Source organism: Hylobates moloch, unplaced genomic scaffold (genome assembly GCF_009828535.3).
Source record: "Hylobates moloch isolate HMO894 unplaced genomic scaffold, HMol_V3 SCAFFOLD_3, whole genome shotgun sequence".
Taxonomy (NCBI): Eukaryota; Metazoa; Chordata; class Mammalia; order Primates; family Hylobatidae; genus Hylobates; species Hylobates moloch.
In genome coordinates, this window is record NW_026652278.1 from 112,987,567 (window position 1) to 113,131,745 (window position 144,179).

Sequence of the window (144,179 nt, forward strand, 5' to 3'; positions counted from 1 at the left end):
TATGTCTTTTTATCATTTGTCTGCCCAGAGGGACCATTTTTTTGTGGCATTGGTTTTTACTGCTCTGTCTAGAGCCTCTCAAAGTGCAGCGTTTGGACTAGTAGCACTATCACCTAGCTATATACGAGAAACACAAATTCTCAAACCCCACTGCAGACCTCTTCCACAAGGGCATGGGTATGCCAGAGGCTGGAAGAGACATGCAAAACAGAAGATTAACATGGAACTGGAGATGGCTCGGTATGCCTAGAACAAACGAGTGATGGTAAAGACATGACTCCATACTGGTCAACCTGACTTCTCTCTGTGGTCTCTTGCGCTCACGGACCTTGATTCTCCTCCACAGAGAGATTCTATGTAGGCAGTGTCCTTACTTCACCCTGCCACTATGGACAGCTCCTTAGCTTACCTATTTACGAGGCGATACTGTCTGACCTTAAGTAGATGGCAGAAAAAGTCAAAGATAGGACACTCAAAAGGCAGGTTGAATAAAACTAATAAAATAATGGCATGGGTGGAAGATAGTGAGCGAATAAAAGAGAAGACCACACAGGACCAAAAAGCCAAATGGAGATGACTGAAAGACACGAGTACTCAAGATATGAACCGAGAAATTAATGGAAAAAAATTAAAGAAAATGACCAGTGTGGCACATCGATCAACAACAACGAAAAGATTACCTGAGTGGCTGTATTTAGCGTTGACCTGAGAGGATTAAAAATAAATTTGCTTGAGAAGAAAGCCGATTAGGGTAAGGCTACAGAGTTCTCAAGCAAGATAACAATGTTCTGAACGAGAGATTTAGCTTCAGTACTAAAGAAAGAGAAAAATCTTACAGATGAAGATTTTTTAAAAAAAATATTTAAAACAGGCATAACCTGTGGGTTACTTCATGGGAACCATGCCTGCTATACATATCTGTGATGTCTCTACTGCCTTTTGGCCTCATAATTGTTCATTCTCTTCTTTTCAACAGGGCCTCCCACTTCAAAGAATATGATTAATGTGGTACATGGATTTGGGTGAGAACAACAAAAAATTTCAGCATTTCTTTAGTAAAGGCAAAAAGGCTTTAAAAGGATTGGTTATTTAAGGTCTTCTACATCATACTGACCACGGTATTTTTGGGTTGTGATTAAAAGAATGTGCAGCAAGTGGGAGATTGTTTAGTGAATGTTACAGTGCTTTGTTAAGACTTTCAGCAGCACAGGAGAGCTTCTCCTCTGTGTTATCCAACTAGTGTGCAGGTAAAATCTGCTCTTCTGCTAAGTATTTCTCAGTGTGCAATGAAGCACTGGGAAGGTTGTTATAACAGATTACTAGGCCCCCACTCTTCCAGTTTCTGATTCAAATTTTGGGGTGTGGCCTGAGGATTTGCCTTTCAAACATGTTCCCAGCTGATGTTGCTGCTGCTGATCTGAGGACTATGCTTTGAGAAACACTGTTTGCAAACATGAATCATCTCATTTCTTATAATAGGAAATCAGTGTTTAAAATGGCAAAAGTCACAGATTTTGGAGAGTTCCCAAAGCTGTGTGATAAAGCCCATGAGTGAAGAGCAACACCTGAGTAAACGTGTGCACCTCTCACTCTGCGGCTGAGAGATATTGCCCATTTTGCCCCTGCTGCTTACCAAAGATTTCATACGCAAAATGATAGGTGCAATACAGCAGCATTTCAAAAATTCTACCTCAGTGAAAGAGCTGATTATAAAGTTAAACAAGGCTGATTGAATCAGGCTGATTAAATGGAAGAGGTGAAAAAAATAGACTTTTTAAAATTTTTCCATTAAATAATTGTTTAAAATTTCCTAGAGGTAAATTTGAGGTTATGTATTAATGAATCAAAGTGATACTTGTGCTACATATATCTATGAACATGCCACTCTGTATTTGAAGAACTCTGTCAGTTGGAAACAAAAACAGAGAATAGCACAGAATAGACTTCCTGGTGATGTCCACAAGCAGGTCTGGGAACCCGTACAAATCTTTCTCAAATCAAAAGAACTACCACTGAGATTCAGCAAGCTACCCCTCACCCAGGCACCATTTAAGCAATTATTTAAGCATTTCTAGATTAAGTGGCTTACTTAGCCCCAAACAAACCACTGAAATAATTGGAAGCAGAAATAGCCCTTGAACGCCATCCTTCCTTCTTTGAGTGCCAGACACCTCTCTTCAGCAAACAAGTTTCAACTCATGAAGCAATAATGGATTCGGAATTCCGATGGAATAAGCTCAAACTGATGAAGGCGTTTTCAATATTTATCTGTGATTGACCACGCTTTTCATTAGTCTACATTACTCATGGAGATTGGTATATTAATAGGTAACCTTCAGCCTGTAAGCTCATTTGGGAAAGCGGTAGGTGACAGGGTCCTCTTACAAATGGGATAAGTTCACTGTTTCTCTGAAAAATAGCACTGTTGGTTCTGAAAATAAAAATGTGTGGTCACTGAATAAGTATCATAGGAAAACATTACAGAGTCTTATTAGGAATGCTGTTGCAAGTAGCTGTTGTGGGAGGGTGGAGCTCGTTCCTTTAAGAGGAAGGTTGGGAATATTGAGTTAGCTCTCAGCTCCTCTCATTAAAAGGGACTTAAATGAAGACTCCTGACTGAGAAGGGGAAGCCAGCCAGGCTGGGTGAAGGAGGAGGCTTCTGCTAACAAGCCTGGTGTGGGGGCTTACACAGAAAACTAGCACAATCAACTTCCTTTGTTGTTTCTACATGGACCGATGTATGGGAGAGAAGGCCCTGATGGGTTAGTTAGCGATATCCCTTTTGAAGGAGCCGTAGAAAAAAACCAGATGCTAAAGTAAAGACCAGCTGAGATCAGTGTGACATGCTTTTGCAGCACCCTTTAGTTACGGCCCTGTCATACCAGGGGGAAAAAAAAATCATCTGTTTGTTCCCCTTCTGCTTATGTGCCATGCTTGTGTGGTGTGAGTATCTTGAATGTGCCCATATAAATGCAAAAGGCTAAGACCAATGTAGAACGTTAACCATACACACAAAGGAACCTCTGTTAGCCCTCTTTCCGTGATGTCAGTATTTTGATGGCTCCATTGTCCTCTCTGAATATGGGGTAGACCTAGGTAACCACAAATCCCAGATGGAGTGATCAGGAAAGATTCACTCTAGTCCACTTCGCTGAAGCAGCTACTGTTCTTTTAAGCACACACTTTGAGTTCAGCACTTTCATGGTATCAGTGCTTGTGAGTATTTGGGACTTTCCAAACATGGAGAATAACTTGATCCCTACAGTTTATTCCTTACTGCTTAGCCTTCAGAAAGTGAGCCAGAGGAAAAGATCATACTCAAAATTGAGAGTAATTATTGCAAAACTCTTGTCATGAGGCAAGTTTTAAAATGTCATGCGTGGATTTGATTCTCCCTTTTAGACCAACAATGTCTTGAAAGTGTGGCAGAACCAATGGGAAAGGACCTGGAGAAAAAGCTGCAGGATAAGGATCCTGGGGACCAGAAATGACACAAACAGCGATGCAGATTTTCAGAGTCTACCTTTATAACCTCATGATTGTGTTGCATTGAAGCAATTTCTAAAGAGATGTGTTTATTGCATCAAAGCAAGACAGCTGACTTTTTAGAATATCTATTATCGACACTAACACCGGCCCTTCAGTTTTCCAAACAAGAATTCTTGCTGTATGTTTGGCATTTGTAAAACAGTTTTTCTCTTTGTTTTCAATCATGCCAGAAGTTCCATGATCTGATGCCAGTTCATTTACAAGGCTCTTGTGGTCTTGATCTTGGTCTTGTTGAGTTGTATGGTGTCTAGCTATCCAAAGTGTATCTCCTGTTTTCATTTCAACTGTATTTCAATGCAAAGCTTATTGTCAAGGTAGCTTATTTAAATTGTTAAACAACCTTTAACCTTTTTTTGGCCAGTCTCGAGAATTGTATGTGCAATTCTTTTGTGAAAGAAACATACTGAGTCACAGCCACCATGACATTATTCACTGCCCAGGTGGACTGCTTCTCAAGACCCAGGCATAATTGTTAACTGTGTTCTAGACAAACTTAAGTGTATGTAGAGCAAAAACTGCCACCATCAGTAGCACCACCACCACCACTACCACCAGGACACTGGACAGGGAATGGGGAGATTTCAAGATACTGAGCTAAAAATAAACAAGTTCTTCCAATAAGAAGATTCTGGAAAGAATTAGGAAGAAAGAATTTGTTTTAAAAACACCAAAAAAAACTTTTTCTTTTTTTTTCCCACAAAACCTAGAACAATATAAAATCCTGTAAGGCATGCACATGGCTTTTGCTTTCATGCCTCAAAATTATACTTCAAGCATGGAGATATTAACCATTCATCTTTAAAGCATTTCTCTTTTTTGTGTGAGACAGAGTCTCACTGTGTCACCCAGGCTGGAGTGCAGTGGCACGATCTGGCATGGCAACCTCCACCTCCCAGGTTCAAGCAATTCTTCTGCCTCAGCCTCCAGAGTAGCTGGGATTACAGGCTCCTGCCCCCATGCCCACATTTTGTATTTTTAATAGAGACAGGGTTTCACCATGTTGGCCAGGCTGGTCTCAAACTCCTGACCTCAGGTGATCCTCCCGCCTCGGCCTCCCAAAGTGCTGTGATTACATGCATGAGCCACCATGCCCTGCCCATTTTTAAAGCATTTCTAAAGACATCTGAGAAGACTATTGGATGGAGTATTACAGCAGTTCTAGAAAACTAACACGAGAACCAATGCCTAGCAGTGCTTTATTCATGCTGGTGCTACACTTAGCTGAAACATGACTGCTACTGATAGCTACTCTTTCTCAATGCCTACTATGTGCCAGGTGATTTACAAAAGTTATTAATCTTTCAAAAAGTCTGTAAAAGAGAAATATTGAATAAAATTGCTTAAAATGGTCCAAATAGTAAGTAGAAGAGCTAGGATCAAACAGGTCTGTTCAATTACAAATCCCATGTGTTTTCCACCATAACTCTTTGCTAGTATTGCTAGTATTATTATCTTTTTTCTTTAAGAAGAAGAGAGAATTGTTTTAATATATTTGTGAACAAGCTTATCTTTTTATTTTGAAAACTTCCAAGGGCATGATCTATTATAATGGGAAGTTTGGTATTCCAAACCCCAGTGAGATAATGGATGCCTTTCCAAGGGATTGCATCCATTTTTTCCGTAGATTTCACTAAATTTCACATAGCCTCTTTTTTTACAGCATTTTTTTTACAGAATTTAACTTTTTCTAGATTCCTAATGGAAAGTATTTCTATTTTAAATAAAACTATGCATTTCCTATATTTATGACATTAATTGTTAAATGTACTAATTAGTGATGAACATTGAACTAAGGAATGTTCATATTCTGAAAATTTATGTTAAGTGGTGGCACCTACTGACGACACATGATATTGCAGTCTAATGTCATCAGAAACATTCTTAACATTTTAGAATAGAAACTGTTCTGTCAAATTATAAAATTACGAGATATATATTACTAGAGTAAAATGGTGTATCTGAAGTATAAGTAGTCACAGAATATGCATGGCACATTTTTTGGCATCTCAATTTTATTCAATATTTATGTATGATAGCAAATATGTATCATGACTTTGACTGCAAACTTGGCTTGAATTTTTCATTTATGATGGAGATCTTCCAAAAGAGTCTATGTTCTTAACACATTCATTATCATCTTGCCATTAGAGGTTCTCCAATGGAAAACTTTTAGAAATATTCGGTGTAGCTCATCTCTCTTGTGTGAAAGATAAGGAAATGATGTTTCCAGCTCTAGGTCTGGGCTTAGGTTCGGAGAAGATAGAGTTTCAAACTTTTATATTCTTTTCATCAGAATTAATCACAGGATTTTCATTTGTATAGTATATTTCAAAATAACTAGAAGAGAAGAATTGCAATGTTCTCAACACAAAGGAAAGGTAAACGTTTGAGGTGATGAATATCCCAATTACCGTGATTTGATCATCACACGTTGTATACAGTCATTGAAATATCACATGCACCCCCAACTATGTACAACTATTGAATGTCAATTAGAAACTTAGAAGAAAATGTTAAATTTGGGATATGGTCAACATTTCAAAAGGATGTTGGGAATGTAAGAAGTTCCATGACCCTGAAAATTGATAGCAAAGCTAGAATAAAATACTCTATCTGAGAAACCTTTGCAAGTTCTCAAAGAACTATGAATGACATCCAGTGGTACACTGGTGAACCTGATAATCTCTTTTGCCGGAATATTTTAAAATTCAATTTTACTTGAAGGAACTCTTGATTGCAAATATACCATTAGTTTCTTCATATAAGACAACAGATAAATCACCAACACTAACTTTATAACGCAGTCAACATCCTGAAATACATTTATTTCGTATAATAAAGATACTAAAATTTAGGCCAAATTTAAAGTTCAAAAAATAGCTTTGAAATAAGACCACAGATGAGGGTCTAAGAGTCTGAGGGTCTAAGGGACTAAGATGTAGCCTATCAATAGGCAAACCACTTCAAAAACGCCAAATGATTGCTCAAACTGAAATCATAGACTGAGGTTGGCAAAAGTGAGAACTGAAAACATCTAAGGATACATTACTACAGCAAACAACCAAGCCTGACTTAAAAATGTGCAAATTGGCTGCTATCATATTGTTGAAGAGGCAGGCTTTTGATTTTTACTCAAAATGGCTTGGCCAACATGGAGACTTTATTGTCACACATAACTAGGGCTTCTGATGTAGGGAGGCTCCAGGATTGATTGATGCAGCAAATCAAGAATGTCATTAAGTATCCACAGTCGTTCTTTTTGTTCTACCAGCCTTCAGCCTTGCTCTTTTGGTTATCCCTTTTCATGTTTGCAAAATGACTTTATCTCCAAACCTTATATCCTCATACATCAATGTCCAGAGACAAAACAAGAAACAAAATGGTGCTCTCTCTCTCTCTCATCTCTTTTTAAGAACTTGGAATCTTTCCCAAAAAAATACCCCATATATATCAATGTCCACTCATGTATTACTACTTAGAATTGGATCTGGACCCTCTTTGCAACCCAACCTCAAACTGGCAAGGGAAATGCAATTCTTGTACTGTGTTATGATTGGTAGAGGATAATTAAGGTTCCATCTGCGCTGAGACTAAAGCAGGACTGGTCTTCTCCGAGAACTATAATAATACCTGCATCAAATATAAGTTCTATAGTAAGGAAAGTGGCTCCTTGGGAAGAAAACCAAGTGTCTGCTACACAGACAACATAAAGCAACAGAAATTAACATCACCAAAGGCCAACAGAGAAACCGTTAGCATGGAAGATACCATGCTAAATAGAATGTATAAATGAAAAAGAAACACACTTAGAGGGGCTAAAGGAAGGAAAAACATCAGAAGAAGGGTCCCATCTAACCCTTCTGTATCTGGAAACTTCATTTCTGACTCCAGACCACCCCAAGCAATGGCAGCCTAACATCTTAGGGCCACTTTTCACAGGAAGTGTATACAAAAGTATAAGAATGATAATGACTTGCTCTGCAGAATACTGGGAGAGCAAAAGGGTTTTGTTCTGACTACATCTTTCCCCACCATACCTCTGTGGGTTCTTTATGCTTACACATACACAGCTCATGCAGGCTGTATCTAACCTTGCTGTGTGGCTGATTCTGGAGTTGTGTTATCCTGTGAGAGGAGGCCATGGAAGGCGTTTGTTCCCAGGAGGAATGAGGAGCTCTTTGGGTACAATGAGTTCAACTTAGGGCCCTGTCAATGTAGGTTATGTAAATAATATAATGGAAGTTTATGTAGATAATTTTGTCTGTATTGCATATTCATTCTTATAATGTTCTACATTATCTTCAGAAACTAGATGATGGATATTTTTTCTCAAATAAGATTAAAGGGGTCAAAGGAATATTATTTTAATAAATCACTAAACCAGAATTACATCACAAAATAATTAAGAGGAGTCCTTAATCTTTTCTTTGGAAATGAAAAACATTTTAAAAAGGCAAACTTTGAGAAGACTTTTTACTAGAAAACTGGTTATAAATATTTCTTAGTGTAAAAGAAATACCGTACTTGGATATCCTATCAAATAGTAATTAATGACCTAAAGTCACATTTAGATAAACCATATTTAGTTCGACTAAAGAGATGTTAGTCTTCTTTCAGATCTGATATTCTATGATCCTGAAAATTCAGAGATTCTATGAATCACTTAATGTGTGTTCTTCTCTATGTTATTGAGTATTATTCAAAATTATATGTGTTCACTAATTCAACAGATATTTCTTGAATACCTAATACGTGTCAGAAGCTGTTCTGGGTGCTTGGGATGTTTGTGAACAAAATAGACAAACATTTCAAGCCCTTGTGTGCTAATACCCTACAGGGAGAAAGATAAACAATAAACAATCAGCATAATAAATTAATAAATATAATAAAATAGGTAAACTAAGTCAGATGTTCCTAGCTTAAAGAAAAGATAAATATTTAAGGTGATGGATATCCCAGTTATCCTGATTTCGTTTGTACACATGATATGAACATATCAAATCATCACATGTTCCCCCAAAATGCATACATCGTTATGTCTGTATCAATTAAAATTGAAATTAAAATAAATGAATGAATAAATAAATAACAAATATACTATGATAAGAGGTGGTAAGAGTAATGGGGAAAAATAGGGCCGGGCGTGGTGGCTCACGCTTGTAATCCCAGCACTTTGGGAGGCCGAGGCGGGCGGATCACGAGGTCAGGAGATCGAGACCACGGTGAAACCCCGTCTCTACTAAAAATACAAAAAAATTAGCCGGGCGTGGTGGCGGGCGCCTGTAGTCCCAGCTACTCGGAGAGGCTGAGGCAGGAGAATGGTGTGAACCCGGGAGGCGGAGCTTGCAGTGAGCCGAGATTGCGCCACTGCACTCCAGCCTGGGCGACAGAACGAGACTCCGTCTCAAAAAAAAAAAAAAAAAAAAAAAAAAAAAAATCAGACAATCTAGAGCATAGGCGATGTTGCCTTTTTAAACGAGGTGGACAGACTAGACCTGAGAAAGTTTCACATACATGCATATACTTTATATGTGTAAATATTTACATATATGTGTGCATTTACATGGGTACAGAAATGCAAGCTAAATTGAAATAAATACCAACTACATAGATATGTGTATATATATATTTTTACACTAAAATCCATTAATATATCTTCCACTAAGTTTAAATTTGTCGTAATTTAAATACAACCTTGGTTAAGCATTTCTTTGTGTTTTTCATAAAGAGTTTCTAATGGTGTAAAATGACCTTTAAAATGACATTTTTATAGTATTTTTTGTTTTTCTTGATTCTAAAAGCTTGTTTATTTTAGAAAATTCAAAATATTGAAAAATAAACAAAAATCACCTGTAATTCCACTTCTCATAGATCACTACTAATATTCTAGAACACTTCCTCCGTTCCTTTATCCCCACACTCTTTCCTTTCTCTGCCTTTCTATTTCCCACCCTTCTAACTACCTAGATCAGATTAAGGATTATTATATACAAATGGATAACATTTTTGAAAATTAAACCCTCAATCTCTTATCTGAAACCTTTGGAACCAAATGTGATTAAGAATTGAGAAATGATTGAATATAAAAAGGTAATTTGATAAACTGCATATTGTATGATACCTTCAGTATAATCTGGGGTTAGACTGTATAAACAAATACATTAATATTGGAATGTTCAGCTGTTCACAATAAATAAGATGAATAAAGTCTATAGTTTTATATTAGTTAAGGTCATGTTTTGCCATTTAATTATAGTTACAGAATAGTCTTTTGGTTTTTGTAAGCTTCTTGGATTTCAGAATTGCAGATAAGAAATTGTGAACCTGAGTACGTTTTTTAAAATGCTGCCTTTTAGCCAAAAAACACATGAAGAAATACTCATCATCACTGGCCATCAGAGAAATGCAAATCAAAACCACAGTGAGATACCATCTCACACCAGTTAGAATGGCCATCATTAAAAAATCAGGAAACAACAGGTGCTGGAGAGGATGTGGAGAAATAGGAACACTTTTACACTGTTGGTGGGACTGTAAACTAGTTCAACCATTGTGGAAGTCAGGGTGGCGATTCCTCAGGGATCTCGAACTAGAAATACCATTTGACCCAGCCATCCCATTACTGGGTATATACCCAAAGGACTATAAATCATGCTGCTATAAAGACACATGCACACGTATGTTTATTGCGGCACTATTCACAACAGCAAAGACTTGGAACCAACCCAAATGTCCAACAACAATAGACTGGATTAAGAAAATGTGGCACATATACACCATGGAATACTATGCAGCCATAAAAAATGATGAGTTCGTGTCCTTTGTAGGGACATGGATGAAACTGGAAAACATCATTCTCAGTAAACTATCGCAAGGACAAAAAACCAAACACCGCATGTTCTCACTCATAGGTGGGAATTGAACAATGAGAACTCATGGACACAGGAAGGGGAACATCACACTCCGGGGACTGTTGTGGGGTGGGGGGAGGGGGGAGGGACAGCATTAGGAGATACACCTAATGCTAAAGGACGAGTTAATGGGTGCAGGAAATCAACATGGCACATGGATACATATGTAACAAACCTGCACATTGTGCACATGTACCCTAAAACCCTAAAGTATAATTAAAAAAAATAATAATAAATAAAATGCTGCCTTTTTTAAAAACTTAGAGTTATGTTAATATTTTCTTAAGAAACATTTTTGTAAAAAATTTTAATAATAAAATAGTTCATTTCATGTTTCTTGATTTTCTTAACTTCTCATATTATTAGACATTCTTTGGCATAAATCTTTGATCATATTATTAACTCTTTAATTTAGATTTCTAGAAGTGGACTTTACTGGATCAAAGAATAGAAACATGTTAAGACATGATATGTGATGTATATTGCTTTCCAGAAAAGTTGAACAAATTTACACTCTCATCAGCAGTACATAAAAATTCCATGCTCATTTTAGATAGTAGATATGAGTGAATGTTTACCAAATATTTCTTAAATGTGTTAAAAAATTATCAGAATAATTTGCATATTAAGCATGTTAGCTAATTGTTTATCATATTTGATGCATTTGTTTTTCTTGTTTATATATTATATTGTTTAAAAAAATTTACATGTAGCATACATGTAAATATCACATAAGTTATTATGATGTTTACATATTTATTTTTCTGGTTTATATTTACATATATATGTTACATTTTGTGGATCAAGTTTATTGATGTTTTCTTATGTTATGTTAAATATAGCTTTTAGGTATTTATTTATGTATTTATTTGAGATGGAGTCTTTCTCTGTTGCCCAGGCTGGAGTGCAGTGGCACCATCTCAGCTCACTGCAACCTCCACCTCCGGGGTTCAAGTGATTCTCCTGCCTCAGCCTCCTGCTCCTTTGTAGCTGAGATTACAGGTGTGAACCACCATGCCTGGCTATTTTTTTTCTTGTATTTTTAGTAGAGATGGTGTTTCACCATGTTGGCCAAGCTGTTCTTGAATTCCTAACCTCTAGTGATCTGCCTGCCTCCACCTCCCAAAATGCTAGGATTTCAGGCGTGAGCCACTAGGGTTTTATGTTTTTAATTTACCATCTAGTCCATCTATAATATGTTCTTGAACTACAATGCTATCTTCAAAACATTTTTTTAGAACTTCACATGACTGATATATTTTCTGAGCTCCTATATACAGTGTGTGTGTGTGTGTGTGTGTGTGTGTGTGACAGAGAAAGAGAGAGCATTCACACATGTTACAAGATTTTGGCAAGTACATTGGTTCACAATATTTTTTCTGCAAAACCTTATGGGACTTTTCCCTCACTTTTGGGAGCCAGTCTGGCCACAGAGGGATGCTGTTTCCATGTGGAAGGTTCAGTGATGTATCCCTGGCCCTGTGAGGGCCGTGCAGTCCAACAACACTGGTTCTGGATCAATAAGAGGAGTTCCACGTGAAGTGTAATCTTCAAAACACCCAAGGCAGTGATTGCCAGTGGAAAAGGAAGAAGGAAAAGCAGGTTTTTATCTTAGGAAAGTTTGTGAAGAGCAAAAAAACAAATGCAGTGATTTTGATGAATGCCAGAAGCATAACAAAGCAAAGACAGTCCCTTTCCCTTGTGGGCTATTGGAGCTGATTTGATGCAATTGAAGAATACTGTACAGAGAAGCTGTTTCTGCTGTGAACTATGTGCTAAGATCCAGAAACTCAAGAAAATAACTTAATGACTCTTATTCCAGGAAGAGCCGTAATAGATGGCAATTTTCAGAAAAGTGTTCTTTGCTGGCCTGGTTGAGGGTCATGATGCAGCTAGAGTGGCTGCTAATTTACCAAAGATGGCTTCGATGCTTCAAAGACATTGACACTAAGGCTGGTTTCTGGCTGAGATATTCCTGGGGTTCCCAGTGAATGAAGCTAATTGGTTTTGCTCACAGAGTGACAGGTGATGACTGTTCTTAGATGTCTTCCTTTCTCCACCTTACCAATCAACCTCCTACCTTCCCTCTTTCTGCCTACTCCCTCTTCCTCCTACTTCCAGACACTTGTGAAAACAGGAGATTGTGAAAGACCAGCTTAGATGAGAGGAGGAGAAAAAGAATTTATTTTTAAGCTTATTACATTCTGAGTTCAGTTTCTTATTCTAGCAATCCACAGTGCAAGAACATGAAAATGCCACACCTGTCTGGCTGTTGCTAACTTTTCCAAGCTGCCATATTCTTAGCAGTGAATTTGGATATCTTTTATAAAGAATCTGAAATGCACTTAGATGTCATGTTTATAGGTGCAAAAACACTTTCAGAAAGTTATCTGAAGAAATTTGTTTTTATCGTAAGCTTAGTTCTTTCACTGTCAAATTTCTGTTAGAATACTTCAATTGTCCGTGTGACTATTTTATGGTATACGTAGAATTTAACAAATACTTGAAATTAGGATTTACTAGACAAAGTAGAATGTTTGTTTTAAAATTGTGAGGTTTATAAAAGTTTTCACAGATTTAGCTATAAAGGAAAGAACACCTGGAGTATATACTTCCTATCAGTAATTTCCTGTCACTTAAACAACAGTTTGAAGTATATTTTTGACATATTTGTACTTCCATTTTTTTAGGATCTGAGATGCATATTTTGTGAAAACTAATTGACAGCCTGATTGTCTCTTGAAAATTGTAGGTGCTTTGCAGGCCTTAATATCAGAAATATTCCTGAAGCTAATTTACTCTGAAATATTATCAGACCTTCAAAATTTCTCTATGTAACATGTAAGTTAGGCTTCATCAGGATGCCTAAAAATTATAATATGAGATCAAAAGCTGTCATTCTGCTAGATTGCTAACATTATAACCACATTTGTGATTTAGCTTCTCCTTAAGTGATATAATTTGCTTTTCTAAAGGAGATAATCTTAAAAACACTGGAATCAGAGTTTTACTTAAAATTCTTCAGAATTGCAAAATGAAAATTATAGAAAGGATTTTGTGTAATGGTCAAAAGGCAAAATGCTCTTAGTTTTCAAAAGTAAACACTTCTGACTCAAGTGGTCCTCAGCTTTCAATTGTGGCCTGTAGAATATGAAACTGATAAATCTTCAGAATTTCAAAATTGAAAGATAAACCCTCAGAGAGGCAGACTCCTTGAATGTACCGTTGCTACATTCTAACTAACCCTAGATATGGTAGTACTTTGATGTATTTTTTAAAGTGCAAGTAAATTACTAAGAAATAAGGTACTTCTAATTGCTTACCATAAATTAAGATACTTTGGGACCATTTACATAAATTTAATGTAATTTCAATATTTTTCTCTAATTTAAATTGCCAAATTGTGACAGCTTATCTACTGTGTTTTATATAATGAGGGCAAGACTACTAGAGGCACTGAAAGACCAAGGAATATATTGAAAATTAAAAGGAGCTTCAGTCTCCCCTTGCTTCGTTGCATCGTCTCATGGCTGCTAATAATTTTCCTCCGACAATAGAAAATGTAGGAAGTATCTCTATTTCTTTCTCATCACCCATCACTGTACATACAGTATAGTTTTCTGAAAATGAAACTTCTAATAAATGATATTGACAAACAGTAAGATCCAAAATAGATAAGTGACCAAGAGGGTACGTGTAGAATTGACCAACTGTCCAAAAAGGTACTAATTTACAGAAAATTTTGAAGCCATGAGGAATTTTATCTTAACCGCTCATTAAGAAGCTGCTCTGTGTTTGAATTAACATTTTATGACAGAATAACTGGAAGTTTATAATGCTGGAATTTAATTTTGCTGGAAAGAATCACCATCGTCCCACTGGTTTTTAAAGCAGAATTCATTTGGTATAGTTCTTACACAAAGGAATTCCATTTCCTATGGTTTATTTATTAATAACTGATTAAAATGTAAATTATATGCAATAAAGCACTTCAGAAAAAGAAATAAAGAAACTAGACATGGGCTTTGGTGGTCTCATTTTACTATAACTTTTTCCAAATTTGCTTCATTAAAATATCTTCTTAAGGGGCTTTGTTAGATTTCAGAGAAAACTCAAATGAAGCATGTTTTATTCTTTATTACAGTGTTTAACACTTTAAAATAGATTAACATTTACTGCACTATGATTCAGGGTAATATTCTGTAAGACTGCCAATCATAACATTTGAATTGCTTACCTCATCTGATTATATCGTATCTGATTATATTCTTATAAGGCTACCTCCAGTTCCACTTTCCATTTTCAAACATATTGTGAAGAAAAGAAAAAGTACACACACACACACACACACACACACACACACACACTTATATATATTCCCCACAATATCCTTGACATAAACTCTCTGAACTTTAACTCCCACATTTCTGATTAATCAAGATTCTTTCATTTAAAAGTGGAGAAACTAACTCTCTGACTGAAATAATTGATTGAAGAGATACTGATTGATTCAGAGATGACAGGGAAGCTGTAGGACAAGGTGCATCTTAAGGGGCCTAGGTAACAACCATTACCTTACCAAGGTGCTCTGCCAAATGGAAGTTCCAGTTCCAGCAAAGGAGTGTCCAGTTGGCCTGGTTTGGATCACATGGTTTATCCTTTGCCCAGGAAACCAGGAGAGGGTAGACACTACTTTGGATCAAACTGGGTCCAGTGGGGAAACATAATTTCCTGTAGTCCCAGTTATTCGAGAGGCTGAGGCAGGAGAATGGCATGAACCCGGGAGACAGAGCTTGCAGTGAGCTGAGATTGCGCCACTGCACTCCAGCCTAGGTGACAGAGCAAGACTCTGTCTCAAAAAAAAAAAAAAAAAATTAACTAGGCGTGATGGAGGGCACCTGTAACCCCAGCTACTCGGGAGGCTGAAGCACCAGAATCGCTTGAACTTGGGAAGTGGAAGTTGCAGTGAGCTAAGATTGCAGCACTGCACTTCAGCTTGGGAGAGAGTGAGACGAAGGAAAGAAAGAAAAGAGAAAGAAAGAAAGAAAGAAAAAGAAAGAAAGAAAGAAAGAAAGAAAGAAAGAAAGAAAGAAAGAGAGAGAGAGAGAAAGAAAGAAAAAGAAAGAAAGAAAGAAAGAAAGAAAGAAAGAAAGAAAGAAAGAAAGAAAAAAAGAAAGAAAGAAAGAAAGAAAGGAAGAGGAAGGGAGGGAGGGAAGGAAGGCAGGAAAGAAGGGAAGAAAGAGAAGAAGAAAGAAAGAGAAAGAAAGAAAGAAAGAGAGAAGGAAAGAAAAGACAGAGGGAGGGAGAGAGAGAGAAACAGAAAGAAAGAGAAAGAAAAGAGAGAGGGAAGGAGGGAGAGAAAGAAAGAAAGAGAAAAAGAAAAGAAAGAAAGAAAGAGAAAGAAGGAAAGAAAGAAAGAAAGAAAGAGAGAGAGAAAGAGAGAGAGAAGGAGAAAGAGAGAGAGAAGGAGAAAGAGAAAGAAAGGGAAAGAAAGAGAAAGAAAGAGGAGCTTCTCTGTGAATTAGGTAGAGGACCAGGGCCCTGAGCACTTAACTCTCCATTGCCCCTGTTGGTGGCTCTTTGGACTACTTCTGGGGCCTTCTCTTTACACACGCTGGAGGACAAAAGGGCCTGCCTCTGCCAGCTTTACTGGGCTGCCAAAGGGTGGAGCATAAATGACCTGATTCTTGATTTGAATTTTGTTCTTTCCATTTCCCCATCCTTTGCTCTTCTTTGTGAGTGTATTCCATCTATAGGGATTTACTTTTCACCAACATGATTTGTATCTGCCCACTATCCCTTTAAAAGGCCTAAGCAATTACAGAGAAACTTGGTTATACACAATTGTTTTCTTCAGCGTATACTAGAATAGTGAGCTCTCCAAGTATTCTACTGCATACACATATCTTGCATGAGGGATGGTCAAGAAAAGAATTTGGGTTCCATTGCTGGAGCAGCTCAGTGTGGAGCCAGAGCAGCACTGAGATCATCTGCAAAACTGAACTCATTCAGCAAAAGCAGCAGTTCAGGGCCCAGTGCTTCTGGAACACTGTAAGCCACTCCTGGAGAGAGTTGCAAGGGTGCAAGACAGGGCACCCAGCTGGCATGTGGACTACAGTTGTGGGCGAGGTGAAGGTGGTGCAGGTGTGGACCATGCCCAGGATGAAGGCTCTGGAGAGGAACAGGGGGGTTCAAGAGACGTGGAAGCCAGAATGGGCACCCTCTGCCAGAGGGTGCTCTCTCATAGGTCTCTAGTTTGCAGGAATAGATAAATGGCAGTTGTGTACATAAGAAGAGTGAATAAACAACAGAGCAGATGAGTTTGGAAGGAAAATTCCATTTGGGACACTGTGTTTTCTATTAGGAATCATGACAGGTCTGGATTGAGAAACAGGAATCTGGAGATCGCAAATAAGTTACCACATCTCCTGAGATATTTTTGAGATTATACTGTCTACATCCATTCTAACATCCATCTTGCCTTTTTGAACCTTCAATTACCTGAAAGGAATATGAGGACAGTATGAACAAAGAAATAAAGGTCAAAGGGAAAGACATGTGGTTTCAGTCTAAAAAATTCAGGAGAGGTCAGGAAGTGAGAAGATATTAGGTCTTCCTTTCCAAGAACAGAGGAAAAAAAATATATGGTTTAAACAGCATCAAAGGAGGAAAAGTGTCCACTCTCATTCTTTACCTGCCACATCTTGCCCAATTTTTGGAACCCCTAGAGATAAACGCAAAATACCTCTGCTTAGGCCAGACCCTGAGATCTCACACACGTTGTTTCTCAGTTTTCCTTCCCAGGGCCAGGACAGAGCCATGAGGTTGGCAAACGAGCAAGAGGCGACCCACCAAGCAGCATAGCCAGCGCTGATGCCTCCTAAATCCTCTCCAAATAAGAATACGTCAGGATTAGGGTGCTGCACTAACGATTCTCACTCCCCCGTTCTTGTTCTCAAGCCTAATTGTTCCTGTGAGATGCTGCATGTGCCAACTGAGTGTTGTCTTCCTTTAGATGCCCGATGAACCAGGTTTGCGGGGAGGTATTAAGGGAAAGGTTTTCTTCTTTTGATTCATATTTCCATTTTTCTTCTGCTTCAGCGCCACCTGCCCCCTGCATGCAGAGGCCGCTGTGAGTGAGGAGCTGTATTCTTACCGGCTCTGTGTGTGGCTGTGGTGGACGGATGTGGGTCGTTATCCTGTGGCCAAGAGGCTTTCCTACAAATGTGGAAATGGAGTCTCAGTTTCACTGAAGCATACTCACACCCAGCAAAGAGCAGACTCAGGAACAGCAGTTAATAAGATGGAGTCTTCCAGAAAATTAATCCTAAGTAATAAGTTAAGTACATTAGGAAGCCCCAAGGGTTGGATTTGGTTTACCAAAATATGTCAGCAGCCTCATTCATTGTACTCTTCCTTCTGATACTAGTATGGAATAAATTGGAAGGAGGGCAGACGGAAATTATTTTAGCTTCTGAGTACAATACACAAAGCAGTGAGATTCACACACACCCACCCCCAAACATTAAAAGTTCCCTCACATTACTTAGCTATAACTGGCCAAATTAATTGGTTCTAGAGCTCAACATTATTACTTCCTGAAGGAATCTTTGCATGGAGTTAGTCAGTATTCTTGGCAATATATTATACACACAAGGATTTGAGACAAAATGAGAAAAACTTAGCTTTATTATGCAATTTTTTCAATTGGAATCAATTTTTCCAGTCACAAATGGAGAAGCTAGGAACCTGTAGCGTTGCCTTCAAGACTGGGGAGGCAGAGGCAGAGTATGTGCCTGGTGTGTTTATGTGGGGTGTGTGAGCATGTGTGGTGAGTGTGGTTTGTGTCTGTGGTGTGTATGAATATGTGGAGTGTGTGTGCTGACAGAAGCTTCCTTTTCTTTTCTATGGAATCACAAAGATAATGAGCGTAACTGTTCCCCATAACACCTTTCTTTCTTGGAGCAAAAGATCGATGAAAGTAAAGAGGTAGATATGTAGGAAAGAAATTAGGCAAAAGAAATTATTTCTAAAATTATTGAAAAGTAGGGATTATAGCAAATATTTTCTTCTCTTTTGTGCTGTGTCATTGGGACTTCAGCAAATTGGAGCCAGAGAAAGAAGGATCATAGTGCGGCCACAATAGCAATGCAATGGATTTTATCTCTCTAGTATGTAAGCTAGTTAGGATTCCCTAGGGAGATGGGAAGAAAAATAGCAGAAATAAAAAAAGAGCAAAGGGACCTTCAAGTTAGCGGAATAATGTTTGGTAAACAACTCTGTCCTCCGCTCTCAGTGTGCATTCAACCAAGCACAGCGCATAGAGACAGAGGCAGTATGAGATGTGGGCTGCCTAGACATTTTCAGAAATAAGTAGGTATTTAAATAATAATTGTTAAATTGATTTACAAAATTGGGAGGTCATATGTCTTTTAGATTTGATTCTATTAGCGACTTAGCCACATTAAAAGTGTTGACACATGAAGGCACCATTTATGCCCATGCTTGCATTATTTTAGTGCACTTTAACATTAGTATACACTTTTATTTTCCCGCATAGTAGCACAAATGAGATACTATTTCTCTTAGTTCAGGAGGCAACTTACAATTCCCATTCAATTTATAGTACTTTTAATCAAAATATTTTCTCCTAAGAAGTGTGCTCCTGTAATGCTACTTGATGATAACCCAAAAGAATCATAAAAATAAGTTGAGCTTGCCAAGGTAATCTACAAAGCAGAATTGTAGCATGCCAAAAACTGGGTGCTCCCAGGTTCAAGACAGTTTTGAATCTTGGCTCTACCATTTACTTGCCATAAGAACCTAGGGAAATTACTGAATCTCTCTGTGTTCTTGATTAATCATGAAGGCGGTATTTATACCTCTCCTGCTGGGTGAGAAAGTTCAGTAAATAAACTAAGGGAGATCATCTACAAGTCAGTTCATGCTCAATAATACTAGCAATATAGTCCAAAATATTCTTTTTGTTGATAAGAAAAGTGGAGCCCAAAACAAAACATAGCAAAGAGAAGTAGAGGCTGGCCTAACTCCCAGTCCTAACCAGACCCTGAAGGAACGTTTTCACCTAACCATATCACAACCAAGACAAAGTAAAGACGTCTTTCTCTTCATGTGAGACCTTCAATGAAAGATCAAAATCTTCATGATTACCAACAACCTAAAATATGCTTAGTTTTACATTTCCTAAGAACAGATCATGTGACTTCCTCTCCTTTCAAAGGGACATAGCTATTCTTCACACAATTTCCACAAGTTGTGTATTATTAATAATGAAGTAAGAGTCACAGCTCAGGGTATAACTCTTATAATGAGTTGAAGCAGAAAAGTCCGCAAACAAATGGTGTGGGTAGAGGGACACAGGAGAGGCTGGGTCACTCTCAGGACAGGGTTGTGAAATCCATCTTTTGGGAACGGCAGTTGCCCTGAGCAAGGGGTCCTTTTTCCACAATTGTAGTCCCCCACTGGAGTTCAAATTAAATTAGGTCTCACTTAAATTGGATTTTCTCCCATTACATTAGCATTTCCACAATCTTGCCAATGTTTGGCAACTTGCTAATTAGTAAGAGGATGACTTTGGACTGGAGAGTTAAATCACATTTTCCTGCTGCTAAATAGGCCTGGGCCTGGCCTCTCAAGGAGTACTTTCTTGGGTGTTCATTCAGTTTTTATTCCAGTGGGCATACCTCAGTTGGCAAATTAAATCCACCACAAGAAATTGACATTACAATGACTTTTTCACTAATCTGAAATGCCAAAATGTTTCCATTCCTGGGTATTACTTCATTATAAGTGAATCAGGAAAACAACAGTTAACAAGTCAGTAGCTGACTTATACTCACACTTATACTGAAGTAATATCCAAGAATGATTTGTCTCTTTGATAAATAGTAGCAGAAACAAGCTTCAGAAAATTAATGTAAGACAAGGATAATTCTTTCTCAAGAATTATGTTCCAGAATTGCAAAGGGCTGAATCGGAAAATATTTATTTTCCTAAGGCTCTTTCATCTTCCCATTATACAGAGCTTCAGGTGTATCCAGATACTGGAATAATAATAATTTGAGCTGGAATAAAGTAGCATAATTTTTGGAAGCTGAAACTGGATAATTTTAGCAGTATGTTTGGATTGTTTTCTTCAACTGCATTTTCAGCTTTGCAGTTGCTTTAGGTTTACTTCTAGAAGCATAGATATCCAAGGATCTCACATTTCTTGTTATATATATATATATATATATATATACATGTATATACATATAAATGTATAATTTGAGATCATATTTGTGAGACTATATATATACACACACACATATATATATGTATATATGTATATAGAGGATCATGAAGAGGATCTCAAGTTAGTCCTAGCAGAATTCTTATTAAATGGATAAACTTAATACTTCTAAATCTGCTTAATCTTTAGACATCTGTCATGCCACTATAAGATTTAATTGGAATAAAATTTCAGTAAATTCCATTTTCATTTTAATTGGCTTGAGAAGTCAGAATTAAGTTTTTCATTAAAATTAATCAAATCCATAGGAAGGAAAAACACAGATTTAACTATAATCCATATGTCTGAAATATTTCTGTAAGTATATATGGACACAGCATAGCCATATAGCCATCATCATCCCATCAGGACTTTGTCTTCCTTTTTTATTTTTTTTGATGGTGTGGAGTGGGTGGGTAGGGGGTACTGAGTCTTGCTCACTCTATTTCCCAGGCTGGAGTGCAGTGGTGATCTCAACTTACCACAACCTCTGCCTCTCTGGGCTCGAGTGATCCTCCCACCTCGAGCCTCCTGAGTAGCTGGATTTATAGGTGTGTGCCACGAGCCTGGCTAATTTTTGTATTTGTAGTAGAGATGGGGTTTCACCATGCTGGCCAGGCTGGTCTAGAACTCCTGGCCTCAAGCAATCCACCCACCTCTGCCTCCCAAAGTGCTGGGATTATAGGCATGAGCCACCACACCCAGCCCAAGACATTATCTTTCGTAATCAATTCTTGTGAAGCAGGCCCACAATTTCTCACCATCTTAAAGAAATGATCTGTCTAAGGAATAGCTTCCAATTTACCATTTTATTCAGACTGAACCACTTATTTAATTTAACGAGGTATATACCTCTTCAATTCTACATTTAGGATCACTGAGGTCATCAATATGTAGTCAAATAGCTAAAGAACTAAGGCCCTGTCGTGAACCCGGGAGGTGGAGCTTGCAGTGAGCCGAGATTGCGCCATTGCACTCCAGCCTGGGCGACAGAGCAAGACTCCGTCTCAAAAAAAAAAAAAAAAAAACTAAGGCCCTGTGGAAGAAGAATGGGAGCAATGTTAAAAATTTACAACTGCAGAAATTTTTACCCCAGGAAACACACACACACACACACACACACACACACACACACACACGTATATACGCACTTCAAATCAACATACAATATCCCTGCAGCAAACACTGAGTTGCTTAAATCATAGAATCATTTTCGTACATCCAACAGCAATATGCTGAAGAGATTTTCAGGGAGTCGTGCATCATCCATCTGCCAAGTCTCATTTCAAGGAAACTGGAAGTTGTATTTGGTTGTATAATAACTGGCTCCTCCGATTTGATCAGGATCTCAGCTGTCAGAATGCTTTTCCTGTATTCATGCCAAAGGAAAACATGACCAGGCACAAATAACAGGGTAGATGATGTGCCTTTGTGGCAGAAACAAGCCTCATTATAAACAAAGAAGAGGGTCCTCAGCCACGCTCCCTCGTTGCCTGTTGTCCTTCTCTGTTAGTGTGTACTTCTACTGATTGACTTTCTTTACTGAGGATAAACCTATGGAAAACAGTAGGAAAATGTTTTAGATTAAAAATTAACATTTCATTTCTCTTCTTCTGGCTTAAGGCTGACATAAAGTTGCAGGATGGCAAAAAGAAAGTTATGGTATATTCATAAGCTCCCCACAAGTTTACCCTGAGAAATCAAGAAGCGGGAAATGGAGGGTTATTATTTTAAGCATTGACATATGCTTACCATTTTGTGAAATCAGTTGTGGCCTCGTTCTAATTATGCCTGAAGAGGAATGTTCTATACTAATTCTCACTCTTGCTGGCATTTTGGCTTGGGCAAGTGAAAGTAAGTCATATATATGACTTAGGTTAGGTTCAGTACTTACCCCAGAGAAAGAAAACTTGCCAAATATGATCTTTTAATATATGGTACTGGGTACATTATTGCCAAAGCTATAGAAAATATCATATAGAAAGACTTGCTGGTGTATCATGAAGACCAATATGAAAAATCTGGAATATTTTGATTGAGTACTATTTGATAATGAATACTACACGAAAGACAAAGTCAAATAAGTTTACTCATGGCAACAGGAAAAAATAATCATAGAAATGCCAAGAAACAAAGTGTTATCCTTATCCCTGATAACTTAAAAATATGCTGAATGTTTTGTACTTGTTGTCCTCATTTGGTATACCAAAGACGTGCTAAACTAACATTTTGGTAACAGAAAAAGCAAACAGGAAGATAATAAGTTACTTTTTCAGGCTGAAAAATTATGTTGCTGAGGACTGTGGTCACTATGTTAAAAAGGTATCTAATATGTTGAGAACATAAATTTGAACTCAGAAGCATAAATTAATTGATCTAACGAATCTGAAGTTAACATTTAATCCACTAATGATACCTCTCCCTAGGTATCTTAAATATTTTAAAATTAACTCCTTTTCAATTTGTACAGTGCTCTTGTGAAACAGGTATAGAATTAAAGATCAATAGCCTGACATTTTAGATGGAGACAGGCTGTGGCCAATGAGATAATCCATGGCAGAATGGAAATCTGAACAAAAACAAAGATAGGTCTTTAGTTTCTTGAAGGGATGGCAGAATTTCCCTAAATGTACAGTGAAGGTAGGAGGAGGGCCTTAATCCGCTGTAACTGCTGTACGTGTAAGAAGAGGAAAATTTGGACACAGAAGGAAGATGGTCATGTGAAGACTGAGGCAGAGATTTCAGTGATGCTGCCACTAGCTAAGGAATACCTGGAGCTACTAGATGCTGAAAGAGGCAAGGAAGTCTCCTCCCCAGAGGATTTGGAGGGAGCTTGACCCTGCCAACATCTTGATTTTTGGATATCGAACCTCCAGAGCTATGAAAAAAAAAAAGTTTTTCTATTTTAAGCCACCCGGCTTGTGGTATTTTGTTATGGCAATCCTAGGAGACAAATCCAGTCAGTATTTGTTTAATTGGTTATTATTAGACATTAGTAAAAGCTAATCATAATATTTAGGCTTTGATCTTCTATATTGTAAAGAAATAATTTCACAACACAGTTTCACATCCCTACATTTTAGGCCTTTCTAGATACATTAATAATCCAGCTCTGGCTCATTAGACAAAGCATAACTCTGTACCCTATGAAAAATTTGGAATGTACAGAAGTGACTGGCATGCAATGCAATCAGAAACCATAGCTTTTTGACATTTCAGAAAGGAAGAAACAAATAACATGTTTTTCAAGGTTAAACTAACTCTGTTATGACATGATTGTTCTATAAACATGGAAGTCATTTTGCATCTCGTTCTGATAACAGATGAAACAAGATGAAAATGTTCTTTGTAAAATTACGTTTCTAAACAAAAGCTGTAACTCATTAATATCTGTGGACTTCAATGTATTAAAAACATCATAATTTAATGCTATACAGAGAGAAAGCCATGTCTCAAATGACTTGAAAACATTCGACACCCTTCATTTAAAATCTTTAGTTTTTGAAAGAAGGGTTGATTTTCAATGTCTCCAAAGCATTCTGAAATAACCACAGACAGTAACTGAGAGCAAAGCTGGGAATTAGTTGACTGGAAGGCTGTGCACCGTGGTACCTAGCACCTACCACCCTCAGTCCCTAGTCAGGAAGCCCTTCACTGGTGTCCCCATATTATAGAGGACTCTGCTCTGGCCCTTCTCCAGCCACACCCTTCCTCACAGTGTGAGCGACCTTTCCTCCAGAACAAGCTCCTGGCACCCAAATGCACACCCCCAAAGTCCCTGCCCAGGTGATTCTGGGCCTGCTTCCAAGACTCATGTGGTCCTCTTCCCAGCCTGAAGGCTGTCGAAAGAGTGCTGTGTGTAGAGTGGTGAGGGGTGTATGGACAAGGGTGGGATCTCCCAGCTGGGCTGTCTTCAAGTCTGCACTCAAGAGTCCTTATGATGGGAGGGTGGGGAGAGAAGGTGGAGGGGCCCAGGCAGGAGGCCAGGGCTTAGGTCTCCCTGTGCCACCATGTCCTGTCATAGATTGGTTTTGAAACTGAGCATTGTAAATTTTACTTTGGTTTTCCATGTATGTTTATCAAGGTAGGAGGATAGATTATACTTTAACAGTTTCTCTGCTTGATTCATGAGATTTACACAGATAGGATGTAGCTCTCCACTTATTCTTGCTCCAGGCCCCAAAAATGTTAGAGGAGGATTTAGTGGTATCATTGAAATTTAATCACTCATTATCTGCCATACCTTTTTAAATGCATGAAATTACTTCTTCTTCTTCTTTTTTTTTTTTTTTTTTTTTTTTTGAGATAGAGTCATTCTCTGTCACCCAGGCTTGAGCGCAGTGGTGTGATCTCACCTCACCGCAACTTTGACCTCCTGGGCTCATGTGATCCTCCTACCTTAGTCTCCCAAGTAGCTAGGACTACAGGCACATGCCACTACGCCTGGTTAATTTTTGTATTTTTTTGTAGAGACGGGGTTTCACCATGTTGCCCAGGCTGGGCTTGAACTCCTAGGCTCAAGCCATCTGCCCACGTTGGCCTCACAAAGCGCTGGGATTATAGACATGAGCCACCACTCCTGGCCTTAAACCAGTGATTTCTTAATAGTCAATACCACAAAATTATTTTATGAGAATTCTGAGCAATTCAGTTACACCAACAGATTAAAAGGACCTTTTTAATTAAATGAACCCCAAACCAGCAAGAACCACTACTGAAATTAAATAATGACACATCCATCATTTGTGACAAGAGTGATCTCAGAGTTCTGCCAATTCTCATGACATGGCTTGAGCTATGAAATACATCAACTGTGGAAGCTAGTAAAGGAGGCATAGTAATCCCAAACAGGTAGATGTTTGATAAGGAATTTTTTGGTGGTGCCCTAACCACGATCAGCCCTCTTCCCTGCTGCTGGCCAGCCACAGTTAGTTGCAGAGCTGTGCTGGTATGGAAAAGGATAGGTTTCAAATGACAACATATCCCTGGTCAGGTTCCACCAGAGATGTCCATCCACAGGTTAGTTCATAACATATTTATTACACACTTAATCTTACGTAGTACTGTGCCTTTTACTGGTGATATTCTAAATGTCAGATGAGCAGCATGCTGTGAGTTCATACAAAGATGAGATTATTGAGGGTTAAATGCTAGTCATATTATTATCTATGTTAGATCCCCCTTCTCATTTTTGTATCTACAATTTCAGAAAATTTTAATAAAGTGAGAGGGGTACAGTAAGAGGGGCACTGTACTATATAATTCAAACCATATGTTTTAGAATCCTGTATATCAAATAATCTAATCCCCGTGCTAAATTTTATTAACTGTGTGATTTAGGTGTGTTACTTAAATTCTCTAAGCCTCAGTTTCCTCATGTGTTAAATAGTGCAAAGCAAAACCTATTTTATAGCATTGTTGTGAAGATTGAAATAATACTTTAAAAACAGGCCGGGTGTAGTGGCTCACACCTGAAATTTCAGCACTTTGGGAGCCAGAGGCAGGAGGATCACTTGAGGCCAGGAGTTCGAGACCAGCCTGGCAACAGACTGGAGTTGGAGCAAGACTCCATCTGAACAAGAAATAAAAATAAAAATTAGCTGGGCATGGTGGTCCACGCCTGTAGCCCTAGCTATTCATGAGGCTGAGGTGGGATGATTTCTTGAGCCCAGAAGTTCAAGGGTACAGTGAGCTATGATCACACCACTGCACTACTCCAGCCTGAGTGACAGAGTAAGATGGTCTCAGAAAAAAAAACAAAAAAAACAAAAAAAACACAAAGCTTATGTTGGTACATCATGGAGTATTTTTGTTGTAGTTTAATATCTGTAGACACTGTTACATGGTATGTTTATACATCACAAATCTCACTACATTTTTCCTTAGCTAGACAAAAATCAGTAAGTCTCATACACTGACTACAATATTTCATTATTGCATATTCTATTTAGTTTCTGAATGTCATCACAATTCATTTCTAATTTATGTAATCATTATTTTGTGTAATATTGGTCCAGCAAGAATCTAATAATGATATATAAATGACCTTACGGTATTACTGAATTCTGTACTAAGTAATTTTATTTTCCAGTTATTAAACTCCAATTCAGAAAGAAAATATCTTTAATAGTCATTCCAGAGCAATATAAAATGGAAAATTATAATTGGGTAGCAATTCTGCTATTATACAATAATAGATTTTAAAATTGCATATATTATGCAACACTCATTCTGGTTAATGGTATGCCTTTCTAATAAAAGAACTCCATTATTGTTGGAACTCAAGAACTTCATTAAAACCACTGGCTGTATTTGTAGTAGCAAGCAAAGGAAAAAGAGAGTCCTATAGTGTTTTGATAAATACCTAGACATTTTATTATGGAATTCTCACATTTCATGTTCCTTTTCTATGATGCTGTCGTAATCTATGGCCTTTGCCACTCCCAGTGCTGCTGGGTACAGCTGTCCAGATTGCGTATTGTATTTCAGCAGGCTCCATTCACATAGACTACCATGATGAGCCCCTCAGACTTGTAAAGTTCACAACTTGCAAAACTACATGTGGTATCCCTGACTCCCTATTTACACTCCGTAACAGACTCCTTGTATGAAAAACTAGATTTCTGTGATCTCAGCTCTGACTTCAAACGAGATCAAATTTTAAGAATGGCCTGAAATTAGACTATATAGCTCATCTTCAGCATTTTTAGATAGATTCAAATCTTTGGAAATTAACAAGTTAGAGTCCCAGGTGTGTGTCATATGAGACTTTAAACATGTAGCAGACATTTCTAACTTTTGATTATGTATACTTGATGAGACTAGAAGTGGGATTTTGATTACAGCTCAGTTTATACAGCCCGCTTCTGGGTGGCCTCACAAGACCATAGAAACAAGCAGTAGAAAGTATAGCAGAGTCTAGAAAGAAAACAGAAAATGTTAAATCAATAAAAAATAAGATTTAAAAAAGTACTCTTAGTTGAGAGTACTTCATAAGTGACTTTTAGTTTTTCCCAGCATACTTTGAGGTGGGCGTTGTGGGCAACCCTGGCCTAAACTAAGAGCCCTGCCTTGGAGTCTGACATTTAGTCATAAGGGAACACAGTTCTGAGGCTTTGGTTTCCTCTGTCTGTCTGCCAGTGACATTTAAAACATCTGTCTAGCAAACTCAACCTGGAATAGTGGATGTGCATCTGTGCTTTGTAGTACAATTGCAGAGCTTTGTTGTTGTTATAATACAACTCTGCTTACAGTTTTCATTTCTAACCCCAGATGGAATTCTGACTCTGAGACTGAAAAAGGAACAGAAGCCAGAATTGAGGTTCATGCATTTCTGCATTTGCATATTTTCTTTGTCTTAAGGAGTTCAATTTGATGCCCCAGGGGCATCAAATTAAAGTTATGTATGTAACACAACTTTATAGTAAGTCCTCCCCAAGTACGAATGAATGTATGTTGAGTAAACATCCCAAAAAGATCCCATTAAGATGTAAACGTGAAAGAATGCTCAATACAGCTGTAGTCTTACCATTTGCCTTGTGTTGTACATCTGGCGGAAGCTGGTCAAAAGCATACCACTGATAGTCTGGCTGTGTGGAACAATACAGCATTATTATAGCAATATGGACTTCAAATATAGTGGCATGTCAAAAATACAATTAGGCTATGTGGCTTTTATTAAGCAGGCAACACAAAAGTAATTTCTATCCAAACCTATTGCCAACCTCACTCGTCCTGCTTACCCCCCATCACTGCCATCATCTCTCCCTACCCTCTCCTAAATCCACTCTGTGTTTGGCCAGAATTTCTACTACTTTGAGGTTGTGACATGTTTTCTTTCTTTTTTTGAAACAGATGTGTTTTGAGTATCTGCAGAAGTATAAACACTTGTAAAACTTACTACAGCCCATCAATAAAACAAAGCAACTTAGCATCAACAAATACTCTTTTTGAGACCGTCACACTAGAGGCAACGAGAAGGCCAGGAAAAAAAAAGTTTAATCCAAGTTTTCTAATGGTTTAAGGAAGAAATCTAAGCTATTAAATGGGGATTTGGCATTGATAGAAGTTCAGGATGGTGAAGCAGGGCAAATCTTTCCCTTTTTGCTGTTCTGAAGAACCGATCCAGCAGAATCTATCCTCTAAATTGCTCATATAGTTTAGTCTACAGAGACAAGATTTTTCTCTTGGGATTTTCTCCTAGGTTTACACCAGTTAAGAACAGCTAGATATTGAATGTCAAACAAATTGCATTGAATAAATAGTAAACCCATAGGCCTGAATTATCAAGATATCTCCAAGGCCAGCACCTCTGTATTTAACCCCTAGGAATGGAGCAATCTCAGCTTTACCTGCCCACAAAGCAGGTCTGTCTTTCTGCTCTGAATGCTCACCCCTGCCTCCTACTTCCCCACAAGACACAGAAAATATGGATTTTTTTTTGTTCTGTAATTCAATTATCTCCTAAAAATAACTTGAGGAAAATTTTTCTAATATGAGCCAACAGAGAGCATTTACAAGACTGCCAGACCACTGAAAGTAGCCTAGAAAGTTCAGTTACTCAATAAGACACTGAGAAATGCTGCTTTTAGTGCAGTTTGACCCCACTGTACCCCTACTCTAGACACCTAGGCCCTTGGCTCCTCTGGTTTATGAAAAAGCTAGAAGAGGAAATGAGATCACCTCTGTTTTTTATCTTCTCGTTTATTTTTAGATGTCTCAAATAACACATAGGATAAGTGACGTGAGCCTCAGTTTTATATTCCAGGAGAGTTGCCAAAAGAAGGTAAATATCCTGTAATGTTACCAACACTATAGCATGTGACTTAATTCAGCCTTCAATATAGACAAGAAACATGAAATATTATTTTTAAATTAACTTTGAGGATTTGGTTGTAAACTCTACTGTTATGCTGAGATTTTTTTCATCTGACTACTGCGTGAAAATGTAAGCCATTCTAGCTGGGCGCAGAGGCTCATGCCTGTAATCTCAGCACTTTGGGAGGCCAAGGTGGGCGGATCATGAGGTCAGGAGTTTGAGACCAGCCTGGCCAGCATGGTGAAACCCCATCTCTGCTAAAATTACAAAAATTAGCCAGGTGTGGTGGTGTGTGCCTGTAGTCCCAGCTACTCAGGAGGCTGAGGCAGGAGAATTGCTTGAACCCAGGAGGTGAAGTTTGCAGTGAGCCAAGATCGCACCACTGCACTACAGCCTGGACGACAGAGCAAGATGCCTTCTCAAAGAAAAAAAAAAAGAAAGAAAGTGTAGGCCATTCTACATGGCTTGGAGTCCCTTTTCAAATATAGGCCTTTATTTGGTGACAACTTTATGTGACCTGGACTGCCTTGCCTTTTTTAATTGACAGGGACTGTTTGATGAGCTATAGTAGGAGAATTCCTTCTTTCTTTCCATAAATAAAGATTTGACTGAAACAATAATTTGTGCTCCTAGGTAAATGTGAATGACTGACTGGTTTTATAGTTAACCTTTCATAAGACTATTTCTCCAATCCCCCAACCTGTAGAAGCCAACTCCTATAGGTTAATTCACTCCTACAGTAAATTTCTCTTTATGTTTTTCACAATCTGAGTTGACTTCTACATTCTTGAAAAAAAAAAAATTTAATGTTATTGGTAAAGACTGAAAAGTAAGCAAACAGGTAAAGAACAAAAAAAGGAAATGGGGGAGGGAGAGCAGACAGAACTAGCAACCAGCAATAACATGAAAAGACTCAATTCTTAGCAGTGTGCTGTGTCATACCAGGGTCAAATAAGAGATGCTCATTAAATCCTCACATTCCTTCAGCCACCCAAAGAGTCATTATCTCCTCCCTTGGGAAAAGGGTACTGAGTCACACTCGAACAAAAGTATGAGAACTTTCAGGAAGCCAAGAGAATCATGCTCTCTGTAAGCATTCTGGTAGGAAAATCTCAGTTAAAAATCTTAGATTTTTTCATCATGAGAAACACAATTAATCAAACCTAAAGGGTGGCAGGATTTGTCTGGGTAAATCCAAGATGCAGAAAATGCATATTTTTTTTTCCTGGATAAATTTCCATCTATGTAGGCAAAATAGAAGGTAGAGGAGGGTGGGTGGAATACTGCTATTGAGAAGGAAAAAAAGGGTGCTTTGGGCCTCACTAATTCAGGTTGACTGTCCAAATCAATTCCCCTCACAAATAATTGCTCAACTCTGCATTTCATTTTGTGTGGGAAGACACAGCCATGGAGCACAACTTAAGTGGGTCACTTTTTCTTGGATCCTTTAAGAAAATCCTTTCAATTGGAAAATGTCAAAAACTATTTTACACATATGTAGCAATATCCGTAGTAGTTCAATATAAATTTACAACTGAACAAAAGCATCTCATTTTTCTTGTTTTGCCATATCCACTTTCCTTTATACATAAATACACTTTATACATAAAATGTCCTTTGGGTAGAATGAAGTATGCCAATTGAAAATGTTATATGTCATTCAAGGAATTATTCCCAATTTAATATCTTTCAGTTAATTTATTCATATCTATGTGTCCTGTGGATTCAGTGTCCCAAAGATAATTCTAGTGTACATTGACCACTCCAACTTTTCAAGTTAGAGGCTGAGAGAAAACAGAGGCTCTTGCTGTAGATAACATAATACGCTGAAATTCCAGAGATGCACATAATTTCTACCAAAACAGTATACTAAGCACTTTTTCAAATGCACTCTTACTTACTGGGCGCTCCCATTGCTTCTGCACAGCTCCAGGTCCTGTTGGTACCCACGGATCTTGCAGGTGGAAAACGAAGCCGCAGTTACAGGTTGGGCAATACATCTGAGGAGAACAAAGCTGTGGGTTCACTACCAGTGGGAGAGACTGAGGAGTCGCACTGACATTGCTTCATACAAAAGATTTGGTTTCAATCTTGAGGTTCCACTTAATCTGGCATAATTATAACTCAAAATAGTAAACACGTCAATAGACTCAGGATCGATACAGACGAGGCTCACAGGTCAAGTTTTACCTAAGGTGAAACTATAATCATCTCTCCATTCTGAAGAAATTAGACACACTTGAGAAGTATATAGAGTTAACTTTATGTTTTTGAGTTATCTTTATTGAGGGTCCTCAATGAAGAAAATCTATCCATTGAGTCATAAAATAGGTTTTCGTAAATTGTAGCCAGGGAAAACTAAAGTCCAGAAAGGAAATTAGGAATTAAGACAAATAATATTCATTATTTAAGGCTATTAGAGAACCCATGGGATAGAATGCTTCAGTGCTCAAGAAGGCATGTTATTTTTTCAAAAGAGGCAATATTTGATTTAGTCTTCTACTGTTAATTGTGTGAGCAACTGCATGAAATACCAATGAAATCTATTTCCAGGTCCTTGTGGGTCTAAGGAGCACTAAGGCTTGTGCTACTGGTGGTATGCTCTATAAAGCATATGCTTTCTATGAATGTTAGGGTTGAAAGGCCTTGGTGGTGCCTAAGCACTGCCTATCTGTTGATGGTGTAGTCAGTAATGAAAAGCATGGGTTGTTGTAGGCCACCTGTAGCAGAGCTTGAATATGTTTTTAATTGGGAAAATGAGAAATGCTCTACGTGGGAATAAATGTATGCGTGAAAATTAGATCAACATACCTGTTTTAATTGCTTTTCTAGTTTTTCTTTCTCCATCTGACAAGCTTTTATCTAAAGACAAAACAAAGGCATTTGTTAATCAAGACAAGTTCAAATCATTAATTCCCAAGCTATTCTTGACCTACTCAAGTGTCAGGCATTGACAGCAGTAATACCAACAAAAACAGCCACAGGTTGGTTTTTGCAGACATGCACTGATTCTTAAAATTTCCAGTTGAAGTTTGAAAAATGTGATAGTTTTAAATTGCTATTCCAGTTTTTTGAGGCCATTACAATTCTGTTTTAGGTAGATCTATTTAGATACAGATATAGAAACAATTTCCATTGCTTACTGAATGACATTGGAATTGTCAACCTGACATTCAAAGGCTTCCACAATAAATTTTAGAAGTTATATATGCACTTAATCCATGTCAGAAACTTACCTAAATTTTTTACATGCAATAACTCACTGAATCCTCCAAATCCCTCTATGTGATACTTAATATTATCTCAATTTTATAGATGAGAACACTAAGACATAAGATTCTGAGTAACTTGTTCAAAGTCACACTGCTATATTCCACGGCTTCTCACTACTTAAGGCTCAGCCTCATCTAGATGAATCACCTAACCTGGGTTCCCTTAACTTAAGACGCACTTAGAGAAAGCTGGCTTTTCCTTGACTGTTCATTCACATCATTGTCATTCCTACACTCCATGTCCCACATTCCCATAAGGGATGGTCAAATATCCCCTTCTGAATGATACCTTTCCAAGTCCCACTCATCAGAATTATTCTGTCCTCTTATGTAGTGTTGTACATTTACTGTGTGATTTTTTAGACCAATTTGTACTATTTACAGGCAATTCTTGCTGCTTGTGGTGGTCATATTCCATAAAGTCACCAAGGACACTGAATTAGTGAATATTGAAAAACTGCTCCTAGGAGAAATGTTGGGTTAAGTTTCTGCTAGCCTCTTGTCACAACATTTGTGTCAACGGATTAATACATAACTTTGTTTCATGTGTGTTTCTGATTAAAGACAACTTATTTAATATGTATTGTTGATTAACTCTGAAGTCATGGTCAGCAGTACTATAACATGCCTTAATGAAGCTTCTCTAACACACATTTTCTCTATAAGGCACATCACATCCTTCATGCTTAGGAATACTAGAGAGCATGTCAGCATATATGTGTGGGCCATTCTAAACCATGAAATCACCAACAAAAAGCACAAAAATGCAGCAAACATGGCACTAAATAGACCACAAAAAGAACACTAGGAATGTGTATATGTCAGGAAACAACTTTGCTGCTCTGCTCATATGTAAGGATGTATCACAAAGCACCACAAGTATTGATTTGGGAATGACAAATGCATTTTAGTGAGTAGGGAAATTCACATATGCAGAATTTGTGATGATGAGGATAGACTGTACATGTCTCTTTTACTATATTGTGAGTTATTTACTAGAAAGAACCAGTTTTCATTTTCTCACAGCATATAGCAGAATGCCTTGCAAAAAGAAAGCATCAAAATTAGATTACAGGGAACTGAAAGTAGCATGCTAATTATAAACTAAATGAAACCATTAAACATGCCCCCTCTTCTGATAGACTAAAATAATTTATAAAATACCTCTGAGCCATGACTTGACTTGAGCTAAATGTTTTCTAAAGGGTTTTTTGTTTTTTTCTTTTCTTTTTGAGACAGAATCCCACTCTGTTGCCCAGGCTGGAATGCAGTGGCCCAATCTCGGCTCACTGCAACCTCTGCCTACTGGGTTCAAGTGATTCTCCTGCCTCAGCCTCCTAAACAGCTGTGAGTACAGGCGCATGCCACCATGACCAGCTAATTTTTGTGTTTTACAAAACGGGGTAAAAATGTGACAGGGTTTTGCCATGTTGGCCAGGCTGGTCTCAAACTCCTGATCTCAGGTGATCTGCCCGCCTTGGCCTCCCAAAGTGCTGGGATTACAGGCATGAGCCACCGCAGCTGGCCTGTTTTTGCTTTGTTCACTTAACATTGAGAACAACTTAGTGAAGTCACAAGGTAGGTTTCATTATCTATATTTTACAGGCAGGTATACTAAAAGAGGTTAGGTTAGGTAACTTATTTTTAGAGAGAGATTTTAGAGTAATAAGAAACATTTTAGAGATCATCTAGTTCAACTTTGTCATTGTACAGATGAAGAAAAGGAAGCATAGAAAAGTTAAATAACTTGTTCAAGGTTACCACCAATGGAATATTAGAGCAGGCAAGAACACCAAGTCTTTTTCCCCTAAATTCTCCTATTTCTAAGTACCCTAAGCATCTTTCACTTTACCACATTACTTATTTTCACTGGCTTAACGCATCCTCAGTGATAGAATGAATACATTCTGGTAAGAAAGCAACTCAGAATGCCAGAATGATTTGACCTAAATATTCCTCTAAAAGTCCACTTGGACAACAAATAATATGTTATTCAACTAAGGTAATGTCAGTTCTTTTTAAAATATCATAGCATTTAATCTGCTGTTAATACATTTAATATAGATCATCGAACTATCTATTACATCTCTGTGAATTCTATCATTCTCCTACTGAGTAAATGAGACTAAAAAAAATGATTGGGCTTTCATTATTTTAAAGAAAAAATTTCATAGCTTTAAGCTATCACTTTAGATATCATTAAGATTGTCCTTTAGGTTCTAGGCACAATTATACCATACTGCACTTAGAAAATACATTTATTTTGTTGATACAAATCAACTTTACAGGTGACACAGTTAAGGACTTGTGGATTATAGTATATAATGTTAAGTAGATAGATATACATTCCTGACCAGACTAAAAGTTCTATAATGGCAAGGACATTGCCAGTCTATCACCAATCTTAATCTAGTAGAATAAATAAAATTATTTAATTATATATAATTATATATTGATATATAATTTATCATATAAAAATAAATAATTTATTAAAAATTGTTTTAAAATTAAAGTTGTTTTACTTGCTGTTTTACTGGCAGCAAATTTTAAAATTGCTTTAAAAAACAAATTATTTTTTGTTCTAAAACTGTTTCACTGGCACCAAGTAAAACAGTTTGTGCAGAGACAACTTAAAAGAAATTAGGGTAGTTGGGCATGTAAGAAGCAAATTAAATAAAAAAATTACAATAAAATACAAAAAATTAGCTGGGCATGGTGGTGCATGCCTGTGATCCCAGCTACTTGGGAGGCTGAGGCAGGAGAATAGCTTGAACCTGGAAGGTGGAGGTTGCAGTGAGCCGAGATCATGCCATTGCACTCCAGCCTGGGCAACAAGAGCAAAACACCATCTCATTAAAAAAAAAAAAAAAAGAGAGAGAGAGAATATATAATATATACTCTTTTTTTACCAAGAGTAATCAGAACATTGTCTTACCTATTATTGTATGAATTATTTATTAGGTTGCCTGAATTACTTTCATAAAATTATTTGATTTTTTACTACTATTTTATTTTTTCTAATTTCTTACAGAGAAAATGGTTCTGCAAAATAATTTTTCTATGTAAAATTAGGAATTTCAAGTTAATCTTAAAAAAATCAGAGATAAAATTAAATTTAATTCACAATCCACTTTACATTTGGAAGAAAATGAAGACTAACTGTTTTAAATTTGTTTATGACTAAGAATCTTGAAGCTAAGAGCTGCCACAGCATTCCCATAACAATTTTCTATTTATTTAAAAGTATTGCAATATTTTACAAAAAAAAGGTGCAGTTTGTTTTATTTTTTAAGGCAAAATTATGTTAGCTATATTTTCCTTCATTAACATCACTATTTACCCATCGTGGCAACTTCCTGAGTCTACTTTAATATATTCAATTACACTTAATTTTAGTATGCTTACATTTAATATATTCTATTTTAATAAACTGGTGACCATTATCTGGCTTCCTTGAAAGTACTCCGGTTACATTACATCTGGGAACCACTGAACAAAATCCTCAGTCTCACATATAAATGGCATTTATAAATATGTATGTTTTTGGCAGACAGGAGCATTCCAACATAGCCCTTCAAAGAAAATGACAAGAATTTTAAAAACTACTTCACTTTATTTGAGTACTAGGTAGTTCAACTCTCATTCTACCAAGATAAATATTATGAGAAAAAGATCAAAAGGACTGTATTTTATAAAAAAAACTTTGGAATCCAATTTCTTGGGCAATTCCTTAATATACTTAAGTTAAAAGAAATTTCCAGTCATTTTCATCTCTTTACAAGATTGTTTAAGAATGACTTCATCCCAGGTGCTGACCTTTAAAAAAAATTCAATGTCAATTAACAGAAGTCCAAAAGTCTTGAATTTTTTAAATGAAAAAAGAAATACATACATGCTGGCAAAGATTATTTTGTTTTGACTTGTACCTGGGAATTCAGCCTGTTCAACTGGGATTGGGAAGTTTCATTAATTTGCTGTAGCTCCTCTTTCTCTTGATTAAGTCTCTCTCGATCCGATCGTTCCTTTTTGAAGTCTTCTTCGTATATTTGCACCTAAGAAATATTAACTTGCTGTTACTGTTAGCTTCCTTTTCACTTAAGCCATTTAAATGACTTTATTTTAAATGACTGCTGCCTACTCCATTATTGTAAAGAACCCTCCCAACTAGCGTTCAGTGTCACTGTTTTGGAGCAAGTCATCCATCCCTAACACAAGGGCTTTGATGTACGAATACTGCTTGAACTTCTAAAAGACAGTTTACTGACAATAGCTGTTAAGTGATGCCATAAATACTGACATGCCCAAGTTTCCAGACACAAATTATATGTTGAATGCAAAAGAGAAATGAAACCCTTACCTATGTGGAAAAGCAAAGCATGATTGTTAAAAGGTATTCACAAATTTTCCCTTTATAAGTTATTTTGGATGTATATCATAAATAATAGTAATATTTGAGCGGAACATCTCTTGAGAGGTACTCCAAATATTTGAGAAAAGTGACTAAACTAAAAACAAAACCAGGTTTAATTATTGTTATTGTTTTCAACTGACTTACTGTTGACCGAAGGCTAGGAGACTCGTATATAAGCTATGAAAACAAATGAAAGTTAGAGAAAAACATTCCTCTAAGACTCTGATTTAAATTACTACTTATATTGGAACCTAGTAGCTAGATTTTTATCTATTAAGACTAATGCACATTACACTTTCATCACTAAGAGCCCAACAAATTTTAACTAAAGGTTTATCAATTTTATTGTTCTAAGTCGACAGCAATAGAACAAAATATGCAAGGGAAGAAATTAAACATTTTGTATAGATCTACATGCAGATACACATATTACATTTTTAAGGCTTTATTCACCAGAAGCACTGAAGGGAAACTACATCCAGCCACACTGACATTTTGATGATTTTTTTGGTTGAGAACTGACATTCATTTCCAGAGACAGTTAAAGTAATGCTCTGTAAACAATTACCAGAGGCATTTTAAATGGGAGGAGCCCATCTGATTAGAATTAAACACTGGCAACGTCATCACTTTAGTCAGGTAGGGGCCAAGATTCCAACTCAGTTTCTTTGTGCATTTAAACCCTTTAGTGTTTCATGTGGCACTTGGTGATGTAATGATTGTGGGTGCCTGATTAGAAACGTGCACAGTTAAAATATTTATGGAGAAAGTCAGCGGTAGAGACACTGCAAAACTACGGAGATGGATTTTGGTCTTCCCACAGGGATAATGAGAAAAGAATACCTGTCACTGTAACAAATATGAATCAAACCATTATTATAAACTTTATGTGTAGAAGTGACTCTTGCATGTGGTATACCTTATATGTGAGTTCCGAAGATGTCACGTGTTTGAACATAAGCAGTACTTTTAGTTTTTGAAGAAATCCTGGCTAGCACCAACAGTACTTTAGGGGTTGAGAGTTTGACAGAGCTTTAAGACTGTGCATATTACCCTTATTCTCTTTGTTGGTTTATTTTTCGGCTATGTATTTTACCCTGAATGTAATGAAGCAGATTATTCAAGTAAAACTGACGGAAGAGAAAATCCAACTTCACCATCAAATGCTATAAAATTTTTAGATCTATTCACAGGCTACTTCATATGTAGCAATAACAATAAAGTAAATAGCAACAATAATAACACAATTGCTCAATTTTTCCATGTATTGCAACAAAAATCTTTGTAATTAGTACTTGCTCAGGGCAAAAGCAGTCAGTAAATCATACCCAGGGACATCAGAAAAATAATGCTTTCCAGCCCTTTGTTCTATGACACCCTGTCTCCCATTGCTAATATGTTACTGACAATGTGTGCCTCAGGGATTGAGGTTCCTTTATGTATCCTATATTTATCATTATTGCCATGAACTATTCCAGATTTTTCTCTACATTAATTTAACCTCTCACGTAAAAAGAGACATGATATGCATGGTCGGCCCCTCAGCTAAGTGAATTTCAGCAGATTGATTAAATTTAGACACAAATAGTTTAACCAGTGCGGTATCTTCACAGCCCTATGCTGCCAATAGATGCATGCAGAAGTTGTAGAGAGTGCATCCTTACTCTTGCTGTCCACTTGGCAATAGTGCGTGAGGTTAGGTGAGTGGAGAGGAGAATGCTCTTGTGCATCAGTGAATTGCTAAGTGGTGCCACCCATACACGGGACTAGCTGAGCAGACCTGGTTTCAGTGATTATAATAAGTACAAAGTATTTTCTTTAAAACTGCTCTTATTGTGCGAAGGCCTAGAGGCTAGCAACTACAGAATCACCACTCAGCTGCTACCATTTTCTGAAAAGGTCCAGAGTTGGGATTAATAGTGTTCTTAAAATAAACCATGTGGCTGGGTGCTGTGCCTCACGCCTGTAATCCCAACACTTTGGAAGGCCGAGGCAGATGGATCACGAGGTCAGGAGTTTGAGACCAGCCTGGACAACATGGTGAAACCCCATCTCTACTAAAAATACAAAAAATTAGCTGGGCATGGTGGCGCATGCCTGTAATCCCAGCTACTCGGGACGCTGAGGCAGGAGAATCGCTTGAACCCGGGAGGTGGAAGTTGCAGTGAGCCGAGGTCTCACCACTGCACTGCGGCCTCGGTGACAATGGGAGACTCCGTCTCAAAAACAAAAACAAAAACAAAAACCATGTCTACGTGGAACTCTCTAGCCCCAGTGCTAATAGAACCTCACCTAAAGATTAATTGACATGCCCCTCTTTTAATTGTGTGATCTTGGGTAAGCATTTAATCCGTCTGAAACTAAGTTCCCTATGTTCTAAATGGTGGGACTGAACTAGCTGATCTATATTCTTTCTATCAGGCTTGAAAATTATATAATTCTACTTCAAATAAATGCAAAAACCTTTGACATATTTCTAGCAGCAAGACATCTAAAAATGCTCGAAGAAGCATGAACAGTGGGCAGTATGTTCTCCAGAGGATCATGCCACTTCCAGCTTCTCACCTGCTGCTTCAGAACTTCCATTTCTGTTCTCATCTCCTCATAGCAGAATTCCACTCGAGACTTCCTCAAACAGTCCCCGGAAAATGAACACTTGAGATTCAAGGCATCCTGAAGAGCCTACGTAATAAGATAAGTACACTGTTGATCTAAGATTTACCACATGGAATGAATTCTTTTATAATTGTTACAATCATCTCAAATGCACCCACAAATACGCATTTCATATTTAACACTGCACATAACCAAGTAACTTTCTTCTTTCTGATTTTCTCATATATGTATTTTTTTTTCCAGAATCTCTGTCTTTTCTCCATGGTGATGCTTATGTTAGTCGATCCTCATTATTATTTAGGCTTTGATGTTGGACCCTCCTCCTCCACCTAGCCAACTATGAGAACAAAATCTATATCTATAGACTTTCTCCACATTCTCTGCTTCAGTCAAATGTATACCCTTTCAATGATGTTTAGCCATTAGGGAAAATCAGAGGCAGCAAATATGCCCATCCTTTGGTACTGACTCCCAGAGATTATGAATCAGTAGGCTGGAGGGTATGGTTTGAGAATTTGCATTTCTCAGAAGCTGGTGCTGCTGGTCCCAGGTGATGTTTTGAGTAATATTCTACTATATAACTATGGCATGCCTCCAACAAGAGAGAGGGACATCCACAGAAATGAAAGCCCATGCAGATTCATTATCTGTTAGCACTGTTGCGCTGCTCTTCTGCCCTGGCCTAGCCACAGTCCTGTTTATTTTCTGTTAAAACATTCATTAACTCACTACCGAGTGCAGAGAGTTCCCTGCTTTCTTGACATCCAGTATAAGTTGCTGCTTTTAGCATGGCATGAGCAGAGGAAAGAAAGAAGAAATACCTGTATTCACCAGAATGATTATCATCCTTAGTCGTTAGCTCATGATGGGCATATCATTACATTATGTTTGGTAACATCATATAAAAGACATTGCCTCTATTTTGAAGACCTTTGGTTCATGATAAGTTCAATAAAAATGACTTTCAAACATTGTGACAGAACACTTCTCATCCTGGTGTGGCCTCAGAGACCACAAAATGACTACTTGCTCATTATCAAATGAGTCCTCTGCACAAATAGAAAAGGTTCATTTTCAGAGATCTAAGAATAATTTGCTTCTGTATTTCTTTAGTAACTTCAACAGTGTCTATTTGGTGATATTAGTGGTAACTTACTCCACTGCATTACTGTATAATATGGTCATAAAGGTAGGAAAAGAAAAGCAAATGTGTGGTTTTGAGTATGTGAACAGACTGGGAATTTCCTAATAGAATGTCTTAGAATATACAAATACTGTCTAGCCTGATATGAGTATCATTTTTTTTTCAGGAAGTTGTAAGAGAAAAAAAGAGCTTTTTTCATCCTTCAGGGAGAATTTAAAGAAACAACAAAAGTAGTTTAATAGTTTATGTTTTGTGAGGATATGTGTTAAGCTCTAGGAAGTGTCAGAATAGTTCAATTTTTTTTTCGATTGGTGCATAGTAGTAAAGAGAATCTAGGGTGAGTGGGCGAAATGGATTATGGCAATTGAATATGCTGGTTCCTTATCCTACACCTGGGAATAGACTACTTTTGTAGATCTTGTTATTTGAATTTTATCTACTTTTCATGCTATTTGGGATCCTAGAAATTTTGTAAATGAGTCATAAATGAAAGATGAGTCTAATAGATATTTATTCCATTTGGGGCTTTCCCAACTTCCTTGAACAAACACCTATAACCTATTCTAGAATATTTACGATTAGTACAGATACTCTAAACAGATCTACTGAGATGTTAGACAAATCAATTTTGCCCACAGGTGGCACGAGCTGAGTAGCCTTAGGGTAATTGTTTTCACTTTGGTTAAACATCTGGCTTCGGGAACCTGATAAAAACAAACTCCCAGGTATTTTCTTCAAAGCAAATAAATTGAATTGAGCACACATAATTGTGTGAACTTCTAAAAACAGTATGTTAATTACTAAGCTGACATATTACAAATTTTTTCTGAGTGAATGGGTCAGCAGGCATTCAGCTTGTACATAGAGGGTAGGCCCTGGATTCCATGCTGTGATGGATGGTGTGCACAATCAGCTACCAAAATCAACATTTTGAATAACTTTTGTTTATCACATTGGTAAGAAGGAAAAGAAAAATATTCACTGTAAAATAGAAGAGCAATAATATCTTACATTAGGTACCAATACCCATCTTAAATAAGACAAAAATCTACTGTCGTAACTCATCACTTTATATCTATATTTTTAAGGGACAGCTTAAAGTATAGACATGGGATGAAATCTTTTCTGGCTTTAAGCATCCTTTTATTTTTTGCTCACTACCCATAAGTAATGTATTATGCCTGTTAAAGCATGAATTCTGGGTCCAGAATTGTCTACCAAACATATTATATACTAGCTAATTAAATTCATCCATTCACTCATTCAATAAATATTTAAGAACTTACTCTGAGCTAGGTCCTGTTCTAGGTATTCAAGATAAAGCAGTGAACAAGACAGAAAAAATTCAGAACCACATTATGACATTGCCTGAGTCCCTCCCTCCCTAAAAACACATGTTAAAATGATATTTTACAAATGCGTTGTTATAAAGATGGATACATAATATATGAAAATGTGTTTTCAACCCCAAAGTTTATTTTTTCTTTCAATTTTAAGAGAAATTAAACATAAACATACTTATGGGTCCCTACCAGTACTATAGGCCTGGCCACTGTGCCTCTGGTGCCTAATGGAGGGGTTGGCATGAAAATCCTACCCTCATGGACTAACAACCAAGATTAGTAGCTAGAAAACAAATAAAGTCATAAAAGTTAGACATCATATATATATTAGATAAATATTAGTAATAAATTCCAAGGAAAAATTAAACCAGGAAACACCAGTAGTATAGTATATAATTTTAATTAGGATGGCCAGAAAAGTCATCTTTGAGAGGTGACATTTGTATAAAGATCTGATTTTACTCAAATTATTTTTTCTCATTGAGATTTTATAATTATAAAATCATAAAATTTTAAAATGTAAAATTTCATGTAGAGTTATTAAATTATATAATCACCTGCATGATGAAAAATTATATTTTCCTAACTTAAAACAATTTTCTGTGAACTACAAATATGGATACACAAACATGAAGAGTGCACATGGACATGAGCAAAAATATAGCGTTCTCAGCTGTTCTAGTATCTAGAAGGTTTATATCTTTGTGTCTACATTTAGGGAAATTAACTAAACAAGGTAAGAAAGCTTGTAATATGGTATCAAAAATGGGAGGATTTTAAATATAATCTCAATTATTTATAGTTCCTCTAATGCATTTGTGTGACATTTTCTGGAAGAGAATAAAAGGGAAAAGATAGATTTTGCCCCACATTTGTATGTCTGAGCATGGTTTTTCTGTCTTAGAGGATAAAGTATATTGTTTATGAAGTTTATCCGCACTTTGCCACTTTCTCCTGAAGAATAGCTTGTCCCACAAACAGATCTACTACAGGATCACATTTGCAAAGCATCCTATCAACTATGCAGGCACATACTTAATAATTTGAGGATCTTTAAATGACATCTCTGGGGCCGGGCGCGGTGGCTCACGCTTGTAAACCCAGCACTTTGGGAGGCCAAGGCGGGCGGATCACGAGGTCAGGAGATCGAGACCACGGTGAAACCCTGTCTCTACTAAAAAATACAAAAAATTAGCCGGGCGTGGTGGCGGGCGCCTGTAGTCCCAGCTACTCGGAGAGCCTGAGGCAGGAGAATGGCGTGAACCCGGGAGGCGGAGCTGGCAGTGAGCCGACATTGCGCCACTGCACTCCAGCCTGGGCGACAGAGGGAGACTCCGTCTCAAAAATAATAATAATAATAAATAAATAAAAATAAATGACATCTCTGAACACTAGTTAACTACAACCATGGGCATGTGGTCCAAAATACGGGGGTTGAGCACCTGTTTCAAGTCCAATCACCTACTCTTGTTTCAGAAGACAATTTCTGTTGCCTTTATCATGAAATACCTAGTTGAGAGAGGCATATCTCAACTCAACCATGTGCTAGAGCATTCCTATGTTCCACATATGGGTTGGCTCTTGGAAAAGTCAACAGTATAGGATTATTTTTCCTGAACTAGTTAGCGACCCATTCCTCCAAAATATGAACGAACTAGGCCATAAAACAACACACACACACACACACACACACCTGCATGCACACACGCACACCTTTCCTCTCTCTGACTTTAAAGTAGGTTTAAAATAGGTTTTAGGCTTGCACTTGAGAGAGCTATCATCTCAGCCTTGGATTCGGCATTTAGCAGGCTTCCTTAGAGTGTGTTTCACACCCAACTCCATAGTGATCATTTTAAAGAGCAGTTTGTTTCCTGAGGAAGCTTTTGCGGTTGACCAAGAGATACGTTATTGTTCGCAAACACCCACTTGCTTTATGTGGTTCTTCAAACTAAGAAATGTTCTTACTGTCTCTATAATTCCTCCTCCTTTCTCTTTTTCATGATGAATCTTTGCAGGGACAAAAATTCCCTAAAGCCTTCTTAGCCAAGTATGGCTGAAAGCTGCAGCTAGGAGTGATTTATAAAATCACAGATAATTTCTTGTGCAAGCCTCCAAGGCTGGGACGCACACTGCAGCCTAGATTTTGTTGTGACTCTCAGTAAGAATGTTTTATGCAGGGACTTCTCATTTTAATCTCCCATGCTTGGCCTGACTGATACCTTATTGAGGCGTTTTATTTCACATTCGTAATGTTCCTTCTCCTTGTTCACAAGAGTATTTTTTTCCTTTAAAAGTTTATTCTCTTCCTTCAATTCATGTAATTCTTCATTTAGGCGTTCCTTTTCCTTCTGAAGTTAAGACCAAGAAAAGAAAATAAAAATCAGTACAAGTCAAATGAGATGATATTCTAAGAATTCTGATATATCAGCCGTGGCAGGCAGATTGAGGGGTCACCCTTCTGAAATACAATAAAAACAGGACCTGCAAGACTTTAAACTTAATATTCCATTTGAGCAATATTCTTTGAATGCACACTAGAATTAGGATTGAAGGAATCTTTCTTTTATCAGAATTTACTGAAGTATCTTAGAAGTTTTGTGACCCCAGAAAAAAAAAAACAAAATTCCCAATTCTTTTTTTTTTTAAAGATGAATTCTCATACTGGCGCCCCGGCTGGAGTGCAATGGTGTGATCTCAGCTCACTACAACCTCTGCCTCCCAGGTTCAAGCAATTCTCCTGCCTCAGCCTCCCTAGTAGCTGGGATTACAGGTGCCTGCCACCACGCCCGGCTAATTTTTTATATTTTTTAGTAGAGACGGGGTTTCACTATGTTGGCCAGGCTGGTCTCAAACTCCTGACCTCGTGATCTGCCCGTCTCAGCCTCCCAAAGTGCTGGATTCCCAATTCTTACTTTCAATCATCAAATAAATGGGTCTGCAGGATAAGCAAGTCCCTATATACTGTTACTAGGTGATGGATAAGTAATTAAGAAAAATAGCTGAAAGTCTTAAAAAGAAAAACTCTCATTGTAAGAAAACAATACTAAATATCTCAAAGCTCATTCCTGCATCATTCTGTATTAGAAAGAGGGAAAAGAGAATAGTCTTTAGGCCAATAAGACCCTTCATTACAGATCATTATTTAAAGCACTCTATTGTTGTGATTATTATTTTTAGAAGGTGGAAATCAACTAGTCCAACTGCCACCACTCTTCCAATTTTAGATGACAATCTAAAATTGTCATCCAGAAGTGCAGTGTTTTAAACAACTGAAGGTTAGGTGCTTAAACATCAACAGGCTCTGGATTCAGACAATATCTCCTACCTCTTAATTTTGTATAATAGATAGCAAACATTTTGTGAAGTAAATTGGATTCTTAATGAGATTGAGATTTTAACCCAGTAAAATAAATATTGAAGAAAATAGGTAATTTGACATGCAAAAATAGCTAATATATATGTTAAAGTGTGTTATTTGAGTAACTAATATTTCCCAATATGATTATTAAATTTAAGAAATCCACTTTAGGTAATTCATTTTATTTAAAAGGGAAAATATTTCGATTTGCTTTTATTTAAATAGAATGAACATATACACTTAGAAAATAAGCCAATTATTTTCTAACTTAGCGTAATTTAAGAGAAAATTATTCCAATGAGAAAATGGTCCCAACTGCATTGAGGGAAAAATTACTCAGATTCCTGGCTAGGGTGTAATTGGAAAAGGAAATGACTGCTACATGGCAGAAAGGGAGTGTTGCTAAACTCTGTTTTCCTGACTCACTGTGACAAAGACATCCTCAGCAAGGTAGGAAAACCTGGACTGGCATTGTCTGCACTAATTTCAGACATTGCCTTAAGATTTGTACATGTTTTAAAATATTGCCAATGCCTCACGATATCAGTGATAAGATTTCCCCTCAGTGTCTTTACACTTTGTTTTTTCTTACTATACCTAAAATAACGAGGGGCTATTAGAGTTTAAGGTTTCCTCCCATTTTCTACAATATTCGTGAAGTCCAATAACTGAAAGTAAAACCAGGAAGAAAAAATGTTCTTTAGGAAAAGCTGTCATCTCAATTGTCATCATCCAGTTCTCAGCAAGGGACTGATGGAGCTTTAGAATCTGGAGGTTGGGTTCAAGTCCCTTTTTATCAACGTAGGCAATTCAATTTGTTTACATCTCAGCTTTCTCATCTTTAATATAGCAAAAATAATATTTTGCTCACAGGTGGGCCAAGAATGTTAAATGAGATAATGAGGATGAAGGCTTTTAAAAATGTCATAAATATTTGGTTACAGAAGTAAAACCTCATATATAAATTTCTCTGTAAGCTTGAAAAGCTACTGCACAAATACAAAGTATTGCCATGTTATTATTATGAACACTACTAATAAAAAAATAAATAAGAATAAAAGCAAAAGAAAAAAATAATTTTCTCCTACGCTGAAATGCCCTAGAGAGTTAGCAAATCTATGGATCCGTTTTCTTCTTCCTGGAAGGACCTGGGGAATGACTGTCTGCCTACTTATGCAAACCAGGAGGAAGCCGGCAGAGAATCTCCTTCCTTCTTATTCTAGAGAAGTGACCCTTGTTCGTGGCTCTTGGGGACTTGCGAAACCCATGCACCCTTGCACATCGGTCGTTGCTCAGTAGTGAGTTGATTTTAATAAAACGGTAGGTTTTCTACAGGAAATCTCCCCGCCCCCTTGCTTTTACTTGGATCCTCTGGGCTCGAGGACCCGGGGCCCGCCCACCTCCTCCCGCAGCAGCCGGTCCCGGGTCAGGTCGCGCTGCCTGTCGTCCTCTCTCTGCCTGTCGTCCTCCCTCTGCCTCTGATGCGGCTCCTTCTCCCGCGTGCTGAGGAATCTTTCTGCGGCGTCCAGTTTCGTCTTCAGCTCTGCTACCTGAGGAGGTCGTTCACAGACAGCTGCAGATACCTTCTCTGAAGCTCACAAGCCCCTGGATTCATTCCCAGGCTATGAACTTTGGACAGAAACGCCCCACCCCAGGACGTCCCCTAGGGAGAGGTTCTAGTTCCCACCGTCCCTAACACAGATCGGGATACTCGAGTTTCAAAGGGAGCTTGGCCTTTGCACCAAAGCAGCCTTTTTTTCTCCAAACCGCTCAGCTCTTCCTTCTTTTCTCCAAACCACCCCTACTTCAGAGGGGATAAAAGAATTAGACCATACCCAGGGGATTCTGTAGGTTTGTCATTCTATTCTCAACTCTCCAGGTGAGCCTAGCCTGGTCTGGAAAAGGCAATGAGGGGCAGCAGGTTAAGTAGAATATGCCTACACCAGAGAAAAACAGACATGGCCTTTATTTATCAGTAATTTGCAGCACTTGACCTCCTACTAGGGGCCAAATCACTCTGATGACAGAGTGGCAGGTCCTCAAAGTGGCCACAGTCCAGAGGGAGAATCTTAGAGATGGGTGCGTCTTCCAAGATGGAGATTATAGCCATCACTAATACTGTCTTCACACACCTGCAAGCCGTTCGAGAAAGCAGCTTAAGCATTCTCTCCGGGATCATCATCTTTAACATTTATAGACCCGGACTGCCCCAGCAGGGATATTGCAAGGCTGCCTGACCATTGCCTGGTGCAGCGGGAACATTATCCTGCACCTTCTAAATTCAATACTTCTGGGTAACAAAATGAGGAAGAAAGGAACAATGCTGCTGTATTATAATACTCATGGTCAAGTTTCTTAATACTGAATTATTTAGGGGAAAGTATTTTCTGTTTTTATCTCTTTTTGAAGATAGAATAATTTTAAATTATAAATTGTCTTTTATGTATTAAAGGAGGTTTTCTTCCAAAAGCTCCTTTCTCACCAGAGCTTCTTGAGAGCAAATATGCTTTAGATGGAAGAGGAGGTTGCCCCATTTTTACTCACATTTTCACTGTTACCACCATTTGTTTCTCTATTTGTGGAAAATAGCTCATGCTAGCTAATTAAAGAATTAGGGCTCACCTGGTGTAAACAGTATGGACTTTAAACCATATCTCACCTCACATATAGCTTTGTGTATTTGTGGCTTCTAGTGACAAAGGTAAGGCTGGGATACTCTGTGAGCCATGATAAATGTGCACAAGAACTCTTGAGACATCACTGGGGGCCATTTTTGCACCTTTCTTCAGCTATTGCTCAAGACAACTCACTGACACCATTCATTAATCTTCAGTGCCATGAGACCGATACTACACTTAGCACCCTCCCCATCATTTTCCAACAGTTGGCTATCCACAAAGCTCTTTGTAGCTGAAATGAATGAGACTCTTCACACAATTGGCCCCACCAGGATAATGGATTTAAAGAAAATACCGAATAGAGAGAGGTATTTACCTTTCTTTCATATAACTCTTTCATACTTCTAAATTGCTGATCCCATTGCTGGTTAACTTCCAGGAGCTGAAATTATTAAAATTTGGTGAATCAACAAAGAATTTCTGCCCATTTGGAAATTTGGTCAAAAAGAAATTACTTTCTGAGCTTATTAATATTTTAGAAGTCATGGATGAAGACAATATTTTTTCCATCAAGTTCTGATTGGGCTGGGATGATTAAATTGAATGCACTCTCACCTTTTCATAACTGGTTCGTATATGAAAAACTATTGGCCGGGTGCGGTGGCTCACACCTGTAATCCCACCACTCTGGGAGGCCATGGCAGGCGGGATCACTTGAGGTCAAGAGTTCATGACCAGCCTGCCCAACATGGTGACATACCATCTCTACTACAAATACAAAAACTAGCCGGACGTGGTAGCATGCACCTGTAGTCCCAGCTACTCGGGAGGCTGAGGCAGGAGAATCACCTGAACCCAGGAGGCGGAGGTTGCCGTGAGCCGAGATTGTGCCACTTCACTCCATCCTGGGCAACAGAGTGAGACTCCATCTCATGGAAAGAAAAGAAAAGAAAAAAAAGAAGAAAAGAAAAGAAAAGAAAAAAAGAAAAGAAAAGAAAAAGAAAAAAGAAAAGAAAAGAAAAGAAAAGAAAAAAACCATTAAGTCTTAGGTATATCTTGACAAGTCAGCTGAACAGTTTATCAGTAACTTTTAACTTTTTTTAGTTATTTGAATTTTCATTTTCTTTGTTTAATCCAATCACAATCTGATAAAAATTTGGAAGTATTGATGATTGTCTGTAAGATTTCTTAATGCATGAAGGTTCTTTTCCCAAACTTTTTCGTATTTTTCTATGTGCTTACACTGATTATAATGAAATATTTTTTCCAGCTCTTTTAAAGCAGAATTTATGCTAACAAAGCCTAGGCTCCATTAACTGATCATGATTTTCTTGCAATAATGTGTTTTAAAAGATTAACACATGATTTATAATAAATACTCAACAAATAGATAATATCACCATTTTGAAAATTTAGATTTTCAAGAAATTATAGTTTTGTCATAAGACAATATTTAGATGCATTTTAGGCTACAAATAATTTAAAGATCTTAAAACTATCTGCTAATTAGAAGACAGAAGAAATGCTGTGATATGTGGTTAGCTTTTTTGGGGGGAAGTTTGTAGTTTTCTGCATTAAGAGAAATTCCAACACTTATTTATATGGAACAGACACTGAGAAGATAGTCGTAATGACTAAAAAGTAGCAAAACTTTCTCCTAATTAAAAAGCAAACTACTGAATCCAGAGTGGCAGTTACTAGGTAACTCTTATGCTGAAAATACATATCATTATTTAGTATGAAACTGTATAATATTATTATATCGAGAGTTACTCTGTTGGCATTTTAGGGATTCCCATGTGTATACTATAGTAACATTACTCTGCCATAGTTCAGTAATTTTCCAGAAAGTCACAATATTCTTCAAGTATCAAAGAACAGCAGAAGACACCATAGAAGAGAACATGAAAGATGTAGTACACAGAATGAATTAGAAAAGGAATTACAGGCTGGGCATGGTGGCTAACTCCTATAATTCCAGCACTTTGGGAGGCTGAGGTGGGCAGATCACTTGAGAACAAGAGTTCAAGACCCGCCTGGCCAAAATGGCGAAACACCATCTCTACTAAAAATACAAATATTAGCTGGACATGGTCATGCACACCTGTAATCCCAGCTACTTGGGAGGCTGAGGCACAAGAATCACTTGAACCCTGGAGGCGGAGGCTGCAGTGAGCTGAGATCGTGCCACTGCACTCCAGCCTGGGTGACAGAGCAACACTATCTCAAAAAAAAAAAAAAAAAAAAAAGGAATTACAAAATTGACAGTATACAGAGTGCTAAAATTGTTATACTTTTAACTACTTCCTCTGTCAAGAAGAGTAAAGAGGTTCTAACATTCATTAAGCTCAGAAAAATAAAACTCAAAATAATACCCATTAATTCCCAGGAACATTTTAGAAACAAACTTTACTTATGATAATGCTTTTTAACTCCCATGTGTTTGGATGCTCAATTCATGAAGTCATAGCACCTAAATCAACTATACTTAAAGACTTTTCAAGTAACTCAAGAAACCTTGAGTTTCAAGGTGTGTCAAGTTGCAAGGCATAAAGGGTAAAGGTCATAAGGCACAAAGGATAAAGGCATAAAGGATAAAGTCACTTGGTCTGTGTGGAGGAAACATCTAAATTTTGAGAAAATTAGGATTATATTACCAGACTTATGACTTTGTCATTTTTCATTCGTCACTGCGCAGACACTGAGACAAGTATGAGACATACGAGTGGATAAGAAAAAAGCATTTGCTCTCAAAATAGTGCAGTCCAGTATCTTAAAGATAAATACTGTGACCTGATAACAAAAATAAAAGGTACAAGGATAATACATTATTTTATCCTCAGTATTAATCCATGGCACCTGTGGCTTTAGTGAATATTTCTAAGTTACCTCTTTCCTCTGTTTTTCCAAACACCTTATCTTTTGTTCAAGAGAATTCGTCAAGTTCTTTCTTGTTGATGATTCAGCACACTTAAAAAAAAAAAGAAGAAGAAGAAGATTGAAACAAAGCTGTTTACAAAATAAACAGAAGTACTGTTCCTCACAAACCCCATGCATTTGGCCAACTCTCCTGTTGCCATTTATAAAAATACTTGATTCTAGCAGTAATAATCCTCACACCCTAAGTCCTTCATAGTGGCTGATGGATGAATCAGCTTCATATTATGTTTTAGAATCCTTTATATAAATTAGTTACCCAAATAATTCTTTAATAAATTATAAATATATCTGTATACTATAACAGGTAAGTCAGAGATTAAAATTTTATGAATTTGGATTTCAATCCTTTTCCAAAAAAATGACAATTCAGAAATCAGGTAAGCTTCATGGATCTATTTTAGGTATTTTTATAGTAAACATTTCAAAAAAGTCATTTTGGTACTCTGCCCATGAACATGTATGTGAGTAATATTCTGAAAAGTAGACCCAGTAAAAGTCAGAGGAAGGACAAAATCATCGAGAATAAAGACAAACACACACAGCTATTACTGTGTAATTACTGTGTAATTTTAGCCAGCTCCTTAAATAAAGTCACTAGGTTACTAGTTTAGATTAATAATAAATTACTGGCATAATGAAAAGTTTACCACCTTTCTTTTCAGTTATTTTTTTTCAGGAGTGAGAGTATTCATTTAAAGATAACAAAAACGCTGTGGAAGCTGTCTACCATCTGCCTAAATCAACTAAGAACAACATTTACTTAAATAAAGGACTGGATCCTCTATAATAATTCAATAGTCTTATTACTATCTCATCTTAGAGTCATATAAGTAATACGATGAATCGGGTGATGAGAGTAGTTCCTACATCTGTAATCAGTTTCAGGCTTAATAGTTACTGTGGACCACTAAATTGCTTAAAGTTATTCGTGAACAATTAAGAAATATTTTCAAAACCTGTTGTTGGTCTTTGCCAGAAATACCCAGGGTGAAACCCTCCATCAAACATTGTTGGCAATTCCAGTATGGAGATGACACTAACATGATGGGGCTCAAGAATCAGATGGTAGAAGACCAGCTGAGAGGTGAAGTCTCAGTAGGCTAGGGGCTTAATGTTCGATGCACACCAGACTTCTGAGACTCAGGAGGCGGGTGTGGATCTGTCTGTCCAGTGCCTCTCATCTACAGCCTGAACCACCTATTTCTTGGGGCGAACTACTGAAGGCTTTTGTATGACCTGTGTCAGGCAAGACTCTGGCCAGACCCTTTGCCATAGTCCATTTGTAATGTATTTCCACGTGGCACAGGTATCTCCACTTTTGCCCAGGCTCTCATGTGGCTCAGAATTATTCTCCCTACTGCCACTCTTCTTTGCCATCACAGAAGATATTTCAAGATGTAGCCCTAAGCTTCTCCTTCTAATCAATACCATGAGAGCTCTTATGGGAACATTGTCACAGGCTTACAGGAATATGTTCTTAAATATCTGCTTTTTTATTACTCTCTTCATTAAATTGACATTTATATCATCACCAAAAAAAAGAAATGTGTACAGGAAATTGTTCTTTTTCATGGGATTTCAAGCACGTTTTTTCATCAGAAATTGTTTACAAAACTGTATTTTCTATCTTTTCTCTGTTTCTTTATGTTTCAGCATTTTAGGGTTTGATGGTATTTTAAGTAAGCATAGATGCTCTCGTTTCCTTAGCTTCTTCCTATTTAGACCTATGTTACAATTAAGACCACATTTAAAAAGAGACAGTCTCCTGTGGGTCAATAAATTCTGAATGATTATATTTGCTCTTGACCTCAAGAAGCTGGTCTGGCTGAGCACCAAGGGTGACACTGAAACCCAAGTGTCAAGTATGTTGGGGCCCATAATTGGACCTTCTTCTTTTGGGGAAGACTTCCAAGAAACTGGACCCATTCTGGGTTAGAACAGACTAACTAGTAAGCATCCTTGATCGGAAAATGCTGTGAGCCAACCCTACTTAGTGTATCTTGAGGTCATCAGCAAAGTAAAGGCACAGCAAGACCGGATTTTGGAACAGTGGTTCTCACGACAAAAGCACATCAAAGTCACTGTTAAGCTTGCTAAACATAGAGCATCCTGAACAATGGATCAGAATTTCTAGAAGAGCAGCCAAGTCACCTCTATTTCTAATACATTTCCTAGGTAATCTTGACTCATACTAAAGTTCAACATATTCGCATTCTAGGGAATAAATTATGGGTCCTCAAAAATGGCTCCTCTCTGTTTGTGATGTAGACAAAAATCTGTGACTGGCGAGCCTTTGTATGTCCCTGCCCTTGGGATCCCAGATGTGGAGCAATGAGACGGTGTGCTTTTCGTTTGTTTCCCCATAAACAATTTTCTCTGGAAGAAAATTATAATATATTTCACCCTTGATTTTTCTTTTATAAATAAAAATTACTGAAAATCTATATACCAAATCTGCAAGAGGCTCTATTTGTAACTGCAGGAGCACTAGTTTTTGAAATTCATAAGTAATATTTAGTTATAAGTGGGGGAGGATAGGAGGGAGGAAAGATAGAAAACATAGTGACTAGGAATGGCATGTAAGTTACAAATGTATCACCAGAGCTGTCTCTGGAGATTAATCAACATTTTGTTATAGTTCGTATGTCTCAGGTTTCTATAAAATAAAGCAAAATTAATCAAATACAAAGGTTTTGGGGACATTTTCATTAGTATTTACTTTGCTTTGCAGTTGCTAATGAAGGTATCTGATTTGCAGTAACTACAAAGATTTTCAGTCATTGCTTCTAGTAAGGGCTGCTTACAGAACAGTTATTCCCTATAAATAATTTCCTATAATTATTCCCTGTAAAGTAGAATTTGTGTTCAAAGCATCTGGGCACTTCTTTCTCTATGATAACATCCTTACCAATGTATATTCAAGGTCTGATGCTACTAAATTAAAAACTTAAATGAATAGAAGTTTCCATTTAGTTTCCCATTATACTTTGGTTATCTGTAAAAGAAAACTAGAAAATATTTGAATTCATTCATTCAATTAGCAATAGTCTCTGTTGCTGAACAAAATCTATGGTACAATTGTAAATATATAAAAATGTTACTACAGATACTCTATTGTTACAATATGTTCTATTTCTACCCACACCAATATAGTATTCTTTTTAGATTTTATATAGAACAAAAATCAAGGACAAAATAAGGAACCCACAGAATTGGAAGGCTGAAAGGAATTTAAGCCCAGATATTTTTTTCTATGTTACATAATATTGGTTAAAAATATAGAGCAAATCTTGGCTAAAGAAAGCAAACTAGCCATTTCTGTTCTTACTAATAAGTGCACAATTAACCACTAGAAATGCCATCAATGCTAGATGTGATCAACTCATCTCCTAGAAATATGTTCTTACCTCTTTATGCCCCGTAGAACTTTCTGCAGCAGTCATTCTAGATGTGCCCTGTACAAAATGTGCCATGGAAGCTGTTTTTCCTGGAGTCTTGGAAAGAGAAAGAAAAAGAGGGGAAAAAGTCTCTTAAAATATATTTTAGGGTGAGAGTAAGTATACAAAATTTAAAAAACACACATCACCATTAACTCATAATGGAAAATAACAGCAATAGGTTTTCATTAAACATGAACAGAAGTGACTGTGGATAGGAATTACACAGAATAAAGTTATAAGCACTGCAACTGGGATTTTAACTTTTCTTCTCTTCCAAATAGGGATTTCCCAGGATGTCTCAAATAGGCAGGCTGTGACTAAGACCTGGGGCAGATTAGCCTTGCTATGGTATGTAAATCGTCATTCTTCCTTTACTGGCAGTTTCTCCCACTGGAGGAGGAAGTTCTCCACCACAGAAAGCCTGGGCAATCCAAGTGTTTCCTCAGTAGCCTAACTGTTATAAATGCATTGTATTTCCCAGAGCAATTAGGTAACTGTTGACTTTTTGACAGCTCGGTTTCCCTAAAGGCGAGATTTTCTGGCAATGCCTTCTAAATGTGAGTATAGCTTGGTAGAACTTAATGAGTCATACATAATTCATAATAAATAATACTATAAGTGCCACTAATCCTTATAGAAATAAAAAGGAAAAGAATTCATTGTAAAGAAAATGGGCATTGTTTGCAAATCTAATCTTCTATATTGGCAGAAAGGTTAAACTCGCCTCTCAAGTTTAAGACTGTCTTTTCTATTCATCAAGTCCAGATTGTCTCCATGACTCATTTGAAGTGAAATCTTCTCATGGAGAATCATTTTAGTTTTAATTAGTTAACTGCTGTCATTTTAGGAGACTTGAGGTAATGGAGCACTACTGGGTACTACAGATAAAAGCGTGGAAATGGCAGATACTTGGAGCAACATAAATGGACTGCGATGGAACAGAAGACCTCATTTCGGACTTGGAACCAAAAAAAAGAGGCAAGGAATACAAAAAAGGAAAGAATGTGTAACTAAAAAGAGAAAAGAGAAAATCATTTAACTTCATTAACCTGCCTATGAGATATTCACATATATTCAATTCAAAGGTTTGATTCTCCAGATGGTGTCTAGAGTTTGGAGAGTCTATTTTGAAATGCAAAGGCCAAACAGGGGCTGTTCTCCTCTTTTTATTCTATGACAAACTTAATCTGACAAAAGATATCCCTTACTGGAAAGGCATGGTGGCTCACGCCTGTAATCTCAGCACTTTGGGAGGCCAAGATGGGCAGATCACCTGAGGTCAAGAGTTTGAGACCAGCCTAGCCAACATGACGAAACCCACTAAAAGTACAAAAATTAGCAGGGCGTGGTGGCAGGCACCTGTAATCCCAGCTACTCGGGAGGCTAAGGCAGGAGAATTTCTTGAACCCAGGAGGCAGAGGTTGCAGTGAGCTCAGATCATGCCACTGCACTCCAGCTTGAGCGACAGAGCAACATTCCTTCTTTAAAAAAAAAAAAAAAGATATCTCTTGCCGAGCAAAGAAAGAATTAGCTTCATAAAACAAAAGAATAGTGTGTGTTTTGGGGGATCATCATTTAATACTTCAATATATTAACTTATAAGATCTTAGAAAGCACCAAAGGATAAAGCCTAAAACTCCTAAAATTCAAAAGGGAGTGATTGAGTGTCCCACATTTGGCCCTCCTATTTCTCCTGAATATCTCCCCCTACTCTCCAACTCTCACCTGTGCTCCAACCATCCTGACTGACCTCCCTCTCCTGAAATGAGTGAGGTGGTTCTACCCCCCTGAGCTCTGTGCATGCTGTTCTTGCCACCTCAGATGTCTCCTCTCTGAGCCCTCCATCCAACCTTGTGACCAGGAAAACCTTGAGTCAATGCCTCTCTTTCCTTCTGATCTTCTCTTGACCTCCTCTAATCAGCTAAGAAGAGCACTTCACCATGCATTACGATTACATATTTCCATGTTCCTGTGTTCATCTCTGTGTCCCAGGCACTGAGCTGTCTGGCACACAGCAGGCGTTCATTTTGCTACATGAATAAATGAATGAATATCTATATAATGATATACTAAATCAATGAACTTTTTGCTAGTTTGTGTGTGTGTGTGTGTGTGTGTGTTCACTTTCTTCTGGTTTCTTGTTATGTTTGGGTCTACGCTTGAGTGAAAGGGAGTGACGCTGCTTTAAGGCAAAATCCAAAAACACAGGTAGGAATCAAATTGTTCATTCAGGGTTCTGAAAGTAAGAGTTATAACTCACATAAGATCTGACTTTAGGGTATAAACGCGGCAATTTCCTGAACTGACACTTTATCAACACTAAAATCTGCTCATCAGAAAAGAAAAAGAAAACTCTACTGTAAAAATATTTTTCTTCTGAAACATACCATGCACATACACACTCCATAGTTCTATATAGTTTAAGGTTCTCTTCAGCTTTAACTTTGTATTTGGTAGTAATAAACTAGGGATGTGGTAACATTGACCTAGAAAAGTGGGTGGGAAGAACACTTTCTTGCCAGGAAATGTACCATCCTTGGCAATGTGCCTCTTGAATCTCCCCTGTAAAATATCCTGATGCACTTACATTGTTAGGTGCGACGGCTTCTATTAAATGGAAATTCTATACCTTTGCATCTTTCATTACAATTCCTTTGCCTCTTCTACTATGCAGATAAACAACAAACAGATTTTCTATTAGCTCAAGAGAGCCATATGGTTATTTATGAATAAGAAATAACTCTTCTGAAGAACCACAAGTTTGGTTTCAGAAAAATGAGACTTTCAATAGGCCATCCCTAAGAATTAATTGGGTCTTTTCTGTTACATATGCTCTGTTCACTTCACCTCCATCCCTCTCACATTGTGCCACATATTTTAAGAGTCTGGCATTTAGTCAAGCTTTGTTTCATGAGAAGTCTCACTAGCTGAAATCACTTTCAGAGAAACAGAGGTGTCATTCCATGTTTCCAAAGCTGTTGTGAAGAGTCTTCATTTCTGAAGTCACTAAAATATTATACAGAGGAAAGAAAATTAAAATTAAAATTAACAAAGGGAAATGTGGTAAAGGAACAAGGACTACCAGTCACTGGTCTATAACCATCATTCTAGTGGACAATAATTATCTTAAAATTAGTCCAAGAGTAGAGCACCATATTTCTATAAGTTATTGGAGGCATTCTTTGGCAGGTAAAAGAAACATGCCTTTTTCCTTTTTATGCTTTTACAATGGGAGCTGAAAAACCTTCATTTCCTGAATCTTATTTGCATGAATTTTTAAGTGTATGTGCTATGTAGGTAGGAAAGAGAGGATTATTAATGACTAAAAGATCTAGCTCTAGAATTAGATTATCTGGACTCACAGCTTGGCTCTGCCACTCACTGCTTGTGCCTTTGGTCATCTAAGATGCTTAAGGTCTCTAAGGCTCAATTTCCATTTTATACAATGGGATAGTAATTAGGGTTGCTGTCTGAGCTTATATGGTAATAACAATTTGGTTTTAAAGATAAGACCATCAATCAAATTATTTATGAAACAAATAATATGACAAAAGGAAAGGGAAATCCACAATTTTTGCATCACTCACCCTGTACTTGACATTGTGTGGGTTCCAAAGGAAAACAAAAGCAAAAATTCCCTGCTTATGATGAAATGTACACACACATACATACGTGTGTGTGGCTGTTGTGTATGTCTATATATATATACATATATATATATATATATTTGAAAAACTAAACAGTAAATGAAAACCAGGAAATGAAACATAGAGACAATAAGGCCTGTAAGAATTCAGAAGAGAGAGTGTTCATTCTCACCTTTAATAGCTATGGAAAGAGTCAGAGTTTCTGCTGGGCCTTGAAGGGTAGATAGGATTTTGATAGAGAGCGAAAGCTGAGCTATAAATGCTGTAAAGGGAGCAAAGTAAGAAACAGAATACAACTGGGCAAACCTAATTATGAAGGATTCTGACAAATCCAGTTTACCTAGAGTAGGGTCCATGTGGTATTTTCAAAGTTTATTTGGATGAAATCATAAAAGATTTTAATTTCAGATTAAAAAATGTTGACCTTATAGGCCATATGGAGTTACTAAAGACCTTTGGGCAAAGGAATTACATGATCAAAGTGGTTTTTTAATTGGTTTTAGTTCTTAATATATTAAATGGGAGAGATTGGAAACTGCAATGCAGTTAATATACATTAGCAAAAGTAATATTCAAAATATTTATTTTAACAGCTTGTGACAATCAGAATATTTAGCAATCAGTTCACCAGGGGCACTAGGAATGGACCATATTCCTGGACTCGAGACTCCTGTATTAATTGCTTAATTGTCATCTCTGCTTGTATGCATAACAGTTACCTCCTTCTTCACCTGACCTGTTTGATCATGATAGCTTAGTTTATGATTTTCCCTGCAAAACTTGCCTTCCCTGTTACAATTAATAACACCTTTTATTCTCCACATCAAAAATCTTGGAATCATACTTGACTCCTCTTTCTCTTACATCCTGTATCCAATCTATCTGAACATTTTGTAGGCTTTCTGAAAATATATCCAGACAGGGAAGTAGCACATTGCCACAAAAGCCTGGAGACTTCTCAGTTTAATAAGCAAGTGGCAAGGTGAAATAAACTTACCATTTTTTTCTTTCTTTTTTTTTTTTGTTTTTTTGTTTTGTTTTGTTTTGTTTTTGCTTTTTGAGACAGAGTCTCGCTCTGTCGTCCAGGACTGGAGTGCAGTAGCACAATCTCGCCTTACTGCAACCTCCGCTTCCTGGGTTCAAGCAATTCTTCTGCCTCAGCCTCCCGAGTAGCAGGGATTACAGGCAGGCACCACCACGCCTGGCTAATTTTTTTGTAGAGACAGGGTTTCACCATATTGGCCAGGCTGTTCTCGAACTCCTGACCTTGTGATCCACCTGCCTCGGCCTCCCAAAGTGCTGGGATTACAGGCATAAGCCAACATGCCCGGCCTTTTTCTTTTTCTTTTTTTTTAAGAGACAGAGTTACATTCTGTAGTACAGGCTAGAGTGCGGTGGTACAATCATAGCTCACTGTAACCTCCAACTCCTGGGGTCAAGCAATCCAGCTGCCTCAGCCTCTTGAGTAGCTACAGGTGTGTACCACCACGTCTGGCTATTTTTATCTTTTAAATTTTTGTAGAGATGCGGTCTCACTATGTTGCCCACACTGGTCTTGTACTCCTGGCCTTGAATGATCCTCCCACCACAGCTTTTCAAAAAAAAAAAAGGCCTTTTAATAACTTTTTCAAAATGAGGACTTTAATATTTGCTTTCTGATTTTATTCATAGGAACACTTTTAAGAGCGTGTCCAGCAGTGACTGATCTCTGACTGTGTGTCAAACCTAGTTCCACCACTTGCTAGTTATGTGACCTTGGGCAAGATGATTGACATTTTTGCATTGACACCAACTCACCATCATCTCTTAGCTGGAGTACTGCAATAACCTAAGGGTTTCCCTGCTTCTATTTTTGCTTCTACTCCCCCCTCCCCATTATTAACACAGTGGTCATTGTGAGGCTTTTAAAATGTCATTTCATGTCATTCCTCTGCTCAGAACCTTTCAGTGGTTTCCCATGTCACTCAGAGTGAAAGCAGAACTCTTTATGGTGGCAAGGTCCTGCACAATCTAGCCCAGGCCTCTCTGACCTCGTTCTCGGTATCCTTCCATTTGTCCATTCTGCACCATGTCCTGACCACACTGTTGCCCCTTGATAGTTCTCTCTTGCCTCGAACTATCTTTTCCCTAGATGTCCACATGGTACATCCCCTCACCTTTGACAGGTAATGGTGTAAGTGACATCTATTTATTGAGTCTTTACTTGGCCTCCCAATTTAAAATTGCTCTCCACCCCAGCACTTTCCATTCACCTTTCCTGCTTTATTTTTCCATAGCACTAAATTTTTTTCTTCTTTTTGTTGATTGCCTCCCAACACTAGGTTGTAAACTCCATGATAGCAACTTTTGTGTGTTGTGTTCACCCTGTGTTTCTCGAGCCCAAAGTAGTGCCATTTTAGTGCCTGTGCATGTTCATGTGGGACTCAGACACATACAAATTGCCTTCCTTACCCCAAAACAAATGTATAATGTTCCCAAATCATACATCTTCTCAAGAGATTATATGGGATGTAAAGATCAGAAACTTCAACTTTTTGGCCTCCAACTAGTAAATCACCTCTCTTTGATCCCCCAAACCTGGTTTTGAACTAGCAGAGTCAGGGGATGGGGTGTCACAGATTCCATAGCCTCTTGGAGGATATACGCTTGTGCCCCTCCTGGTTGGAACTCTGAAACAACGCTCCTATGCAATATAGTGAGGTTGTTTGGAGTCTGTTTTGATTATACACTTTTAGTTTTTAGGGCACATCAGACACATAAGAAGGCAAATTGGCTTTTGTTGACCAGTCTGCAGACTCTATAAAACTGCAGACTTCATGAAATCCATGTTTAAAGATTTCTGATTGCCCCACAAAGCAGTAAACAATCTGACCCACCTTGACCATCAGCTCCTCTGTGAAGGCTCCCCTGGTCCTCCAGAGTGGAGTTAGCTACTTCCTTCTTTATGATCTCATGGTGCTTTGTGAAGCATCAACTCTAGCACTTATTGTAAAGCAGTTGTTAATTTGATGTACCTTTCGCCTCTGAGATGCTATAAACTTCTTGAAGATGAGGTCGATATTTATCATTTTAGCCTTAGGAACTACCACAGTACCTTCAAGGTACAGAGTAGTATAATACATTTTTATTGAATGAGTCCGTTTATGTATGAATCTATTGTACGAGATTCATCATAGCACACCCCTGCTTTTCAGAACACAGTCCAGAACACACAATGACCACAGAGATACAGAAAGTTATAGGCTTTGCCTCCAAACCAGAAATGATCAGTAGGACTGTTAACACATGTTTAAAGAGCTGGCCTGTTTCCATGTATTTTCTTTTTATTCATTTTATAGGCAAATATTTTAATTTATCCTATTTTGGTTACATGATCAATATTCTTTAGCCTTCATACAAATTCCTCTTAAAATTTTTTACTTGATTTTGATTAATATTTAATAAATAAATAATATAAATAATTAGATATGCTATGGGAAAATTTTTAAAAGGCAGAACTGTTGTCTTTAATGATATTTTCCACATTTTCATGGTGCTTTCTAAGATCTTATAAGTTAATATATTGAAGTATTAACTGATGATTCCCCAAAACACACACTATTCTTTTGTCTTATGTAGCTAATTCTTTCTTTGCTCGGTAAGAGATACCTTTTTTTTTTTTAAAGAAGCAATCTTGCCTTGTCGCTCAAGCTGGAGTGCAGTGGCATGATCTGAGCTCACTGCAACCTCTGCCTCCCGGGTTCAAGAAATTCTCCTGCCTTAGCCTCCCGAGTAGCTGAGATTACAGGTGCCTGCCACCACGCCCTGCTAATTTTTGTACTTTTAGTGGGTTTCGTCATGTTGGCTAGGCTGGTCTCAAGCTCTTGACCTCAGGTGATCTGCCCATCTCGGCCTCCCAAAGTGCTGAGATTACAGGCGTGAGCCACCATGCCTTGCCAGTAAGGGATATCTTTTGTCAGATTAAGTTTGTCATAGAATAAAAAGAGGAGAACAGCCCCTGTTTGGCCTTTGCATTTCACAATAGACTCTCCAAACTCTAGACACCATCTGGAGAATCAAACCTTTGAATTTCAAGAGCTAATGTTTTCAAAACAATTTTTAAGGATTTTAGGCTAATTTATTTTGTGCAATTTATTTTGAAATGCCTGAAAAAGTTACATGAGTTGATGGATTAAAAGAGGGGTGGATAGATGGATGAATAGATGGTGAACAAGTAGAGTAAAATGTTCATGTTCATGGCAGAATTTTGGTGGTGGGTGTATGTGTATACCATACAATTCTTTCAACTTTCCTACATGTTTGAAATGTTCATGATAAAATGTTAGGGGAAAAGTCTGAATCAAGGCATAAAAACTTATACCAAGAATAACTGATAAAACAAATGAGTAGATGAAGAGTCAGTGTAACCTGTCCTTACCACTTTCACCATCTGCCCTAGAAAAGAAAGGTTTCATGCCTCAGGAAAATGAAAATGAATCAGGCAAAAAGAGTACTGCCTGGATGTTTCTCAGTTCTCATGAGGAAATGGAGCCCTACTCCCCTACATTTTGTTTCGTTTTGTTTTGTTTTTGAGATGGAGTCTCACACTGTCACCCAGGCTGGAGTGCAGTGATGCGATCTTGGCTCACTGCAACCTCTGCCTCCTGGGTTCAAGCGATTCTCCTGCCTCAGCCTCCCAAGTAGTTGGGACTACAGGCATGAACCACCAGGTCCGGCTATTGTTTTTGTATTTTTAGTAGAGACGGGGTTTCACCATGTTAGTCAGGCTGGTCTTGAACTCCTGACCTCAAATGATCTGCCTGCCTCAGCCTCCCAAAGTGCTGGGATTACAGGCATGAGCCACCACACCTGGCCCCTATTCCCCTACTTCTAGGTACTCATCTGTCATCTTCCAAATTGCTTACATTGAACATCAAAGAGCAGAGTCAGCTCCAGCCTTACTGGGTTAAGTCCAGGGAAGGTGCAAGCCTTGAAGAGAATTTCTCCATACCACCATGGTACACGGCTGTGACATGGCCTTAGGATTTGTCTAAATAGAGAGGTCCTGAGACAACTCAACCTTAGAGTGGTGTGGAAGCAGAGCCAGAAATTTCCCATGTTCCTGGGAAGGATGAAAGAGTGGCTAACTGAGGGTTTGAGGAGGCCTCAGAGTCAAACTGAGGAGGATGTAGTGTTTACCACATGACCCTAAGGACTAGAGATGTACTGAGTGACCTGGAAGCTTTGGTGATTGCCAGTGAGGATATAGGCCAATGAAAAAACCCGTAAGGGTAGACTACATCAGTGCCAATGGCAGTGTCAGATGGGGGATCACTGTAACCCTGATGCCTCCACCCCAAAGTTGCCAGAAAAATACAGAATATCCAGTCAAATTTGAATTTCATATAAACAACAATTTTTTGTATGTTTGTCTCATACAATATTCTGCCGTTTATCTGAAATTTAAACTTAGGTGGACATCCTATATTTCTATATGCTACATCTGGCAACCCTATTTTACCCAGATTATTTCACAAAATCTGTTCCACAAATCCCTAGGTACCATTATGTGAAGGGACAGTGGATAATTCTTGCATACCACTGCACAGAAAATATAAATTGCCTGAGAAAACACTGAAGTGACTGAAATTTTCTGCAGTCAACTAGATAAATTATTTTCCAAAGGACAAGCTAGAGGTCCTAGAATGGAACTAAATTTAGTTTAGAAAACAAAGAAAATTACTATTTTGTACTAAGGAGTTATGTGGTTTAAAATACTTTATTTGCTTCAATCTGAACTTCGTAACAGCCCCGTAAGAAGAGGCAGCTTTCATGTTAATGAGGACAAAGTTGAATTTAGAGATGGCAAATGACTTGCTCACAATTATGATGTGACAAGTGGGTGGCTGAACCCATATCCGAGCTCATTTAGTCTTCCTGGTTTACTTCCCCCAAAGAACCTTTTATCTATGTGGGTAGACATAAATAACACACCTAAAAATTATAGCAGGAGACATCATTTACCAATGATGGAAAAGCAATGCAGGAGCCTAAGCCATTAGGAATATGATTCAGGGAAGTTTTATGGGAATTAAGCATTTTTGAGGGATAGATATGAGGTGGCTTGACCTTTGACGTTGTATCCAAACAAAATCTTAACAAATTCCCACCATGGCATGCCTAGAGATTAATTTCTATTTCCAAAATAGAAATTAGTGGTCAGAAAAGAGAAATTAAGTCTTTAAAAACTGTAGTAGTCAGAAAAGAGAAAATTCAGCCTTCAAAAACTGTAGTGGTTAGAAAAGAGAACTTCAGCCTTTTAAAATTGTAATCTGTGTTTGAGTTTTTTTTTTTTTTTAATTATTTTCTCTGGAAGGAAATTAGCTGCTGATCATTTTATAGCAATGCAGATCACTCTGTTTTTCTCTTGTACTTTGCTCGTGTGTTGACTTCACCTTCATTCATGTATGCATTTTTTTTCTTTGAGATGGAATCTGGCTCTGTTGCCCAGGCTGGAGCGCAATGGTGAGATCTTGGCTCACTGAAACCTCTGCCTCCCGAGTTCAAGCAATTCTCCTGTCTCAGCTTCCTGAGCAGCTGGAGTTACAGGTGTGCACCACCACGCCCAGCTAATTTTTTTGTAATTTTAGTAGAGGTGGAGTTTCACCATGTTGGCCAAGCTGGTCTCAGACTCCTGACCACAAGTGATCCACCTGCCTCGGCCTCCCAAAGTGCTGGGATTACAGGCGTGAGCCATTGCACCTGACCAATGTATGCGTTCTTATATTAAATACTTATTGATTATTGTCTGTGGATCAAGTATTGTGCTAAGTACTAGAATATGAAGATGAGCAAAAGGCACATCTCGGTTGTATTTTCTGTTTTCTGAATATAAAATCTGAGCATTAGAGGGGACCACTCCATTGATGATGGAATCTTTTCTGCATCATTTCTGCCAAGGGGTTGTCCAGATTAGCTTGGATACTTCAGGTGAAAGAGAACTACCTTCTTCCGGAGGCAATATAATTCAACACCATATCTACAGATTTAGACACTATTTTTAAATACCTATAGTTATAATTATAAAAATTAAGAGACTAGGCATGGTGGCTGACACCTATAATCCCAACAATTTGGGAGGCTGAGACAGGGGAATCACATGAGCCTAAAAGGTTGAGGCTATAGTGAGCCACGATTGCACCACCACACTCCAGCCTAGGTGACAGAGCAAGACCCTGTCTCTAAAATAATAATAATAATAAACAAAATAAAAAAATTAAGAAAGAACATGTGCATATAAAGATGATGTAGGTATATGGAAAGGCTATGGTGAGGACTCAAAACATGGGTGATACAAGGAACACATACCAGAAGTGATTTGTCTGAAAATAAGCCTGACTCAAAAAAATCTCCCAATATGCTAGCCTAAAAAATTGAAAACATTTGCTAACTCAGTTTTAATGACCAACATTTGTTTTAAAAAGAAATCAGAATAGCTATCTTCCTCACTGGATAAAAAAAGGAATAATTGATCTTATTTTTTTGCTACTTATTCTAGAGTCCCATAAGAAAACATATTTACATACTTTGTGAGTTATGCCTCACTCTCCCCACAAGTACAAAATAAAGTAAAAAGCGTTTTTATTACATTTTGTCTAGAAGGTGGACATGAGAATGACACGAACATTCTTCAGCAAGAGCTTACAGTGTCCATTTTGCTAGTACTGTTCCCATGCCCATTCAAAAATATTTTCAATCAAACTAGAAACAAGAAGATTTACTTGAGAAAGAAGGCTTATTGATGCATTAGATTCCAAAACCCAGCTTGGGTTGAAATGTCCCTAGGAGACATCCACATCCTCTCACAAAGCTAAACAGATCAAGAACATAATGAACACATTTGGTGAACAACTCTTATGAACATGTTATTTATGGTATCTCTCAAGCCCAATATTTTGTTTCCTTAACATTGCCATGAGTTAACACATTTCTTAACTCACAGGCTTACGCTGTTCTTCTTCTTACATTAAAAGGAATACCTATCCAAAACTTCTTCAGATTTACTTGCTGAAGTCATGCAAGTCTGGAAGAAGACAAAGGTGGAGTGATAATTCCAAAAGCAAGCATAATACCTTTGGCTTTAAGTGTCCATTCAGTCGGAACCCTGAGACCTCAAGTTCTTTTTCTTCTCTTTGTAGGGTTCTAGGAAGACTTATATTCTTCTAATTAATGTTTATAATTTCCACACAGATGCCACTTTCCACTTCAAGTCTTGGTTGCTTCCCCCACCAAGCCTCCCAGTGTTGTCATCTTCTCCCCTGCCCACCCCATTGACCCAAACTGGAGCTGCCAGGACTGCTGTGTTCACTGAGGCAGAGAATCCTCTTCTACCTACTGCTTACATCTTCCAAAAGACAATCTGCGTCTCCCAGTTTTCTGTCACTCTTTCTTTTGTGGAACATGGGACAAATTCTCCCAGTGATAGAACAGATGACTTCTGAGTAAATAGAAAGCATCCTACTCAAAAGCATGTCTTACTTATCAACAAGAATGGAGCCTCAGTTTATAGCCCCCCTTGCACCACTTCTGTCCTGTATAGAAATTTCTGCCCAACAGGTGGGTGGCTTTCAAAATTAGGGAAATATTTTCTCTCCCTTAATTTTTATGAGTTTTAATTATTTTATCTTAAGATCCAATTTTAGTTCACAGACCTATGTCTCTGTTTTCCTGGGTTGTCTGGTGGTGCACTTTATTAGAAAATAGAGTTCAAGCTGGGCATATGCAGTGAGATCTCCTTATTGGATGTATGCCTGATACTCATGTAGAGTGGAATCCTTTAAAAATCCTTGTAATGAATGGGAGGAGAAATGTGTCATAAATTAATCATGGGATCAAATTAACTCTATGGCGATATTTTGGGAAATACAACCTGGCCTATTTATCCACTAATCTGTTTAATTTGGAGGGCTTATAACACTTTCAGAATCAGAAGACTAAATACTAATAGCCAAGCTTTACAGATAATAGAAAGATACACGACTCATTTAAATAACTTCACCCATGTTGCCAGTAATGAGCTTCAAATGCCATAAGGTGCAGCAGCTGAGCGGACAGGCTCCTCACTGCCTGAGAACTTGCAGGCAGAGCTTTTCAGCCAGCAATCCAAAGGTTTCCCAGTGAAAGCTAAGATCCTCACACAACAATGCAACATTTTTTTCTTTTTTTTTTTATTGTTATACTTTAAGTTTTAGGGCACATGTGCACAATGTGCAGGTTTGTTACATATGTATCCATGTGCCATGTTGGTGTGCCGCACCCATTAACTCGTCATTTAGCATTAGGTATATCTCCTAATGCTGTCCCTCCCCCCTCCCCCAACCCCACAACTGTCCCCGGAGTGTGATGTTCCCCTTCCTGTGTCCATGTGTTCTCATTGTTCAATTCCCACCTATGAGTGAGAACATATATCCAGAATCTACAATGATCTCAAGCAACATTTTTTTTTCTAGCAGAAAAAATAGATCAAAACATTCCACAGCTACAACCTTTGAAATTAGATAATGAGATTCAAAGAGGAAGTCAGTTATTGTATGAGAAAACCATTAAAGAGAATGCCGAGGCTCAAGCTCATCCTACTAGCATTATGATGATGATGATGATGATGATGATAGTGTTGTGTTGGTTTAGCACTTTATATTTACAGAGTGCACTTTCTCTCACTTTGTATAATTAACACAACCCATTGTACTGATAAGAAAACAAGATTTTGATTAAAAAAAAAAAAACAGCTTTCAAAAAAAGGGAAATAAGAAAAGGAGAGCCAGATTCTTTTTCCCCAACAGTGTGGTTACAGAAAACATGTGTCAATTTACGGTAGTTTGCAAGAAGTTTTTCCCTCACAATCATTTGAAGTGTCATAAGTATATATTAATCTCTGAACCAACCAAAGCAATTTCTCAAGGCTTTTTACCTTGGGAAGAGCGTCCAGGTCTAGAACTTGTCCTCAGCCACTGGTAGTTCTTCCCTTAACTTGTATCAAAAGTCATTAAAAGCCCATTTCTAGTTCTGCCTCTTAGTTAAAATCAGAAGTAATCGAATCCAAAGACAGGATGGGGCTTTTACGTAAATTCAATTCTGGCGGGTCTGCTTAAAATTTGGGCGCTTTTCCCTTTCACTCTCAGGTTTCATCCTTGTTTTCAAGCATTATTGGAACTGTATTTGTTTATCCAAGAAATACATTTCAAGCATCCTGTCCCTTTCTTTTATATTTGAAGATATATGACTGCAGGTTAATATATTATTTCATAATTTTCTCATAGTACTTGGACTATAACTTGGTTATATATAACTTTCATTTAACATTCATTTTGGAATCTCAATGTCATTCTCACTTAGGCAATTATTTTTCCTTTGCCTACAAGATTTTAAATGATCTTTGGTCACTAACTTTCTACTTCTTCAACTCTCCCAGAATATAAAAGCGTACTTTCATGCTCATGGAGTTCCTCATGTTCATCAATAGTGGTTTTCTGTTTCCTCAAAGCAGTGAGTCAGTCTCTGTTCATTTCTCTTATAGTAATTCTTCTTCTTTACATATTCTTGGCAATAGTAGTTGAACAAAAAGGGAACTTGACATACATCTCAGGCTCTTTCACTAAATAATATCTGTTTTATTCAGTCACACCCTTCACATCCCATAAAGTCATAAAGAAACCAATTTCCTGCTCCTGGAAAGGGAATCTACCTTATTGCTCTTAGGCTAACTTCATTCAGTGTGAAAACGAGAGAAGCCTTCTTCACTCCCTCTCATTGGCTCACCCTTGTCTTAACCAAATAGAAATTTTCTTATATTTTCCCTTCCTATCAATATCTCAGCAAAAATGTGAAGGTCTTTGTTTTGTTTTGAATATAGGGTTTCTTTCTGCAGAGTGCTATTGTGTAAATAGTAGCTCAGCAGGGATTCCACCTGGAAACTAAGCCATGCTTACTTATATTTGAAATACCTGCAGAGGACAATTGAGGAGGATATGACAGTGGTCTATTGGGATAAAGAATGTAGACTCCTGGGGGCTGTTCTGGGAGAATTTACCTGGGGGAGAGAATCAAGTCATAGTGGCTTGATCCAAGTGTGGTGCTTTTAGCTCAAAGAGGAGGAGTTAGTCTGAAGACAGTATCGTTCCTGACACCAGCTGGAGCTCTGATCTAGTCTTCAAGTAACTCTGATGTGACGGAGGGAAAATTAAAAGTAGAAAGTACAGGGCAATTGTTTTCATTAGACAGATTTGAGTTTAGGTCCAGAATCTAAATCCCATTAGCTGTACAATCATGAGAAAATTGTTTAGCCACATTGAACTCCAGTTTCCCCATCTGTAGAGAGATAAAGATGAAATGGGCTAATGAATAGAAATACTTTGCAAAATGCTGGCCAAGAGTAGGTGCTCAATACACAGCAGCTAAAACTTGAACAACGACAAACTGAAAGGACCGTGACCCTCTGGCAAACACTGGAAGTGCAAGCTAAAGTTGGAAAAGAAGAAGTCTCTTCACCTCGGTTGCAAGAGCAATAGTAGTTGGTTGCATTTGGAGTTCTCAAAGACATATTCCACACTGAGCACACTTGGCACAGTGAGTGGTACCTAATGGTGCTCCTGAGAGTGGTACAGCAAACTTTGAGAAGCAAGGACAGTTTGAGCACTGGAAGACTTTCAGCAGTCAATAACTTCATGACACCAGGATGGGTAAGACCAAATGGTAGCTTCCATACAAGAACTGAGAGATTAACCTTAAGAGTGTACATTTGATATTCCCCTGCAGACTCTGAGAACTATTTGTAGAGGAATTATAGGGATAAATCGATTGTATATTCAGTGTCTCATGAAACCAAATTGTTTACTACTGTTGCTTTCTAGAAAATTCTATGTTGTGATACTTTATACCTTCATGGAACACTTTATACCCCATCCTCAAGAAATCCATGAGTACCTCATAATCCATCTGAGAGAAAACACATAGCGACATAAGTGATCACAAAAAACAAAGTGATAAAGTCTATAAATGACATATAAAGAAGATAAAGATGTATGACAAAGCAGGGAGGGGGCTGAGTAACGCCATGTGGGACTAGAGAGGATGAAAAGGTCTCAAAATGAGAAAGGTTTGAATTGCAATAAAAAATGCAATTCGTCAAATGGGCAAGGAAGCAAGGATTTCCAGAAAGAGTAAACAGCATGTGAGATGATAGCACAGGAAACTTCATGGTTTGTTAAAGGCTTATGGGTAGCTAGAACACAGGGTGCACTTTGGGAAATAGCAGAATATATAGAAGACACTAAAACACTACAGGAAAAATATGTACAAACTTGGCTTTCTATCCTGATACAACTTTGTGAATTTAGGCAATGTTTTAAAATTTCTATGACCCTTAATTTCCTCATCTGGAAAATATGGATAAGACAGTCATATTTAAGTGTTGTTGTAGGTAGAAAACAAAATAAAATATTTACCCCAATACGTATTTACCCCAACAAGTATTACATCCTTCTTCTAATGTTTTGTTCTAAATGTGGCAGAAGCTATATCTCGGAGGAATGTATATATGATGCAAAGGCATTTGGTTTCAATGATGTGTGTAAGGAGATCTACTTTTAAGTTTTAAGCACATTTAGGCTGTAAGTACATTAGTAAGATCTATGTTGATAGAATGAAGAAAAGGAAAAAAGTCCAAAGATATAATAAAGGCAGATTAGACCTTCCCTTAGGAAAGGTCCAGAGTGAAGGAAAGATGGCACTATTCTGTGAATGGTGCCACCTGAGTGGTGCAGCATGGTGGCCCTGAAGGAATCCAGGATTCCCCCAAATTTGCATGATTGGGTGCCTAGTGATTCATTCACCAGCATAGAAAATGTGTGTGTGGTGGCCAGGGTGGGGGAGAGATGACAAGCAGATATAGCAGGAAATATATTGAATTCACTTCAGGAAAGACTGAGTGGAAAGAAAGTACATGTAGAAAAGCACTCCATGTTTAGTAAGTGCATGTGTCTGGAGTCATTGTCATATAGTTTGTAGTTTAATGAGCCCAGGACAGATCCTTAAGTAACACTAATGCAGCACAACCAGGTGATGTAAGGGAGGCCAGTGAAGGTGAGTGAGAAGGAGAGACCAGAGAAAAAAAGTGGGAAGCGGTGGTGAGGGTGTCCAGGAATTAATATTATAGATGTCGGGCTGGGCGCGGTGGCTCACACCTGTAATCCCAGCACTTTGGGAGGCCGAGGCACGTGGATCACGAAGTCAGGAGATCGAGATCATCCTGGCTAACACGGTGAAACCCTGTGTGTACTAAAAATACAAAAAATTAGCCGGGTGTGGTGGCGGGCACCTGTAGTCCCAGCTACTCGGGAGGCTGAGGCAGGAGAATGGCGTGAACCTGGGAGGCGCAGCTTGCAGTGAGCCAAGATCGCACCACTGCACTCCAGCCTGGGCGACAGAGCGAGACTCCGCCTCAAAAAAAAAATATAGATGTCAAAGTAGTAAGACATTTTAAGAAAACTGAATGACTAAATAGTGTCAAATGCAAATAAGAAGACAAGTGAATGCAAAATGACCATTGGATTTATCCAGATAGAGCTTATTAATGGTGTGATAGGAGAGGGAAAGTTTTGGATGCTGTGATCAATGAGCTTGGCTATGTTGTGTAAGAGTGAGTTCAAACATTACCCATCAAAGAAGATGGGGTCTCATATATGTTTGAAGTGGAGGAGAACGGTACATATTTTGAGCTGGTGAGAGGTGATGGAGAGATTGGAGATACAGGAACCCCCACACTGTTAAGTGATTGGTCTTATACAGTGGTGGTTTTCAAACTCAACTCCGTCCTCACTACTACTCTGCAACTCATTTTCGTTTTACTTATCTATTCTGTCTCCCTGCCTTCCAACAGTCATTTCATATCTTCCCCAATTCCCTTAAGCCTTGGGTCTCACCTCTTACCCTCTCAGTCTCTGTAGATGTCTTTACCTCATACTTCACAAAGAAAATAGAAAACATCAGCTAAGAATCTGCTGCCCTTTGCCTGGAATTGTGAAGTGCAGGAGAATGAGCAAATTTCCTCAATGAGGTCATAGGAGAATCAGTATCTTAGAGACAGAGACACAAGTTTCAGTGAAGTCCCAAAAGGAGACATAATCTATAGCTAAGAGGATGGTAATAAGGATGTAGAAGAGGTTTTTGCCATGTAAAGGAGGACCAAGAAGACGAATGAACAGAATTGCAAGGAAGGTCAGTCATGAGCAAATGGGTCTTAGAGGATGATAATGGGAGATATGAGGATGAGGGTACCAGAGGGAATTGATATTATCACCATGAAATTTCATTCTGTGGTTAGACAAGAAGGTGGCTGGAAAAAGCACACATTTCCATGAAGGAATAAATTTCTAGTTGGGAGTTAGAGGTGTATATGTGAGGGCTTGGAGTTGGGATGGGAAGAGCAGAAGAAAACAGAAGAAAGAGGCCTTATTTGACCTCTTAACCATTAGTACACATTCATCTGTAACTCCCAAAATAAAGACAACCTGTTCAGGAAGAAGTGAGTTTTTAGACAGGAAAAAGTGACTAAATGCAGAAAGCACACAACACTGTTCATGACATGAATGAAAGAAAGAGGTACAGGAGTATCCACAGCATATTAAGTGAAGGGGGTAAGTTAACAAGACAGGTGTGTGTGTGTGTGTGTGTTTGTGTGTGTGTGTGTGTGTGTAAAACACAGAGGTATCCCAAATGCTAAGAGATGGTCTCTATAGGTGGTGAGCCTACTGGTGGTTTCAGAGGCAGTTCTATGTTTAGTGAACCCTGAGGCCTATACAATTCTTGGATTTCCTTTAAAAGAAAAAAGAAATAAATTTATGGATGCAAATTAGTTATAAAAGAAATATTTGTTTAAGGGAGCCCACGCTCCATTATCTCCACAGTGAATCTGTCTCTACATGATTTTTATAGTTTTCTGTGTTTATCCATATACATTTTCAACACTGAGTAGGAACTTCTTTAGAAAGAAGAACTAATGTTATTTTTAAAAAGAAGTATAAATTACTTTTTAAAATGCTGGCCATGCTCTCAAACTACTCACATTAGATTTTTTTTTTTAGTAAGAATCATGAAAGATAGTTTTTAATTGGGAGGATTACAGAGTTTAAGAGTTCATGTTGTCATAGGATGCATGTCAAGAAAGTCATCTGTAAAATTCCTAGCTTGAGGCTACCCTTGAATTTTATTTGCTTATATAAAGCACCATAGACAAATACCCTGAAACAAGTGGAAGTTCAAAGTCAAACCACTCCTTTAATCAGTGAAACCTTGCTTTTTCTTACAAAAATATAAAACGAAACAAAAACAACTCCAAAAAATCGTTGACATGAGTTGTGCTGATTCTGGTAACCCAATTTAAATGGGTTAATTCTTCCCAGGAAAGAGTTGTCCCTGCATTAAACATTCTTTCTAGTACCATGATCTCCTCACCTTCTTGTAGTCACAGCTGCCTGGACACTTTAAACTGGAAAGTGCCAGCAAATTCTTCTGCTGAAGAATTTCTTTAGTAACAGGAAGTGGCCGTGTGAGAGAAGTTTTATACTGCTTCACTTTATCCTCTCAGCTGACAAGGAAGTACATGACTGACTGTAAATGACTTGGGGACTGTCCCCACAAATTCTTCTTGATGAATAAACTGCTGAAGGGTACATCGAGATAAGGAGAAAAAAGGTGTTTTCTTACCTTTGGAGAACATAGATTTCTGTGAGTTGGCATGGCCTCTGGGGTGAACCGTTTTGGATGAGGAGAAGCATTTCTCTCAATCAGATCCTGGATTCTTTTGTCCAGCTCCATGCTTTCACATCTGCCCAGAAAGACATGGGAAAGTTACATTATACAAAGGTAATTAAAAATTATTCAGGCGTAGAGTGAGTTTATGGATGACACGGAGGTGTTATTTATGTATGATACTTCTCTACGATCTCCCAAACTCTAATCTCATTATGTTTTCATTAGTCCATGCCATGAGAGCACTTTGAAAGAGCATTCGAATTTAATTTTCCCTTACAAAGGAAGATACGGACAAGTTTAGGAATTTTCAGTCTGAGAACAATGGCAAGAATTGAATCGAACACTCACAGTGAGCCAGGTTCTTTCATGCATTTTCTTGTTTAATGTGCACAGCTACCTATTAAAGTAGTCACTGTCCCAGGCATTAGACAGGTAAGTAAACTTGAGTTTAGGAAGTTAACTAACTTACTAACTTAAGTGAAGTCAAACTGAAACATCGGCAGGGCCAAGATCAAACTGAGACCTGTAGAATTCCACAGTCTGTCTCAACCATTTTTGCTGTATGTCTTCAATTAACCTGAAAACAAATCCCTAAGCAGCTACTTGCCACCAAATGGAAATAATATATTACAGCTGAAGAGTATCTGGAAGCCCCCTTAGGAGAATCTAGTCCAGCTGCTTCCCAGAGGGAGTTGCTCGCAGTCACATGGCCATTAGCTGATAACACCAAGATTTAAACCAGAGCTTCCTACTCAAATCAAATTTTTATTTTTCCTTTATACCAGGGGTCCCCAACCCCCACTGCCAGTCTGGGGCCTGTTAGGGCCACACAGCAGGAGGTGAGAGGCAGGCAAGTGAGCAAAGCTTTATCTGTATTTACAGCCCCTCCCCATGGCTCACATTACCCTGTGAGCTCCACCTCCTGTCAAACCAGCAGTGGCATTAGATTCTCATAGGAGAGCAAATCCTATTGCGAACTGCACGTGCGAGGGGTCTAGGTTGTGTGAACCTTATTGTGAACTGCACATGTGAGGGATCTAGGCTGCCTGCTCCTTATAAGAATCTAATGCCTGATGATCTGTCACTGTTTCCCATCACCCCCAGATGGGACCATCTAGTTGCAGAAAAACAAGCTCAGGGCTCCCACTGATTCTACATTATGGTGAGTTATATAATTATTTCATTATATATTACAATATAATAATAATACTAACACAGTGCACAGTCAATGTAATGTGCTTGAAACCATCCTACCCCCCTGCCCCAGTCCATTGAAAAACTGTCTTCCATGAAACCAGTGCCTGGTGCCAAAAAGGTTGGGGACTACTGCTTTATACGATGTTGGTATAATGGAGAAATTTTCTCATTAAAAACACAACTCACAAGGAAAAATGCATTAATTGTGTGATTTTTTTTTCTCTCTCTCTCTCTCTGTATATGTATATTTTGCCTGCCTCAGCATATCTCACCCTCTGAAAATAACCTCTTGGATTGAGGGAGGAGTTCTTGCAGGAGTACTTCTCAAAGTTGTCTCCAAATAAAATAAATAACTAGATGGATGGCCTAATCAAATGCCTGTATGGCAGAGGTTGCTAGGGTTGTCTGCTCAATCCACCACCCTTGTTGAGAGTAGCTCACAGGAGTAGGCTCTGACAGCCATGTTTGCATTGATATGACTTGAACTTGCCTTTTGGTTATAACTGATTGGACCAAGAGTAAACAACTGATCCCAGTTTGGCCAGTGGGATTCTCCTCTGTGTCTGGAGCGAGCTGAGAATGAAGCATATGGGTAGAGAAATGCGGAGCTGAGAGACGTAGAGAGTCCTGACAATTTTCTAGTTCAGAATCAGCCCCTTCTAAGGCCTGACTACCTTCCAAATTTTAGATTCTGTGAAACACTCCATGTCATTATAATGAATCCGCTCTCATTATTTTTAAAGCTAGCTTTGCTTGGTTTCTGTTATCTATAATCAAAAATCCCTATATATGCACCTTGACTTTCATATTTATATTGTTTCTTTCAGGCTGTGAAATATCTGTACATCATGTGCCATTTATGATCCCATTGTAAAATATGGGCTGCTGGGTCTATGGTAAATCCTTCATGGTGCAAAAGGTGGCATATGCATAACAATGAGTTTGGACCTATCTTCAGGTTTTTTCCACAAACCTGTGAGGAGGAAAGTCACAAAATTTGTTTACTAGCTGCCCTAAATCCTTCAGGTTAATTAGATTCCCAAGTAGCAACAGAATTGGACTAGTCTAAATGTTAAGCTCTTGAGGCAGCTTTCGGACCTATTCTGAACCAGACTTGCCTGCCAAGATGTCACAAGACTTTCTGGTCCTACCTTCCTCTGTGACAGAAAGGTTACTGAACCACTTCAATCCCAGGCAGGATCATTTGGAGATAAAACTCATCATGATCTACAAGTCCTCAAATGATCTCGTTTTCTTGCTATCTTTCTAGTCTCACCTTCTACTCTCTTCCTTCCTGCTCTTTTTCTTCCAGACACGTTTGCATCATCAAACTTTATGGAACATACCAAGCAGTTCCCACTCCAGGCCTTGGTGTTTGCTCTTCCTCTGCAAAACTTGCTCTCTCACTTCATTCAGTGCTGGCTCAAATGTCACTTTATCATGAAAGCCTCTGCTGACTAACCTATCTGAACTAGATTTCTCAGCCCCATCACTATTGTCCCTTAATTCTGTTTTATTTTCTTCTTTGAATTTTTTATTATTTTGATTTCTTATTTGTTTATTTTTTCTCCTCCCTTGCCCCATCTATGTCCCAGGAAAGAGGAAAGTCCTTTGTGTTTATTCACTGCTCAGTCTCTTAGCACACAGTAGGACATCAATAAGGGTTTGTTATTGAGTAAATATGACTCCAGGATGAGATTTAACTCAAAATACCTAATTATTAACTCAAATCTAACCAATAAATTAAGTGCTTATCTAAAATGTATGTAAATAAACTCAAACTCATAGGACTGATAAAGTCAAAACACAAATCAGTAAGCAAGGAAACACTAGCAGGAGCTTCAGAACAGACACTCAAGCTCAGCTGGTGTTGCCCTCATGGCTGCCTTGTTCTTTTTTACTTGTATTATATGTGTTCTTTGATATTAAACAACAATTGAGTATCCATTATTGCAAGGTACTGACTTTTCACAGAAATAATCACATGCAGTCATCACTGTTAAAATTGTTTCAACTTCAGTGGCGAGCATGTTAGAAGCCAGCAGTTACTGTTCCCTCTTCATTTGGACAGAGTGGTGAAGGCTCAGCCTCAGAGCTGGGGCCCTGCATCCTCTCACATGAACCTGGCTCAGCACACGTCCCTCAGGACCACAACCAAAGAGGGACGGGCTCTCAAGAGGATAGTGGTTTTCTGGGCTTGGCGCACAGTGAGACTCAGCGTGGTGACTACAGCTTCACTAACTTCAGTCACTACAGAAGGAGGAGAAGTGGCAGCAAAGAAAAAGAGAACCATATGGTGGTGACCAGACGTGGGGGCTTTGGTCACACCTATGGAGAGAGTGGGTGTCAGTGCTGACCACTGTGGGAGGGATAGGTTTTGAGCACTCAGGAATCCAGCTGGGAACTGAAAGGACACAGGAGGGGTGGAGCTCCAGGGATTGTAGCACAGTAAGGACTTGCACTCACTGTCTTTTCTCATTGCCAATGTGATTGACATTGTCACTGTCACTATAACGAATATGCCTCAGAACTTGCATATGAACCCTCTGAAAGAAGCATTGTGATGCAGTAGAAAATCAACACGCTTTTAGAGTTGGACATAACAGTGGGACCTAGTGTAAGTCCTTTAGCTTCTATGAACCTTTTTGGCCTGTTTTGTAAACAGAGGAAAACAATGTAATATTGTGATGCTGACAGTAGGATTAGTGATGCCATATGTATAATGCTTAGCACAGTGCCAGGCATGCCATGGATGCTCTGTGATTGATGCTATCGTTATTATTCTGAGGGTCTGGAATAGTTACCAAACAGTCTAACAAACAAGTTTAGAAAGTAGGAGCCATAAATTTAGTATACCACCATAAAGAAAAGAAAAGCACAAAAAAATGTTCATTGGGTTCAAAATATTCTCAAGAAGTTTAGTCACACCTCAAATAAATGAGAATTATGTCACCAACTTGAGCTTTATAACATTCTTAGGAAATCTTTTAGATTATTCTTTAATTAATGTAGGAATTTGTACATGAAAATATTTTACATTCTCTTTTGAATTAGTGAAATTAATTATGTTTCATAAATTTCAATTTGACCTAGATTTATTTCACGGAAGAAAGTGCTTATCAAAGTTCATCTTTTCCTATAAAGCTCAACATTCTGACAATTGAGAGGCAGAATTAATTAAAGTTGAAAAATCCTCCTTTTTTCTTGAGATCACTTAATAATTGCATCCAACAGTGTTGTGTTCATAATACAACACTATGACCCGAGGGTAACACAAACAAACAAAAAACACCCTACCGAACTTTTAAACACCAATAGAGCAGATCCTATATAATCCTTGCATTAGTTCTGTGGGTACATAGTTGTTCCCACCTTGGGATCTGTTCCAAGAATCTGCTCAACTGATTGAGAGTTATGGCTCCAATGATCTCTGCTCTGGGCCCTACCTCTTACTCATACATATTTTTCAGATAGGAAGCTTGAGCGTCAGTGCAGCTAAGTCCATGGATGGCATTCAGTCAAATTAAATACAAAATAATATGTGTGCTATGTGTTTATCGTCTCTTCCTGAAGATAGGGTCTCTAGCAAGTTCTGGACCTCTCAAAAGCTTAAAAGCCCTGACCCAACTTTAGTTACTTTCACAGGTGACTACTCTTTTTGGTCTAAGAGTACACTTTTACTATGCTTTCTTTCTTTCCTTTTTTTTAACCATGCAGGAATTATAAAAATTCAGAAATGACTCTTTGAACCAAATACTATTACTAAAATCTTGATTTAAGGGGGCCTCTTGACTAAATTATAAATGAACAGAGAATTATGGAGGCAAAATTATTAGGCTAAGAGTTTGAGGTGAGAGTGACAGAAATAAATGAAATTCAGTAAATACCTGTTGGGTCTTGGCTTCTTCACAGCTTATTTTAAACTTACATGGGCAGAAACCTCCTTCCTTCCTGCCCTTCACTCACAAGAATAAATCAACATAGAAATTAAATAGAAATGATATTAATATGAATTAGATTTTATCAATAGGATAGTAGGTTTCACCAATTTGACAATGAAACTTAAAAAAAAAAACTTTCCCCTAAGTTATGTATTATTGTGAACTGTTTTTCCCAGACGAACATTGGGAAATAACAATCTGCCCTGTAATCTCTGTGAGCAGCCAGAGAGGACACAGGAAGAGATCAATGATATTCAGGTGTTCGGAGCCCTCATATTTTTGTTACTTGTTCAAAGGTCTCCAGTACAGAAGTCTCCAAAAAATTATCTAAAGGGTCCAATATGTTGTTGAATGTCATTGTTTAATGAGCTCATCTAAAGTTTGCTTATTTAAATTTTACTAGTTGATTAGAACCTAAATCAATAGGATTCTAAACTTGTAGAATCCTATCTGGTAGAGAAGATAATCTAAAAGTTATGGTTTACTGCCTTGAATGGCAGTTTTGTATCTAATCATCCTATTCTAACACTTCTCCACTAAATTGCGTATAAATACCCAGCTCCTCAAATGCTCCTGAAATTAGCTGTCTCATGTTTCAGGATACCTCATTAATTAATACATTGAATAAAACCTTGGAGATGGGTTCATTTTGTTTGCGTGAACATCATGTTTTTAGCTTTTTGTAAATTATACATTAACACCCCTGGATATCAGTACTTTAAGACCACTGAATTTCGAGTTGACACTAATGATGCCTGGTGAGCATGCAACCCCAAACCACCAGACTTGGTTTTTATGGTTACATGGTATGGTTGCCTCATTAGTATTGGCAAGTAGTGTAAATTCTAGAGGAAAATAATTACATTCAATAGGAAAAACACATAACCACAGTCTTAGAAATAACTTGAAAAATCATTTAATTGACCTCCTGCATTAACATAACAAAGAAATGAGGCTCAGTTGGGGCTAAGTGATAGACAGCAAAGCCAGAATAAGAATTTAGGATGTTAGTGTTCTTTCTTCCTCCACACACTCACCTACCTCAGATGCCACATTTCTTTCCAGTCCATTACCAAGGTCACATTTTCTGCTTTGATCTTATGTCATAAACCATTATTTTCAGGAAAGACCCTGGAGAACAAAGCTCATCTTCAAACATGAGAAAAGGAAGAATTGACAGTGGATTCTTCTGTAATGGAAATGCTTCCAGATGTTCAAACATCAGGAATCTGGGTGACCCAGAATGAGAAGTGTTGTCTAAAAGATGCTAATCAAGCAGCAATTTTTAGGTTTTACTTTTTGTTACTATGATTTACTCTAAGTATGCTCCCGGTGATTTTGGGAAGAAACAAGTGACTCATAAATTACTCTGGGTATGTGTGTTTTAGATGACTGAGTTCAGGTGTCTTAATTATTTGAGTAATTGGAAATATTAACAGTTGTGGCTTAAGAGTGTAGTAGAAGAGAGAGGGTTTGCTGAGAGAATTTTGAAAGTAACATTTTCCTCGGACAAGAAGGAACATTTCGAAAGTTTTACCTAAGGCTGTGTGGTTTAAAAATGTAAATAGATATCGAAGAATTGTATTCGCGTGTCTGAAATGAAAGCCCAGAGAATGGGGTGGAGAATGTTTCTTATCAACCTGGGCTCTGTTACTGCCCTCAATCTGCATTCTTGGCTAGCTCCCTGTTTATTTCCTCCCTGCTTTTGTGATGTGCCAGCTCACTATACTGATGCCACAAACCTGGTCCAAACCTCTCGTGGCTGTGCCCAGGAGGACCGTGCAGGCAGAGGAGGCAGTTTGGAGCAGAGATAGAGTGCGGCTGCAGGTGCTGGTGCTAGCCCCAGTGAGAGGTTAGGAGTGAACAGAGTTGTGTAGAAACCACATCCTCCTACAGGCATCCTGCTGACGTAGGTTTGGCCTTCTTCTTGGGACTGCTCTGCACGGGTGAAACAATCTCATTCACAAAACAGAGTGACAGATTAAAACAGAATATAGAGCTTTTGAAAACACAGTGTTTTAACAGAAGATATTCTGATACATGCATATCTTGGCCTTTTTTCCTGGTGTGTTTACTCATATTTAGTATCCTTTGGATTATAAACCTCACGAAGGCAGAGACAGGTTTAGCCTGCTAATCATTGTATTTTTCAGAGCCTCACATACTTATTAAGTATTTGACAAGAGAGTAAATTGACAAGAATAACTAGATCTAAATTGGAAGAGGAGAAGCTCCCATTAAAAAGTCCTGTGCAAGTTGTTCCCCTGTCTTCCTCAGATGCACTCCATCTACGTTATCCATATTATGTTTTTCCTTCTCAGCCTCAGTAAATCCACTGCTGGGAAAAGGAGCTGACAAAGGCTTAACAGTTGAGTTGCATAACAGGGGACACACCTGTCTGCTACAAGCCATAGAATGCCAATGTCAGTGAGCAGGGATCTGGAGGTATACTGGAGTTGAGAAGTCCTTTCCAAGTTCCCTGGAATTAAAGCTGTAGTCAGGCCAATACTCGAAATGAATATGAATAAGGGTAGAACCTTTACTGAAGGTAAGTGTTGAGCTCAATACTCCCCGAACAAACTCTCAGAGAGTTTCTTCATAAAAGCTCAAAGAAAAATGATGTCATATTAGTTTTCATGGGTAAGGTAAGCCTGGAAGACCAAGTTATGCTAAGATGTGATCTTCTACCCAGGGAGCCAGGACCCTAGTAGAGAAAAAGGACAAAACTAAGAAGAGGGTCAAACACTGTTACTCTCACTACCGTTTATTCCAAAGTTGAAAATTACACAAAATTTACCCTCTGACAGGGACACAGGAAGAACATAGCTTAATAGCATTTTGAGCCAACAGAGGGAAGCTTCCTTGTTTTTGTTGTTGTTGTTGTTATTATTATTATTATTTTAGTATGGCATGCTATCATTAAGGTTATTTTTATTTATTTGAAATTCTATTTTCGTGAAGAAGCAGAGACTATAAGGGATGCACAAAGATTTAGAGAATAGGAAACATTGGCTCCTAATCAACTTTATGAACAAAGCTGAGCCCCTATATTTAGGTGAAGAAAAACTTGGCACTTGATCTAACATTTGTATCACCTGCTAATGCTTTTGCACCGTTGTTCTACAGTAGAAATACACTCAGATGGGTTTATTGATAAACACCTGGAAGAGAACAAAGTTAAACTAGCTATACATGCACAGAAAAATTATGTATTTTATTGTTAGTGTTCTTGGAAATAGACATTTCAACAAGAACATTTAAATGATGTATTTTACAGTTGTGTCTATGTTGCAAAATGAAGTGGAGTATATAAGTTATGTCTGATACATTCACCTCATGTAACCACATCCTGTGTCAACTATAGTTGTCCTTTAACTTATCAAAATGTTTCTCTCAAATCTCTACCTGAATTTTAGACAGGTACAGTTCCAAGTTGTGACATTCTCTAGAAATATGAGAAGACTAAATTTTGAGTCATGTCTAATAATTTTCCCAAGTATCTCATGGTTATTTATTAACTATGTATTTAAGTAAAGATTATTATCATATAACAAGACACTACTATCTTAAAATTATTCTCTCAACCCAAACCAATATTGTTAAGGCTGAGTTTCATTGGGACAAATATTTGAAAGGACTTTTTCTTTAAGACACAGCCATTGATAAAAATAATTTTATTCAAATCTTTGGAAATTATGACAAAGGTGGTGAGAAAGACATAATTTTTATGAGTATATCTGGCATATTAAGTTATTTAGATACCATATATTTAAGAGCTGTCTAAAAATTGTATAATAGAAATGCATTACCTTTCTATTTAATCATTAAATAACATTTATTTGAAACAACAGTTTAAATGTGCATTTTTTTCACGTCTGTACTGGAATTTCCTTTCAAGACATGATTACAAGTCTTGATTCTACCTCACCAGAGTCTTTTGAGTTCGTGTGCATACACAAAGGAGACGCCGAGCCAAGTCAAGTCTGACCGCTGAAGCAGTTTGCCAATCTCAGTCGACGCCTGAACTGTCTCTGGGTGTTAAGGAATGTTAAGAAATAATGGAGTAAATTATTGAAGACATTCTTTCTGCGTGAAATATTTGGAAGACGTCGTAACAGCTTACAAAATGTCATGGGACAGCGTTAACGCCCCTTCTCATCTCTGATGAGACGTTCCCAGTCCTTTCGTGTAGCTGATAGAGCGCAAGCCACTTTTTGTCAGATCCTTTGCGTTAGTTTTGTTTGAGATGGTACAGAATATGCTGAAACAAATCATGATCAGTTGTTATTATGTGTAGGGTAATTCTACCTATTTGACGAGAACTGCTTCTGAAAAGCTTCAAACAGTTCATCTGCCGTTGGAAAGAGTGCATTGATTTAATGACGCCTCTAGAGGGCACTCTGCACTCAGTTCAGGTCGAAAATAGTTTCTAAGATTGCTTGCGCTTTTCCCCAAGGTTTTCATTTTGAATTTTGAGTTCCTGAGAAGGGGTATGGGTGTAGAGAATTTGTGGTGTACATGGGAGTAATAATTTTAGCTCATTTCCTTTGTCTCATTTATGTTAAAACTTTTTAAAAAAAATATGTAATGCTTCACAAATTTGCATTGCATCCTTTCATGTAGGCCGTGATAATTGCCTCTGTATTCTTCCAATTTTAGTATATGTGCTGCTGAAGTGAGCACAATTATTTATTCCTTAATAAAGTTGGTTTTTAAGTTGCAATCATTGTTGGACATTTATATAATAGACTTACATCCAATAACTTTCCTCCTATATGCTCTGTAGAAGCTTTTCAGAAACAGTTCTCATTTTATATATATGTAGAATTACCCTATACATAATAACAACTGATCATGATTTGATTCAGAATATTTTGTACCATCTCTAACAAAACTAATGCAAGGGGTCTGACAAAAAGTGGCTTCTGCTTTATCAGCTATACAAAAGGATTGGGACATGCTATCAGAGATGAGAAGAGACATTATGTTGTCATATGTAAGCTCATTTTTATAAAAAATTGCAATAATCCATATTCATTCTCTTCTTCTGTGATCTCCATATGGATGTGAAATTGATGAGCCTGGAATTTCTTTTTGTGCGAGAAATTAGGCAGGATTCAAAGAATTGATCAAATATGGCATACTTTCAATCTCAAAATATGTAATAATAAGAATACATGATAATTCATCAAATAAAGTAGGAATTACTAACTTATACTGATGCAAATGTTAAAATAAACATAAATGGGGATAAGAAAAGGCTTTTCTTTACATTAGAATGCCTACTGATAAGTGTAGAGAACATTATCCCATTAGAAAATCATTATTTGACAGCCGTCATAGTAATAATCTCAGTAAGAAGTATCAATAGATGCTAAGACTGGTGGCTGAAAATCTGATAAGAAATGGGATCTTTACATAATTTCATACTTCCACCACCAAGTATGTAGTGAATACTAGGGGAAGTGTAAAAGAATAACGCTGCATTGGGGAATCTTGGCAGGTACCACTTTAATCAAATGATCAAGGTTAAAATCACCTGTAATGAGAAAAATCCAAACTGTGATCATATGACAAGATGCATAAAAAAAGTTTCACATCTGTGATATTCTTGCCAAAATTATACAACCTGAGTCTAATTACAAGAAAACATTAGCCAAAAGAAAAATGAGAGACATTCTACAGAATATCAAGCTTATAATATTCCAGAGTGTCAGGTCATGAAAGTTAAGCCAAGACTGAGAAACTGACCCAGATTGTAAGAGAATAAAATTTATGAAAACTAAATGTAATGTAAGATCCTGGATTGGAGCCTTTCTTATGCAAAGGATATTAATAGGATAATTGGCAAAACCTGAATGGGGTTTGAAGATTAGATGTAGTACTGTATCGATGTTCATTTTCTGATTTTGATGGTTATCTTGTGGTATGTCCTTGTTTATAGGACATGCATACTGAATCATCCAGTGGTACCTTTTTAAATTTTTTTTCTTTCTCACAAAGCAGACTTTAAACTTCCAATGGTAACTTATTTCCAAATGGCTGAGGAAAAAATATTTTTGTACACTTCTTAAAAATTTTTGATAAGTTTAAAATTATTTTATAAGTGCAAAAAAGCAATTAAAATATTAGACCTAAAAAATAAGATCTGATTTGATCTTAAAATTATCTTTTGCTCAATGTAGAAATTATTTTATAAAAATGAAATTAGCATTTCATTATGTAGCGGGAACTAAGATGCAGACCAATAAATCTTTCTTGGGGTTTACGAAATTAGTGCAAACCAGAGCAACTAAGATGATTTAGTTTTTGTTTTGTTTTTCTAAAAGGATGTGGAGGAAGAGCATTTGTGTGCATCGTATTACTGTGATGGCATATTCTAGCCCAAGGATTCTAGAAAATGAAATGAAATACTCTCACTACAATATTTAAAGTTCAAATAGTAAAAAACACAAAATAAACAAAACCCCTAAACCTTGAGTGTCTTCATCTTTGCTCTGCTTAATGGCTGGCATTTCACCTCCCTGCGGACTTCTCATAATAAACAAATAGGCTCTGTTGGAATCCTCAGATTATAGAAACCTGCCTTTGGAAATGTGAGTCAGTGCTAATATCCATGAACAATAGAAAAAAAAAAAAACGTACACACACACAGACACAGACTTCTTCTCAGCAGGGTGCAGTGGCTCACGCCTCTAATACTAGCACTCTGGGAGGCCAAGGTGGGTAGATCACCTGAGGTCAGGAGTTCGAGACCAGCCTGGTCAGCATGGCGAAACCCTATCTCTACTAAAATTACGAAAATTAGCCTGGCGTGGTGGCAGGTGGCTGTAATCCCAGCTACTCAGGAGGCTGAGGCAGGAGAATTGCTTGAACCCCAGAAGCAGAGGTTGCAGTGAGCCAAGATTGTGCCACTTCACTGCAGCCTGGGTGAAAAAAAAAAAAAAAAAAAAAAAAAAAAAAAAAGACTTCTTCTCAATTAAGTCAATAAATATTTTTTAAAAACCTCTTTGTGTAACCCCCATACACCTTCAAAATCAACTGTCAGTATGCTCATAATTTTAGATGGGATTACAAAAGGAAGAAATGTGCATATAAATGAAGAATTTTTAAAATTATTCTTTAAACAACAGCAGTATGAGCCTTGACATCAGACAGCATCACATGGATTAAAATGGAATTGTATCACAGCATTACCTTTGGCTAGAAAAGTTGTAAAACCCAAGTATTATGGATCTTGTTTATTTATTTCTGATTATAGAGAGTGGACCATTTTTTCACAGGTGAAATGTCAAAAACATTGGGTTCTCTTTGTTTATTATAACATGTCAAACAATCGAATTCAGATGGGAATTAACAAGGGTCATGACAATGTGAGAGACCAGGAAATTAAAAGTTATTTGGATAAAATTGTTTGTTGTTCTTCATAATCCTCTTTATACGATTGACATAAAAGTAAATCTAGTATTTGTAGTAATGCAGCTATACAAAGGCTAGAAGACAAATTCCTAAAACTGGGTAAGTTAGATTACTTGGCAGCAACGGCAAGTCTCACTATAGCTGGCATTTCAGAAATAAACTGACCAGGGCTGATAGCATTCGGTAGTAAGAACAGGGACCAGCAGGGAGTGAAGTGAACTGGTTTTGTGAGTGACGATAGGATGAATGGGAAGCAGTAGCATTCTGCTAAATAAATGACATTTACACTCAACGTTGCTGATGCTTGTAGAAATACATACAAACAAACAGACCTCCTGCCCAGACTAGTCACAGTGATGGCAGGATTCATGGAGCCAGGCACTGCATTAAACACCATATGCTTGATTTTATTCAGTCTGCAGAAGGCCCTCTTAAGGTGGAGACTGTCTCCCTATTCTTAGAGTTGAGGGAACTGAGACTCACAGAGATTAAGTAATTTGCTCACGGTGAGCTCTTAACCACTGCATTTACTCAGGAATAAATGATCCATTTTCTGTACTCAGAAATAAATTGACAAGGTCCACAACACTTTCTTTTTATAGCTTTTGTGTCTAAAACTAATACTGTGATAAAAATCCATTTTAAACCTGTGTTTGTAAATTGCTAAAGGTAAAGAATTAAGACAGATCAACTAGTGATAATGGTAGAGGTAGGTCTTTTTAATAAGTTTTTTCCTGTAATAAGTATAGTTTTTTTTAAGTAAGAAAATAAATGGATGAATATAATATTTGGCTCTAAAGAGCTAAAATTCTGCAATTGGTATAGGAAGTAATTGTGTGTGGTTGACTATGTGATAGAAATCATAACAATTAAATGTGAAATTCCCAGTTTGGGAAACCAAAGAATTTGTCACATTTATTTTTTTAATAGAATTACAAATTACCTGAGATATAAAGTATATACAGCTTTGAAGATGAAAAAAATTAACAATTGCTTAGTAATATACATTAATACCAAAGATAACTATAAATATTTAGCAAAGGATCAACAAATGCTGAATCAATAAATAAACAGAAAAAACAAGTACTTTAATCTTTTGTATAAAGATTTTTATAATAATTGTTATAATAATACAATTTCAATGTAGAAAATTTAAAATAAAATTATGATAGATTTGCTTCTATTTCCTTTCTATTTATATATGTATTTTTAAAATTGAGATTAGAGATAAAAAGTGTTTTATATTTTATTTTTTCTGATTAGTGTTTCATCAGTCATTAAAAAAATAAGAAACAAAATTCTCCTTCTTTTACTCAAAGAACCATGGGTAGAATAAGAATTCAGTTTAAAGCATTTAAGAACAAACACAAATAGACTTGACTCAAAGTCTTAATGAACTTAAATACAATATGTTAAATACATCAAAAATGGGAAAAAATCAACTAGAAAGCAGTGGGCTATTTATCAGTGCAATATAAAAGTTGTACTCATAAATAACAAGTAGATAGCTGCTAAGAGTTAAGAAACTTGTTGTTTAGCTTAACTGTTAAAGACTTTGGATGTTCTTACATGAATGCTCTCTTTAAGAACACCTAAGTCCTGCCGGGCATGGAGGCTCATGCCTATAATCCCAGAGTTTTGGGAAGCCGAGGCGGGTGGATCACCTGATGTCAGGAGTTCGAGACCAGCCTGGCCAACATGGTGAAACACCTTCTCTGCTAAAAATACAAAAATTAGCTGGGCGTGGTGGCAGGCGCCTGTAATCCCAGCTACTTGGGAGGCTGAGGCAGGGGAATCGCTTGAGTTTGGTGGCAGAGCAGAGATTGCAGTGAGCTGAGATCAGGCCATTGCACTCCAGCCTGGGTGACAGAGCGAGACTCTGTCTCAGTAAAAAAGAACACCTAAGTTCAAGCTAAAATACACATTTGAAGTATTTAAATTTTTTAAATAAAAATGAAGAATCGAAGAAAGTAATGAGAAAGAGATTATCTTTAACATGTAAATCAATTCCAAACCTAGCTAGAAAACTAAACATAAACAAAAAACTGGGAATTATCCAAGAATTCTGAAGAAATTTGGGGGGCAAATTTAGAAATCCTCCTCTAAATACATTAGCCACCATGAAAGAGAAATGAAGATTTGTTGGTATTATTCTTGTAAATAAGGAGAGCCATATAAGAAAGTCAAAGCCCTTATCAGTGAGCAGTGGAATGTCATGGTATAGATTCACCACTATTCAAGTGTTTTGCACTATGGAAAGAAAAGTTTCTTTAATGACAAATCTTGCTTGACTGAATAAATACACATATGAAAGATTCACTGATATTACAGGCAAAGGCAATTTTAAACATTGAGTAACTATGAAAATGTTTGTCATGTTTTTAAAAATAGATCCTAGAAAAGAACAAGAGGATGCGGATAATAGACGTGTTTCTGTGTGAGTATAAATATTTGTTTTCTCTTAAGGACCTTGGCTAGGAGAAGTTTCACTCTTGTTTTTTTTAGAAATTACTTGTAAGGGAAAGTAAGCAATGACATTTTTAGGACTTTTCAAACCAAAATGCTAAAGCAAAAGGAATAAGCTACAGAGACAATGCACAAATTTATAGGAATAGGCTGAAAAGTAGCACATGACCTTCATTGTAAAGAATTGCGTTTAGAGAAGAAAATAACCCAAAACATATGGATTTGATATATATATAGCATAAACTTTCTGGTGCAAAGAGGTTTACAAGGCATTTAGATTATTTGCTTATGAAATCATTCTCACAGAGATACAGTGCAAAATTTCTCAGTGACTAGATTTTATCATTCATTTGGCAAATAAAAATTGAGCACCTATTATGGGCCAGATGCATTTCTTGGTGGTGAGCATATTATGTCAATGAACAAAGCAGAAAAAAAATCCCAGTTTTCATGGAGCTTACATTTCAAGGTTTCTGTTAAAAACAACAAAAACTATAGCATTATTTTGCCTCTAAACAAAGTTATAGTGAATTTACCCTCAACTTCCTTAATAAACATGGCTTGAAAGATCTAGTGAACGCCAACTCAACTGATCAAGAAGATGGGTTGCCTTAAGGCAAAATTTTTAAAAGTTGGTTTATGTGTCTGGAAAATATAAGTTCAAAGAGAGTGTTAACAAAATCATGGAATATGTTATGAGAACAAGCTGTTCTTTCAAAGTAATGATGGCCTGAGCTGTCATAAAATATACATATAGCTCTGAGGTATTTAAAATTTTTAAATAAAAATGAAGAATTAGAGAGGATAATGAGAAAGAGGCTGCCTTTAACATATAAACCTTTAAAAGAGATCTTTGAAAAGGGTATAGATCCTCTTTGATGGCCAGAGATACAAAGTTGTAAACAATTAAGAGGAAGTTTAGTGAAATCCTAAAACCCAGCAAACAAACAAAAGGACTTGAGAAAACTCAGATGTGACACGGCAGGTTCAGTTGAAAGCACTGAGCAAGGAGAAAGAGGGGACAGATAATTCGAAACAAAAAAACAAAGCAAAACACAAAACAAAACCAGAAAATTTAGGGAAACCTGGGACACACTCATGGAAATGTTGGCGATACAACTTCAGGGAACCGGGAAGGGATGGATGCTAGAGCTGGGAAACTGTTAGTAAAGTACTGATAATATCTGCAGCACACTAAGCTTCAAGATATACCTATAAAGCTAGTTGTTACTTAGACAGCAGTTTGCACTTAAAAGAAGTCGGACATGAGGTCTATAAGAAAACAATATTACTATGTTTCTAGCCCAGAAATACCCCTTTCTGGCAGACGTAGATGGGTAGGAAAAACAAGGTCTTCAAAGGCCCTGGTTATGAGCAGGGATCAATGAATGGGAGGAGGAAGTGACGCCTGGGAACTATTGATTAAAGATTTCATCTCATGACAAGCTGAGAGATCTGAGATTAAGCTTATCACTGAATTGATCTTTATCTCCCACATTCCTTTATTCTTCACTGGAATTAAGAATAGTGTATGCGCCAAGCTTCAACAGCCTAAGAAGAATGGCCTGGAGAAGAGAAAGCTGATCATGTAAACACAAATTCACAATGCCCAGAAGAGAGGCATCATTCTTTTGGTACCCTCAGATAAGAAAGGAAACCAAGGAAGCCTAATCTTTTCAAGTGGCATCAGAGTAGGTAACTTGTCAGGGTAGGTACCTGAGGACGGTTGTGTAGGTTGCTGTGTAAGAGCACATGGCTTAGGAGCAAAGGCTGGGATACAGCCCATTCTCTACTTGCCCAGCCAAGAGACCTCGTGTGGGGCTGTATATGCCCAGAAGAAAGAGTGCTTTTTTCTCAATTACACAAAGGCACTATGCAAGCTAGCATTGCCCTGGGAACTGCATCCCCTCAAAAACCACGGTCAGAGGCAGAGCCCTTCCCTGTCAATATTGAGATGGCATTTGGCATTTCTTTCTTTTGTATGTTGCAACACTGTGACCACGTTCACTCGGTTCCTTTACTGCCCCCAAATGGGCACAGACATGCTAAAGGAGCTTCCTCTTGCCTTGGTTCTCACCCAAATAGGCAACACCAACCACCCCTGAGAATGCTGAACAATGGGTTCACTGAGACAACTGCAGAAGAGTTTCAACAGAGATGCTACAAAATTACAAATTCCCTTTTGCATAATCCACTAAGAAGAGGAATATTTACAGTCCAAGATTTCTCAAAAACTTTATAGTAGGGCCCTTAGTAGACTTTATTTAGACACAATGTCTCAAAACTGTACCTAGTTAGAACTTGTCAGGCCGAGGGGGTTTCCACACTTCTGAGCAACGTTTTTCATCTTTACGCAGAGCTTTGACAGTTGGCAGCTGTGGGGTCCCTGGCAGTCTCTGGATTCATAGAGACCCCCGAGCACACATGCCCTGACCAGCGGACTCCTGTGGTGCTTTTAGTAATCACCAACAAACTGCTATCTTTTCCTATGATAGAACAATCTAGTTCAAAGAGAACTGTGGCAAACACTTACTGCCAAAGCTATTGGTTTAATGATCCTGAAGTTACTGCCAGTAATCAGGCACCTTGGCTACCTTTTTTTCAACAGATTCTTTGTTGTTGTTTATTTTTGTTTTAATTTCCTCAGAGAGCTTTTTATTCCTTTTTATCCAGCAGATTTCTGGAATCCCAGCTCAGCTGGCCATTTCAAGTCCTCTGTTCAGGCTCTGTTAAGAGAACAAACAAAACTGTACTGGAAAATCACTTATCATGGGTAGAAATAAACCCGGAGGGAAGTGTCACAAAATGAAACTGGCTTTTTGGATCTGCTTGGTGAGAGTGAAAGTAAAGGTCACTTTTTGGTAAGATACTCTGAATATTAGCAAAAGTGGAACTGTGTGCTGGGGAAGAGAGTAGGAGTTGAAGGTCAAGGGGAACTTTGGTGGCTGCAATAACCATGATTAATTTATGAATGGACTCTAAGCTATGTAAATGGATGCTTCTGATGAGTCTGGATGAGTAGGGGGCAGGAAAGAAAGTTTTGAGGTATGAGGAAAGTCCAGAAAACGTGCTAATCAAATGTTCCATGAAAGGGGACAACTGGGTGGCCATACTGATGCTTTATTTAGTGCTTGGAAGGACCACAGGAGGGCTTACTGCAGAAACCATGAGGACGTTCTATGCAAGATGGCGTGTGGTCAATGGCTGGCTTCTTACAGAGCAGCAGGCTCCAGAGTGGAACATCTGGTTATTAGGCATTGTTTTGTATCTCATGTGTTTAAAATTAGTTTTTAAGCTTTATATTGTATGTCTCAAAATCAAACAAAACTCCCAAAATAAAAGACAATAGGTTTTCTAAGAAGACATAAATATGGTTCTACAGCATGAGCATCATGATTTTTGCCTTAGGCAAATTTAGAGCTAGAAAGTTTGTAAGAGTTTTCTAGCTAAACCTATCTAGCTTCATGCAATACATGTCTGCATGTTGTTCTCCCAGGCTTGTGTCATGATGGGAAGAGCCCTGGACCTGGAATCAGAAGAGTTGTATTCTAGATTAACCAACTAGATATGATTTGGGCAATTACTTAGCTCATTCATTTGTATATTAATTAATACACACATATTCATTTATTCAACAGTTATATACCAAGAATCTGCTATGTATCAGTACGTGAGGATCTCATTTTCCTCATATGTAAATCAAGGAAACTGCCTAAACTCCAACATTCAAATCATATAATTTATTTTACATGTCACATTATTTTGAAGCATTGAGATAAAAATCTAGATCATCTCACAAACAAATGGAAACATATCCCATGCTCATGGATGGGTAGAATCAATATTGTGAAAATGACCATACTGCCAAAAGCAATCTACAAATTCAGTGCAATTCAAATCAAAATACTACCATCATTTTTCACAGAACTAGAAAAAACAATCCTAAAATTCATATGGGACCAAAAAAAAGAGCCCACATAGCCAAAGTAAAACTAAACAAAAAGAATGAATCTGGAGGCATCACAATACCCAATTTCAAACTACACTATAAGGCCATAGTGACCTGACCAAAGCAGCATGGTACTGGTATAAAAATAGGCACATAGACCAACAGAACAGAATAGAGAACCCAGAAATAAGGCCAAATATTTAGAGCCAACTGATCTTTGACAATGCAAACAAAAATATAAAGTGGGGAAAGGACTCCCTATTCAACTAATGGTGTTGGATTAATTGGCTAGCCACATGCAGAAGAATGAAACTGGATCCTCATCTCTCACCTTATACAAAAATCAACTCAAGATGGATCAAAGACTTAAATATAAGACCTGAAACCATAAAAATTCTAGAAGATACCATTGGAAAAACCCTTCTAGACATTGGCTTAGGTAAAGACTTCATAACCAAGAACCCAAAACCAAATACAACAAAAACAAGATAAATAGATGGGATTTAATTAAACGAAAAAGCTTCTGCACAGTAAAAGAAATAATCAGCAGAGTGAACAGACAATCCACAGAGTGGGAGAAAATCTTCACAATCTATGCATGAAACACAAGACTAATATCCAGAATCTACAAGGAACTCAAAGAAATCAGCAAGAAAAAACAGATAATCCCATCAAAAAGTGGGCATAAGACATGAATAGATAATTCTCAAAAGAAGATGTACAAATGACCAGCAAATGTGAAACAATGCTCAGTTCACTAATTATAAGGAAAATGCAAGTCAAAACCAAAATGTAAAACCACCTTACTCCTGCAAGAATGGCCATAATCAAAAAAATCAAGAAATAATAGATGTTGGCATGGATGTGGTGAAAAGGGAACACTTTTACACTGCTGTTGGGAATGTAAACTACTACAATAACCACTATGGAAAACAGTGTGAATATTCCTTAAAGAATTAAAAGTAGATCTACCATTTGATCCAGCAATCCTACTACTGGATATCTACCCAGAGGAAAGGAAGTCATTATATGAAAAAGATACTTGTAGAAGCGTGTTTGTAGCAGCACAATTCACAATTGCAAAAATACGAAACCAGCCCAAATGCCTATCAATCAATGAGTGGATAAAGAAAATGTGATATAGATAGATAGATAGATAGATAGATGATAGATAGATAGATAGATAGATAGATAGATAGATAGATAGATACCATGAAATACTATTCAGCTATAAAAAGAAACAAAATGATGGCATTCACAGCAGCCTGGATAGAATTAGAGACCATTATTCTAAGTGAAGTAACTCAAGAATGGAAAAACAAACATCATATGTTCTCACTCACAAGTGGGAGCTAAGCTATGAGAACTCAAATGCAAGAGAATGATACAATGGACTTTGGGGACTCAGGGGAAAGAATGGGACAGGGGTGAGGGATAAAAGACTATACATTGGGTGCAGTGTATACTGCCCGGGTGATAGTGCACCAAAATCTCAAAACTCACCATTGAAGAATTACTGATATAATCAAACACCACCTGTTCCCCAAAAACCTATTAAAATAAAACATTCAAAACAATCTAGGTCATCTGATATAATACATACACTTATTTATCAGGTTATTGGACCATGTATTTTCAAATAGTAGCCTTTTTTATTTTTAATGGATATTTTACATTATAGAAATACACCCATTTTAACAAGCAAACACTAGAGAACACAAAAAGTTAACAATATTCTTATGCTTCCTTCAGTTCCACTCTACTCTAATAATTAGTATTAACATCATTCTTCCATATTTGTCTCTGTGTTTATACAAATATAAGTAGAGTATATATACAATATATGTATATATAATACACAAAATATTTTTCTTTTAAAAATATATATATTTTATAAATTAAATATTTAATATTAAAACAAATATTGTATTATATATAACTCTGCTAATTATTTGGTTATTTTGCCTTTATGCAAACATCTCTGAATATTCCATCAGTTCATACATATTGCTCTAATTATTTTAAATAGCCAAATAATATTTGAAAATTATGAATGGACCAAATTTACTTGGTGAAAGGAAAATAAATCTTAGGGCCCAAAATCACTAAGCTAAAGGGCAAAGTCAAGCTGGAAACTGCTTAGGGCAAACCTGCCTCCCAATCTATTCAAAGTCACCCCTTTGTTCATGGAGATAAATGCATATCTGATTGCCTCATTTGGAGAGGTTAATCAGAAAGTCAAAAGAATGCAACCATTTGCCTCTTATCTACCTATGACCTGGAAGCTCCCTCCCCGCTTCAAGTTGTCCTGCCTTTTTCAGACCAAACAAATGTTTGTCTTACATATATTGATTGATGTCTCATATCTTCCTAAAATGTATACAATCAAATGGTGCTCTGACCACCTTGGGCACATGTCATCAGGACCTCCTAAGGCGTGCATCCTTAACCTTGGCAAAATAAACTTTCTAAATTAACTGAGACCTGTCTCAGATTTTCAGGGTTCACAACTTAAATCATTTCTCTATGCTGGAATAGCAAGTTGTTTCTAATTACTTTTTCCTCTTGATGTCACTACAATTAATGCACAATAGAAATACCTGTCTAGATATATTCTTACGTACTAGTATTTTATTTATATAGAATAAATTTACCAATGTTAGATTGTTGAGTCCAAGGGTATGGACATTAAAACTTTTAATAGTGCTTCTTGGTTATTTTCTAAATTGGTTACAATAATTTTCATTTCTATCAGCTATGTGTAAGAATTCTTATTTTCCTACAACTGAAGTCAGTCCTAGGTGTTATTGGTATTTTTGCCAACCAAAAGAATTCCATTGTTTTAATTTGTATTTTCCTAATTACCAGTGATATTGATCATATTTCAGTATGTTCATTATTCATTTGCTTTTCTCTTCTATAATTGTTCGTTCTGGTTCTTGACTGATTTTTCATTATGGGTGTCTTTTCCCTTTCCCATTTGTAGTAGTTCTTTGTCTAGTTAGCATTTTAACAGGTAATAGGTGTCATAGAAGACATATAGAGCAATGTAAGTGGAATCAGGGTTGTGAGGTGTTAGCTGGGGAGATGGGAATTGCAATTTTAAATGGAGTGATCAAAGGTGGGACTTATTGAAAGGTGACAATTAAGCAAGGCATGAAAGAGGTGTAGTATGGGCCATGTGGCTTACTGGGGAAACAACATTCCCTGTAAAGGTAGCCAATGCAAAATCTGTAAGGCTAGAGCTTGTGTGGTTTTTCCGACATACAGCAAGAAGGAAAATACAGCTGGAGTTGGGGGAGTGAGAAGGGGAGTTGTAGCAGATTACACTAGAAAGGTAAAAGGGAGCCAGCTCAAGGAGGTTCGTGGGCATTGTAAAAACTTTGCATTTTACTCTGAGTGGATGGGGGTTTTCAGCAAAGGAGGGATATGATGTGACATAGTTTGGAAAGAACATTCTCATTGGTAGGTTTAGAACAGCCTGTAGGGAAGCATGGGTAAATGTACTGAGACAGTTTAAGAAGCTCTTGAAATTATGCAGGCTAGGGATGCTAGTGGTTTGGACAGAATGGTAGTGAGGGATGTGGAGAGAAAAGGTGGGATTCTGGGCGTAATTTGAATTTAGCCAGTAGGAGGGAAAAGGGAAAGAAAGAAAAAGTTCAAGGATGCCTCCAAGTTCTTTCAGATTAAGAAACTGGAAATAATAAAGTTGCCCTTTATTGAGACAGTGTATTAGTCTGTTCTCATGCCGCTATGAAGAAATACCTGAGACTGGGTAATTTATAAAGGAAAGAGATTTAATTGACTTACAGTTCTGCATGGCTGGAAAGGTCTCAGGAAACACAATCATGGCGGAAGGCGAAGGGGAAGAAAGGCACCTTCTTCACAGGGTGGCAAGAAGGAGAAGTGCCGAGCAAAGGGGAAAGGCCCCTTGTAAAATCATCAGGTCTCATGAGAACTCACTCAAAATCATAAGAACAGCATGGGGGTAACTACTCCCATGATTCAATTACCTCCCACTGGGTCCCTCACACAACACCTGGGAATTATGGGAACTACAATTCAAGATGAGATTTGGGTGGAGACATAGCCAAACAATATCAGACAGGGAAGATCAAAAGAAGAGCAAACTGAGACTAGTCTTAGGAGAGTCTTACCTGGGATGTCTTTTAGACTTCTCAAGTAGACATGTTGATTAGGTAGATGAATACACAAGTCTTAATCAAAATGAACCTTTTGCTAAACACTTTGCATGTGTTATCTCATTTAATCCTCACCTTAACACAATTAGGAAGGAGCTGTTATTCCCTGATCCTCAGGTAAGTTAAATTTGATGATAATCGACTTGTTCCTTAAAAATAATCTATAAATTATTCATTATTCTCACAGGAATTTTATCATAAATTTATTGTTCTGACTTTTAAAATATAAATGTATTTAAAGGTGTTGAGATGTTACATTTGTATACATTTTGTGTGTGTGTGTGTGTGTGTGCGTGTGTGTGTTATCTTTTCTTTTCTTTTTTGAGGTCTCCCTCTGTCACACAGGCTGGAGTGTAGTGGTGCAATCACAGCTCACTGCAGCCTCAGCCTTCCAGACTCAAGAGATCTTCCCACCTCAGCCTCCTGAGTAACTGAGACCACAGCAGCTGGGACTACAGGTGCATGTCACCAAGCTCAGCTAATTTTTTCTTTTTTTGTCTTTTAATAGAGATGGGGTTTCACCATGTTGCACAGACTGGTCTCAAACTCCTGGACTCAAGGGATCCACCTGCCTCAGCCTCCCAAAGTGCTAGGATTACAGGTGTGAGCCACTGAGCCCAGCCATGTTTTATTTCTTGCACTAAGCTCCTGAGGGTACAGAGCTATCTAATTTTGAATTCATGGGAGTTGTACATGAATTCAAAGGTCAACTTTTCCATTTAAAATAGAAATTAGTTCAGATGTGGACTCCAAAGAGCAAACAGCTAAGGCAAAAAAATGTGATCAGGTAGAGGAAAATGTTTTCATTGGAAAAAAACAGTCATGGAAGATCACATTAGTGAAAATATAGTATGTGTGATCTGGGGTTCCTTGTTTTGTTTTGTTTGCTGTTTATTTGTTGCTGTTGTTAATGACTGGAAATTGAAGCAGAAAGAGGAAGGAAGCCTGAATATTCAGAGAATTGTTCAGAAGTACAGAAAAAATGCCTCAAGAGCAGTAATAAACAATGATCAATGACATATTTTAACTCAAAGCATAAAATAGACATTAAGCATTGACAGTTGTAAAGCAGAAACTTGTAAATTAAAAAGAGCAACTAACAAGTCCCAGGAAAATCAAGAAAATTCCATTAAGTTTAAATCTATTAAAGTTTTGTAGAAACTAGGATATGTCAATGAATGATTTATAATAGTTAAATGTTAATGGATTATGCAATTAATTATATGTAGATGCTATATCTTTAAATCTTACTCTCTGTATTATTTCATAATTTCAGTGATGTTTAAATGCTTTATTTAACTACTTTAACACTGACTTAAGGTATTCGTTAATAAAAACAATAAGCCTGCAGATTTGGGGCATGGCAGCCACACAGAAGAGAGCAATTTAGACAAGGAGACCAAAAATTTGAAACTGCCTTTACAAAAACTGTAACTGAGCAAACTATGACAGTGAAAGAGTTCTGACCTAACTGACTCCATCTTGCTTCCAACCTCCAAGCTGACCTTGTTCACTCCTGGATATAGGCCAAACTAACTTTGGGAAGAATTTAGTTTATAGTTTAACTTTGAAACAAAGATGATAACAACCTGATATGGTTTGGCTGTGTCCCCACCCAAATCTTATCTTGAATTGTACTCCCGTAATTCCCATGTGTTACGGGAGTGACCCAGTGGGAGATAATTTGAATGATGGGGGTGTTTTCCCCCATACTGTTCTTGAGGTAATAAATACGTCTCATGAAATCTGATGGTTTTATCAGGGGTCTCCGCTTTTGCATGTTCCTCATTTTCTCTTGCTGCCGCCATGTAATAAGTGCCTTTCGCCTCCTGCCATGATTCTGAGGCCTCTCCAGCCATGTGGAACTGTAAGTCCGATTAAACTTCTTTTTCTTCCCAATCTCAGGTATGTCTTTGTCAGCAGCAGGAAAATGAACTAATACACAACCCTTTCCCAAAATAAACCCCCTTCTACCTGGGGACCAGACTGCCTCTATAGGACTAATAAATTATCCACAGAATTAGAAATTACGGTTTAGGAGTCATGCAGCCAGAGACATCAAGATTCGAAACCTCCCCAGTTGCTCCTAGGGATAACATCACTATTGCAAAACCCAAGAGGAGATATTTTACAGACCCTGAACTCAATGTGTCGGCTGGAGCCACCCAGATCAATAAACTGTTCATCTGGTCTTGTGGCCCCCACCCAGGAACTGACTCAGCACAAGAGGGCAGCTTCAAATCCCTATGAGTTCATCTCCAACCTAACCAATCAGCACTACCCACGTCCCAATCCCCTACTCATCAAATTATCCTTAGCCTTGATCCCTGAGTTTTCAGGGAGACTGATTTGAGTAAGAATAAAACTGGTCTCTCATTCAGCTGTCTATGCCTGAAATAAATCCTTTCTTTATTACAATTCCTCTGTCTTTATAAATTGGTTTTGTCTAGGCAACAGGCAAGGAGAATCCATTGGGCTGTTACAAGTGGATGTGATATAATAAAAAACATATTATTTGTCTCTGGTTCCTGGCACAGAGCTTCTGACACCCTTGGAATTTCTTAAGTGATAGGAATGACTGTCTCTTGTTATGTTAACTATACAGTCCTCTGGACTACACCTAAGTTTGTGCTAATGAAGTCTGTCAGGGTGGAGTCCATGGAGAGCTTCAGGGCGGGGCCACCAGAAAGATCAAATTTGTGATTAGAAGGTAAGAACTTTCAGCCCCATTCCCCAATCTCCAGGAAGGGCAGAGAGCTGGACATTGGGATGTAAATACTCTTTTAAAAAATTTTGTGTCTACTGGGTTCAGTATGGATATAAATACTCTTGAGCAAGGAGATTTGGAAATCTTCCTGGTTGGTAATACATTGATGTGCTGGGAAGATGGCAGGTTTGTTAAGGGCAAGAATGCTGTGTGACAGCATCCCCATGCCTCACCTTTTGGATTCTTTTCATCTGGCTGTTCCTGAGTTGTATCTTAATAATAAACTGGCAACATGTGTTTCCTGAGTTCTGTGAGTCCTTCTCATGAATTACCAAACCTGAGGACGGGGTTGTGGTAACCTCTGAATTTGTAGCATGTTGGTCAGAAGTATGGGTGGTGACTGGACTTGTAACTGGCCTCTGAAGTGCAGGCAGTCTTGTGGGACTGAGGCCTTAACATGTGGGGTCTGTACTAACTTCTGGTAGTGTCAAAACCGAATTGAATTATTGGACACGTAGTTGGCACGGAGAGTTGTGGGAAAAAAACTACGCATTTGCGGTCGTGAAAAAAATGTCACACTGGGTATAATGGATGCTTAAATGAACTCAAGCAAGCAGCATTATTCCTAGAAGGAATAGTGAGCCCAGAGGAAATAATTAGGCTCCAGATTAGCCTTGTAAATTCAGACCAATAAAGTTATGGCAAATATCACACGTACTTGTATCTCTGAAGCTCCATTAAACAAATACAGAAGATTCAAGATCTTCTATTTTTTTATTCCAAATAGGAAGAGATAAATATCAATTATATTATCTTATTGATGTTTTATTGATCATTTTAGTTATGCAACTTTTATTCACTCACTCAACAAATATTTATTGAAGTTTACTACAGGCCAAGAACTATTCTAGGTACTTCTTATAGTATATTTCTTACTGTAAAAAACTAGTTGGTGGCACATTTTTTTGGTAATGTATAGAGTTTTGCTGAATTTTACATGAGTGCTTCTAAGAAAAGAGAAAATTATTAAAATTTGAAGTATTTTTAAAAATTTAGAGTAAATGACTTACCTAAGAAGTGTGATTTGAACTCAGGCAGTCTGACTCAAGAAACCACACTCTTAACCACAATACTGATTTTAAATGGTGTCATTGAGATAGTGGATGCTCTTCACTTCTAAATAAATAAGAACTTTTGCTATCAGCTTTGCTCAAAAGGGTAGGTATGAGGTACCCCGAGCCCATGGATGAAAAGGTATTTCACCATCCTTTAATGAATCATAATTTATAATAAAGAAAGGAAAAATTACTATTACATAGAGATAAAATAAGTCCTTGTTCTCTGGAATATTTTTTAATAGCCTGAAGTTGAATCAGGTTTAGTAATGAGATCTTGAATAACAGAAGTATTGGTGGTCCCCTAAGGAAATATCTTCTAATATATTGCCTGGACTTCTAGATGCCTATTAGATATTAATAGCTGCTTAAGCCAAACTCCTTCACACAGCCTCTGAAATCACTATAGATCAACAAGAAAAGCAAATAAAATCCTTATTAGGTACCTGTAGCGTAAATAGGTGTCTTAGTCTTCTTGAGCTGCCATAAGGAAACAGCATAGATTGGGTGTAAACAGTGGGTATTTATTTCTCACAGTTCTGAAGGCTGGGAAGTTTGTGAGCAAGGTGCCAGCAGGTAGGTTTCATTCTAAGGCCTCTTTTCAAGGCTTGCAGTGTGCTCAAATGATCTCTTCTTTGTGCACGTGTGGAAAGAGACAGCAAGCTCTCTGGTGTCTCTTTTTATAAGGGCACTAATCCTATTGTACCAGAGCCCCACCCTTATGACTTCACTTAACCTTAATTATCTCCAAATGCAGTCACATTGGGGTTTAGGAGTTCAACATATGAATTTAGGGGGACACAATTCAGTCCCACTGTTGTGTTCTAAAACAAAGTATGATGTAGCACAGCAAAAAATGAAAACAAAAAAGAGAAATCATCAAATGGTTTGGATCTTAAAATAAATATTATTTTGCATTTTAGTATGCTGGTATTTTCTGGCATAATTGAAAACCCTGATCTGGTAATATAAAGAAAATAAAGGAACTTACATGGTTAGAACAATGAAAACAACTGGGCTTGGAAAGCAGAAATGCCCCTGGCATAGAAATATTACCTAGATGTGAAACTGAAAAATGATTCTCTAGTTCAGTTGGCTTGGAAAGAGGGGTGATGTGTGATTTAAATAATTATGATCCGATTTAACTAACCGAGCAGAATATTTAGAATATGAAGTGACAGCTAGAGTCTTACGTCAATATAAATACTAGCAAATGATATAAAATACTAAAAAGAGGAATAAAAAGGTATTTGAAACAAATCCTCAATATAACCTGCCCACTCTCTAAACTCATATTTGAGCAGGGACATAAGTAGTATCCCAAGTCGAAGCCTACGAGAGATGAAAACCCAACTCACTGAGGGTATTACATTTAAATTTTCAATTTATGTGAAGGAATAAAAACAAAAAGATTCAAACCAAAGCCAAATTGAATTTTCCAAACTCTAGTCTCTTCATTTCCCCCATTATTTCTTCACTTAGTGCATTTACACAAATTCCTGTCAGAGTAGCAGAGAGAGTTGTGAATTTGGTATTTCCAAATTGCCCTGAAAACTAGAATTTTGCTAATGCAATACCTTCTATTATATTAACTGGCTTTGAAACTGCTTCAAATTTAAGCCACAGAAATGGAATGTACTGCCATGGAGGGTCTGTATATTGAATTATCAACTCGGAGGAGATGTTTTCAGCATAAACTCTGAAGCCTTCTGCAAAAAGAGAGCAACTCCTTAGAGTTGCCACACACAGAATGTACAGACTTAAAATTCATTCAGCTGGCTGCAGGTTGTGGCCTGCCTGGGGCCTCGTACAGACCTCCAAGCAAGCTCTGTGCCACCACAGCTTTTATCAAAGACATTTCCACGGAGGTAAAAGCTGAGTGATTTCCAGTCTCTAGACACACAAATTTTATGCTAGTACCAGTACGTCCCAGAAAAATGCTAAGTCGATTCTTGGGAAAATTCTAATTTGGTATTCTTTCCAACAACATCTCCCAAACACTTTCTAGCATACAGTAATAGCCTTACAAGTGATTTCTACCTTGAATCAAAGAGTTTATGCAAGCATAAAGTATTAAAGGCAGACAGAACAAAAGGTGTACTCTAAATATCTTCTTGGACCTTCTGGATAAGGTAGTCCTCAGAATATGGAAATCTGTGTTTATCCCATGGGCGTTGTTTGCATGGAAGAGGCTTTCTTTTCTGAAATGTGCTTTACAGAGCCTGGTTCAAAGCACAAGTTGTCCCAAAGCTCCTTGTCACAAATCTCTGTGAATTTATCCATCCAATAAAACTTAATTTCATCTACTATATTACATATAAATAAATAAGGTTGAGAGACTGCTTTCTTAGTGTGGAAAGAGAAGAAACTTAGTCTATTGTCCAGAAACCCAATGTGACTTTGATGTTTATTAGTTTGAAGACATGTAATTTCTGAAAAACTAACAAATTTGAATTGCAAATAAATAAATTAGTAAAATTTATGAAAAAAATTATGATTGGTCTATGATGTTTTGCTTGTCATTAAAAATACTTATTCATCAGTGCTGCTGCTTGTTTAGTGAAAAGAAAAATACTCTTATTTAGCTCTTCAAACTATAAGGTTCTCTTCTACCTGCCAAAACAATATGAATGGATGGAAGATACATTTTCAGGGATGTCTGTCTTTATGAAAAGGTGTGAGATATCCTTAACTTACAGCAACTGTATAAATGGTTCTTTCTTCTGCCTTTCCAGAATAGTTTAATTTAGAGTCAGGTAAGAAGGGGGTTAAAAATAAAGAGGCCTAAAGAATTGTAAAAATGCCGATGATATCATAAAAGAGATCATTTTAGTTTTCGCTTACCACATAAACAGTACAACTAAAACATCTGTCTGTCACCCCATAAACATTCCTACACTTCTCTTCCTTTTATGAGAAAAAAAATAATAGAGCTTTAAGGGACTTTTAATAGCCAGCAGCTGTTTGGCTGCTCAATGTTGCATCTGGAAGACAGTATGCTACTCACATGGAGAAAAAAAGACAAAAGTAGTGTTTAATTTTCTTAATGTCCACCAATGTTTTACATAAAGACATTTGAATGATTTGAATACGAAGAAAGACACAGAGTTCCTTAAGTGCATCTGAAATCCACTATATCGTTACCAGAAGTCATGAAAAACTCATGGCATTCGATCCTGTTTAATATTAGGTTGAATGACTGCTGTTGTGAATGAGTTTAATGCCAGGTAAAAGGGTCACTTCATGAGAACATAAAGTCATCTCATTCTTCTGAGATGAGCTCTACTTCAGGCTAAAATGAATCGTAGTCGTTTTTCTTGCGAGGTTATAATTACAATTTTCTGAATGCATAATCCATTTGTTTTAAAAAAGACATTCTTTGGCAGGGCGCGGTGGCTCACGCCTGTAATCCCAGCACTTTGGGAGGCCGAGGCGAGTGGATCACGAGGTCAGGAGATCGAGACCATCCTGGCTAACACGGTGAAACCCCGTCTCTACTAAAAATACAAAAAATTAGCCGGGCGTGGTGGTGGGCGCCTGTAGTCCCAGCTACTCGGAGAGGCTGAGGCAGGAGAATGGCATGAACCTGGGAGGCGGAGCTTGCAGTGAGTCGATCGTGCCACTGCACTCCAGCCTGGGCGACAGAGCGAGACTCCGTCTCAAAAAAAAAAAAAAAAAAAAGACATTCTTCTTACAATATTATGACAGGAAAGCATCTGCTTTAGAAAAATTACAATGAGGAACTGGTATTACAAGAGTACTTCAAAAAAAGGATGACCCCAGGATCATACATGTTGAGTGGGACCACTTTTATAATAACAATATGCTTCAAAACTGTGTTAAAGGGAAATATAAAAACTATAAAACACCATGTTTACTTTGATAATCCCCCACACTGACAATCAAAATTCTTCCGCTCCTTTATTTTCCTTTGAAAGGAAACCTGGTGTGGCAACCATAACATCAATACGTAGGACCTAAAGCACTTCAATGAGAAAGGAGTCAGTTCAGGAGTGATGGAGGGAAAGATGACTCAGGCGCTCACTATTCTCTTCCTGCCCTGTTCGCTCTCGCCTCTCTTCTTTATTCTTCTTTCCCACTTCCCTCAGACAAAGACATGGACTGCGGCCCCTGCCTCACTGCCTCATCCCTCATCCTTCTTTCTGCACGTCCGGCATATACACCCTAGAAGGCAACTTGAAAACCATCTTCTGAACATTTTAGATTACTATCAAAGAACCTAACCCTATCTATTTCTTTCAGAAATACAAATTTTTAGCCACTGTAGAAAAAATGTTAACTACTAAATTCTGCATAATTTTCATCATTGGTAAATAGAACTAAACAGTCAAATGCATTGCTGGCTGTGGAAAGGAGGCAAGAGAATGGGACTCAGGAGCTCACACAAAGTCCTCAGAATTCTCCATGTGGAAGGAAATGGCTTGTGAATGTGGAGAGGCGGCCGGGTGAGGATAGCCCCTATCTCTTAGAAATAATAGGTTTCTCCCTTCCTTTCTTTTTCCTTTCCTTCCTTTCTTTCTTGTCTACACGGTGAAATTTTGCCAAGCGTATGCTTCTGCTACCGAAGGAGGATGGGTATCATCTTTCCTAGAAGTTGTTCAACATCACATCATATATTTTTTGCTTCTGTAATGCCTACAGTATCTTAGAGGTTGTCAGTATAATAACTTCATCCTCAAATGACTCCTGTGATGTAAATTTCAATTTTACTAATATTTTATTAAAACGTATATAAAATAGGTCAATGCTTATTTTAGACCCAGCACAGTTCTAGAATAATATAGTGCACAGGAAAATGCTAAATTACATACAATTGAAGGCTAAAATTCTTGTTAAAGATACTGAATGTAATTGATTGAGGTGAATGGGAGAAATCAATATTTCTATATTTATTTGAACTTCAGATCTTTTCCCTTTCCAATTAATTTTAAACACTATTGTTAGAGTAGGCCTATTGGAAATCCTTGGCTCAAAACTTTTAATGATACCAGTTGTCCAGTCATGATTTTCACACTGAAAGTACAGACGCGCCTCTTTTAATGAAAAGGTTCTCATAGAGAATCTGAGAATATGACTCCAGATGCACAGGATCTCAGAACCCTAGTTTAAGAAACATCGACTTAAGAACTTGATTATTTCTTGAAATTATCTTTCCTTTAAAAGGTATCACAAAATAGGAGTTTTGTCTTTATAAACAGAAATATTGGCCTGTAGAATAAATTCTCAGCTATTTACTCTCACTCAAGAGAGAGTATCAACTGAGTTTCCTTCTTTTTACTACACACCACCTGCAGAAGCCAAAACAGTTAGTTGATCCAGACACAAATACACGACTTTCCTACCACCACGTCTTTGTACACATTCTGCCTTCAGCTTGGAATAGCCTTTCCTTCTGTTTTTCCGTCTTTCTCCCCAGTTTCTCTTTGCCAGAAATTAGATTTCTTTGTGTATTTCTATCCCAGTCTCTGGAAATCTCACTTTCCTCAGATTTCGAGGAACAGTTTATCTGTGCCTCTTTCATGAGGCAGAACATCCTACCATATATGATGCTTAGGCATCTGCATGGCTTTTCACTTCTAAACTTCAAGCAGCTTGAGGATAGGGTCTGAATCTGATTCCTCTTCTGCAAGGAGCAAGCACAATATCTTGCACGTAAAAGGCGCCACATTAAAAAAGAGAGAAATAACTATGAACCAACGAATAGAATGAGACTTTAAAAAAACATTGAAAGATTGATAGAATGTGGAAAGTGCCTAAGTAAGGAATTTTTTTTTCATAAGGAACTTAGTAAACTTCTCACCCTCCTTCAGGTGAGCTAAGGATTAAGCAAATCAGGAGAAAATATACAGCTACTCCTTCACCTTACTGGTGGAATACAGTTGTTTCCTAGGAGAAAAATTTGTGCAATTACAGAGAAACCATCCACCAAGGCTTGTCAATGGAAATTTACAAATACTCTAAAAATCAAATAATCTTCATAACCTACCATGACTTTTGCCCTCTGGATAGCAATAAAAGAAAATATGTTCAGATAGATAGGCTGTACTGTTACCCATCCTCTTTTCCTTTTCTATTCTGTATAGCTCCATTCAGACAGCTTCTCTTCTACTCTTAATACACTATCATTGCCACAAAGCAGAAGTGCTCTAATTAGAATATTAGTATTAGAAGCATATAATCTCCAAATAAACTGTTATTACCTTTCAGAATCTTCAGATTGATTGGTGAACATTACCAGTTTATCATCATGTTTCTCATTTTTGTTCATGAGCCATCCACATGGAATCTAAAAGAAAAAAATATGAAGGACATGAGGCTCAGATGTACCTCAAGGGAAATTAACTATGTCAGTCACCAAAGGAGAAAACCACCCGTTAAATGCATTTTTCATCAAAAGCCATGTTTTTATTCTCATGTCTTGTTTTCAGCCCTGCCAGACGTGAGAAGACAGACCACAAGCCTGCCTTCTGCCTACTTTCAATGAAAGGTAAAACACTGGGTGTAAACACAGGCTCAGTGAGTTAAGGAAGAATCTCATGACAGGGAGAAATTGTCCAGGAGCAAGTAAAAGAAAGCTAGACATTCTAATACATACAGCATGAACGGTTAAAGTTGTCAGACTGACATGTTTGTAGTTTAATTAACCCCAGTCTAAGAATGAGTTCTCCAGGAGTGCCTACTGACCTCAGGACGCCAGCAGCTTTCTTCTAGTAAGACCACTCATGCCAGCTTTTTCTCCAATAGGAGTTATTGATTATTTCTATGATTTTCAAGGTAACAGGGAAGTGGTAATGGGACAATGAAAAAAAGAAAAAAAAAACTGCACTTGCAACAGAATTTGTTTCTCATTTTTTAAATTTATTATTAAGTTTCACTTAAGTTTGGTGCAACTTAAGCACCAAACTGTGGACAAACATTATACAGGCTACATAGTACGTCATGGGACTTACAGTAGAATCTTGAGATTGAAGAATCTGAAGATTTGTGTATGCTTTAAAAGCCAATTCCTGCAGGCAATTAACACATTTTAAATTCATCTGGAAACCACCAATTGTTGTGACCCCATCAGAAAATCTAGGAGTTAGGCCCATGGGAAACATGAAGCCAGTTTGTCTGAGTTTCATGTGTTTCTGTTTAATTGTAACAACAACCAAAAAAAAAAGTTTATTAAAATGCTCCAGGAAAGATTCATTTCAGCTATTGGCAAGCTGGCTGTACATAGTGTGGGAGGGTGGCTTTTTATTTTTTGTGTTGTTTTCAGCTTGTGACAGCTGTTTAAAAATCGTCTGTTACCACCATGGTAGCCAGTTACTAGATGAAAGCAAATGCCTTTCTGGACTGTTGAAGGAATTGGACCACCAACTAGTACAGCTATCTTTTAAATATGCAAAATTGCAAAACTGCCCATCTTGTTTATATGGCACGCTGGAGATATTACACAATGCTGCAAATATGTTGAAGAGGAAACCAAGTGGTAACCATCTGATAGAGTGACTACAATAAGTGCCCATTTCTGAAACATGAAGTCTCAAATATTTAATTAATAAACAAATTTGTAGTAAGGTTTTTAAAATGTCTTATATTCTTTCACTATTTCAAAAATTACCTTTAAAATGCTAATTTCCAAGCATATGCGAAATTACACATGGAGTCCTGGAGTATCAGGGAATCATAGAATCTGACACCGTGGAGAACACGCTAAGAATTATAATGCCATCATTTTACAGTAGAGGAAACACAAGTCCAGAGAAAACAAATGACTTGGCTAATTAATGACTGATCTCGGATTAGATACCAAATCATCTGACTCCTAGTCATGATCTTCTATTGTTGTTCCATAATTGAAAATTATACAAATGAAATGTTAAGTTTGAAATAAAATAAAATTAGGTGCTGATATATTTTAATACTAATATATTTTAAAACTAACCCACAAAATTTTTACATTACAGATACAACCCCATAAAACTATATTTCTTAGGTAATGGCATTGTATTATTTGAACTCTGGTAGTAAACACCCCAAAAATGGCCTGTGCAAAGGGAAATCTCCAGACTTAATATTGTACAGTTTAAGATTTACAAATAATATCTTGGAGGCACTGGAAACAGACAAGATGGAAATTGTCTCAAAGACATTAATTAGTTTACTGAACATTGTATTTCCTTCCTAAATTGCCTTTTCCTAGGCTAGAATTTTTCATTTGTTATTATTCTATCCAGGAAGTAAAAATATTAACCAGTGAGAATCAGAAAAGTCAATATCCCAGGCATAATTATAATTTCCAATAGTTTTTTTTCCCTCCTTCTTCCTTTCTTCCTTCTTTCCTTCCTTCCTTTCTTCCTCCCTCCCTTCCTTCTTCCTCCCTCCCTTCCTTCTTCCTTCTCCCTGTCCCTCTTCTTATCCCTCTCCCTCTCTCTGTCTTTCTTTTGAGACGATGTCTCACTATATTGCCCAAGCTAGAGTTCAGTGGCTGTTCGCAGGCACCATTATATAGTTCACTATAGTTCTGAACTCCTGGGCTCAAGCAATTCTCCTCCCTCAGGTTCATGAGTAGCTGGGACTCCTGCGCTCAAGCAATTCTCCTCCCTCAGCCTCTTGAGTAGCTGGGACTACAGGTGTGCACTACTTTCCCTAGATACAGCTACATACAATTTCTGGGAACAAAAAGATTTACAATTAAAAACCATAGAAGTGGCCAGGCATGCTGGCTCATACCTGTAATCCCAGAACTTTGGGAGGCCTAGGGAGGTGGATCACCTGAGGTCAGGAGTTCGAGACCAGCCTGACCAAAATGGAGAAAATCTGTCTCTACTAAAAAGACAAAAATTAGCTGGGTGTGGTGGTATGCACCTGTAATCCCAGCTACTCAGGAGGCTGAGGCAGGAGAATCACTTGAACCAGGGAGGCAGAGGTTGCAGTGAGCCGAGGTCACACCATTGCTCTCCAGCCTGGGCAACAAGAATGAAACTCCGTCTCAAAAAAACAAACAAACAAACAAACAAAAAACCCAGAGAAGTAAGAGTACTCAACTGGCTGATCATCCTCTGAAGCTAAAAGCAAACACATGTTTTTGTTTCCATCATTTGATTACTTCTCCTTTTTCCTCCCTCCTCCTCCTTTTCCCCTTTTTTTAGGAATTCCTATACTGCTAAAGAAGCAGCTGTTGCTTTCTGTTTAACTTAGCCAAAAGATGTCCTCTATTCTTGGATTCATTTCAGCACATCGGTGAAGATCATAAGCTATTTGATTGTTTAAGCAGAAGTTTACACAATCCCTAGTTCCAAAATAACCCAACTTTGAAGGATAAACTTACTTTTGGAAGTAAACCAAGTTTTATGAGCTTTTTGACATTTCTGGTGACACCTTTTAATATACTTGGATTTCTAAAGTCAGATTCAAGGGCAGGGTGTTAGTATTACCAGTTATAGTCAAAGTTTGCTCAAATAGGTTTTACAGACCTTGAAAATGTTATATAAAACATTACCAATGAATTCTTATACTATTGTTTACATTTATGTTGGTCAAGTCTATGTTATACATTGAGAGGTGTCCAAATGTAATTTATATACAATCAAAAGAATGAAAACTTCACTTAAGGTAGAAAGGACTAGAAGCTGACAAGGCATATTTATTTATATAAAATGTGTTTCTTTCTGGGTCATACAATTTACAGCTCATAATACCCTCCCGGAAACTGTTTCATTTCACTATCTTTACTAAATTAACGTTAAATGTTAACCAGGTTCAATACATTTAGGATAAAATGTCTTCATCAGGTACTAAACCATCATGAAAATTACTATCCTTGTATCCATATATAATAAATAATAAAGATTCTAAAAGTAATAGGCTGAAAACCATACATATATGTACATTCACACGCTTACAGATATAAAAGCACTTATATTAATTTTTTAGAAATGACATTATACCATTTAAGAATACATGAAAAGCTTTCTTATTGATCACATAAGAGACCTACAGGTAGGCAGTCGGTTCATCAAAATATTGATCAAAGCTGGGACTCATGAAGAATAGTACATTAATACCATATTAATTTAATGTCACTGAAAATATATAGGTGAACATCATTGCTAAGCTCTGTTTTCTAAGGAGAGATCTATTAATGGTTGTCCACATGTCTCTTCTGGCCCACAATAAATCCTCGGTGAATTCTAGTTTTGGTTTCTTTACAAGGGAGCAAAAATTTTAAGACACAAAGCAATCTCAACAGAATGCTTTTAGGTTTTTATGATAATTAACTACTTTTTTTTTGTATTTGCCCTCACCAACATCCAATTCAAATTTGGTAACTTAACCTTTACTAGATGTTTCCAAGATGCTAAAACTAGCTTGTATTGAAACAATTTTTTTTTTTAACCTTTTGGTACTCATGTATCATCGGCTTATATGCATTTTATTTAAATATGTAATGGCAAAACAGTAAAATTGTCATAAATAGTGTGGGGGAATAAACAAAGATGATCCTAGGTAAATGTACCACTTAACTTTTAGAGTCAGAAATAGGTGAATGTCCTTAGCTGTGAGCATTCAGCGTGCCTTAAGTGCCAGTCTGTGTGTTTTACTGAACTAATGGACAGCAGGATTCGTTCCTGCTGTGATTTGGCTGAGTAGGGGATGAAAAAGAGCAATAGGTTCAGTCAAGAGTGGGAAAATGCCTGCAGAGTCAGGAAGCTGACATAAATTGGTGACAAGTGGTGGTAGGGGCTGTGGTGAGTAAGTGAAGAAATATCCTCCCCAAAGGTATTAAAATTCTGTTTAAAAAAATCAATGTGAACAAATAAAACACAATGCTCTTTAAAAATTTTTGGTTTACTGTTAGCAATTCTCATGGCTTTTTGTAATTTCCAAAGCTTGAGATATTTGTTGCCAATACGTGGATGATAATGGACAACATTTTGAGATCCTTGCTATTATTGGTAAGAAAGAAATGTAAAGAACTATAACATTTTTAGTATAAAATCTTGGTTATGTTTTTCTAATAATATCTTTAATATTCAGTCTAAATCACTCTTAATATACAAAATAGCCAGTTTGTATGTTCAAGACGCTTTATCCTTAAAGCTCCCTATGAGTCATTTTATCTCCATAAATATTAAAAAAGAAACAGGAATTCACTTAGCCTAGAAACAGGGACAGTAAAGCAGATCACGTGACTAGAAAACTAACCTGAATTTACAAGCACAAAGCTGAAACAGCAATAAAAGATTTCAGATAATTTCTATGCAAAATGAGGCAAATGCTCAGTGTTTTTAAGAATATGATAATGATATTCATAAAAAGGATATGTTACACATTTTAATTCATTTATTTCCTCTAGCAAATAAGATTCCTATACCCAACAGGTACTTAAGGACCTTTGATTACAGTGTGGAAGAAACTGGAGGAGAGGAAAATTACACACCACTCTCATTTACAGTAATGGCTCAAGGGAAATTGAGAACAAGAAAGAGATTTTTGGCTACACATCGTTTGGCTAAACCAAAAGAAAGAACTACCCAAAAGAGCTGTAACTATTTTTTTTTCCTTTTCATATTTCTGAGAAAGGTGTCAAATCAGGGGACTTTCATCATCTATTTCCTTCTAAGAAGTCTTTTTGTTTTATAGCAATAAAGTTTTTTACCACCACAGATTCTCTACAGCTCAATCACATCAGAACACCTGCATTTCTTCTGTACGCGAAACTGACATTTGAGGACTGAAACTAAAAAAGTTCCTGAACCAGGAGTCAGGAGACTAAGATTCTGTGTGTCACCAGGGCTATCACTACATTTGCTTGTCCCTGAATGTCCATCACCGGCTCTGACATGAGAACAGACTGTACATTATAGTAGCTAAGAGTGCTCCTAATACTTAACTGTTATGAAAACTGGTCATCCTAGGATTTTTGTAATGTTGCTATATTGCTCTTGATGCATCTTAGAGGCTTAGTGAAATATTAGTGAATTTTTTACCCTGCGAAGAGGATCTAGTTTTCCATAGAATGTTCCTTCATTCGGCATAAAAATGAGCATATCCTTGTTCTGAGTCTTTATTCAACTCTATTTGGGAATATTCCTGCATTGTGGATTTCTACTGATAAATTTCATCAAAGCACCCCAAATTACAAATTCGCTTTTTCAAACGTGTATTGGAAGGATGATTGGGTTTAGAGTCAAAAGATGTGTATTCCAATCTGTCTCTCACGTTTAACAACCTGTATGTCTTTGGGTATATTATTTAAATACTCTAAGCCCCACTGTCCTCACCTACAAAGTAAGGATAATACTTCCCTTCTTCAAAGAAAAGTCCATAATGATTAAACAAGATACTGCATTTGCAAGCAACTTCCACCTCAGTTGCACTATAAGATGACTTTTCTAGTGTTGCATGGCAGATAGTAAGCTCCAAATAAATGTGAGAGAATTTAAATTTTGTTTAATCTTCAAAACTCACTGGAAAGCCTATAGATAAAGTGATTTTTATGGGACATAAATGTTATTATATATGTTATTAGTTATTAATAGTTGGTTGTTCTGCTGAAAATCATGAAAATGTGGAGCTGAGGGTGTTTTTTTTGTGGGTTTTTTTTTTTTTTTTTTTTTTTTTTTGAGACAGAGTCTTGCTCTGTCACCCAGGCTGGAGTGCAGTGGCTCAATCTCGGCTCACTGCAAGCTCCACCTCCCAGGTTCACGCTATTCTCCTGCCTCAGCCTCCCGAGTAGCTGGGACTACAGGCGCCCACCACCACACCCGACTAATTTTTTGTATTTTTAGTAGAGACGGGGTTTCATCGTGTTAGCCAGGATGGTCTCAATCTCCTGACCTCGTGATCCGCCCACCTCGGCCTCCCAAAGTGCTAGGATTACAGGCGTGAGCTACCGCGCCCAGCCGTGTGTGTGTGTTTTTATGAGAATATGCTTCAGGTGAAACTAGTAACTGATCCAGTAATGGATCAGTTCCATTACAGGTGTGCCAGCCTCGGCCCATCCTTAGCCTCCTGCTAACTGTACCAGTTCCTCCAGGCAGATGCTCACCCGCTTGAAAGGGAAGTAAAGAATAGCCTGAGCCAATTTATCAGAAATCTTTGCACACCAGGATTTTGTTCTGAAGTAATAAATTTTGTTTTATAGCTATACATTAATTTTGAATGCAGCTTAGCAAGCAATGACCAAACTTAAACCTGGTCTTGTACAAAAACAATTCAAACTTTAATGCTGGATTCATTCTCATTATTTCCATGGTAAAGTAGCTGAAAGATGGTTTTAAATAATAACACAATAATATTCAGGTCCTATAAGAAAATCACTTTTGCTACTTGCTTTCCAGTGAGTTTTGAATATCAAACAAGATTTAAATTCCACCACATTTATTTAGACCTTACAAGGCTCCACAGAAACTAGAAAAGGTAAAATGCCTCATTATCACACTTGCATTTCATCATAGCTTTATGAGATTCAGAGCATAAAGAGCAGAAGCCAGAGCTGTGTCCTTGAACACCTTTCTTAGCTTTCCTATCCATTAGCACAGTAGGTATATGCATAATTGTAATACTAGTTTTTCTACTCCTGTCAACAGATCATTAGCAACTAAGAGGAAAGAGTATAATGAATTCTGATTTCCATCAAATTTTCAGCAATAGAAGCCATATCAGAGACTGTTCTTTCAAAAAAAATATATTATTACTATTAAAATCAATCAGTTGTGCTAAATCTAACCACCGGAGGCTACACAGTGATTATCCCCAGATTAACAAACATCAGTACAAAGAACTATGCTGTCTCAATTCCTCAAATGAAAATAAATGGAAGACTGCTCAATTATAATAATGAATAATAATGAATGATCTCAGCTCTGTGATTTTAATTAGTACTCTCCGTTGATAATGAAAAGTTGAGATGCCAGCACTTTGGGAGGCCAAGGCGGGAGGATCACCTGAGGTCAGGAGTTTGAGGTCAGCCTGGCCAATGTGGCAAAACCCCGTCTCTACTAAAAGTACAAAAATTAGCGAGTGTGGTGGTGGGCACCTGTAATCCCAGCTTGGGAGGCTGAGACAGGAGAATCACCTGAACCCAGGAGGCAGAGGTTGCAGTGAGCAGAGATCATGCTACTGCACTTTAGCCTGGGCAACAGAGCAAGACTCTGTCTCAAAAAAAAAGAAAAAAAGAAAAAGAAAAGTTGAGATGAGACTTGATCCCTGAGCACTGGACTTCCAATACAGAATCCACACTTCGGCTTTTACCTGTAAAGCTCAAGATCGTCTCAGACTAATTATATCTTAATGTTCATGTTCATGGTTATGTTTTTTGATATTTTTCTTGCTTTTAAACAAGTGACAGAACACTCTCTAGTTAGAAATTCATCTTTTTGTTTTCACCCATATTTAGGCAGGTTTTAATTTGTCTACATTAAACTCTTTAAAGTTGATCATCTTTCTACTCATTTTTTTCTATTAAATGATTTTAGGTATTTCTTTTCATTATAAATAAAGTTTGATTTTTATAGCTTAAAGTTAAGCTGAACGATTTTTCTCTTATTTTAATATCTATAATTGTTTTGCCTTTCGTAATTTAAAAAACGTGAACTATCTTCCTAGAAGATTTTTGAACACCTTTCTAAGTAAAGAGTTTGGGGGAAAATGACAACATATTCTCTAATATTGAAAAAAAATGACAACATACTGAACAGCATACTGAACATAGTGTGTTTGCATACACTGTGTCTGAGAGTCATCTGTCTGTAATCTATATATCTATATTTATTCACATCAAAAGGAAACATTTCACCATGTTTGAAATTTAAGATGTAATTGAAAACTGAGAAAGGGATCATTTGCCTTCAAATGTATTTTATTAACTATACTGCTTAATACTACATTACATCCTATATCCTTTCTTCTTGCAGAATCCATACATGTTAGATTAGCAATGGCAGAGAATGATTAATTTTTATTACTTACCACAATGATCTATTAACTATGTACTAACTGCCTCTTGTGACTGTCATCCAAGGATTTTTACATACTTAGATTAATCAAGAGATTCATTTGTTTGGATTGTGCTTTGCAACCACTAGAATATCTTCCCCCCATATGATGTCTTTGTTTCAAAACAATGGAGATATTTAATCTCGGCCGTGTTTTCAAATATAATTGACTTTTTACTCATGCTCTGTGCAATTTCATGAGAAAGGCATTTTTTATTCTTAGTTTTTTGTTTAAGACTTGTGGACGTACATGTGAAAAGTGAGGTTTCTTTTTGTTCTAAGGTCTTTATCCTTCATGAAATAAATACTTGAAAGATCCAAACTGTCACAACTCCAAACAGATGGGAGTACAACTATCACTAATAGGTGTTCCTCTAATAATTCATCATTATCTGATCTTAACAAGAAAGCAGTGTTTAGAAAAAGAGCTAAAGAATAAAGTGTTAAAGAGTAATTTTTAAAAGTTAACAGTTAAAGTGAGGTCTAAGGTTTTATCCTCAGCAGGAAGTATTTAGTTGACCAAAAACTTAGTAAGCACCTTTGTCTTCCCCTCCTCACACCTTCTCTACCTTTGCCCCCGACCTGGACAAGGAGGCCCCCAAGACTTTTGAGGAATCAGGGACTTGGATTGATGAAATAAATGGGAACTTTGCCTGTCTCTTCTACGCTGTTCCACAGATCTCTTTACCAGCTATGTGCTTTAGGTTCCTTTAACAGGAGGAATTGTATTTAACAGCCAATTTCCCATGTTTAAAAATAATTATTTCTTCCTCATTCATGCCTCATTAATGTCATTAAAATTGGGAAATTGTATAATGGCTGCAAATTTCATTGAGAGAATTGTACTGGAAGCCAATGATAATTAAATATATATTTGGAGAGACAGTAGGACAAAGCAGAAGGGGAGACAGAAAAACAGAGGCACAGTGAGAGATCAAGACAAAAAAGAGAGAAACAGAAACAGACAAAGGGAGACAGAGACAGAGAGTGACAGGAAAAGAGACAGAGGCAGAGGTACACATAGGAAAGACAGAGAGAGATAGCGACAGAGGCACAAAGAAAGAGAGACAGAGTGAAAAGGAAAGGAGAAAATGAAAAGACATAATTTTCTCTTCTAGATTTTAAAAATTCATTAAAATTCTGATATAAAAAATAGACTAAAAAAGTTGAGAAGATCATATCTGAAAATAGTTTGTTAACGTTGATCCATTCCACAAATAATTGCTTTTTGCTCATTAGGTTAAGGCCCGATTCAGGCCTTCCACTCTGGGGACAGGTCTGTGCATGCAGTGCCACTTGAAAGGACACTCTGGGAGTCTCTGCCACAGGGCATCGATCAAGATTCCTAAGAAGAACAAAGTTCTCAGCATTTCACAGCAGGGAGTTTGTGGTTAAGCCAGAAAGCAAATGTTATCAGATTCAAGAGCTACCAGCACTGCGCCCGTAAGCATCTAGTCTACCTTTGTCTACTGCTGGCTTTTAAAACGAACCTTCCTTGCAGGATAGTTTAACTGTTCACACTTAAATTATTCCTAGGGAAGTTTATTTTGTAATCTCGTTTGGGAAATTTGACTGTTTAAATAAAACAGTCCGGTAACTTTCCATTCAGAAATACATTCTTTTAGAATGTTTTATGCTCCCCATCGATGTGATTCTATAGCACCATGAAGAACACGGTGAAAAATGTCCCCTGCAGAGGAACACACTAAATGTATGCTGGCTCTGCTCATTGCTTAATCAAGATTGTTCAACCCTGTAATATCCCAAGAGGGAAAGCATAATTATTCGTATAAGTACTTACATTTAGTTATTATTTATAGGATTTTTAGAAGTAATAAAGCAAATAGGGTAACATCCACATAGTTAAATGTGTCATTTCCAAAGCTTATTTTATCTGATGTGCACAAAGGGGCGGATAAAAGCTCTAAAATAAAAAAATTTGAAGGAAACAGCATACATTATTACATTTACAACAAGTTCTATCTTATTTCTCACCAGGAACACATAAAACCTTATCTTAATTGTTAATATTACTGAGCTCCTGATCAGTTATATATGTCTTTTTAATAGGATAACTTTATGCATTTTAAGAAAGAAATTAAGTTACAACCAACTCTGGTAAGTAAGCGAAATGAAAGTAAAGGCACAAGACATTATGTTACTCACCATGTTCTATCCTGAAAGTCCCTCTCAGATCTAGGTAAGCGTACTACAAGGTCTAATACAGAGACCTGTCTTTAAGACTCTTTGAATCAAACAGTAACTAAGTGGTTTAAGTAGAAACATGTATTTTGAAAGGTTAATCCACCCATACACAGGGAAACCCCTTTTTTAAGAAAGTCATTCTGCTGCCAAGAGGCTATTAATATTCATCTCTCAGATACAAATACAACCTACAGATAAAAGATTCACAACCTATGTGAAAATACCACAGAGGATTCCCTCTTAGTCTCTATGTTGTAATGGAAACACAAGAAAACAATATACCTCTTCAGGCAATCAGGGGTACTACAGGAAATCTACCTGCCCACTTAATGGAAAAGTTATATCAGCTTAATAGGGCCACAACACATAAACATAAATTTAGAATTAGTATAACTTACTGTAAGGACCACATAGGTCACACACTCATTTCTAGGAATGTTCCTGTGTTTCATCTTCCTATTTCTTTCCCTGAGAGAGCTAGCACCCAGGTTAACATTTAAACAGTCACCCTTTAAAGTAATTTAGAAATAAGCTGGTTACCTTTTAAAAATAGGACTTGCTGAGTGTTTTCTTACTTAGAGGGGAAATTATATTTAGAGTCTCTATGTGGCTTCACTGGCACTATATCATTAGGAATTATGTGAATTTTTCTTATCATACCAGAAAACAGTCTGCATAATCATTAGTAGTGGCAAACCTCTCCAAAGTGCTAAAGACATTTGTACCAGTTTGGGAATAAAATGTTTGCTGATGAAGTGCCTAATAGTGATTATTATTGATTAGTTATACCATTTGCTTATATTGAAGTATTCATTTTTCAGATAGGCACGGTAAGATTAAGAAAATGGCAGCTAGCATACTGGCGATCTGCTGGAGGAGACATTGTCTCAGAGTTTGGTTGTTTGCTCTACTTTAACTCTCATCACAACAGGCGTTGAGACTTCAGAAAAGCAGATGGACAATGATGAGCCCCTTCTACACTTCCACTTCTACAGACATGCCTTGGGAAGTGTGAGACAAAGGGGGCCTCAACATTATCTTTTTCATTACAAAATGCTGTAAGTATCAATCCTGGTTGGTAAAGCCGTAACTGTTTCTTACATTTCTCTTTACTGTATTTTCTTTTTCTGTACTGTATTTTATGTTTCTGTATTTTCAAAAATTTTAAAAAATAGTCTATTATATGATATAGCTTGCATATGCAGTGAACTGAAAAAGAAAATCAAAACAGAGCTTAGGAAGTCAACAGTCCATCCTTAACCTGAGTTATTAAATTAAATACATCTGATATGAAAATTCCGTTGTTTCAAGGTCCCCTAAAGCATTTTGAATATGTCTTTTAAAAAGCCTTTTAAATGAACACAAAATGACATTTACCCTGTTAGTTTCTTTCAATGTGAGAAAATTAATTACTTAATATTTCATAAGAATATGCTATTTTAGTGCAATATCAAAAGAACAAGGAGAAATTAATCAGCCAACAGCAAGGGGGTTAAAAGTTAAGCCATCCCTACAGACTGGAATCTTCAGATCTAACTAATGTCTTTCTTTCCTGAAAGTACTTTTAAAATTACAGAATGCTATGCAAATTCACAATGTGATTGCTATTATTAGAACTGAAGTTTTCCCAAAGTGTGTTGAAAGACGATCTTGTCTTAAGCCACATGTCTTTTCATTTGACGTTCACATCAATTAAAGTGTGGAGAGAGAGCACGGAAGCATATTTCAGAGAGTACTGATCCAAGCAAGAAGTTATTTCCATCAAAATCTATGGGATAACCCAGCTACTTGGGAGGCTGAGGTGGGAGGGTCTGTTGAGCCCAGAAATTCGAGTCCAGCCTGGGCAACATAGTGAGATTCTGTCTCTAAAAAAACAAACACCCGTGGCAGGGCACGATGGCTCATGCCTGTAATCCCCAGTACTTTGGGAGGCCAAGGCAGGCATATTGTCTGAGCTCAGGAATTCAGAACCGGCCTGGGCAACATGGAGAAACCCCATCTCTACTAAAATACAAAAAAATTAGCCAGCCATGGCAGCATGCACCTGTAGTCCTAGCTACTCAGGAGGCTAGGACTGAGGCAGGAGAATTGCTTGAACCCGGGAGGTGGAGGTTGCAGTGAGCCGAGATCACACCACTACACTCCAGCCTGGGCAACAGCGTGAGACTCTGTCTCCAAAAAAAAAAAAAAAAAAAATCACGCCTGTAATCCCAGCACTTTGGGAGGCCAAGGCGGGCAGATCACGAGGTCAGGAGATCAAGACCATCCTGCCCAACATGGTGAATCCCCATCTCTACTAAAAATACAAAAATTAGTTGGGTGTGGTGGCGCCTGCCTGTAATCCCAGCTACTCAGGAGGCTGAGGCAGGAGAATTGCTTGAACTAGGGAGTCAGAGGTTGCAGTGGGCCAAGATCGCACCACAGCACTCCAGCCTGGCAACAGAGTGAGACTCCGTTCCGAAACAAACAAACAAACAAACAAACAAACAAACAAACCGAAAACTACGAGATGGATGGTGAGGATAGTAATGCTAGTCAAATGAAAATGTAGAAAGACACCATATTTATTTACCTCATGGAACTGTTATTGGGGGAGGAAAAGCGTCTATAAAACAGAAAGACAGATGTTGTTATCACTGCTTCTCACCGTTCTAACTGTAGAGGGGAAACTGGACTCTGTTGAATGCCACCATGAAATAAATGCACTATTTGCACATAAAACGCTGTATTGCTTCATGTATGCATCTAAGCCACCTGATATCAACTGTGAGCAGAAACTGGCAATATGCCAACTAAATGATTTTTACTGTTCACAATAGAGTATTTTGTTTAGTGATTTACCTTCAGGGAAAAATGAGGAAATGAGTTAGGAAAATAATAAAACTTGAAGACCAGTGTCAAAAGTGATCGATCCAAAATTAATTTCACATGTCTGAGGGTACAAGTGTCTGAAGGAAATGGGGGAGGAAAGGAGAAAATGAGACTGGCGAAGTAAGACAAGGCCATTTAGAGTTAGGGGGGAAAAAAAAGCAGTCATATTCAATGTTTCTTCTTTTATTCAGTGAGAGTATTAAAGAGCCTAAGATTAGAAAATTTCCAAGCTTTAGGCTTGAGAAAGGGCAAGTCCAACTTGTCTCTGAAGATGAGCTGAATGCGTCACTCAAGAGTAAGATCCCATGGACCTCACCGCGTGCCTCGTGTGTAGGCTGTCCACAGGTGTCCTCGAGAAGACAGGCAAAGTGCTTCCACATGCTTACTTTCTGGCGAGATTCCAGGCACTCTCCTCCCTCCCTCTCCACCACAGACTCAGGCTGCTTTCCCTCTCGGCCTCCCAACATCCAAGTTCCAAATCATGGGTAAGAAATGGAGATTGAGTGGAGACAATAAATGTACTTGTCACAGTTGAGGAAATTATTTTAAAAGTCTTCACCACCATAGGGTTTTTCTACAAAGTGTGGTAAAGCCAACCTGGCAATGTTTGTCCCATTTAAGTACAGTTTCCTCAGGAAGTGTTCGATGCTAGATTTTGTCTGTTAGGTGAGAGCTTTCTGTGGATTAGGGACATTTAATGACCCTCCAGGGTCTTTCAAGACGGAGGCCATGGCCTCTTGCCAAACTTTGGTCTTTATTGTTTTGATGAGAGAGGCAAACTAGAGAGTATATTCCCATGGCAACTTCAGAACATCACCTGTAATATTACTTAAAGGACAGAGGGTGGCTGTGCTAGAAGCCTCAGCTGGACTGGATATCAAACTAGAAAGGGTAATATGGGCTTGTGTTCTACTCTGTCCTGGCTCAGTTTATTAGGAACAAACTTTAGTGTTAGTTTGGGCTTTCTGCTCTTCATAAAAAAGAATGGCATTTTTTTCTCACAGATACAAACTCCTATCACAGCTAGAAGTATGGCTAGCTGATTTCAATATCTGATGACTCTTATTTTAGAGAAACGAGTCGTTCAATGCATTTTTGCTACATTCTCTTCCATTACTGTATATGTGCTTTTGTCTTTACTCTGATATGGATAGCAAAGGGGTAAACAACACATGATTTAAATCATTAAAGTATCACAGTTCTGCTTTTTCCTAAAAACTGTAGTCAACTTTTGTTCTGTAAAATGCTGCCAAAAGGAGGATATATCATGTAAACTATTGGGACAGAGGATGGGCATAAATCTCCTTACTAAAGAGGATGAAAAAAAGGAGATGAACCATGGATGTAGATAAATCAGAAATGCAGCTGTTTGGGACCAAAGTCCAGTTATCACTGTAAGCCAGGCCCAAAAGACATGGTGATCTTTAAAAGGCAATCCCAGGTGTTGACAGAGAAGTCCCCAGAGAACTCTTTGACACTCAGGCCCTTTGACTTTTACTCTCACCATATCTGTATCCTTTTCTGTTTTTAATACAGAGACATTTGAAGGGACATTTTTCTTATAGCAGTTTCTTGTTTTCAGTTGAAAACCTAAAATGGAAAAATAACTTCTCATGTTAAGCTGTGGTTTCCACCTTCTATGACCTTCATTTACAGTCAATTGTTTTTATATGATCTTTAGATCTTCACTCCAGCTCTACGGTATTGTGGGGTTCATGCACTTGGGAATAGACAGGAACTCTGGAACTATAAAAACAGTTACTAAAATGATTAAGTTTATGGATATTTTAAGGTAAAGTCATTCACTAAGCTGAAGTTTGAGAAGAGCCCTCATTGTTTTATCCCAAAAGACCCAAAAGATTATATAACAAATGTAAAAGTTTACCTCTAGCACTTTGAAACTCACAAAAACGTTTTAAAGCTTGTATCAAAAGTAATTTTATACACCAAGGAGAGAAAACGAGAAAACTGTTTATAGAAGTTTAATTTAAACCAATGCATTATTCTCCAGGGGCATTTGTTCTAACATACTTATTACATATCAGATTCATTTAACCCCTGGAGACTTCAATTCCTTTATCTAAAAATGAGACTGGTATACATAGTGCCTAAAAATTCCTTCCCAGTAGAAGAGTTTAATTTGATATCACCCCAAATAGCAAACGACACATTTCCATTTTGATTGGTTTTACGGCATGAAATCAATAGTCTTCTTAAGGTCCTTTGTATCATTGTGAAAAAATATCCCAAAACTATGACCCTCACATTGCTCTACAGTGTGTATACTCTGAGTTGATTTTACTTATAGAATTAATAGCATAAATGATTTCAGATATTAAACCAAAGTACCAAAGACCTAAAAGAGTTGGACTCCCAGTACAATTTAAAAGTTATATAACTGAATGCTTAATTTCCTGAAAAGGAGTAATTAGGCCTTTAGAAAAGCTGTCTTCTTGTGTACTTCATGGTGCTGTAAAAACATTTGACATTAAGAGGAAGTACGTCACTCTTAAGACAATTTTCTCTATTTCACAAAGATGCTAGGATTCTGGAAAGTCAAGCATAGCCAAAGACCCAAATAATAATTATTTTAAAAAATATTTTAAATTACAAAGCCAAACGTAAGAGTCATGCAAAATTTAAGCAGTATAAAACTATACTACATGAAAAGGAAAAAAAAAAGGAGAAGTAGACTCTTAGAATGTGATTTCCAAAGATGACAGTCATTTTCAGAAAATTTGGTATATATTCTTCTAATATTTATCTCCTCTATACACATAATAAGTGACATTATACAAGGCATAACATTTTGTTACTGAATGAAGCCAACAAGTATTCTTATTGGTAATAATATTTCTAATTGGGCAATACTAAGAATACTTCACACAATCTTCTATATCTATTACAATGAAGAGAGAGAATAAAAAATGTCATAAATTCAATAGGCTTTCATAGTCTCTTGTTTTTAAAATTGTAAATACTAAAAAATTGTGTAATGTAAGGAATAAGCACATATGGACAGTTTATTGCTGAAATAAGTATTTTACAATTATTGTTTAACTTAATAACATTATCATTGTTGTGGTATATAATTAATTGTAATGGAAGGAATTCACACGTGATTTTGATGACAATGATGATTGAAAATAATGATCAGTAATTATTTCTGATCATCTATGGTATACCAGATGCTTTATAAACATTATCTCCTTTCTACTTAAAGTGGAGTCTTTGGATCAACAGTACTGGTATTACCAGGAAAATTGCTAGCAATGCAGAATCTAAGGCCCAACACACCCTGGTTTGTGAGTCTCAGAAGCCTGTATTTTTCCCACCATCTCATATGGTGATTATTATGACTTTTATACAAATAAACCAAGAATTTCTAAAGTCAGTTGGGGTGAAAACCCGATCCAAAGCTAAACTTAAAAGATTTCATTGTTTCCAATTTCTCTCTGCCCATTCAATTTCTGCATTCACTTCCATTTTTTCTGCTTTACTTCTCTTGAATATATCCAGACCCCACCAAAGGAGTTTGATGTCTCAGTCACCATAAAACAAAGCCCAGTCCTCTTGAGGACTTTTAGAACCTGACTTTCCATAGATTGGGTCATTTACCTGCAAGGACCATCTAAAGAATGTAATAGTTTTCTCTCTTGACTGTAATTCTCACAATAAATGGTTATGAAGCATTTCTGGCGAAACTGTAGTAAAACCTATGTCACTGTCCACAATGAGAAAGTCAACATTCATTTTGCACTCCAGAGTCCTTCTAGTTACAGTCCAGCAGGATCCCCATCTTTGTTTTTCTTGGTCACTGTCATTGCACTCAGGAGACTCTGCCAGATTTAGCAGAGTAGTGTCTGGATGATTCCTTCTTTCATTCCTAGGACTGGGAAGAGGAGTGTGCTCGAGCTGGGACCATGGGTAACGTGAAAGGGAATATTTGTTTCTCTGGAAAACATCATCTCAAGTTACAAGCCAAGCTGCCTCTAGATGTCCCTTTTCAACTCATTCGAAAAAAATACAGGGCTATGTCCAAACCTCAATGTCGAAAGCATTTAGGAGGTAATCTTTCGTTTTTTCTTTTACATTTTAAATTGATGCATAATATATAGAAATGGTACATATATATTTGCATTTGATGAGTTTTCAAAAACTAAATACACCTGTGTAACCAGCACCCACATCAAGAAGCAGAATGTTATCAAGGAGATAGTGTTTTCATTGTCTATCCATGGCAGAGTTTGTGAATACCAGGGGTAAGTGGCCCTCCCATTTGTGACTCATCCCATCCTGATGAAAACAAATTAGTGAATGGGGTCTCCAAACTGAGATCCAGTCTGATCGGAGGGTATGGAGTCAGAGAATAAAGTTATAGGTGAGGTGTTTGCTGACTGGAATTGGAGAACTTGCTTATTTCTAGCCCCAGGTTCTTGTTTGTTGGGTCTGACTTCAGAAGCTATGGCAAACTTACATTTTTTCCAACTCTCAGAGTCCACATTTTCTCGAATTGGATCTCCTTCATTGTCTTGCCCTTGAAGGGCCACTGGAAATATCTTTTCGTATTTCATCCTAGTGTGGGAGTATCAAGATTTTTCAGCCATCTTTGGCTATAAGTATATTTCACTTGGACTTGGCCTATTTCTCTTTCTTCAAGCATCTTTTTGTCACTTCTCCCACCTGGTCTATGTGACTGCCTTCCAAATGGAACAGGAAACCGTGTGAATCTCAGTCACTGTCTACTCTAGACTACCTGTTCTTGGGCAGTGAGGCCATTCTATATGATTTGTATGTGTCTGAGACCATGAGCCACCCCAGAGTTGAGGTCTGGAATCTCATATTTGGCTGTTGATTTTTCTCAAACTCTGAGGCTTCCATGCTGTCTGTGTCACTAGTGTATTCTAACAAAACTCGAAGTTGTTCCTTAGGATCTTAGAGAAGTGCTTTCTATGAATTTCTCTAGTTTATGTTAAAAATACTTTATGCACATGGTTCAAAAGCCTGCTTGATTATAAGTCATACAGTAATAGCTACCTCCATATGGAATCTGGTTTATATCAGTGAAGCAGAGCAGTAAGTCTGTGATAATCAAAACAAACATAGGGCTGGACATGGTGGCTTATGCCTGTGATCCCAGCACTTTGGGAGGCCGAGGCAGGCGGATCATCTGAGGTCAGGAATTCAAGACCAGCCTGGCCAATATGGTGAAACTCTGTCTCTACTAAAAATACAAAAATTAGCTGGACTTGGTGGCAGGCGCCTGTAATCCCAGCTACTCAGGAGGCTGAGGCAGGAGAATTGCTTGAACTTAGGAGGTAGAGGTTGCAGTGACCTGAGACTGTGGCACTGCACTTCAGCCTGGGCAACAGAGCAAGACTCTGTATCAAAATAATAATAATAATAATAATAATAATAACCTAAACACTTGTAGTTTCCTAAGAAATTTAGTGCTTCATGGATGTTGGGTAAAAGGTAATGACAGATTTACCGCTTCATAAGATAGATAATGAGTTTTCCTTAAGTTATTGAAGGAACTCAATATTGTGTAAGTGGTGCTCTACCTGAAATAGCCAGTTTTAAACCATGCATTCTTCCCAAAATTGCAATTCAGATTTCAATGAAATTTCATTAATATTTCATTGGTAGCTAGCAGAGTTCTAAAAAAAACAAAGAGAGAGAGAGAGAGTAAATGGGAATAGATCTCTTGAGGCACAGGCTCGGAAATGGTACAACTACGCTTCTTGCATATTTTATTGGCCAAAGCAAGTTACAAGGGTATTCCAGATTCAAGGCCTGGAAAAATAGATTCCAGCCTTTAGTAAAAGAAGCAATGTGACTTTTTATTGTCCTCTATCAAGAGGAGAGACATATTCTCAGGTGCTTCCCATGCCCCACTCACTCTCCTCCTTGTTAAAGCCAGCCAAACCCCAAAAGTGTGATTGCCTGGCCTCACCAGCCTCTGTGAGAATTAAGAGCTAAATAATTGGTTGTTATATTATATCACTAAGTTTTAGAGTGATTTGCTATGCAGCAAAAACTAATAGACTGCCTTATCAGATACTAAAATATGTACAACTATTAAACATTACAATTTAATTCTAGTTTTACTTTTGTCTTTTGGAAAACTTTGAAGGATATCCAATTCACAGCCCACAGGCCCACTTCCAAGAAAAGAAACAAATAATGCAAATGATTACCTATTATCTTTTGCTCTGACATCTCTTAAGCAAGTCTGGAGACCTTCTTTCCTCATTCTGAAACCACATCTCAAACGTCTGCCTAGCACGCTTTCCGCCCAGGCTCTTCAATTCCCATCTCTGACAAAGCCATGCTTTGCTGCCTCTCTGAGGGAGTGACTCTGGGGACCTGTCCCTGCCTATTTTGGGGTAGCCTGAAGATCCAACAGCTACACGTCCTCTGGTCCATTGCTCATAAAGACAGCTGTGGCCAGTGCTCCTTGGAAAGCTGGACTCTGTTCTCACTTTGCATTTCTTATGGGAAAAACTCTTTCAGAAAAAGCTCTAAAGCTTCTAAAGAAAAAGCTTCTAAAGCTCTTTCAGAAAAAGATATTCACCTTGCACCTAAGCAAAACCTTCTGGGGTTGATAAGTGAAAATAAAAGAGCCTCAGAGTTGTGAATGATTCACACCTTCATGTAGAGTTCCGTATATGCGTTTTGGATAAATTGCCAAAGTCATCCCCAACGGATATACCCGAACTAAGAGTTCAAATGGGGAAAAAACAAAGTGAGGTGAGGCTTAGTGCAAACAAAGTTTAGAATTAAAAGATAACTTTTTATAACTTCCTCAAGTTAGCAAGTAGTTTCAAAACAAGCAGAAATTGGAAAGCAACTGTTGTTGTAGTAGTTACTAAAGCCTTAATGGGAAATGTCTCAGTGCAAGTTGAGCTTCGGTTGGCAGCACTGCTAGACTATGGGCAGCAGAGTGCTCTGCGGGAGGCCAGGATGTCTGACTTGCCAAAGAGTACAGAAAACCCAGTCAAAACATTGAACCAGGATATTAAGTTACCAGAGAAACTCAAAACACAGAACCAAGGGGCAGGCAGGCCAGAGTGGTCAGACAGGAGGACATGCTAGATCAGGGTCAGAGATCACATGATGGAATCAACCATTAGCATCAGGAGTCAGAACAACTACTGTATCCCAGGACCCTTTGAGATGAGACTAAAATTTCCTACCCTTTCCTGCCCTTCCTATAAGGGGTCTGTGTCGTCCTATAAATGGAAAGTTCATTTAGACAATATTTCCTGCTTCATGCTTTGGAAAATCCCGGGATGGGCAGTGAGGTGAGACTTAGGATCATTGCCTATGAGCAGCAAAGGGTGGAAAAGATCAAAGGGTTGTGAGGGTATCCAATTCCCAGGACCTTTCTTTGGGTCCACATCTGCACAATCATAGAACAGTTATATTGGAGATCAAAGGTCTTGGCTTGAGCTGAAACTACTTCCTGACTTTTTGCTGTGATACTTAGAGGTAGACAGTCAAACTAGGTTGGCCAAAAAGAAGAGGAATCAAGGTAAACATCAATGTGGCAGTTACCCGCAATAAAGCAGATTTGAAAATATTTGGAAAGTTTCAATAAAATAATTGTGTGGTTATTGGAGATTGTAGAAAAAATATTGTGGGTTAAAAATCACAGTCAATCTCTCACCTGGAGAATTTCCTCCGTGATTATGAGTTCATCCAGTTGCCATCTGTTGGAAATCTTGACCAGTGAAAGGATGGCTTGAAATCACACACAAAGTGTGATTGAACAAAAGTGCTAGGTCAGAGTCTGGAAAGTTAAGTAAAATATAACTCCCTGAGGGAAGGTGGTTCTGAGTAGAGCAGATTCTAGAATTATCATGTGAGTACTGTTCTTTAGAAAGGAGGGTGGCTTGTCTGTCCATGAGGCTTGTACAATTCTGGAAGTTCTGTGGTCAAAAGGAGCCTTCTGGCTATTGACCTGAGAATTTAGGATTATGAAGTCAGGTTATTTATACTTAGAGGGTAGAGCTAAAATATGTTGTTCAGGAATGTATGTACATCTTTAATAATCATGTTTTTATCACAACTGAGGAAGAAGTGTATTATCTTAGTTCTGTATAAATTACCTTGAAGATAGTAGCATGTTGTTGGAACACAGAGATTTCTGCAGTAAAATCTCAAAAAGGCATTTTACTTTCTCAGCTCAGATTTTGACCCGAATATACAAACTTATAAGAATAGTTGTCACTCTATTTGCTGGTAAGAGCGTGTAGAATCTTGAAGGTAAAGGTAAAATGACTTGAAGATGAGACTGTTGCCCCAAATAATTAGAGAGAGCAGATAAAATAAATGGCCATCAAAATAGCTGTATTTTAGAGTAATCGTGAAATCTACATGACACTACAAAGAATTGTACCATCTGCAGTTAGTTTAATTATGTCAAGCAGATAGAGCTATAAATTGTTATCCACATTTTTGAAGGGAACTTGTGTTCTTGCTTGTCTCACTGATGAATAATTTGCCTTGACCTTATTGCTTGACTTGTGACTGCCCACCAGTTACACACCCATTGCTGCTTCTGATTTCTGGCCTCTCCAATGATGAGCTTCCTCTCTGGGGCTCACATGCCTTTCTTGGCCTTGGCCTTGTGTCTCCAGGTTCTAGCTTTTGGTGCTAATGTCTGCACATCACATTCCACACCTCTGCAAACAGCACGGTGACTTATGGCTTATGGAGAACCACCTTCACGTCCAAGCCATCAAATGAACCACGGCTTAACTCATGTCTTACCTGTAGGATTTGGGCTTTCTTTGGAATAGGAAGAAACTTTTGCTTAAGGACAATGGAAACAGCATTGCCTCCCTCTCTCCCTGCTACACGTGATACTGGGGTGCAGTATCCAGATCTATTGAGATTCTTGCCACAAGGCAAGGCAGCCAGAGGGAAGGAACATTTCTTCCTCTGAATTCGGAGCACACAAGCTTTAATTCTGCTGGAGATTGGTGGGCCAAAAAGGTAGGTGTTTCAAATTTCCCATGTGGGTCTACCTGAGTCAGCTGTTCCTCCTAGCCTATCCACAATATGGGCTGTTGCTCTCCTGCTTCTGGCTCCTTCCTCACTGCCCATGTACCCCCTCATCTCTTTCACTCAAGACTGCCAGAGTTTCTTTTTTTTTATTATTTTTATTGTGTATTTCCATAGGTTTTAGGGGAACAGGGGGTGTTTTGTTACATGGATAGGTTCGTTAGTGGTGATTTCTGAGATTTTGATGCACCCATCACCTGAGCAGTGTACACTGTACCTAATTTGTAGTCTTTTATCCCTCACCCTCCTCCCACCCTTGCCATGGGATACCCAAAGTCCGCTGTATCACTCTTATGCCTTTGCATCCTCATAGATTAGTTCCCACTTATGAGTGAGAACGTAGGACATTTGGTTTTCCATTCCTGAGTATAATATTCCTGAGTATAACCACTTAGAATAATGGTCTCCAATTCCACCCATGTTGCTGAGAATGCCATTATTTCTTTCCTTTTTATGGCTCAGTAGTATATATATATATATTTATACATATATATAAAATTTTTTAAATTATTTATTTGTTGATTTATTGAGACAGAGTTTCGCTTTTGCTGCCCAAGCTGGAGTACAATGGGATGATCTCGGCTCACTGCAACCTCTGACTCCCAGGTTCAAGCTATTCTCCTGCCTCAGCCTCCCAAGCATCTGGGATTATAGGTGCCTGCCATCACACTCATTCTTTGTATTTTTAGTAGAGACAGGGTTTCACCATGTTGTCCAGGCCGGTCTCGAACTACTGACCTCAGGTGATCCGCCTGCCTCGGCCTCCGAAAGTGCTGAGATTACAGGCATGAGCGTCCGGCCCCACGGTATCTTTATCCACTCACTGATTGAAGGGCATTTGGGCTAGTTTCATATTTTTGCAATTGCTAACTGTACTGCTATAAACAGGTGTGTGCAAGTATCTTTTTCATATAATGACTCTTTTTCTCTGGGTAGATACCCAGTAGTGGAATTGCTGCATCAAATGGTAAGCCTGCTAGAGTTTCATTAAAATGTGTACTTGAGGTCAGTGCTCTAAACACTGTCAGAGTTTTAGTTGCTTCTAGATTCCCAAAGCTACATGTGAGGGAGTCAGATACTTAGACGGTTTTCAAATCCTGGCTTTGTGATCTCGGCTAGGATAACTTTTAACTTCTTTGGGCTTTATTTTTCACATCTGCAAGTAGGATTATTATTGTTGTTATAATCATTATTACGGAGTTGTTGTGAGAATTGAAGAGGGTGTATGTAAAGTACCTAGAACATGTTATGTCAATCGGCTTGGGCAAAAGAGAAGGGCCCTGGATCATATAGAGATTTGAAATTTTTTGTGGGAATAGAGGGAATTGAGCTGGCATTGATCACAGCCTACCCAGGAAGATAAAGGTCACTTTTGATCTCTAGTAGCAGTTGTAAACTAACTTCTGAGTTATGTTTCTGTTATCTTTAACTTTTCAGGAAATTCTTGATAAAAATTACAGCCTGATCTTAGTTGTGCAACAGGAATTTTGAAGAGCAGCCACCCTCCTTGAAGCCATCTAGGGAACACCAGTAGAATCACACTGGAGGACTGGTGTCCACAGAAGGCCACAAGCTTGTGAAGGTCAACTCAGCTGCGGCAGCTGAGCAACTGTCAGGCAAGTCTGCTGGAATCTGAAAACCCAGAGACATTTGTCCTGGGGGATATATGGTATGGTTCCCTTGGGTTCTCAGAAATGACTGAGATGACATTTTGAGAGAAGCTAAGTTTTGGAAACTAGGCCAGAGACTTGTGCCAAAATTGTGGATAAAGAGGAAGTTCCTGTTTGGGTTGTAGTGACAGGCTGTTGAGACTGGTGAAGTAAGCATCACACTCAATTTACCCCACACTATGAGGAGCAAAAGAGTTCTTAAAAAGACAGAAAGGCATAGCCTCATCATCAGAGCTCTTTAGGGAAACTGTGGGTGATTGGGATTACCTCTATATATCAGATTTTCAAATTAGCGTTGCACACCAGAGACCTCTTCAGGTGAGGTGAACTTGTAAAAATACCTGAGAATGGTTGTGAAACTGCAGTGTGCTGCTGCTGTGACTTCTGTTTTATTTTTTTCATTTCATTTACTTTTCTATATACGAGTGTGTGTGTTTGTGCACACACACAGAGTATATATAAGACATAGATACTTATAGTATAGAGAAATGTATTTGTATAAATACACGTATTATGTTGAAAGTTTGAGATTCTTTGGTTTTTGATAAAAACTAATTAAAATTGTTATTAAGATCTGAAAATTAATTCAGTCAGTTTTAAGAGACATAGAAATTCAGAGCAGCAATCCCTGTTTGGTAAATGCTTCTGTGGGGGACAACATTCTCCACTAAGGTAATTTTGAACCACAATCTTTAATCACACCATGAAAGATAGAAATTATTTCCTTGGAAAAAGCTGTGAACAGTATTACCTAAGGCTTTGGCTAATTTCAAATGAAATGCTGAATTAAATATATTGAATGACACAGCATCTTTATTTTAAAATGGAACAAGTCAATAAGGTGTTTACAGGAACACACAGCTTGAATAATAAAACGTGTGTGAATAGATCTTAATAATTCATTCCATGTGCTGATGCAATTTGATACAAACTCAAGTGTTTTAATAAGAACTGTAAGCTGTTTTTTGAAATTATGTGTTGGATTAGAGAGAGAGAGAGAACAGACCAATTAAGCAATGAAAAAGAAGCGGGTGATTGCTAATGCTGAATGAGTAGGAGCCATCTGGAACTATAAAGCGTCCCCAACAACCTACAGCTTCCCACACAGATCGTAACCTCCTCCTCCGATACCCCCACCACTACCTTGTGTAGGAGTTTATCTTTTCCAGCTATCACTATGGGTAGGGTAAAAACTACTTTTATAAAAATTACCTTCATGGTTACTGAAAGCCGAAGAGGAATACTTCACTAATCATGGGTCATGACTCATAGCGTAAATACTTATCTAGTAAGCATTTATAATATTTCTTTGGTGCTAATTTTCTCATTGAATAAAGTTTGCTTTCATTTTGTTTCATCCACATCATAGCGGCATTTTCTGGCTGAACTGCTTAACCCTCTGAATTCAACTCTTTGCAGAGGCATAAAGAATTTTGATGACTATTTCATTATGCTTCCTCTAAAAATATTTTTTAAAGTCTCTAAAGATTGTTGACTGTGTGCAAAACACTCTAAAGCTTGTATCAAAGTAACAAGGCATTTAGATGAGAAAAGGGAATATACACAATCCACTTCAGCTACACATAAACTGGTTCATATGTTAAGGACAGTTCTAGAACTTTGGAAACTTGAATAAGGACGCTCCTTCTGAGTATAGTTCTCATAGCACAATCCCAAAGACACTGGAACCAACTTCTACTCCCACTGAGCTTAGAACCCACCCTTTACATTGCCCTAGAAAAACAAACACACTCTGTTATGTAACCCCTCTCCCCATTCTCCCCCTTCTTTTACAAATTATATGCTAAAATGCTTCCAATGTACTTACAAACAGATCCAATAAGACATCCATTTCTACACCTTCCAAGAGACAGGGGAAACGATCACAGGAAATGAGGTGAAAACAAATACTATTGGCCGGGCGCGGTGGCTCACGCCTGCAATCCCAGCACTTTGGGAGGCCAAGGCGGGCAGATCGCGAGGTCGGGAGATCCAGACCATCCTGGCTAACGCGGTGAAACGCCGTCTCTACTTAAAATAAAAAAAAAATTAGCCAGGCTTGGTGATGGCCTCCTGTAGTCACAGCTACTCGGGAGGCTGAGGCAGGAGAATGACATGAACCCGGGAGGCGGATCTCGTAGTGAGCCGAGATCGCACCATTGCACTCCAGCCTGGGCGACACAGCGAGACGAGACAACGTCTCAAAAAACAAAACAAAACACAAACCAAAAACAAACCAAAGGTTATTAACCAAATTACTAAAATAAAGGAAACTTGAACACTAAAGAATAAATAATTTTCACAAGAACATTCTAAAGCAAATTGTAGTTATCACTTTATTTTCATTATTATACTAACATTTCTTCAATGACTTGGTATCAATAAATTGTATACAAATAAAAGTCCTGTGTTGGCTTAACATTTCATTTTTCAGCTTTTGTGTTAGGGTCTATAAACAAGTTTATTGGTATCTGTGTTTAGAGAAGCACCATATTTAACCTAGGTTGACACAGAGGAGGTAAATAGAGGGAAGTCAGGCACAGTAACAAGGTAAGCAGGATTTTGGTGTATGCTTTCCCTGGTTTATCTGACATTTTCCCCTAAGTGTTCCTACTCATCACTAGCAAACCTAAATCTATATTGACCCATCTGCACCTCTGGAATTCTCAGCATCAACCTAAAATTATTGAAACTAGTCTTTTGAGGATAGCCAGAAATATTCTTTTGGTGAAAGAAAAAAAAATCTCGGGCTAGGTGCGGTGGCTCATGCCTGTAATCCCAGCACTTCGAGAGGCTGAGACAGGTGGATCATGAGGTCAGGAGTTTGAGACCAGCCTGGCTAACATGGTGAAACCCTGTCTGTACTAAAAATACAAAACTTAGCTGGGCGTAGTGGTAGGCGCCTGTAATCCCAGCTACTCGGGAGGCTGAGGTAGGAGAACACTTGAACCCAGGAGGCAGAGGTTGCAGCGAGCCGAGATGGCGCCATTGCACTCCAGCCTGGGCAACAAGAGTGAAGCTCCATCTCAAAAAAAAAAAAAAAAAAAGAAAAAAAATCTCTACGTATATTTTCCAAAATCATATTTGAAAATCTCAATGGTTTAATTTATAGGTAAATTGTTGGTAAAATACATTCCCTAAATGAATTTAAATATAATAAAGTAAGGTTTCATTTATCCTCAGATTAAAGTGATATTTTATTGCAATTTTGTCTTTTAAATAATGACCTTTCCCTTTGTTCAATGCCATTGCTTATATAAATTAATGTTTTAGCAGAACAATGGTGAGTGGCAGATATATCATTCTACGTTGCTAAAGTTGGTCAGATACTGCTAAATGTCATTGTAATTATATCAGAACTTTCCCATTTGGCATTATGTGGATGAGAAAAAGTGTTTCTTGGCTAAGCTAAAGTCTCTCTAGCCTTGAAATTATTATGTTATCTATAATCTAAAATATTTCATAACAGGTCAATAACAATAATAAAAATTTGTCATCTGGTTTCAAATTTTAAAACTAAGTTTATACCTACCTGTTTATAATTTTAAAATGTTTACTTTGACTTTTATATCCTCCAAATGTAATTTGCCCCCAAGTCTTTTATAATTATATATTTTAAAACTTTTTGTTTACATTTAATTTTCCAGAAACTATATTCATAAATTTTTTCTGCATCAACTTTATTTTTAATATTTAAATGTCTTGAAGTATGTGTGATAAAACTCTGCTGCATACATATGAGTGGGGAAAGAGCTGTATCTTTAACACTGCCCGCAGCAGAAAGTGTTTATTACTAATTTTCTTTCTGTGGGAGGTAGGGGAGATTACATAGTAAGAGTAGAAATATTAATTTCTTTTTTGTCATTTATTCACTCAATCAATATCTATAGAGTACTTCTGATGTGCCAGGCACTGTTTTAGGTGGAGAACAGAAGTAAACGAAACAAAATTGTATGCCCTGGTGGAGCATAAGATTAACTAGAGAAAGACAGAAGAATGCTAACAAACAAAACATGGAATGTGTCAGAGGGTGATAAGTATGCAGAAATACAAAACCGAGACGGGGAAGGGGTGTGGGATTTGGTAGTCAGAGAAGGCTCTACTGAGAAGGTGATATTGGAGCCCAGATAGAGAGAAGGCAAGGGAGTGTGGGAAGGTGTTCCAGGCCCAGGCAACAGCAAGAGCAAAGGCCCTGAAGAGGAGTATGCTGAAGGGAGAGGAGAGAGGATGAGGTCAGAGGAGCAGAAAAGGGCACATTGCATAGGACTCATAGTCCTTTACAAGGCTGTTGGCTTTTACTCTGGAAGACACTGAAAGACATTAGATATTTATGAGTGGAGAAAAAATGTAATCTGACTTTTTTTTTTTTTTCCAAAGGAATCTTTCTAGCTGCTATGTTGAGAATAAACTTTAGGGGAGCAGGGATAGAAATGGGACCAGTAGGAGGCTATTTCAGACACAGGATTCTGATGATGGGGTCGTGTGGGTGGAGTATAAGCTGAAGTCAGACCAAAAGGATTTGCTGGTGGAGTGGATGGGAGGTATTCGAGAAAAAAAATTCAAGGATAGGCCCGGGGCGGTGACTAAATCAGGCCAGGCACTGTGGCTCACACCGAGGCAGGAGGATCACTTGAGATCAGGAGTTCAAGGCCAGCCTGGCCAAAATGGTGAAGCCCCATCTCTACTAAAAATACAAAAATTAGCTGGGAATGGTGGCAGATACCTGTAATCTCAGGTACTTGGAATGCTGAGGCAGGAGAATCGCTTGAACCCAGGAGAGAGTTCTGTAGTGAGCTGAGATCATGCCTCTGCACTCCAGCCTGGGCAACAGAGTGAGACTCTGTCTCCAAAAAATAAAAATAAATAAATTAAACTAAATTAAATGAATTAAAAAACAAGAATGACGTCAAAGTTTTTGGTGTGAGCAACTAGATGGCTTGTGTTGCCATTCACTGAGATGGGGAAACCTATGTGAGGAGGAGGTTGAAGGTTTAAAGGGGAAGATCTAGAATTCAGTTTGTGAGATGTTAAAGTTAAGATGCAAATTAGACATCCAAGTAGAGCCATCAAGTAGGAAGTTGTATATATCACCTGGGAATTAAAGAGAGATCAGCTCAGATATATTGATTCGGGAAGCATCTGCAAATAGATGGTACTTAAGGCCCTGAGATTACATGAGAGATCACCAACACAGAGTATAGAAGAGGTCCAGTGATTTAGCCCTGGGCCACTCCAATATTAAAAGAACAGGAAAGAGGAGAGATCAGAAAAAAGACTGGTAAGAAGCATCAACTTACCAGGGAGAAAATCAGAGAGTATGGTGCCCTGGAAGCCAAGTGAGGAGGGAGGATCTGCTGTGCAATCACTTGTGATAAGTAAGCGACCTGAAAATTTCACACTGGTTTTTAAAAAGTGGACTTCATTTAGTGACCTTGACAGGAGCTATTTATTTTAGAGGACTGAAGTGAAAGCCACATTGAGAGAGCTATAGAAAATGTAGAAGAATTTGGGAGTCAAGACAAATTTTAGTATTAACTTGATATTCTGCTGTTCAGTTGACCTCCCCTAACTCAGGCCTTGATATGCCCAGATGTCAAAGATTAGAAACCATCATGGCAGCTCACCGCAAAGCCCTGGGGAATCACGACTAGAATTCTTCCTCTAATTTTAGGAGATGGAAGAAAGCACAAGAGAGATTTTTTTTTAATGGAAAGAAAGTGAAGATCAAAATTATTAAGCAATCAATAAGATTATTAATAATCTTTAATTTTTATTCCTACTATCTCCAAGCTGTGTCTTCTCACTGCTCTTTCCTCTAAACTACCATGTTCAGTTATTACCACCCACAAGCCTCCAAATAAAACTCTCACAGTAGTAAATCACAGGCCCCAAAGAGCCAAAGTTAATGCCTTGATAAAACATGATGGATAGAACATTGTGTTGACCTGGCCACTGAGGGCCTGTGTGAAAAAGGGAACAGATGGCAGGAGTCCAAATTTACAACTGCAGACATAGCTAGAGAGTTGGGCATGGTCAGCCCAGTGGGAGATAGATTCAGGCAATCCCCAGGGAGGTATGGGGTAATGACTGGGTTAGCAGGGTCGAGGATGATGGAGATGCCTTCAGCCAGGGTCATGAATAGGAAGTGTACATAGTCAAGTTGGAAAAACTGGCTGAAGTATGGTCAAGGAAGAGGGTCAAGGCTAGTTCAGAGGTAAAACAGATCTTTAGACCAGAAATGACCTTTTTGTTTCATTGTGCACCATTATGCATTACTTCTTATCCCAGTTACCTTCAGTGATCCATCCTCTGTGATCAAGTCTGCAGCTGGCCAGCTCCTTGTCTTAGACCGTTTTCTGCTGCTATAACAGAATACTACAGACAGAGTAATTTTAAAAGAATAGAAGATTATTTGGCTCACAGTTCTGGAAACTGGGAAGTCTGAGAGGATGGTGTCAGCATCTGCTGAGGGCCTTCTTGTGGAATCACAACATAGTGAAGGGCAAGAGAGAATGCGGGACAGAGAGGATGGGAGTCAGAACTTCACCTTTTTATCAAAAGCTCACACATGAAATAATGAACCCACTCCTGAGATAATGACATTAAACCATTCATGAAGGTAGAGCCCTCAAGCCCCAATCACCTCTTAAACATGCCACCTCTTAATCCTGTTACAATGACAATTAAACTTTTAACATGAATTTTAGAGGGGACATCCAAATCATAGCACTCGTCAATATCCAAGGCACAGGTAAGGTTTGATAGAATGTTTCTCACATAAAGAAAGCCCTGGAATTCTTCAGGCGCCCAGCCTAGTGCTGAAGCTAGAGCTTGGATACTGATCAGACCAGGCAGACAGGATGGCAAATCACCATGGTTACCAGGTTCCTTCCTTATTCTCAGTCTCTCATCCCCATGAGTCTTCCCTTTCTGACCACTTCTGATAATAACTAGAATTACTGTCTGCATCAAAGGCAAGAGAGTTTTCGCTGCATGTGTTGGAAATTCAAACCAAACCAACTTAAATGGAAATCATTGGTTTATGTAATTTACAATTCCAGAAGTTTCAGGTGCTTCAAGCATTAGGCTTATATATTTCTGTTTTCAAGTCTTTGCTCCCTAACAAACCCAGAGAGGTACACACTAAGTATGACTATTCCCTTTAACATACTGTAAGTATTTATTCTTAGAACTGATGTTCTATTCTAAACTATTCTATTCTATTCTATTCTATTCTATTCTATTCTATTCTATTCTATTCTATTCTATTCTATTCTATTCTATTCTATTCTATTCTATTCTATTCTATTCTATTCTATTATTTAGAACTGATGTTCTATTCTAAACATCTAAACTGATGTTCTATTCATGTAAATTATGAGAAATGTGGCATCTTAGATAAGGAAATGATTCTCCAGCTTGAAAATCATATTATTAAAATTCTTTTTCATCTTATATGTAATTTCTTCTGTAGACAGTTTCTTTCAGTTTATACAAGCCTTAATTCAGTACTTTTTAGTTTTTCCCAACAGAAACTCTTCTCTATGAAGCAAGAGTGAGCAATGCAAATTTACCAACGATTTTGCAGAGGACACTAAGGGAGAGCTTGCATTGCATGACATATGGTATTTAACTCTGAAAATCGCCATAAATTTTTCTCAACCTTTCTTCCCAGTTACCAGCCTTTGGATCTCCCGCTGACCATCCTTCCCTTGTGAAGTCTCAAATCTCTCCCCTCCTAAGCAGATAGTAGAGCTTTCCCTCATTCCTTGAAATCTATCTCGGGTGCCAGCCAACCTGTAACCCTGGAGACTCCAAACAGGCTCACCAAAGTGTTAACTCCAAAACTGAGTCTCCTCTGGGTGGAAACTCTTGGAATATGACCAAGAAAAGAATTTTTTCTGTTATTTGCATTTACATTGATGTCCACAAATCAATTTCCAAATAATATTTTTTAATTTCCCTAAGTAAAAGGAGAGTGTAAATACTATACTCTTCATATCTAAGAAAGAACTTTCAGTTAAGTCTGGTCTCTACAGTCAGTGAGCTACCACATCCTTGAAGATACAGGAATCTTTGCAAAGATTTTCCAAACAACAACTCTAAATCATGAGCAATTATGAGGAACTCACATAAACAACGTTTTTCTACTTTCACTTGAGAAACAAAAAACTTGAGGTGGGAGAGATGAGGTTTATGGTTAAATTTTACAGTGATTATGAAAATAGTTAATTGGGTTAAGAGAAGAATATTCTGGGTCCGGCTTCAAAAATGCAGTGTCTCTCCCAGCCAAAAGAGTCATCGGCAGAGAAAAAGAAGAAGAATTGCTGTCTCTGTGGTTCAAAACCTTTTAGAACAGAGGAAAATATCTGAGAAAACTTGTTAATATTTGCACGTTTTATTAATATTTACCTCTCAGTCTAATTTGATAAAAAGGAGCTAAGGGTAAATGCGTATAAGGAAGTGGGTTTGCATAGAATTTAAATTTTTACCTACTGATCTTTCTGTTGCTGGCAAGGATATATGTAGCCACATTTACCCTTACTCGAAAAATATCTACTGCATGCTAAATCTTCTTAAATCCACACACTATGTATTCACCATAAAAAGGCAAAAATGAAAATCCAACAATATACATCAGTCCTGAGTAGACATAACTTCTCTCAGAGGGGCATTCAGAGGAGTATAGCGGACCAACAACTTTTTAAGGGGACAAAACTTATAGGACAAGAGAAACAGTTTATATAAAAAAACTTTCCACTTTTTTTCTATATTTATGTCACATTTTGAACTTTTATTGCGTTAACAAGATTTCAATCTAATTGCATGCTTTCGTGTCTCTGCTAAACACAAAAATAAGCTGGAAGTGTGGGGGACACTAAATTCATATTGGGATGAGCAGAAAGTGATGCAATATATTAGGTATCCACCAATATACTGACTGATATTAGCATTCCAGATATTCACAGACTTCAATACGGACTGTAATACTGAACCTTGCTAGTGTCCACATGTGTCAGAATGCAAACAGCACCGTGGTCATGGCCCACAGCACCCAAAGGATGCAATTTCTTAGCCCCAGTTGTCTCTGTTCCTCACTGACAACATGGAAAACTTGGCAAGGACACTTGGATTTGCAATTAAAATTGTAGGACACAAACTTGCTTACCAAGAAATGTTGCTATAATTTGGGAAGGCTACACACCTTCACCTTTTTTCTTGTTATAAAAAAAGATTTCAAAAGGTATTGTTAGCATCTTGGTCTGTCTCCTCCATTCCTTACAACTACAGTCAAATAAAGTTGAAAACTCAAATTCTTTGATAGATTAATATAGGTTCTTTTCTGGTTTTAACATAAATTAGTATTATTGAGAGATCATCTGGGCTGTAAGAGACATCTTACGATAGTAAAATCTCGCCATAACTACATAAGTGGGGTTTTAAAAAGTCAAGGGTAAAATGCAGGCTTGCATTATTCGAGGTTAATGAGTTGCTTGTTGGATCTGTGTATCCAATTGACAAGTGAGATCTGGAAGCATAATCTAAATCCATCCTACTCCCAACTCAGTTTGCTGCCACCTGGTGGCAGTAGTCCACAACAGCTTAACTATCTCAGTGGTCAGGAGATTTCCAGGACAGGCTCAATGAAACGCCAGCTCTGGTTATGTGATCCCGATTTCTCTGGCTGTAACTGTGGGAGATTAGGCTAGGAAAATACTAAGGATGCAGGGAGCCACCCTTCACGATATCACCTGCTTCACCACACAATGTTGCCTGACATTTCCAAGATTAGATCTTTTACCTGACCTCCTTTGAGAAAATAGTAGCAACCAATTGCCAATTGCTTTATACCAGGATTCACATTATCTTGGTGCTGTATTGTTGACGGAGTTTATGTTAATTTGAAACACATGAAAAGTAACAGAGGACAAGAGCAAGATTCTGGAGCATGGTTCCAGGTAATTCTTCCATGTACTCCCAGGTTTAACATAATGTTAAGAGAATGGACTCCCAGCCACACAATGACTGATTGACAGAAGTGTGCTGTCTTTGGGCACGGATTCTTGGAGTTTGGAATGTCTCCCTACTTCTGTTGTATGAAATAATTGGGTTAACACAGAAGCTCACTAAGTGGAGAGATTAAACATAGGGGCCTCATGTACTGTTTTAACTAAACCATTTCTTGAACATCTTTAATAGTTCCTGACAAAAGAGGATTTCTTTGACTGTTAAAGTTGTTATTTTTAAAAACACTGTGATACTTTTGTGTATAGATAATTATAGAGAAATTTAAAGTTATCCACAATCTCACTACCCCAAAAAATCAAATTATGTTTAAAGGAATACATAAATATATTTCAAAAATTCAATTAGTGCTGAGAATAATAAAATGAAAATTAGAAAGTCTTTCTTTCCTCATCTCCTTCTCCCCTGAAATTACCACTATTAAGTTTCCTTTATAATGTTTTGGTTTTATGCATGCAATAGAACAGTTCTGCAACTTACTTTTTACACAAAATAACATCTTTTGGAAAGATATTTCCATATATCAACATATACACATATAGATCTACCTCGTTAAAAAAGTCACAAAGAGAAAATCATTCACCATGTTATCATAGTTTTTATCCGAGACTACAGCCTGTGATAAAAGAGTTTCATACAAGTGTATCTTAGTCAACTTGAGTTGCTATAACAAAAATAACATGAAATAGGTGATGTCAAGAACAGAAACTTATTTCTCACTCTTCTGGAGACCAGGAAGTTCAAGATGAAGATGTGAGTAACTCGGTTCCTGGTGAGGGCCCTCTTCTTGGTTTGCAAGTAGATGCCTTCTTGCTGTATCTTCACCTGGTAGGGACAGAGAAGAAGCAAACTCTCTTGTGTCTCTTCTTATAAGAGTACTAATCCCATCACAAGAGCTCCAACTTCATGGTTAATTACTTTCCAAAGGTTTCACCTCCAGATACCACCACTTGGGGATTAGGATTTCAATATCTGAATTTGGGGGAATTCAATAAATGCGCTGTCCATAGAAAAGTGTTTTTTCTGAAATGTCCCCAGGCATCATGAGTGAGGCATAGAGAAAGTGTGCCTCACCTGCAAGATGGCCTCCTAGTTCCCTGCCTCGTAGTATTCACACTCTTGTGTAATCCCCTCCTGCATTGAACCTGGGGTGATCTATGTCACCAGTAGCATACAGTACAAGTGACAGTATGTCCCTTCTGAAACTAGGTCATTAAAGATAGTGTGGCTTCCTGCTTGCACTCTCCTTTGCCCTCTGTTGCATCGCTCACTCTGGGGAAAGCTGGCTGCCACCTTGTGAGCAGCAGTCTGTGTGGTGAGAAACTGAGTGCTTCTGCTCACATCCCTGTAAGTAACTTTAGAAGTGGGTCGTCCAGCCCCAGCCAAGCCTTATGATGAATGCGCTCCTAGCTCACAATTGGAATGCATCCTCATGAGAGACCCTGAGACAGACAGAACAACTCAGCCAAGCTGCTTCTGAAGTTGACCACAGAGACTGTGAGAATAAATGTTTGTTGTCTTAGTCCGGGTGCGGTGGCTCATGCCTGTAATCCCAGCACTTTGGGAGGCCGAGGCGGGCAGATCACGAGGTCAGGAGATCGAGACCTCCCTGGCTAACACGGTGAAACCCCGTCTCTACTAAAAATACAAAAAAATTAGCCTGGTGTGGTGGCGGGTGCCTGTAGTCCCAGCTACTCGGGAGGCTGAGGCAGGAGAATAGTGTGAACCTGGGAGGCGGAGGTTGCAGTGAGTCGAGATCACGCCACTGCAATCTAGCCTGGGCAACAGAGCAAGACTCTGTCTCAAAAAAAAAAAAAAAATTGTTGCCTTAAATCACCAAGTTTTTTACGTAATTTGTTGCATGGCAATAGATAGCTGATACAGGAAGTCAAGCAGAGGAGGGAAAGGCAGTGTAAGAATGTGTTGGTCGCCGGGCACGGTGGCTCACGCTTGTAATCCCAGCACTTTGGGAGGCTGAGGCGGGCGGATCACGAGGTCAGGAGATCGAGACCACGGTGAAACCCCGTCTCTACTAAAAATACAAAAAATTAGCCGGACATGGTGGCGGGCGCCTGTAGTCCCAGCTACTAGGAGAGGCTGAGGCAGGAGAATGGCATGAACCCGGGAGGCGGAGCTTGCAGTGAGCCGAGATCGTGCCACTGCACTCCAGCCTGGGTGACAGAG

General features: G+C 37.8%; 1 protein-coding gene and 1 non-coding gene across 10 annotated transcripts; both read right to left on the reverse strand.

The window, feature by feature from the left end:
• Positions 1-21,868: 21,868 nt before the first annotated feature.
• TNIP3 (TNFAIP3 interacting protein 3) lies at positions 21,869-118,339 on the reverse strand. Of its 9 annotated transcripts, none has more exons than XM_058435817.1 (14): positions 118,318-118,339; positions 107,365-107,450; positions 74,100-74,220; positions 54,679-54,765; positions 51,221-51,301; positions 48,708-48,773; positions 47,114-47,263; positions 44,575-44,703; positions 39,818-39,934; positions 36,768-36,893; positions 32,381-32,431; positions 31,471-31,569; positions 28,280-28,340; positions 21,869-22,305 (listed from the first exon to the last, which is right to left on the reverse strand). In XM_058435817.1, the coding sequence occupies exons 1-14, from the start codon at positions 118,318-118,320 to the stop codon at positions 22,274-22,276; spliced, it is 1,209 nt and encodes a 402-aa protein (XP_058291800.1). In that variant the 5' UTR covers positions 118,321-118,339; the 3' UTR covers positions 21,869-22,273. The 9 variants fall into 9 exon arrangements, with proteins under 9 accessions (XP_058291800.1, XP_058291804.1, XP_032027736.1 ...); XM_058435821.1 differs by lacking the exons at positions 107,365-107,450; positions 118,318-118,339 and adding exons at positions 57,299-57,374; positions 57,559-57,717 and having other exon boundaries at positions 74,100-74,205; XM_032171845.2 differs by lacking the exon at positions 28,280-28,340.
• LOC116466150 (U6 spliceosomal RNA) lies at positions 83,862-83,968 on the reverse strand. Its single transcript, XR_004247402.1, has one exon. It is a non-coding gene; the product is annotated as a U6 spliceosomal RNA (small nuclear RNA).
• Positions 118,340-144,179: the final 25,840 nt, after the last annotated feature.

Bases quoted from the DNA above. Each gene is read 5' to 3' on its own strand.
- TNIP3 (XM_058435817.1), bottom strand. The intron at 51,302-54,678 runs GTAAGAACATAT...TTTTTTTTTAAG, and splicing joins GTTCTACGGGGCATAAAGAG to TGTGCTGAATCATCAACAAG. The intron at 28,341-31,470 runs GTAAGTAAGAGT...TGTTCCACACAG, and splicing joins AGAAGCAATGGGAGCGCCCA to CCAGACTATCAGTGGTATGC.